General features: G+C 46.6%; 4 protein-coding genes across 5 annotated transcripts; 1 reads left to right on the top strand and 3 right to left on the bottom strand.

Moving 5' to 3' along the window:
• Positions 1 to 46801: 46801 nt before the first annotated feature.
• PPP6C (protein phosphatase 6 catalytic subunit) lies at positions 46802 to 68429 on the bottom strand. The gene is made up of 7 exons (XM_038744640.1): positions 68249 to 68429; positions 55234 to 55329; positions 52537 to 52602; positions 50848 to 50989; positions 50601 to 50680; positions 50246 to 50455; positions 46802 to 49621 (listed from the first exon to the last, which is right to left on the bottom strand). The coding sequence occupies exons 1-7, from the start codon at positions 68321 to 68323 to the stop codon at positions 49373 to 49375; spliced, it is 918 nt and encodes a 305-aa protein (XP_038600568.1). The 5' UTR covers positions 68324 to 68429; the 3' UTR covers positions 46802 to 49372.
• Positions 68430 to 68467: 38 nt separating this feature from the next.
• On the bottom strand, positions 68468 to 72008 carry LOC119927114 (vegetative cell wall protein gp1-like). Its single transcript, XM_038745653.1, has 4 exons — positions 71666 to 72008; positions 71297 to 71528; positions 69042 to 69182; positions 68468 to 68720 (listed from the first exon to the last, which is right to left on the bottom strand). The coding sequence occupies exons 1-4, from the start codon at positions 72006 to 72008 to the stop codon at positions 68468 to 68470; spliced, it is 969 nt and encodes a 322-aa protein (XP_038601581.1).
• RABEPK (Rab9 effector protein with kelch motifs) lies at positions 68689 to 96730 on the top strand. 2 transcript variants are annotated; one of them, XM_038744639.1, is made up of 8 exons: positions 68689 to 68703; positions 76661 to 76719; positions 85856 to 86013; positions 87920 to 88072; positions 90900 to 91061; positions 92342 to 92491; positions 96061 to 96210; positions 96407 to 96730. In XM_038744639.1, the coding sequence occupies exons 2-8, from the start codon at positions 76667 to 76669 to the stop codon at positions 96694 to 96696; spliced, it is 1116 nt and encodes a 371-aa protein (XP_038600567.1). In that variant the 5' UTR covers positions 68689 to 68703; positions 76661 to 76666; the 3' UTR covers positions 96697 to 96730. The 2 variants fall into 2 exon arrangements, with proteins under 2 accessions (XP_038600567.1, XP_038600566.1); XM_038744638.1 differs by lacking the exon at positions 68689 to 68703 and adding an exon at positions 72598 to 72648.
• A 1731-nt stretch (positions 96731 to 98461) lies between these two features.
• Positions 98462 to 107288, bottom strand: HSPA5 (heat shock protein family A (Hsp70) member 5). The gene is made up of 8 exons (XM_038744952.1): positions 107030 to 107288; positions 103307 to 103538; positions 102373 to 102510; positions 101741 to 101853; positions 101258 to 101648; positions 100898 to 101135; positions 99633 to 99800; positions 98462 to 99360 (listed from the first exon to the last, which is right to left on the bottom strand). The coding sequence occupies exons 1-8, from the start codon at positions 107158 to 107160 to the stop codon at positions 98798 to 98800; spliced, it is 1974 nt and encodes a 657-aa protein (XP_038600880.1). The 5' UTR covers positions 107161 to 107288; the 3' UTR covers positions 98462 to 98797.
• Between the last annotated feature and the right edge of the window lie 7524 nt (positions 107289 to 114812).

Raw genomic sequence — 114812 nt, 5'->3', positions numbered from 1 at the left:
AGCACCTGGGAGAAAGCTCGCACACTCTCTCTATTCCCAACTTGATTACCTTATACCTACCCCAGCGCTTAGTGCCGTGATTGGTACATAATAAGTGCTTAACAAATACCAAAATTCTTACCACCCTAAAATGGAGGCTCCATCATTGGAATCTGCATCGCTCTAATCAAAAATCCACGTGCGGGACTAATGGGAGGAAATGACTGATCTACAAAGTAAATTAATCTTGAAATTAAGAACTCGTTTTTCTCCCTTGTCCCTCACCCTGCCCCCAACCCTTCCTTCACACGTTTTCCTGTCACCTTCAAAGGCACTACTTAAATTTTCAAGGTATATCAGATGGTTTTTCTCCCAATAATTTGCTTTAAGGCGTGCCCGAGGAAAAAATGTCCTTTTCTGTTTAAGAATAAAACATATTAACCCGTACTGACAGCGTAAGACAACAACAATCACCCTTAATGAATTCTACAACTTAAGGCTACTCAATCAATCATTCGTATTTATTGAGCACTTACTGTGTGCAGACCATGTACTAAGCGCTTATTATTATATTATTATATTAATATTAATTAATATAATATTATCATATTACTCCTATTCCCTTTTTCTTTTTAGTTCTCTCCAGAGCCCTGCCTGCCATTCTGCATTTTACCAAGAGGACTGTAGCTAATTTGAAATGTATCTTCTATTAAGAAAACACAGACAATTTTCCATGTGGTGGGTAAAGCAAAATAATGATTAACAAGCTGAATTAACGATAATTATAGCACCACACAGGCTCTCTAATACCAGTTCAGTGTCGGTTATTCCACAAAAAAAGGTAAATTGAAAAGGAAACTTCCTTGGTTAGAACTGGGAAAGGAAAATGCATTCCCTCTTCTGTTGCCTTTGTTTATAACTGGCATACAGGCAATTCCCTGACTAAAGATTTTGAGTTCAGATGAACGGCATTTATGTTTCAAAATTCACTATATTTCGGCTTCTCAACCCATCAGTTTTGAATTCGGACTAGCTTCATTTATGTACTAGTTCCGCGGCGAGCAAGCAATGGAGGGGGCAGACCATACTGCATGGGAGCCATGGGTAACAGGGAAACAATCTGAGAAGTAGGGTGGTCTAGTGGATAGAGCTCAGGCTTGGGAGTCGGAAGGATATGGGTTCTAATAATAATAATAATAATAATGGCATTTATTAAGCGCTTACTATGTGCAAAGCACTGCTCTAAACGCTGATCCTGGCTCTGGGAGTCAGAAGGCTTTAATCCTGGCTCTGCCACTCGTCTGCTGTGTGACCTTGGGGAAGTCATTCCACTTCTCTGTGCGGCAGTTACCTCATCTGTAAAATGGGGATTAAGACTGTGAGTCCCATATGGGAGACGGACTGTGTCCAACCTGCTTATCTTGTATCTACCCCAGGGCTTAGGACAGTGCCTGGCACGTAGTTAGCACTTAACAGGTGCCATAAAAAAAAAAATTAAAAGACACTACGTGGGGAGGAAATGAGATTTTTTAAAAATATATAAGGAGGGTTGTGGAAGGTGAGGTGACGTAGGAGAAGCCAGGGAGTTATTACTTGGACACTAGACACCTTCCCTCTCAGGGAGGGTTGAGACATCCATTTCACTTCAGATAAAGTAAAAAGACAGCTATCTTACGGTGGAAACATTCTGACTCAAATACATTACTGTAGCTATGTTCTTCACCTCTGACTGGGGACAGAGTTCTGGGTAACAATGGTTAAAAATAAATAGGAGATCTGACCTTGGTTCAGGAACCAATCCCCCACTTTAATAACAATAATAATAATAATAATAATGGCATTTATTAAGCGCTTACTATGTACCAAGCACTGCTCTAAGCGCTGGGGAGGTTTCGAAGTGATCAGGTTGTCCCACGGGGGGCTCACAGTCTTCATCCCCATTTTACAGATGAGGCCCAGAGAAGTGAAGTGACTTGCCCAAAGTCACACAGCTGACAGGTGGCGGAGCCGGGATTAGAACCCATGACCTCTGACTCCCAAGCCCGGGCTCTTTCCACTGAGCCACTCTGCTTCTTCTTTAATGACATTATTCCTATGAGAAAATTAGTTCCGATATGCCCTTTGACTTGGGATGCTGCCTTCAAGAATCAGTTGGATCGTAAATCCAACGGTTACCTATATTCTTCTCTTTTGGGGAGCAAATTATGTCACTTTCTAATCAAAGTATAGGAAAAATTCAGGGGACAGATGGAAGGATAATTTAGTTTCTTTTATCTCACTTGGAGACAAGCTACCTCTGGGTTTTGTGGCTAGGATACTACAGGTGCTTGGAAAACGGTCACATTCTGATACACTAAATTTTGTACAAAGACTTCAAAATAACCAGAACATCATGCAAATTTTCCCTCATTCCTACCCTAAACCAGGAGCTAGAGGGAAAGACTGGGTTTTTGGTTTATTGAGCTTCATAAGATGAAGTTGCTTTTGGTGAGTTCTTTGAATTGCAAAAATTTTGAAATAAACCCACAGTTCACTGTAATTGCAAGCAGGCAGACTACAGCTCCTCCAGAAAACCCTGATGATCTTAAAATGGCTTTAGCTTTCAGCAGAAACTGACAGTACAAGGAATTAGCTAATCAAGCACACAGAAAGCAATTCATTCTGCAGCATTTATGAATAGGGAGTTTTCTGAGAACCAGAGCACAAGAATTAACAGATAAAAGCAGCTGAATTCCTACTAGGCTAGAATCCCCCTTGGAAAATGGAGGTGAAGCATTTTGGCTCTGAAGCTCGGAGTCTGGAATACGTTTTCATAAGAGGACAGTTACTACTTTCAAGGTAAGACTGACTTAAGCTCTGAAATTCATTCATTCATTCATTCATTCAATCGTATTTATTGAGCGCTTACTATGTGCAAAGCACTGTTCTAAGCGCTGAAATAAAAATAAATAATAATAATGGTATTTGTTAAGCGCCTACTATGTGCCAAGCACTGTTCTACACACTGGGGTAGACATAAGGCAATCAGGTTGGACAGTCCCTGTCCCACACGGGGCTCACAGTCTCAATCCCCATTTTACAGATGAGGTAACTGAGTTACAGAGAAGTTGAGCGACTTCCCTAAGGCCACACGGCAGACAAGTGGCAGAGCCAGGACTGAAATGGATTTTTGACAGGAAGAGTTTCAGATCCCAATGGGGAAATCTCAATTTTAGGTAAGGATCAAGACCAATGGAATCCCAGGAATTTCCCTACATCCCTCTGGAGTAAATTTAACTCTAGATAGGGGGTACCAACATTTCTTTTTGGGCCCAAAGAAGACAAGAGGAACCCCAAGACTCAGGGTCAGTGAAGGGGCTGTAGCCTCCAGGTCTGTTCAATGGGAGGTCCGTTCAGGAGCTACATCTCCTTCCCCCCGCCCCCCCAAAAATAAAACCAACAGCTATGATTCTCAATACCAATTCCATAAGACTGATGGCTTTCTTATCCAGTGGCACTGGTGCCTCCAAACCCAGCTAAATAATCTCCTTCACCCCCTTTATATCCCGAGTTCAGTGGTCGTGACCTCATCCAAGAAGATGAAAAAGGACATCATCAGCCCACCGGAGCAGCTTACCCAGTTCTCTTGGCTGTTATAATAATATAATAATAATAATGGCATTTATTAAGCGCTTACTATGTGCAAAGCACAGTTCTAAGCGCTATGTTATGGGAAGAAGGAGCAGTGGTATCAGGCTGGAATGTTGGGAAGATTGTGACTGTTGGCCTAGGGATGTCCTGATGGAGTAGTTAAGAACTTGAAAACTATTCCAACAATGATGTAGTGCAACTCTCAGAGCTACTGTCCTTTTTTGTTACACTCATTTTTTTTGGTGTATTTATCACGCTAATATTTTCTTGTCAATCAAGCAATAGTAACAAGCAACTGTGTGCCGAGCACTGTACTAAGTACATGGTAATAACAATAATAATAATAATAATAATAATAATAATAACAATGGCATTTATTAAGCACTTACTATGTGCAAAGCACTGTTCTAAGCACTGGGGAGGTTACAAGGTGATCAGTTTGTCCCATGGGGGACTCACAGTCTTCATCCCCATCTTACAGATGAGGTAACTGAGGCCCAGAGAAGTGAAGTGACTTGCCCAAAGTCACACAGCTGACAATTGGCGGAGTCGGGATTTGAACCCATGACCTCTGACTCCCAAGCCTGTGCTCTTTCCACTGAGCCACGCCGCTTTTCTAGTACAACAGAACTGACAGACATGATCCCCGCCCTCAAGGAATTTACAGTCTGGTAGAGATTCGGGCATTTGCTATTTGCCCCACCGTCAACCCCCCAACACTTATGTACCTATCTATAAATTATATATTATAAAATATTTACATTAATGTCTGTCTCTCCCTCCAGACTGTAAAATCACTGTGGGTAGGGAGCGTAACTACCAAGTCTGCTGAACTGTACTCTCCCAAACGTTTAGTACAGTGCTCCACACACAGTAAGTATCACTGTGAGCCCACTGTTGGGACTGTCTCTATATGTTGCCAACTTGTACTTCCCAAGTGCTTAGTACAGTGCTCTGCACACAGTAAGCGCTCAATAAATACGATTGATTGATTGATTGATAAATACCACTGATGAAGATGGGAGGACAGATGCTAAAATTCAAGTAGGAGGAAACTCTAAAGCATAAAGATATGTACATAAGTGCCACTTGGAGAGGGAGGGGTAAGCAGGTGGCTAACTGCTTAGGTTAATCAATCAACAGTATTTACTGAGCATTTACAGTACAGAGCACTGTACTATGTGCTTGGGATAGTACAATACAATACAGTTGGTGGACACAATCCCTGCCCTCAAGTTGCTTAAAATCTAACAGGGACAAAGGCAGTTCTGAAGTGGCGGGTTGGTGGGATGTCACAGGGTGGAAAAATGAGAGGTAAATTAGAATAGGCCTCCCGGAGGAGATGTGCATATATGAGATATATGAGTCCCCTGTGGGGCTAAAGTCCACGTCTAAATTACCAGTTTTGTACTTTTCTCCAGTAATTGGTACACAGCTTTTCACAAAGTAATCCCTTACATGGAAATACTACTAACCACTTTAATGGAGTAAAGCCAAATTGATCATCACCATTACCAATTCCAGTAAATCCCATGAGGCTTCATCAAGATCGGCCGTCCTGTTCAGAACGTGTTACTGAAATGTATCATCTAGGTAACAGATTTCAATTGCCCTTCTACTCAAACTGGACCATTTTAGTAATCTGAAACAAAGAGCTTTCCTACTCTTCCCTGTATATCCTGGCTTTTGGGCAACATTTTGCCAGGAACTTAAATATCACCACAAGTCTAGAGTACAAAATGATGAAAAAGGACTCTGGAGAGAAAAGAAATTATAAAAGCATAATAATTCACATTTCTCGGATACCAATTGCCATGCCATTGTCTCAAGCTCCTTAAAGGTTGTGGGTATGTTTTATTCATTTCTTAAAACAAGCACCAAATCTATTAATTCACCCGGAACACTAACTAGACTGGTCATGAAAAGACAACTATTTTCTAATCTAGGGAGGAACTCTTTGAAAACAAAAGACTGCATAATCAATACAGCAAGTATACACTCTGGCACCACTGCTTCAACCTTAAGAGAAATTAAGTACTCATCAATGCATTTTGGCTGGAGCATTATTAGGGAGTTAGGGAACAGTCATCTGACACGAACCTGTTCAGAAAGAGGACACCGCAGTGCTAGAAGAAATGACTTGTGAGCACGCGCACAGTTTCGAACACCATGTGTACTGTAGTACGGGTTTTCTTAAGTGGGCTTTGGAAAAAATACAAACCCTACATTTTAGGAGAATCAGGAATTTCGAAACTCAATAGCGTCTATTTTAGACTTTCAGAAAACTGGAGAGAGAAGTGAGAGACGCGCTAACACGGGGGCCCACAAACTTGCCAGCCAAAGTATCTGCCCAGGTCACAGAGAAAATAAGGACAGAGTTATAATCAATCAATCAATCGTATTTATTGAGCGCTTACTGTGTGCAGAGCACTGTACTAAGCACTTGGGAAGCACAAGTTGGCAACATATAGAGACAGTCCCTACCCAACAGTGGGCTCACAGTCTAGAAGGGATACCAGAAAAGGGCTGAAAAGGAAAAGAAAAAATTCCGCTGGAAAATAATGCAGTAATAACACACGGCCCATTCTGCTCCTCTTACACGTGGCATTTATTACTAATAATAATAATGATGGTATTTGTTAAGCACTTACGATGTGCAAAGCGCTGTTCGAAGCGCTGGGGAGGTTACAAGGTGATCAGTTTGTCCCACGGGGCGCTCACGGTTTTAATCCCCATTTTACAGATGAGGGAACTGAGGCCCAGAGAAGTGAAGTGACTTGCCCAAAGTCACACAGCTGACGGTTGCTCACTATGTGCCCGGTGCTGGGATATCTGCAAACATATAACAAAAAGATCGGGGGCAGTTCCTGTCCTGCTTGGGGTTCACCGTCTAGGTGGGAATAGACTCATAAAGGGCTGAAAAGGAAAAGAAAAAATTCTGCTGGAAAATAATGCAGACGACCCATTCTGCTCCTCTTACACATGGCATTTATTATTAATAATAATAATGATGGTATTTGTTAAGCACTTATGATGTGCAAAGCACTGTTCTAAGCGCTACTGTTCTAAGCGCTAGGGCTATAGGCCCTACTGAGAGCTCACCTCCTCCAGGAGGCCTTCCCTGACTGAGCCCCTTCCTTCCTCTCCCCCTCGTCCCCCTCTCCATCCCCCCCATCTTACCTCCTTCCCTTCCCCACAGCACCTGTATATATGCATATATGTTTGTACATATTTATTACTCTATTTTACTTGTACATATCTATTCTATTTATTTTATTTTGTTAGTATGTTTGGTTTTGTTCTCTGTCTCCCCCCTTTTAGACTGTGAACCCACTGCTGGGTAGGGACTGTCTCTATATGTTGCCAACTTGTACTTCCCAAGCGCTTAGTCCAGTGCTCTGCACACAGTAAGCGCTCAATAAACACGATGGATTGATTGACTGATTGACTGATTATAAAGTCAACTCTAAACGGTGGATTGCAAGAAGAAGAAGCAACGGAGTCAACAACCAAGGTAATGACACCAAGAAAAATAAAAGAATGGATCTTGTGGCTGAGAGTCCTCAGATGCCCATTTTCCAGGTAAACAGTAAGTAGTTAGTTAGGAGCCATCTGCCACCTCCCCGGGGTTCCAGAGGATGGAAAAGGATCTAAAGATAATGTTTCTTGTCAAGCTGGGGCAGGCTGGTCCGGGCTACTGGAGCACACTCCAGAGCTCTGGTAGAGAAGCAGCGTGGCTCAGTGGAAAGAGCCCGGGCTCTGGAGTCAGAGGTCATGGGTTCAAATCCCGGCTCCGCCAATCGTCAGCTGTGTGACTTTGGGCAAGTCACTTCACTTCTCTGGGCCTCAGTTCCCTCATCTGTAAAATGGGGATGAAGACCGTGGGCCCCACATGGGACAACCTGATCACCTTGCATCCCCCCAGCACTTAGAACAGTGCTTTGCACATAGTAAGTGCTTAACAAATGCCACCGTTATCATTATTATTATTATTATTATCATTAAGAGGGCTCCAGTAACTGTCCCGGACCATGTGGGGAATGGTAATACTTGACACCCCACAGTGCTGGAGGAAGCCACTTCAGACATTGGCAGGGGGTGGGCAACTCTGGGAGTCATCATCATCATCATCAATCGTATCTATTGAGCGCTTACTATGTGCAGAGCACTGTACTAAGCACTTGGGAAGGACAAGTTGGCAACATATAGAGACAGTCCCTACCCAACAGTGGGCTCACAGTCTAAAAGGGGGAGACAGAGAACAAAACCAAACATACTAACAAAATAAAATAAATAGAATAGATATGTATAAGTAAAATAAATAGAGTAATAAATATGTACAAACATATATACAGGTGCTGTGGGGAAGGGAAGGAGGTAAGATGGGGGGGATGGAGAGGGGGGCGAGGGGGAGAGGAAGGAAGGGGCTAAGTCTGGGAAGGCCTCCTGGAGGAGGTGAGCTCTCAGCAGGGCCTTGAGTCCTGGTCTTAAGGTGGCACAAATAATAATTATAGTATTTGTTAAGCACTTACTATGTGCCAAGCGCTGTTCTAAGCGCTGGGGTAAATACAAGGTAAAAAGGTTGCCCCATGTGGGACTCACAGTCTTAATCCCCATTTTACTGATGAGGTAACTGAGGCCCAGAGAAGTTAAGTGACTTGCCCAAAGTCACACAGCTGATAAGCGGCAGAGCCAGGATTAGATCCCACGACCTCTAACTCCCAAGCCCGGCCCCTTTCCACAATGCCATGCTGCTTCGCCCAAACAAACCTTTGGAGCCCAGGTCTTAAGGTGGCAGAGACAAACCTTGGATCCCTGGTCATTCATTCATTCAATCCTATTTATTGAGCACTTACTGTGTGCAGAGCACTGTACTAAGCGCTTGGGAAGTATAAATTGGCAACTTCTAGAGATGGTCCCTCCCTGACAATGGGTTCACAGTCTAGAAGGGGGAGACAGACAACAAAATAAAACAAGTAGACAGGTGTCAACACCATCAGAATAAATAGAATTTCAGCTATATACCCATCCTTAATAAAATAGAGTAATAAATATGTACAAATTTACACAAGTGCTGTGGGGAGGGGCCTACCTCCTTCTCCTCCCCACAGCACCTGTAGATGTTTGTACAGATTTATTACTCTATTTTACTTACATATTTACTATTCTATTTATTTTGTTAATGATGTGCATCTAGCTTTAATTCTATTTGTTCTGACGATTCTGACACCTGTCTACATGTTTTGTTTTGTTGTCTGTCTCCCCCTTCTAGACTGTGAGCCCGTTGTTGGGTAGGGACTGTCTCTATATGTTGCTGACTTGTACTTCCCAAGCGCTTAGTGCAGTGCTCTGTACACAGTAAGTGCTCAATAAATACGATTGAATGAATGAATGAATGAGGCACAGTGAGAAGGTTAGCGGCAGAGGAGCGGAGGGTGCAGGCTGGGCTGTAGAAGGAGAGAAGGGAGGTGATGTAGGAGGGGGCGAGGGGATGAAGAGCTTTGAAGCTAATAGTGAGGAGTTTTTGCTTCATGGGACCATTGATAGGCAACCACTGGAGATTTTTGAGGAGGGGAGTGACATGCCCCGAGTGCTTCTACACAAAGATAATCCAAGAAGTATATACTGAGGCAGGGAGAGACAGGAGGATGAGAGATCAGAAAGGAGACTGATGCAGTAATCCAGTCGGGATAGGACGAGAGATTGAACCAGCAAGGTAGCGGTTTGGATGGAGAGGAAAGGGTGGATCTTGACGATGTTGTGGAGGTGAGACCGGCAGGTTTTGGTGACGGATTGGGTGTGTGGGGTGAATGAGAGAGCGGAGTCCAGGATGACACTACGATTGCGGGCTTATGAGACGGGAAGGATGGTAGTGCCGTCTACAGTGACAGGAAAGTCAGGGAGAGGACAGGATTTGGGAGGGAAGATAAGAAGCTCAGTCTTGGACATGTTGAATTTTAGATGGCGGGCAGACATCCAGATGGAGATGTCCTGAAGACAGAAGGAGATACGACCCTGGAGGGAAGGAGAGAGAGCAGGGGTGGAGATGTAGATTTGGGTATCATCGGCGTAGAGATGACAGTGGAAGCTGTGGGAGTGAATGAGTTCACCAAGGGAGTGAGTATAGATGGAGAACAGAAAGGGACCAAGAACTGACCCTTGAGGAAAGCCTACAGTAAGGGGATGGGAGGGGAGAGGAGAAGCCCGCAAAGGAGACAGAATGAACGGCCAGAGAGATAAGAGGAGAACCAGCAGAGGACGGAGTATGTGAAGCCAAGGTTGGATAGCGGGTTGAGAAGAAGGGGATTGTCCACAGTGTTGAAGGCAGCTGAGAGGTCAAGGAGGATTAGGATAGAGTAGGAGCCACTGGACTTGGCAAGGAGGAGGTCCTTTGAGAGGGCAGTTTCCGTGGAGTGTAGGGGACGGAAGCCAGATTGGAGGGAGTACCAGAGAGAGCTGGAGCTGAGGAATTTGAGGCATTGAGTGAGTGCAGACAACTCGTTCTAGGAATTTGGAAAGGAAGGGTAAGAGGGAGATAGGGTGATAACTAGAAGGGGCAGTGGGGTCAAGAGAGGGGTTTTTTTAGGGTGGGGGAGACGTGGGCATGTTTGAAGGCAGAGGGGAAGGAACCAGTGGAGAGTGAGCAGTTGAAGATGGAAGTTAAGGAGGGGAGGAGGGAAGGGGCGAGAGTTTTCGTAAGATGAGAGGGAATGGGGTCCGAAGCACAGTGGAAGGGGTGGCACTTGAGAGGAGGGAGGAGATCTCATCTGAAGATACGGCTGAAAAGGATGGGAAAGTAGAGGAGAGGGTTGAGAGCAGGGGCGGGGGATGGAGAAGGGGAAGGGGTGACTATGGGGAGCTCAGACCTGACGGTGTTAATTTTACTAATGAAGTGGGTGGTCAGATCATTGGGGGTGAGGGATGGAGGAGGGGGAGGAACAGGGGGCCTAGGAGGGAGTTAAATGTTGTCCAGAACAGCTGACGGGGGTGACAGGCATGAGTGTCAATAAGGGAAGAAAGATTGTTTTGCCTGGCAGAGGAGAGGGCAGAGTTAAGACAGGAAAGGATAAATTTAAAGTGAACAAGATTGGCTTGGTGTTTAGACTTTTGCCAGCAGCGCTCAGCAGCTCAAGCATAAGAGTGAAGAAGGCGGACAGTGGCAGTGGCCCAGGGCTGTGGGTTAGTGGTGCGAGAAGGATGTAAGGAAAGGGGAGCGAGTGAGCTGAGTAGAGAGGCTGGAATTGAGAGTGGTAATCTGGTCATCAAGAGTGGGTAGAGAGGATAGGGAGGCGACGTGGGGTGTGATGCGCTGAGAGAGATGGATGGGGTCGAGAGAGCGGAGGTCTCTGTTGGGGAGTGATATAGATTTACAGGGGGGAGGAGTGAGAGAGAGAAAGCAGGTGAGAAAATCATGATCAGAGAGAGGGATTTCAGAGTTGGTAAGGGTGGAGATAGTGCAGCGGTAGGAGATGATGAGGTCGAGGGTGTGACCAAGTTGGTGAGTGGGTGAGGAGGGGTGGAGCAGGAGGCTGGCAGAGTCAAGGAGAGATAGAAGGCGGGCAGCAGAGGAGTCACCGGGGACATCCATGTGGATGTTGAAGTCTCCGAGGATCAGAGTGGGTGTGGAAAAGGAGAGAAGGAAGGTGAGAAGGGGTCAAAATGGTTAAAAAAGTTGGAGGTGGGGCCGGTGGTGGTGGGGGCGGTAGATGATGGCTACAAGAATCTGGAGGGGGTGGTAAAGGCGAATAATATGGACTTCAAAGGAGGGGAAGGAAAGGGAAGGGGGAGGAGGGATAGTGCAAAAATGACATTGTGGTGCGAGAAGGAAGCCAACACCTCCTCCTTTTCTGGTGAGTCTGGGGGAGTGGGAGAAGAGGAGGCCTCCGCTGGAGAGATCAGCAGAAGAGACCTTATCGTCCGGAGTGAGCTGGGCGGGGGGGGGGAGGAGGCGCAATTGATAATAAGCAATCGATAAGATTTTTTGAGGACCTAATTGTATGCAGTGCACACGCTCCCTGTCCTCTAGGCATTTACAATCCAGTGAAGAAGAAGGGCACCAGAATATACAACACTGTTGTCTTATGCTGTCGAGTCGTATCTGACCCATAGCCAGGCCACGGACACACCTCTCCCAGAACGCCCCACCTCCAACCGCGATCATTCCGGTAGTGTATCCAGAGAGTTTTCTTGCTAAAGATACAGAAGCGGCTTACCATCACCTCCTTCCGCACAGCAAACCTGAGTCTCCGCCCTCAACTCTCTCCCATTCCGCTGCTGCCCAGCACAGGTGAGTTTTGACTTGTAGCAGACTGCCTTCCACTCGCTAGCCACTGCCCAAGCTAGGAATGGAATGGATATGCCTCAGCTTGGTAGAGTGCTGGAAACTCTCCAGGGTGTTCATAAGTTCATCAGTGTTACGGGGAAATGTGAGCATTTAAGGGCTTATATGGCGCAAAAGTGGTAATGTGAGAGTTGGAGGATACAGGGTGGGGAGATTATAAATTAATCAGGAAGAGCCCTCACTTCATCAGCCAAGTGTGCTGACATTGCTACCTTCTGGAGAGATAGAGAGGATTTCAGCCCCCAGAGCAGGCTTAGGAAATCCCCAACCCACCTACCTTAGATTGGAACACACAGCCATTCAGACTGACACATCGGCCTCTTGCCAAGCTGCCCACTTCTGGGGCAACATTGGCATTTCAGAGTCTAGGAAGACCACTTCTCGTTTAAAACAACCACTGTGAAGGCCTGCTTTACTGATCTGGACCCTACACTATTATGTCCAACGTGCCCATCTCTGTTAGAGACATCACAGGATGCCCAAGGCAGTGGAGAAGATACCAACCCACCGGACGACAGGTCTCCACAAACCCTAGGGCAGATGCACGACGGCCTTGACTGTCCTCTGGATGGCTGGTCCATGCAGTGGTCACTTTTCCCCAGTCCCTTTCCCCTTCCAGTTAAGCAACAAAAGTTGTCCTTTCCAGATCTAGGGGGCTTTCCAGAGTCAAACTGAATGGCCCTCTATGGTGGGGAAACAAAAACCCCTTCTACAAAATGAGTGTGGATGCATACGGAGGGGAGGGGTAATGAAATACTTTCATATTTACCAGAAGTGGAAAGAGAGAATTTCACGGATAACGTTTCTGTTCAACGGCTCCCATGCGGTCTCTGTGCTTCTATTTTCTAGGGTGGGAGAAAATTGCTTTCAGTCTCAAATTTTACTCCCCGATGCCAAAGCTGACTTTCCCAGAGGTTGGTTTGCTCTGATGAATGGTGAGAGGGAATGCTTTCTAAGAAGAAATGAAATCGACCCCTAGCCGTTAAACACTTTGTCACCCTGGAAGATTCCTCGTCGGTGCAGAGATGACGATTCAAAAACTGCTTTTAATTGTATCAGAGAAACTAATGCCTAATGAGTCAAATGAAGGAAGTGTGGTTCTTTGTATAACCTAGCTTTCCACCAAGGCTTTCAGCATCACATTCCTTGTTTCCTGCCTGACATCCTCGGGGGATCCAGTTTGACAGCTACTCTGCACTATTTCTCCTGCAAGAGTTCGCTGGCCTCTCTCTTGGCACATGTAAACTGCTGCTAGGTAATATTTCTTTTGGCAGCAAACTAACATACTTTACAGAAACAGACCTCCAACTGACCCCTCCCCCAACAAACCCAAACTCTTCCTTACAGAAATTCTAAAGAAAAAATACTGGCGATCTACAGAGTTAAGACCGAAGACAATAAAATGCACTAAATATATAAAGTTTGTAAAAGTATCATCTCAAAGCCTAATCATAAATGATTCCAAGATGCTACAATCCATATTAAAGTATTTCACCTCAGCTGCGGTGAAAAACACTCTGGTTTCCTTTTTCTCAATCACCTGGAAAGTTTTTGAGGCTCATTAAATAACTAGGACTGTGGAAAAACGAAATTCAGAAAAACTACATCAGAGCTAGAGAGAACAAAACTAAAAATAGAAATGTAAAATTTGTTTCTTCATGTCTAACAGCTCCTTTGCACTGTACTACATCAGTTCCAACTCCGAACATCGCAATTTTGGATTATCAGCTTTCTCAAGAGAAGGACCGGATAGCAGCACTTTCCCACGACAAAAACTCGTCCGTGAACTGAAGATGGTACTACCAAGTCTCACGGGCCCAAGGTACTATTTTTCGCTTCGATTTCAAGTGCCTCCTTTCTAAACAACTGCACAATCAGGACAGGCAAATAAAATTAATACATTTGAAGACATTCTTCAGAACCTCGAGCAACAGTAGTTTTTGAAATTTCAGAGCCTAGGCTCAGAAGAAGAACTTAACCCCGCGTCCCATAAGTACTACGCTTCGATCTCTCCCCTCATTTTGAAATTATCCAAAGTTAACCTTCCTTAAGGGCTCTCTGAAGCCCTAAGCATCCAATTAATTGGTAGATTTAAAATTAATTTAGAATTTCAGTATTCCTTAGTAGAAGTGTCTGTTTTTGAAATGCGGTGTAAATTTTCTTTCATGATCTTCACCTTCCTGGTGCTTTACTTTCTCAGTGTACATCTGGACGGCAACCTTGTCTTCAAGCAAAGACTGAAGTCCTCTACAGAAACTTTCACTGCGGCCACATCTCAAATACGAGGATTAAGTTTAGCCTAGTAATTACATGTTCAAGAGGGAATATCTATAAATTATTTAGTAATGGAGAAAGATTCCTCTCACTTGATTACGTGAGGAGTCACTAGCGGCAGCAAAGCAAAGACTGAACGGATGAATCAACTACCCACTGAATTTGAAATTCCTTTCTAAACTGACGACAGCCAACAGAAAAGCAGTGTGGCTTACGGAAAGGGCCTGGGCTTGGGAGCCAGAGGTCGTGGGTTCTAATCCCGTCTCTGCCACTTGTCAGCTGTGTGACTTTGGGCAAGTCCCTTTACTTCCCTTTGCCTCGGTTACCTCATCTGTAAAATGGGGGTGAAGACTGTGAGCCCCCCGTGGGACAACCTGATGACCTCGTATCTTCCCCAGTGCTTCAGAACAGTGCTTGGCACATAGTAAGTGCTTAATACCATTATTATTATTATTATTATTAACAGAGGAGCTTGACAGGTCTACATCCGCTCTAACCTAGACCTAACAAAGCATCAGATTGGCAGACCCTTATTTTTTTACTAACATTTTCTTTAACAATTCAACTCCTGGCCATTGAGAGATTTTTCTTCTTTAAAAAAAATTAAATTGGAGAGGAAAAATATATTAGGCAATTCCCCTCCCCCAGCCTGCCCAAGGACTAGCCAAAGCCCACAGAGCAGTAACTCTGCCCGTTTATCATCCTCTGTCAACTAACAGTCATTTGATCACTCTGTCCCAGGAAAACATTATAAAGCAATTTCACTGGAGACTCAACTTCCACAGAAAAGCAAGCAGAAGACGTTACAGAGATCCAAAAGGAGAGTCACAAAAATATTCTCAAAACAAAGGAAAATATACCGAGATCCCTTTGGAAGATATCAAAAACGAACACTTTGTTCACTTGTCAAACTCATCATTTTGGATTTTATGACCTGCTCAGACTTTAGAAATGTAAAAAGGGCGGATGCTCACTTAAAATGTTCAACTCTCTCTACCTTCGACGTGTTTCCTAATTACTCCTACTACCTTGTCAGGCTACTCCAGAAAGAGGTAATATTGGAGCACATTTCCAAAACCCATACCTACCCCAGTCCACAGAGATATACCTGCTGCACAATCCCTCATTAATTACTATGTGTAAAGACAGAAAGGTTCGGGGTGATAAAACGTACAACCTTTAGCAGGAGGATGGATGGACAGGAGAACAGTGAGCAAATACTCTTCCTCCAAGCATCTTGTGGCCAGTATCGGAACCTATTCCTGGCCTGGGGGGGGTCATTTGTCCACTTACGGTACCACTTATGCTCTCTCAGACAACATTCATCTCAATCAATCAATCAATCAATCAATCGTATTTATTGAGCGCTTACTATGTGCAGAGCACTGTACTAAGCGCTTGGGAAGTACAAATTGGCATCACATAGAGACAGTCCCTACCCAACAGTGGGCTCACAGTCTAAAAGGGGGAGACAGAGAACTGAACCAAACATACCAACAAAATAAAATAAGTAGGATAGAAATGTACAAGTAAAATAAATAAATAAATAAATAAATAGAGTAATAAATATGTACAACCATATATACATATATACAGGTGCTGTGGGGAAGGGAAGGAGGTAAGACGGGGGGATGGAGAGGGTGACGAGGGGGAGAGGAAAGAAGGGGCTCAGTCTGGGAAGGCCTCCTGGAGGAGGTGAGCTCTCAGCAGGGCCTTGAAGGGAGGAAGAGAGCTAGCTTGGCGGATGGGCAGAGGGAGGGCATTCCAGGCCCGGGGGATGACGTGGGCCGGGGGTCGATGGCGGGACAGGCAAGAACGAGGCACGGTGAGGAGGTTGGTGGCAGAGGAGTGGAGGGGGCAGGCTGGGCTGGAGAAGGACATAAGGGAGGTGAGGTAGGAGGGGGCGAGGGGATGGACAGCCTTGAAGCCCAGGGTGAGGAGTTTCTGCTTGATGCGCAGATTGATCGGTAGCCATTGGAGGTTTTTGAGGAGGGGAGTAATATGTCCAGAGCGTTTCTGGACAAAGATAATCCGGGCAGCAGCATGAAGTATGGATTGAAGTGGAGAGAGACACGAGGATGGGAGATCAGAGAGAAGGCTAGTGCAGTAGTCCAGACGGGATAGGATGAGAGCTTGAATTAGCAGGGTAGCGGTTTGGATGGAGAGGAAAGGGCGGATCTTGGCAATGTTGCGGAGCTGAGACCGGCAGGTTTTGGTGACGGCTTGGATGTGAGGGGTGAATGAGAGAGCGGAGTCGAGGATGACACCAAGGTTGCGGGCTTGTGAGACGGGAAGGATGGTAGTGCCGTCAACAGAGATGGGAAAGTCAGGGAGAGGACAAGGTTTGGGAGGGAAGACAAGAAGCTCAGTCTTCGACATCTCGCTACTACTCTTCTACTACAACCCAGCCCGCACATTTGGTTCCTTTAATGCATTGTCCCTCGACCTTATCCATCTCACCACCAACCCCTGGCCCACATCCTGCCTCTGGCCTGGAACGCCCTCGATCCTCAATCCTACGGACAATTACTCTCTCTGCCTTCAAAGCCTTACTGAAGGCACATCTCCTCCAAGAGGCCTTCACTACACCCTCCTTTCCTCTTCTCCCACTCCCTTCTGTGTCGCCCTGACTCGCTCCCTTTATTCATCTCCCCTCCCAGCCCCACGACACTTGTGTACATATCTGTAATGTACTTCATTTATATTAATGCCCGTCTGCCCCTCTAGATTGTAAACTCACTGTGGGAAGGGAATGTCTGCTTATTGTTATATTGTACTCTCCCAAGTGCTTAGTACAGTGCTCTGCACGCAGTAAGCCCTCAATAAAACTGAATGAAGTTCAGACTTGGTGGGCACTAACTTTTGCCCTACCTTAATTGATGCCAACCAGCCAGCTTTTTGTACCTGTACTTCAAAGGGAGTAGTAGTCTAGAAGAAGGAGAGAAATAACTGGTGGAGGACAGAAGATAAAAAAAGACATAATAGCGTGGCAAGAGGAAATAAATGGGAACAGAGGAAAGTTAAGCGGGTCTTTATTTTAATCTCCCAAAGGTAAAGGAAAACTAGGAGGGAGGAGAGGAGCCATTGCGGGTCACCAGAATGACCCCTGCCTATTCAAGCTGCTCACCCTGCCTGCCTGCCGCTGCCTGAACGGCAGTCTCCGGCAGAGATGGAGGGCTTTCCGGGGAAAAATTAGCACTGTTAATGTTAATGAGTGTCCACTTGAGGTATCTCCCCTCATTTAAAGTTGTGCATTTCCTCCTGTCTCCAAACATCTCCCCTGGATGTCCCATCATCACCTTGAGCTCAATAGTTGAAGGGCTGAATTACTCATCTTCCCTTCCAAATGCACTCCTCCAAAGTTTATCATAATCAACTGTTGGAATTGGAGCACTTACTCTGTGCAGAGCACTAAGTGCTTGGGGGAGTACAATACAACAGATTTATTGGACATGTTCCCTGCCCACAATGAGCTTATAGTCTAGAGGGGGAAACAGACATTAATCTAAAGAATTTATAATATATAATGACCAACCTCCCCGTCCCAGAAGTATGTAACGCCGGTATTATCCTTGACTAGTCACTGCCTTTCAACTCGCACATTCAGGCTCTCACCAAATCCCGCTAACGTTTCCCAGATCCACTCCTTTCCTCTCCATCCAAATGGTCACCACCCCGGTGCAGGCACTTTTCCCATCCCAGCCAGACCGCTGGATCAGCCTCCACACTGTTCTCCCTACTCCAATCTCTCCTTTTTCCAATCCAAACTTCATTCTGCCGCTTGGGTCATTTTGCTAAAATATCACTCCACACCCATCTCTTCATTCCCCAGAAACCTCTGGCGGTTACCCATTCCCCTCCACAGCCAGCAGAAACTCCTGACCGCCAGCTTTATGCCGCTCATAAGAGCCATCTCCCTCTTACTTATCCATTCTCTTCCCCCACTACACTCTGGCTATCAATCTATCGTATTTTTTGAGCACTTGCTGTGTGCAGAGCACCGTGCTAAGTGCTTGGGAGAGTACAATATAACAGAGTTGACAGACTTTCTCCAGCTCACCCTCTTTGCTCCTCTCATGCTACTCTTTTAACTGTGCCTTGTTCTACCTTCATCCCCTTCTTACTCATACAGTTCCTCCTGCCTGGAATTCCCTTCTCCTTTAAATCCTCCAGACCACAACCCCTCACCTTAAAGGCCTTCCCGAAATCCCACCTGCCCCAGTTAATTTCCTTCTCCTGGTCATATCCTTCCAGCTTCCTAAGTACTCAAGCATATACACACGAATCCATTTACGTACTGTAGTACTTAAGCACTTATTCAAACACCTTTCCATTCTCTTTCTCCTATCGGTGATTCATTCTGGGCCTTTCTCCCCTCTTAAAATTGATAGCTTTGCTAGTTCTTTGAGGGTAGAGATGGTGATGAACTCTCCTGTACTCTCCCAACCACGTACTAACGGTGCTCTGCATGCAGTAGATGCTCAATAAGTACTAGTGATTGATTATGTACCAAACAGACCAGATCTAAGAACGGCCACTGCTATCGACAGCAGTGACCAAAACGTTCAGACTGACAGAATTTTGTTAATTTAACCCAAGAGCATTTTTTTTGCAAAGTCAGAAGTTCCTTAAGCAAAATATTTTTTTCTTAAATTGCAATTGAAAATTCAGGGTTACTCTCAATTGGTAGCGTGCCCCAGTGGAAAGAACAAGGGCCTGGGAGTAGGGTTCTAATCCCAGCTCTGCTAAGGGCTTGCTGTGTGACCTTAGGCAAGTCACTTAACTTCTCAGTGCCTCAGTTTCCTCAACTGTAAAATGGAGAATACCGCTTCTGCCTCCTACTTAAACTACTGGTCCCGCGTGGGACAGGGACTGTGTTCGACCTAATTAACTGGTATCTACCCCAGCGTTTAGAACAGTGTAAGTATTACACGCAGTAAGCACTTAATAAATACCATAAAAACAATTGTCACGCTACTGCTCTGCATAATCCTCATCCCATTACTTTGCTTACACTGTCCCCCCCAGCCCAGAACTCCTTCCCTGCCTGGGAACAAAAACACACCAAAAATCCCCCAGACTATGGCTCTTCTATCTTCAAAGCCCTCCTGAAACCCAATCTCCTTCGGAATGTCTTTTCCTAATAATTTCCAACACCCGACAGTCATGCTTAGCTCTTATGCACTTCATTATCTCACCCTTGGTATGTATGGACATATTTTTGAGTGCCCATTTGTTCATTCATTCAATCACATTTATTGAGCGCTTACTGTGTGCAGAGCACCGTTATTCAATTACTTATTCTGTTACTTCATCCTGTCAGATTTGAACTACATCTTTACTTCAATTTTTGACGTCTTTCATAAAATACAGCAACACCAGTCAAAAGTAGCTATTCTTGGGTTAAGAAGCAGATACTGCTGGTCAGTAAACTCCCACGGAGTGAGGGGCAGTGGTACACACACGTACCGTTTCAAGGTAGACAGAATATTCAAAGCAAGATTGGCAAACCCTACCCAATCGGATTTATGTGCCCTCCAGAATCTGAGTTGTTCAAGGGGTGGAGCATAGCCTTGTCCCCCAGGACACACAGTGAATGTAATAACGACCAACTGATTTAAAATAAATTGGCTCTGATTCTGGGTGCAGAAAATCTGCAGGGGAGACTTTTAGACTGTGAGCCCACTGTTGGGTAGGGACTGTCTCTATATGTTGCCAATTTGTACTTCCCAAGCGCTTAGTACAGTGCTCTGCACATAGTAAGCGCTCAATAAATACGACTGATGATGATGACGATGCAGGGGAGACAGCTAGCCAGAGAGGCCAGGACGTCTTCCCGTACAGATAAGCGTTCCCTCATTTCATCTCCCTGAAAAAGAAGGCTCCCGGCCTCCGTGGCCAGCCGAGGGGCCACAAAAAGACTCTGATCAAGGGTCAAACCACATCTCAACCCACAGACCTGATATGACAGAATTCACAATTTTGGAGAGGGATCGTTACGGGTGAAGAGCGTGGCCCGCTGGATTGGACTCAAGACAGGGAGTCGGGTGTCTTGGGATTCAAGAGAAGCAGCGTGGCTCAGTGCGAAAGAGCATGGGCTTTGGAGTCAGAGGTCATGGGTTCAAATCCCGGCTCCGCCAATTGTCAGCTGTGTGACTTTGGGCAAGTCACTTCACTGGGCCCCAGTTACCTCATCTGTAAAATGGGGATTAATCCTGTGAGCCCCCTTTGGGACAACCTGATCACCTTGTAACCTCCCCAGCGCTTAGAACAGTGCTTTGCACATAGTAAGCGCTTAAATACCATTATTAGTATTATTATTATTATTCTACCGCCGGCTCTGCCATTTATCTGTTGTGTTACCTTGGACAAATGACAAAATGGGCCTCTGTTTCCTCATCTATAAAATGGGGAATCACCTCCCCTTTTGCCTCCTCTTAGATGTGAGCCCTATGCAGGACATGGACCTTGTCCAATCTCATTCCACTGTATCTTCTCCGGCACTAAGCACAGCACTTGGCGCAGTTGGGGTTCTGCAAATACTACAATTATTCTTACGCATTTATTCACTTACTTGACACGTACCAGAAGTATGTGCTTTAGCAACTGGGTGGCTGCTCAGTGGGAAGACCACGGGCTTTGGAGTCAGAGGTCGTGGGTTCAAATCCCAGCTCCGCCACTTGTCAGCTGTGTGACTTTGGGCAAGTCACTTCTCTGGGCCTCAGTTACCTCATCTGTAAAATGGGGATTAAGACTGTGAGCCCCACCGTGGGACAACCTGATCACCTTGTAACCTCCCCAGAGCTTAGAGCAGTGCTTTGCACATAGTAAGCGCTTAATAAACGCCATTTAAAAAAAAAAACTCTTTTGCAAAAAAAAAAACAACCCTATTTCAATGTGAGAAAAAGCTTGAACATCAAAGTTTACAACAATGAACATGAAAATGGGAGGGGGGAGAGGATTATGTGCTAGGGAAGGACTCCTAGCATAACTGACAGATGTTTGTCTCAAGAATTTTTGTAATCAGAACAGGTGGGGATTACCTGTTTTGCAAACCACAATGGGATTACATTACCCTAATTTTCCAAAATCCTGTAAGACAGATCAAGTTCCTGGAAGAGTGTTTTTTTAAACATAATTCCTACGAGTTTAGCAGGGCTACAGATAGGTCCTATAATAAACAGGAAAATGCAACTCGGAACTGAGGTGTAATCTCAGCTCTGCATTCCTGTTTGCCACGTAATCCTAAACAAAAGCCCTTCGTACGATGTAACTGTTCACCTATTTACCTAGCTTGTCCTGAAGGCACATCAAAATACGCTAATTGATCTTGCCGCCTCTGTATTACTGGGGAGGAAAAACGGGCTAGAAAAATGCACAGACAGTAGATGTTTATCTTATTCTTTTCATCTGTGCCTGCTACAAACTACTCGGGGATGCAGCGATCCACGAGGACGCGTGAGAAAGTAAAAAATGGTCAGGCCTTTAGCAGTTGGGGGGTGACAAACTGGAGAACTGGGGACAGTTGTGGGCCTCCCGATTCCCTTCTGAGGACTGTGGGGTGAAAGACTGAGGAATTCCAGCCTCCAGAGTTGCACCAGAAAATCCCATTAGACCGCTCCTGGACAACTTGTAAAAATGGCTCAATGAGAGTGCATCCCTATCCTCCTCTTTGGTGCAGAACTGCTAACATGAGAGGGATAATACATGGGCTCCCTGAAACACAGGCACAGCAGCGACGGCAGAAACGTATTATTCTTCCCTTCCACCCCAAGGGCTAATAAGGCAGGAGGTTGGGTAGGAGAAATAACGGGCCACCATAAAGAAGGTGGCAATCAATCATCATCATCAATCGTATTTGTTGAGCGCTTACTATGCTAAGCGCTTGGGAAGTACAAATTGGCAACGTATAGAGACAGTCCCTACCCACCAGTGGGCTCACAGTCTAAAAGGGGGAGACAGAGAACAAAACCAAACTAACAAAATAAAATAAATAGAATAGATATGTACAAGTAAAATAAATAAATATAAATCATATTTATTGAGCTTCCACCACGTGCAGTGCACTGGACTAAGCGCTTGGGAGAGGACAAAAACAATCCGGGCGGTAGCAACCATCACTGCGTTCAAGGTGTTTTTAGAATAGACGGGGAGACGGACGTGAAAAGAAACCACAGACGAGCGAAATGGCAGATCACAAAGATAGGTAAGTGTCGCAGGCCTGGGACCGGGAGAGCCTCAAAGATGGCCCTCTTTGGATAAATATAAAAGTAGCACCAGCTCTTTATTCCGGACGCCGGGAGCTGATTTTTCAGAATACGGATTACCCCAACCCTTTGCTTCATCTCCTTCTATAAATCTGCCTCCATTTCCCCGTTCGTTAGCTCCTCTACGGAGGCACAGAAAGAGGAAGGAAGGGAAGGGGAAACTCAGATCTCAGGGCGTTTTGCTTCTTGTCACCTGGCCTGCTCAAAGATCTGACCCTGGGAGAGAGTGGGAGCTCACTGCGGGCGGGGGCTGCCACTCTTTATTGTCGTATTGTCCTTTCCCAAGCGCTTAGTACAGTGTTCTGCCCTCAGCAAGCGCTTAATGCAATTGAACAGTGCGATCCTCAACAAGGTATTTGTCCTGACTCGGCTTGGGTAGGGACCGTCTCTTTATGTTGCCTACTTGTCTTTCCCAAGCGCTTAGTATCATCATCATCAATCGTATTTATTGAGCGCTTACTGTGTGCAGAGCACTGTACTAAGCGCTTAGTACAGTGCTCTGCACACAGTAAGCGCTCAGTAAATATGACTGAATGAATGAAAGAATGGCTCTCTGCCTGTCTGCCTCTCTTCTTATGGATAACAAGAGTTAATTCTCTTTATGTTGCCTACTTGTCTTTCCCAAGCGCTTAGTATCATCATCATCAGTCGTATTTATTGAGCGCTTACTGTGTGCAGAGCACTGTATTAAGCGCTTAGTACAGTGCTCTGCACACAGTAAGCGCTCAATAAATATGACTGAATGAATGAAAGAATGGCTCTCTGCCTGTCTGCCTCCCTTCTTATGGATAACAAGAGTTAATTCTCTTTATGTTGCCTACTTGTCTTTCCCAAGCGCTCAGTATCATCATCATCAGTCGTATTTATTGAGCGCTTACTGTGTGCAGAGCACTGTATTAAGCGCTTAGTACAGTGCTCTGCACACAGTAAGCGCTCAATAAATATGACTGAATGAATGAAAGAATGGCTCTCTGCCTGTCTGCCTCTCTTCTTATGGATAACAAGAGTTAATTCTCTTTATGTTGCCTACCTGTCTTTCCCAAGCGCTCAGTATCATCATCATCAGTCGTATTTACTGAGCGCTTACTGTGTGCAGAGCACTGTACTAAGCGCTTAGTACAGTGCTCTGCACACAGTAAGCGCTCAATAAATATGACAATGAATGAAAGAATGGCTCTCTGCCTGTCTGCCTCTCTTCTTATGGATAACAAGAGTTAATTCTCTTTATGTTGCCTACTTGTCTTTCCCAAGCGCTCAGTATCATCATCATGTCGTATTTACTGAGCGCTTACTGTGTGCAGAGCACTGTACTAAGCGCTTAGTACAGTGCTCTGCACACAGTAAGCGCTCAATAAATATGACTGAATGAATGAAAGAATGGCTCTCTGCCTGTCTGCCTCTCTTCTTATGGATAACAAGAGTTAATTTTGAGTGAAATTCTTCCATGGCCCTGTATATATGTTTGTACATATTTATTACTCTATTTATTTATTTTACTTGTACATATCTATCCTATTTATTTTATTTTGTTAGTATGTTTGGTTTTGTTCTCTGTCTCCCCCTTTTAGACTGTGAGCCCACTGTTGGGTAGGGACTGTCTCTATATGTTGCCAATTCGTACTTCCCAAGCGCTTACTACAGTGCTCTGCACATAGTAAGCGCTCAATAAATACGATTGATGATGATGATGGCCCGTGAAGATGCTTGATGAAGTGGAGGGATCAGGAGCTAAGTGAGGTTTTTACTTGGTTTTTAATCTTTCCCTCCTCGAACTAACGAAGGGCTCCTGTGGGCAGTAAGACATTTCCCTCCGGGGAGCCGACTGTGCCTTCCGGAGAGCAGAGCATCGTGGCTCAGTGGGAAGAGGAGTCGGAGGTCATGGGTTCGAATCCCGGCTCCACCCCTTATCAGCCGGGTGACTTTGGCCAAGTCACTTCACTTCTCTGGGCCTCAGATCCCTCATCTGGAAAATGGGGATGAAGACTATGAGCCCCCCGCCGTGGGACAACCTGATCACCTTGTTAGCCTCCCCGGCGCTTAGAACGGTGCTTTGCACATAGTGAGCGCTTAATAAATGCCATCATCATTATTATTATTATTATTAGAGCAGAGCAGGAGAATAACCAAGGGGGTGGGGAAGCCTTTATCTCTCTTTCTCTCTCTCTGCCTCCCCCAGCTCTCTCTGCCCCTCGGGGTCAAGCCTAGGAGCCATTCATTCGTTCAATCTTTGTCATATTTACCATTGGGCACTGTACTAAGCGCTTGGGAAAGGACAATACAGCAATGGAGAGACCCGATCCCTGCCCGCAACAAGCTCCCATTCCGTTGTATTCACTGAGTGCTTACTGTGTGCGGACCACTGTGGTAAGCGTCGGGGAAAGTACGGCACAGCACATAGAGACGACCACTGCCCACAACGAGCTCCCATTCGATCGTATTTACTGAGTGCTTTTTAAGTGCAGAGCACTGTAGTAAGCGCTGGGCAAAGTACTGCAATAGAGATGACCACTGCCCACAACGAGCTGCCATTCACCCTTGTTTATTGAGCGCTGTGTGCAGAGCACTGTAGTAGGCGCTGGGGAAAGTACAATATAGCGATAGAGATGACCACTGCCCACAACGAGCTGCCATTCGATCGTATTCACTGAGTGCTTATTAAGTGCAGAGCACTGTAGTAAGCGCTGGGGAAAGTATAATATAGTGATAGAGATAATAATAATAATAATAATAATAATAATAATGGCATTTATTAAGCGCTTACTATGTGCAAAGCACTGTTCTAAGCGCTGGGGACGTTACAAGGTGATCAGGTTGTCCCACGGGGGGCTCACAGTCTTCATCCCCATTTTACAGATGAGGTAACCGAGGCACAGAGAAGCTAAGTGACCTGCCCAAAGTCACACAGCTAATTGGCGGAGCCGGGATTTGAACCCATGACCTCCGACTCCAAAGCCCAGGCTCTTTCCACTGAGCCACGCTGCTTCTCCGAAGAGATGACCACTGCCCACAACGAGCTCCCACTCGATCGTATTCACTGAGTGCTTATTAAGTGCAGGGCACTGTAGTAAGCGCTGGGCAAAGTACAATACAGCAATAGAGATGACCACTGCCCACAATGATCTCCTGTTGAATTGTATGTACTGAGCGCTTACTGACTGCAGAGCACTGTAGTAAGCGCTGGGGCAAGTACAATAGAGCAACAGAGAGCCAACCCCTGTCCACAACGAGCTCCCATTCAGTCGTCTTTATTGGGCACTGTGTGCAGAGCACTGTAGTAAGCGCCGGGGAAAGTACAACACAGCAACAGAGAGACGACTCCTGCCCACAAGGAGCTCCCCATCGCTCTTATTTATTGAGCGCTGTATGCAGAGCACTGTAGTAAGCGCTGGGGAAAGTACAATATAGCGATAGAGAGGACCACTGCCCACAATGAGCTCCCATTCGATCGTATTCACTGAGTGCTTATTAAGTGCAGAGCACTGTAGTAAGCGCTGGGGAAAGGACAATACAGCAATGGAGACGACCACTGCCCACAACGAGCTCCCGTTGAATTGTATGTACTGAGCGCTTAATGAGTGCAGAGCACTGTAGTAAGCGCTGGGGCAAGTACAATAGAGCAATAGAGAGACAACCCCTGTCCACAGCGAGCTCCCATTCAGTCGTCTTTATTGAGCGCTGTGTGCAGAGCACTGTAGTAAGCGCCGGGGAAAGTACAACACAGCAACAGAGAGACGACTCCTGCCTACAAGGAGCTCCCCATCACTCTTATTTATTGAGCGCTGTATGCAGAGCACTGTAGTAAGCGCTGGGGAAAGTACAATATAGCGCTAGAGATGACCACTGCCCACAACGAGCTCCCATTCAATCATATTCAATGAGTGCTTATTAAGTGCAGAGCACTGTAGTAAGCGCTGGGGAAAGGACAATATAGCGATAGAGATGACCACTGCCCACAACGAGCTCCCACTCGATCGTATTCACTGAGTGCTTATTAAGTGCAGAGCACTGTAGTAAGCGCTGGGCAAAGTACAATACAGCAATAGAGATGACCACTGCCCACAATGATCTCCTGTTGAATTGTATGTACTGAGCGCTTAATGAGTGCAGAGCACTGTAGTAAGCGCTGGGGCAAGTACAATAGAGCAATAGAGAGACAACCCCTGTCCACAGCGAGCTCCCATTCAGTCGTCTTTATTGAGCGCTGTGTGCAGAGCACTGTAGTAAGCGCCGGGGAAAGTACAACACAGCAACAGAGAGACGACTCCTGCCTACAAGGAGCTCCCCATCACTCTTATTTATTGAGCGCTGTATGCAGAGCACTGTAGTAAGCACTGGGGAAAGTACAATATAGCGCTAGAGATGACCACTGCCCACAACGAGCTCCCATTCGATCGTATTCACTGAGTGCTTATTAAGTGCACAGCACTGTAGTAAGCGCTGGGGAAAGTACAATATAGCGCTAGAGATGACCACTGCCCACAACGAGCTCCCACTCGATCGTATTCACTGAGTGCTTATTAAGTGCAGAGCCCTGTAGTAAGCGCTGGGGAAAGTACAAAAGTAGAGAAAGTAGAAAGTAGAGAAGCAGCATGGCTCAGTGGAAAAGAGCACAGGCTTTGGAGTCAGAGGTCATGGGTTCAAATCCTGACTCTGCCAACTGTCAGCTGTGTGACTTTGGGCAAGTCACTTCACTTCTCTGGGCCTCAGTTCCCTCATCTGTAAAATGGGGATTAAGACTGTGAGCCCCCCGTGGGACAACATGATCACCCTGTAACCTCCCCAGCGCTTAGAACAGTGCTTTGCATATAGTAAGCGCTTAATAAATGCCGTCATTATTATTATTATTATTACAACACAGCAACAGAGACGACTCCTGCCCACAAGGAGCTCCCCTTCACTCTTGCTTATCGAGCGCTGTGTGCAGAGCACTGTAGTAGGCGCTGGGGAAAGTACAATCCAGTAATAGGGACAGATGATCCCTGCCCACAATGAGCTCCCCTTCAATCATATTTACTGAGCGCTTATTGAGTGCAGAGCACTGTAGTAAGCGCTGGGGAAAGTATAGTCCAGCAGTAGAGGCGACCCCTGCCCACATGGAGCTTCCCTTCAATCGTGTTTATTGAGCGCCGCTAGTTTTTTCCCCCTCCTTCCTCTCCCCCTCCTCCCCTTCCCCTCCCCACAGCACCTGTATATAGGTTTGTACAGATTTATTACTCTATTTATTTTACTTGTACGTATTTATTATTCTATTTATTTTATTTTATTAACACGTTTTGTCGTCTGTCTCCCGCTTCTAGACCGTGAGCCCGCCGTTGGGCAGGGACCGTCTCTAGATGTTGCCAACTTGGACTTCCCAAGCGCTTAGTCCAGTGCTCTGGGCACAGTAAGCGCTCAATAAATACGAGTGAATGAATGAATGAATGAATGGGCAAGTCCAATCCAGCACTAGGGATGGATGCCCCCTGCCCACATGGAGCTCCCCTTCAGTCGTCTTTATTGAGCACTTACCGTGTGCAGGGCACTGTAGTGAGCGCCGGGGAGAGTCCAATCCCACACTAGAGAGGCGACTCCTGCCCACAAGGAGCTCTCCTTCAGGCGTCTTTATTGAGCACTTACCGTGTGCAGGGCACTGTAGTAAGCGCCGGGGCGAGTCCAATCCCACCCTAGAGAGGCGACTCCCCACAAGTCATCTTTATTGAGCGCTTACTGTGTGCAGGGCACTGTAGTGAGCACCGGGGAGAGTCCAATCCCACTCTAGAGAGGCGATTCCTGCCCACAAGTCGTCTTTATTGAGCGCTTACCGTGTGCAGGGCACTGTAGTGAGCGCCGGGGCGAGTCCAATCCCACACTAGAGAGGCGACTCCTGCCCACAAGGAACTCCCCTTAACTCCTCTTTATTGAGCGCTTACTGTGTGCAGGGCACTGTAGTAAGTGCTCGGGAGAGTCCAATCCCACACTAGAGAGGCGACTCCTGCCCACAAGGAGCTCCCCTTCAGACGTCTTTCTTGAGCGCTTACCGTGGGCAGGGCACTGTAGTGAGCGCCGGGGAGAGTCCAATCCCACCCTAGAGAGGCGACTCCTGCCCACAGGTCATCTTTATTGAGCGCTTACCGTGGGCAGGGCACTGTAGTGAGCGCCGGGGCGAGTCCAATCCCACCCTAGAGAGGCGACTCCTGCCCACAGGTCATCTTTATTGAGCGCTTACTGTGTGCAGGGCACTGTAGTGAGCGCCGGGGAGAGTCCAATCCCACACTAGAGAGGCGACTCCTGCCCACAAGGAACTCCCCTTAACTCCTCTTTATTGAGCGCTTACCGTGTGCAGGGCACTGTAGTAAGCGCTGGGGCGAGTCCAATCCCACGCTAGAGAGACGACTCCTGCCCACAAGGAGCTCTCCTTCAGTCGTCTTTATTGAGCGCTAACCGTGTGCAGGGCGCTGTAGTGAGCGCCGGGGCGAGTCCAATCCCACACTAGAGAGGCGACTCCTGCCCACAAGTCGTCTTTACTGAGCGCTTACCGTGTACAGGGCACTGTAGTGAGCGCCGGGGAGAGTCCAATTGAGCACTAGAAAGGTGACTCCTGCCCACAAGAAGCTCCCCTTCACTCCTCTTTATTGAGCGCTTACCGTGTGCAGGGCACTGTAGTGAGCGCCGGGGAGAGTCCAATCCCACACTAGAGAGGCGACTCCTGCCCACAAGTCGTCTTTATTGAGCGCTTACTATGTGCAGGGCACTGTAGAGAGCGCCGGGGAGAGTCCAATCCCACACTAGAGAGGCGACTCCTGCCCGCAAGTTGTCTTTACTGAGCGGTTACCGTGTGCAGAGCACTGTAGTGAGCGCCGGGGAGAGAGTCCAATCCTGCACTAGAGAGGCGATTCCTGCCCACAAGTCATCTTTATTGAGCGCTTACCGTGTGCAGGGCACTGTAGTGAGCGCTGGGGAGAGTCCAATCCCACACTAGAGAGGCGACTCCTGCCCACAAGGAGCTCCCCTTCACTCCTCTTTATTGAGCGCTTACCGTGTGCAGGGCACTGTAGTAAGCGCTGGGGCGAGTCCAATCCCATGCTAGAGAGATGACTCCTGCCCACAAGGAGCTCTCCTTCAGTCGTCTTTATTGAGCGCTTACCCTGTGCAGGGCGCTGTAGTAAGCACCGGGGCGAGTCCAATCCCACCCTAGAGAGGCGACTCCTGCCCACAAGTCGTCTTTCCTGAGCGCTTACCGTGTGCAGGGCACTGTAGTGAGCGCCGGGGAGAGTCCAACTGAGCACTAGAAAGGTGACTCCTGCCCACAAGAAGCTCCCCTTCACTCCTCTTTATTGAGTGTTTACCATGTGCAGGGCACTGTAGTGAGCGCCGGGGAGAGTCCAATCCCACACTAGAGAGGCAACTCCTCCCCACAAGTCGTCTTTACTGAGTGCTTACCGTGTGCAGGCCACTGTAGTGAGCGCCGGGGAGAGTCCAATCCCACCCTAGAGAGGCGACTCCTGCCCACAAGTCATCTTTATTGAGTGCTTACTGTGTGCAGGGCACTGTAGTGAGCGCCGGGGCGAGTCCAATCCCACCCTAGAGAGGCGAATCCTGCCCACAAGTCATCTTTATTGAGCGCTTACCGTGTGCAGGGCACTGTAGTGAGCGCTGGGGAGAGTCCAATCCAGCCCTAGGGACGGATGGAAGGTCCCTGCTCACAAGGAGCTCCCCTTTACTCTTACTGAGCGCTTACCGTGTGCAGGGCACTGTAGTGAGCGCTGGGGAGAGTCCAATCCCGCACTAGAGAGGCGACTCCTGCCCACAAGGAGCTCTCCTTCAGTCGTCTTTATTGAGCGCTTACCGTGTGCAGGGTGCTGTAGTAAGCGCCGGGGCGAGTCCAATCCCACACTAGAGAGGCGACTCCTGCCCACAGGTCATCTTTATTGAGCGCTTACCGCGTGCAGGGCACTGTAGTAAGCGCCGGGGCGAGTCCAACCCCACACTAGAGGGGCGATTCCTGCCCACAAGTCGTCTTTCCTGAGCGCTTACCGTGTGCAGGGCGCTGTAGTGAGCGCCGGGGCGAGTCCAGCCGTGCACCAGAGAGGCGACTCCGGCCCTCCCGGGGAGCTGCCCTTGAGCGGCGCTGGCTGGGGCCGGGGGAGGAGGAGGGAGCCCCGAGGCCCTCACCTGCCTTGGCCCTTAGCCCAGAGGGAGGGCGGGCGGGCGGGCGGGCGGCCTGCACACAGTCACACACACACACAGACACACACACACACACACACACGCAGAGAGACCGACACAGACACACACACCCCACACACTCACAGACACAGACACACACACAGAGACAGACACACGCAGTCACACAGAGACAGACACACACACAGTCACACCCACAGACACCACACACACACACACACACACGCAGAGAGACCGACACGGACACACACACACCACACAGTCACAGACACAGACACACACACACACACAGACAAACACAGACACACACAGTCACACCCACAGACACCACACACGCACACAGTCACACACAGACACACACACAGAGACACAGACACGCACACACAGTCACACACACACACACACAGAAACACACACAGTCACAGAGACAGGCAGACAAGACAGACACACAGTCTCACACACACACACAGAGTCACACAGAGACAGACACACACACACACAGTCACACCCACAGACACCACACACACACACACACGCAGAGAGACCGACACAGACACACACACACCACACACTCACAGACACAGACACACACACAGAGACAAACACAGACACACACAGTCACACCCACAGACACCACACACGCACACAGTCACACACAGACACACACACAGTCACACCCACAGAGACAGACACACACACACACAGTCACAGAGACAGGCAGACAAGACACACACACAGAGTCACACACACACACACGGACGGACGTAGAGCGCGGTGAGCGGGCTCCCGTCCCCCTCCCCTCCCCCCCGCAGGCTTTCGCGCCTGCGCGCCCGGGCCCCTCCGACCCTCCGGACGCCCCGGGAGCCCGATCGGCCGCGGGAGCGGGCGGGAGGAGGACGGCGGGGAGCACGGAGAGCTGGACCCGCCCCCGCGCCCCGCCCATTGGCCGCGTCGGCCCGGAGCCCCCCGCCCATTGGCCGCGCCGCCCGCCCGTCCGCCCGCCAAGTTCGGTTGAGGCGCGGAGGGGGCGGCCGGGCTGGAAGCCCCGCCCCCTATCCCCGCCTATTGGCCGCCCCGGCCCGGAGCCCCCCGCCCATTGGCTGCGTCGCCCGCCCGTCCGGCCCCGCCCACCCGCCGAGTTATGTTAGGTTGAGGCGCGGGGAGGGGCGCCCGACGGGGAAGGCCACAGCGCCGCCGCCCGGCGGGAACCCGCACCGACACCCGCCTCATTCATTCATCCATCCATCCGTATTCAATAATAATAATAATAATAATGATGATGGCATTTGTTAAGCGCTTACTATGTGCAAAGCACCGTTCTAAGCGCTGGGGGGGATGCAAGGTGATCAGGTTGCCCCCACACGGGGCTCACGGTCTTCATCCCCATTTTACAGATGAGGGAATTGAGGCACAGAGAAGTTGTTATTTTTTTTAAGCGCTTACTATGTGCAAAGCACCTTTCTAAGCGCTGGGGAGGATTCAAGGTGATCAGGTTGTCCCCACACGGGGCTCACGGTCTTCATCCCCATTTTACAGATGAGGTAACTGAGGCACAGAGAAGTTAAGTTGTTTTTTTGTGTTTTTTTTAAGCACTTACTATGTGCAAAGCACCTTTCTAAGCGCTGGGGAGGATTCAAGGTGATCAGGTTGTCCCACACGGGGCTCACGGTCTTCATCCCCATTTTACAGATGAGGGAACTGAGGCACAGAGAAGTTAAGTGACTTGCCCAAAGTCACACAGCAGACACGCGGCGGAGTCGGGATTTGAACCCACGACCTTTGACTCCCAAGCCCGTGCTCTTTCCTCTAAGCCACGCATTTATTGAGCGCTTACTGTGTGCAGAGCACTGGACTAAGCGCTTGCGAGGTACAAGTTGGCAACATATTCATTCATTCATCCATCCATTCATTCAATCGTATTGATAGAGCGCTTACTGTGTGCAGAGCACTGGGCTAAGCGCTTGGGAAGGACAAGTTGGCAACATGTTCATTCATTCATTCAATCGCATTTATTGAGCGCTTCCTGTGTGCAGAGCACTGGACTAAGCGCTTGCGAGGTGCAAGTTGGCAACATATATATTCATTCATTCATTCATTCATTCATTCCCTTCACTCATTCATTCATTCATTCATCCATTCATCCATCCATTCATTCAATCGTATTGATTGAGCGCTTACTGTGTGCAGAGCACTGGACTAAGCGCTTGCGAGGTACAAGTTGGCAACATATATATTCATTCATTCATTCATTCCATTCACTCATTCATTCATCCATCCATTCATTCAATCGTATTGATTGAGCGCTTACTGTGTGCAGAGCACTGGACGAAGCGCTTGCGAGGTACAAGTTGGCAACATATTCATTCATTCATCCATCCATTCATTCAATCGTATTGATTGAGCGCTTACTGTGTGCAGAGCACTGGGCTAAGCGCTTGGGAAGGACAAGTTGGCAACATGTAGAGACGGTCCCTACCCAACAGTGGGCTCACAGTCTAGAATCCATCCATCCATCCATCCATCCACTCATTCATTCATTCATTCAATCATATTTATTGAGTGCTCACTGTGTGCAGGGCACTGTACTGAGCGCTTGGGAAGTACAAGTCGGCAACATCTAGAGACGGTCCCTCCCCAACAGCGGGCTCACAGTCTAGAAGGGGGAGACAGACAACAAAACATATTAACAAAATAAAATAAATAGAATAAATAAGTACAAATAAAATAAATAAATAGACATTCATTCATCAATCGTATTCATTGAGCGCTCACTGTGTGCAGAGCACTGTAGTAAGCGCTTGGGAAGTCCAAGTTGGCAACATCTAGAGACGGTCCCTACCCAACAGCGGGCTCGCACTCTAGAAGGGGGAGACAGAGAACAAAACTAAAACATATTAGCAAAATAAAATAAATAGAATAAATATGTACAAGTAAAATAAATAGAGTAATAAATACGTCCAAACATCTATACATATATACAGGTGCTGTGGGGAAGGGAAGGAGGTAAGATGGGGGGGTTGGGGAGGGGGAAGAGGGGGAGAGGAAGGAGGAGGCTCAGTCTGGGAATAATAATTATTATTAGAAGGCCACCTACAACCACCACCACCATCGCACCCCAAGGAAACCAACCCCGCCCTGGGCATCACCTAGGTTTGGGGGGGATTGGGTACTATTTTGTAATAATAATAACAAATAATAATAATAATAATAAATATAAATAAATAAATATAATATAAACATATATAAATATAATAAATAATAATATTTATTAATTTATTATTTATTAATAATGACCTTTATTACATTTATTACCTGTACATATGTATATATGGTTGTACATATTTATTACTCTTTATTTATTTATTTATTTATTTTACTTGTACATTTCTATCCTATTTCTTTTATTTTGTTGGTATGTTTGGTTTTGTTCTCCGTCTCCCCCTGTTAGACTGTGAGCCCACTGTTGGGTAGGGACTGTCTCTCTGTGTTGCCAATTTGTACTTCCCAAGCGCTTAGTACAGTGCTCTGCACATAGTAAGCGCTCAATAGATACGATTGATTGAATGATTGATTGATTAAGCGCTTACTCTGTGCAAAGCACCGTTCTAAGCCCTGGGGAGGTTACAAGGTGATCAGGGTGTCCCCGGGGGGGCTCACAGTCTTCATCCCCATTTTACAGAGGAGGTCACTGAGGCCCAGAGAAGTCGAGTGACTTGCCCAGAGTCACACAGCTGACAAGCGGCGGAGCCGGGTTAATAATAATAATAATAATAATAATGGCATTTATTAAGCACTTACTATGTGCAAAGTACGGTTCTAAGTAGTGGGGAGCTTACAGTAATAATAATAATAATAATGATGGCATTTATTAAGCGCTTACTCTGTGCAAAGCACCGTTCTAAGCGCTGGGGAGCTTACAATAATAATAATGATGACGATGATGGCATTTATTAAGCGCTTACTATGTGCAAAGCACCTCTCTAAGCGCTGGGGAGGTTACAAGGTGATCAGGTTGTCCCACGGCGGGCTCACAGTCTTCATCCCCATTTTACAGATGAGGAAACTGAGGCCCAGAGAAGTCAAGTGACTTGCCCAAAGTCACACAGCTGACAAGCGGCGGAGCCGGGTTAATAATAATAATAATAATAATAATGGCATTTATTAAGCGCTTACTATGTGCAAAGTACCATTCTAAGCGGTGGGGAGCTTACAATAATAATAATAATGATGATGATGGCATTTATTAAGCGCTTACTATGTGCAAAGCACCGTCCTAAGCGGTGGGGAGCTTACAGTAATAATAATAATAATAATAATGGCATTTATTAAGCGCTTACTATGTGCAAAGCACCATTCTAAGCAGTAGGGAGCTTACAATAATAATAATAATAATGGCATTTATTAAGCGCTTACTGTGTGCAAAGCACCGTTCTAATAGGTGGGAAGCTTACAGTAATAATGATAATAATAATAATAATGGCGTTTATTAAGCACTTACTATGTGCAAAGCACCGTTCTAAGCGCTGGGGAGGTTACAATAATAATAATAATAATAATAATGGCATTTATTAAGCGCTTACTATGTGCAAAGCACCGTTCTAAGCAGTAGGGAGCTTACAATAATAATAATAATAATGGCATTTATTAAGCGCTTACTGTGTGCAAAGCACCGTTCTAATAGGTGGGAAGCTTATAGTAATAATGATAATAATACTAATAATGGCGTTTATTAAGCACTTACTATGTGCAAAGCACCGTTCTAAGCGCTGGGGAGGTTACAATAATAATAATAAGGATGGCATTTATTAAGCGCTTACTATGTGCAAAGCACCGTTCTAAGCGGTGGGGAGGTTACAATAATAATAATTAACAATAATAATGAAGGCATTTATTAAGCACTTACTATGTGCAAAGCACTGTTCTAAGCGCTGGGGAGGTTACAAGGTGATCAGGTTGTCCCACGGGGAGCTCACAGTCTTCATCCCCATTTTACAGAGGAGGGAACTGAGGCCCAGAGAAGTGAAGTAACTTGCCCAAAGTCACCCAGCTGACAAGCGGGGGGCCCGGGATTTAATTATAATTAATATCAATAATAATAATGGTATTTGTTAAGCGCTTACTACGTGCCAAGCACTGTTCTAAGCGCTGGGGGAGATATAAGGGAAGAGAAGCAACGTGGCTCAGCGCTTAGAACAGTGCTTTGCACATAGTAAGCGCTTAATAAATGCCATTAAAAAAAAAAAAGAGCCCGGGCTTTGGAGTCAGAGGTCGTGGGTTCTAATCCCGACTCCACTACTTGTCTGCTGGGTGACATTGGGCAAATGACTTCACTTCCCTGTGCCTCAGTTATCTCATCTGGAAAATGGGGATGAAGACTGTGAGCCTCCCGCCGTGGGACAACCTGATTACCTTGTAACCTCCCCAGCGCTTAGAATGGTGCTTTGCACATAGTAAGCGCTTAATAAAGGCCATTATTATTATCATTATTATTTGATCACCTTGTAACCTCCCCAGTGCTTAGAACGGTGCTTTGCACATAGTAAGCGCCTAATAAATGCCATTATTATTATCATTATTATTTGATCACCTTGTAACCTCCCCAGCGCTTAGAACGGTGCTCTGCACATAGTAAGCGCTTAATAAATGCCATTATTATTATTATCATTTGATCACCTTGTAACCTCCCCAGTGCTTAGAACGGTGCTTTGCACTTAGTAAGCGCTTAATAAATGCCATTATTATTATCATTATTATTTGATCACCTTGTAACCTCCCCAACGCTTAGAACGGTGCTCTGCACATAGTAAGCGCTTAATAAATGCCATTATTATTATTATTATTTGATCACCTTGTAACCTCCCCAGCGCTTAGAACGGTGCTCTGCACATAGTAAGCGCTTAATAAATGCCATTATTATTATCATTATTATTTGATCACCTTGTAACCTCCCCAGTGCTTAGAACTGTGCTTTGCACATAGTAAGCGCTTCATAAATGCCATTATTATTATTATTTGATCACCTTGTAACCTCCCCAGCGCTTAGAACGGTGCTCTGCACATAGTAAGTGCTTAATAAATGCCATTATTATTATTATTATTTGATCACCTTGTAACCTCCCCAACGCTTAGAACGGTGCTCTGCACATAGTAAGTGCTTAATAAATGCCATTATTATTATCATTATTATTTGATCCCCTTGTAACCTCCCCAGCACTTAGAACGGTGCTTTGCACATAGTAAGCGCTTAATAAATGCCATTATTATCATTATTATTTGATCACCTTGTAACCTCCCGAGCGCTTAGAACGGTGCTTTGCACATAGTAAGTGCTTCATAAATGCCATCATTATTATCATTATTATTTGATCACCTTGTAACCTCCCCAGCGCTTAGAACGGTGCTCTGCACATAGTAAGCGCTTCATAAATGCCATTATTATTATCATTATTTGATCACCTTGTAACCTCCCCAGCGCTTAGAACAGTGCTTTGCACATAGTAAGCGCTTAATAAATGCCATTATTATTATCATTATTATTTGATCACCTTGTAACCTCCCGAGCGCTTAGAACGGTGCTTTGCACATAGTAAGCGCTTAATAAATGCCATCATTATCATTATTATTTGATCACCTTGTAACCTCCCCAGCGCTTAGAACGGTGCTCTGCACATAGTAAGCGCTTAATAAATGCCATTATTATTATCATTATTATTTGATCCCCTTGTAACCTCCCCAACGCTTAGAACGGTGCTCTGCACATAGTAAGCGCTTAATAAATGCCATTATTATCATTATTATTTGATCACCTTGTAACCTCCCCAGCGCTTAGAACGGTGCTTTGCACATAATAAGCGCTTAATAAATGCCATTATTATTATCATTATTATTTGATCACCTTGTAACCTCCCCAACGCTTAGAACGGTGCTTTGCACATAATAAGCGCTTAATAAATGCCATTATTTTTATCATTATTATTTGATCCCCTTGTAACCTCCCCAACGCTTAGAACAGTGCTCTGCACATAGTAAGCGCTTAATAAATGCCATTATTATTATCATTATTATTTGATCCCCTTGTAACCTCCCCAGCGCTTAGAACGGTGCTTTGCACATAATAAGCGCTTCACAAATGCCATTATTATTATTATTTGATCACCTTGTAACCTCCCCAGCGCTTAGAACGGTGCTCTGCACATAGTAAGTGCTTAATAAATGCCATTATTATTATCATTATTATTTGATCCCCTTGTAACCTCCCCAACGCTTAGAACGGTGCTCTGCACATAGTAAGCGCTTAATAAATGCCATTATTATTATCATTATTATTTGATCACCTTGTAACCTCCCCAACGCTTAGAACGGTGCTTTGCACATAATAAGCGCTTAATAAATGCAATTATTTTTATCATTATTATTTGATCCCCTTGTAACCTCCCCAACGCTTAGAACGGTGCTCTGCACATAGTAAGCGCCTAATAAATGCCATTATTATTATCATTATTATTTGATCCCCTTGTAACCTCCCCAGCGCTTAGAACGGTGCTTTGCACATAATAAGCGCTTCACAAATGCCATTATTATTATTATTTGATCACCTTGTAACCTCCCCAGCGCTTAGAACGGTGCTCTGCACATAGTAAGTGCTTAATAAATGCCATTATTATTATCATTATTATTTGATCCCCTTGTAACCTCCCCAACGCTTAGAACGGTGCTCTGCACATAGTAAGCGCTTAATAAATGCCATTATTATTATCATTATTATTTGATCACCTTGTAACCTCCCCAACGCTTAGAACGGTGCTTTGCACATAATAAGCGCTTAATAAATGCCATTATTTTTATCATTATTATTTGATCCCCTTGTAACCTCCCCAACGCTTAGAACGGTGCTCTGCACATAGTAAGCGCTTAATAAATGCCATTATTATTATCATTATTATTTGATCCCCTTGTAACCTCCCCAGCGCTTAGAACGGTGCTTTGCACATAATAAGCGCTTCACAAATGCCATTATTATTATTATTTGATCACCTTGTAATCTCCCCAGCGCTTAGAACGGTGCTCTGCACATAGTAAGTGCTTAATAAATGCCATTATTATTATCATTATTATTTGATCCCCTTGTAACCTCCCCAACGCTTAGAACGGTGCTCTGCACATAGTAAGCGCTTAATAAATGCCATTATTATTATTATTATTTGATCACCTTGTAACCTCCCCTGTGCTTAGATCGGTGCTTTGCACATAGTAAGCGCTTAATAAATGCCATTATTATTATCATTATTATTTGATCACCTTGTAACCTCCCCAGCGCTTAGATCAGTGCTTTGCACATAGTAAGCGCTTAATAAATGCCATTATTATTATTATTTGATCACCTTGTAACCTCCCCAGCGCTTAGAACGGTGCTCTGCACGTAGTAAGCGCTTAATAAATGCCATTATTATTATCATTATTATTTGATCACCTTGTAACCTCCCCAGCACTTAGAACGGTGCTTTGCACATAGTAAGCGCTTAATAAATGCCATCATTATTATTATTATTGTAACCTCCCCACCGCTTAGAACGCTTAGTCCTTCCCAAGCGCTTAGTACAGTGCTCTGCACACAGTAAGTGCTCAATAAATATTTTTGAGTGAATGAAAGAATGGCTTGGGCATTCTCTCTGCCTATCTCTCTTATGGATATGAGAAGCAGCGTGGCTCAGTGGAAAGAGCCCGGGCTTTGGAGTCAGAGGTCATGGGTTCAAATCCCGGCTCCGCCAATTGTCAGCTGTGTGACTTTGGGCAAGTCACTTCACTTCTCTGTGCCTCAGTTCCCTCATCTGTAAAATGGGGATGAAGACTGTGAGCCCCCCGTGGGGCAACCTGATCGCCTTGTAACCTCCCCAGCGCTTAGAACAGTGCTTTGCACATAGTAAGCGCTTAATAAATGCCATTATTATGATTATTATTACAACAAGAGTTAGTTCTGAGTGAAATTCTTCCATGGCCCGTGAAGATGCTTGATGAAGTGGAGGGGTGAGGAGCTAAGTGAGGTTTTTGCTTGGTTTTTTCCTCTCCCTCCTCAAACTTTTAGACTGTGAGCCCACTGTTGGGTAGGGACCGTCTCTATATGTTGCCAATTTGTACTTCCCAAGCGCTTAGTACAGTGCTCTGCACATAGTAAGCGCTCCATAAATACGATTGATGATGATGATGATGATGAAACTAACGAAGGGCTCCTGTAGGCAGTAAGGCATTTCTCTCCGGGGAGTCGACTGCGCCTTCTGGAGTTGTGCCTTCCAACTTGTACTTCCCAAGCGCTTAGTACAGTGCTCTGCACACAGTAAGCGCTCAATAAATACGATTGATTGATTCTGGAGAGGTGTATTATGTTTTGTTTTGTTGTCCGTCTCCCCCTTCTAGACTGCGAGCCCGCTGTTGCGTAGGGACCGTCTCTGTATGTTGCCAACTTGTCCTTCCCAAGCGCTTAGTACAGTGCTCTGCACACAGTAAGCGCTCAATAAATACAACTGATTGATTCTGGAGAGGTGTATTATGTTTTGTTTTGTTGTCCGTCTCCCCCTTCTAGACTGCAAGCCCGTTGTTGGGTAGGGACCGCCTCTAGATGTTGCCAACTTGTCCTTCCCAAGCGCTTAGTACAGTGCTCTGCGCACAGTAAGCGCCCAATAAATACGACTGAATGAATGCAGTCGCTTCACATATACACACGAGCCTGAACAAATCATCATCATCATCAATCGTATTTATTGAGCGCTTACTGTGTGCAGAGCACTGGACTAAGCGCTTGGGAAGGACAAGTTGGCAACATATAGAGACAGTCCCTACCCACCAGTGGGCTCACAGTCTAAAAGGGGGGGACAGAGAACAAAACCAAAAATACTAACAAAATAAAATAGGATATGTGAAGTTTACAGACTATTAATAATGCAAATTTTGGTCTTTATTAAGTGCTCCCTGTGCGGCAAGCACTGGGGTAACTAGAACAGACATAATCCTTGGTCCCCACAGGGCTCACCGTCTAAGAAGTAGATTCTTATCCCCATTTTCTAGATGAGGAAACCGAGTCCCAGTGGCTTGCTCTGAGTCCCACAACAACATATTGGCCCCCTCCTTCCCCTCCCCATCCCCCCGGCCTTACCTCCTTCCCCTCCCCACAGCATCTGTATATATGTATATATGTTCGTACGTATTTATTACCCTAGTTACTTATTTTACTTGTACATATTTATTCTATCTATTTTATTCTGTTAATATGTTTTGTTTTGTTCTCTGTCTCCCCCTTCTAGACCGTGAGCCCGCTGTTGGGTAGGGACCGTCTCTATATGTTGCCAAATTGTACTTCCCAAGCGCTTAGTCCAGTGCTCTGCACACAGTGAGCGCTCAATAAATACGAGTGAATGAATATGTACAAGTAAAATAAATAGAGTAACAAATATGCACAAACATATATACAGGTGCCGTGGGGAAGGGAAGGAGGTAAGATGGTTTATTCATTGAATAAATGAATGAATGAAGCCACTTCACATATACACGAGCCTGAAGGGAGGGCGAGAGAGCAGGGGCAGAGATGGAGATTTGGGTGTCATCAACGTAGAGATGATTTTGAAGCCGTGGGAGCGAATGAGGTCACCAAGGGAGTGAGTGTAGATGGAGAATACACCCACCTGTATATATGTTTGTACATATTTTTTACTCTATTTATTTTATTTGTACATATCTATTCTATTTATTTTATTTTGTTAGTATGTTTGGTTTTGTTCTCTGTCTCCCCCTTTTAGACCGTGAGCCCACTGTTGGGTAGGGACTGTCTCTATATGTTGCCAACTTGTACTTCCCAAGCGCTTAGTACAGTGCTCTGCACATAGTAAGCGCTCAATAAATACGATTGATGATGGTGATTGATGATGAGAACAGAAGGGGACCAAGAACTGACCCTTGGGGAACCCCCACAGTAAGGGGATGGGAGGGGGCCCCCCAAAAGAGACTGAGAACGAACGGCCGGAGAGGTAAGAGGAGAACCGGGAGAGGACGGAGTCTGCGAAGCCAAGGTCGGATAGCGTGTTGAGGAGAAGGGGGTGGTCCACAGTGTCGAAGGCAGCTGAGAGGTCGAGGAGGATTAGGACAGAGTAGGAGCCGTCGGATTTGGCAAGCAGGAGGTCATTGGTGACCTCTGAGAGGGCAGTTTTGCTGGACTGTAGGGGACGGAAGCCAGATTGGAGGGGAGAGTTGGCGTTGCGTCGACCTCCGGCCCACGTCCTCCCCCTGGCCTGGAATGCTCTCCCTCCACACATCAATCAATCAATCAATCGTTATTTATTGAGCGCTTACTGTGCGCAGAGCACTGGACTAAGCCCTTGGGAAGTCCAAGTTGGCAACATCTAGAGACGGTCCCTGCCCACCAGTGGGCTCACAGTCTAGAAGGGGGAGGCATCCGTGTGAGCCCACTGTTGGGTAGGGACTGTCTCTAGATGTTGCTAACTTGGACTTCCCAAGCGCTTAGTCCAGTGCTCTGCACACAGTAAGCGCTCAATAAATACGATTGATTGATTGAGCCACACATTTGGGCAAGTCACTGCACTTCTCTGGGCCTCAGTTCCCTCATCTGTCAAATGGGAATGAAGATTGTGAGCCCCCCGTGGGACAGCCTGATCACCTTGTAACCTCCCCAGCGCTTAGAACGGTGCTTTGTGCTGTGAGCCCCTTTTAGACTGTGAGCCCACTGGTGGGTAGGGACTGGCTCTATATGTTGCCAACTTGTCCTTCCCAAGCGCTTAGTACAGTGCTCTGCACACAGTAAGCGCTCAATAAATACGATTGATTGATTGATGATTGCTTTGCACATAGTAAGCGCATAATAAATTTTAGACTGTGAGCCCACTGTTGGGTAGGGACTGTCTCTATATGTTGCCAACTTGGACTTCCCAAGCGCTTAGTCCAGTGCTCTGCACACAGTAAGCACTCAATAAATATGATTGATTGCTTTGCACATAGGAAGCGCATAATAAATTTTAGACTGTGAGCCCACTGTTGGGTAGGGACTGTCTCTATATGTTGCCAACTTGGACTTCCCAAGCGCTTAGTCCAGTGCTCTGCACACAGTAAGCGCTCCATAAATACGATTGATTGATTGCTTTGCACACAGTAAGCGCATAATACATTTTAGACTGTGAGCCCACTGTTGGGTAGGGACTGTCTCTATATGCTGCCAACTTGGACTTCCCAAGCGCTTAGTCCAGTGCTCTGCACACAGTAAGCGCTCAATAAATACGACTGATTGATTAATAAATGCCATCATTATTATTATTGTTATTATCCACGAAGCTAGCTCTCTTCCTCCCTTCAAAGCCTTACTGAGAGCTCACCTCCTCAGTCCAGTGCCTAGCACATAGTAAGCGCTTAACGGCGTGGCTGAGTGGAAAGAGCCCGGGCTTAGGGAGTCACCGGTCGTGGGTTCTAGTCCCGACTCCGCCACTTGTCTTGCTGTGTGACTTTGGACAAGTGACTTGTACTTCCCAAGCACTTAGTCCAGTGCTCTGCACACAGGAAGCCCTCAATAAATACGATTGAATGAATGAACTTGGGTTCTCTGTGCCTCAGTTCCCTCATCTGTAAAATGGGAATTAAGGCTGTGAGCCCCACGTGGGGCAATCTGATTAGTAGTAATAACAATGGCATCTATTAAGCGCTTACAGAGACAGTCCCTGTCTCACATGGGGCTCATAGTTTTAATCCCCATTATACAGATGAGATAACCGAGGCACAGAGTAGGTAAGGGAGTTGTTCTAAGCGCTGGGGAGGTTACAAGGTGATCAGGTTGTCCCACGGGGAGGCTCACAGTCTTCACCTCCATTTTCCAGATGAGGGAACTGAGGCCTAGAGAAGGGAAGTGACTTAACCAAAGTCACCCAGCTGACAATTGGCAGAGCCAGGATTTGAACCCATGACCTCTGACTCCAAAGCCTGTGCTCATTCCACTGAGCCATGCTGCTTCCCTGCAGCGTAAAGTATAACCTATTGAACTTTGAAGTCTATAAGCAAAGTGAGCAAAAGTGCCAGTCCAAAATCCACTACCCTCTCCCTTATTATCTCTCTTTTAATCTGTAAAATCTTTGAGGGCAGGGATCATTCCCATCAACTGTTTTGGACTCCGCCGAGTGCTCACTTCGGGGCTCTGAACAAAGTAAACCCTCAACAGATGCCGCCGACTGACTGATCCCCTACCAGAATCTGGATCACAGAATTAAATCCAAATCTCTCCATTAGGAGATAAGCCACAGTTGGTGACTTGAGAAACACAGGTCTCAATATTCACCTTAACTCATCCGCATCTACCAGAATCTAGATCACACAATTAAATCCAGATCTCTCCGTTTGGAGATAAGGCACAGTTGGTGATTTGAGAAACACAGGTCTCAATATTCACCTTCTCATCCGCATCTACCAGAATCTAGATCACAGGATTAAATCCAGATCTCTCCGTTTCGAGATAAGCCACAGTTGGAGATTTGAGAAACACAGGTCTCAATATTCACCTTAACTCATCCGCATCCAGGCCTTTTGTTGAAAGAGCCCTGACTTTGAATACCTTGAGTCAGTCACTGCATGAATCCCCCACTATACTTAACGTATGCAAGGAACACACAGGGAAGGGAAAGAGCTAGAAATAGATCATTAAGTACCATTCTAGATATTAATTAGTACTCTGTTATTAGTACTCTATTTTACTTGTGCATATCGATTCTATTTTATTTTGTTAGTATGTTTGGTTTTGCTGTCTCCCCCTTTTAGACTGTGAGCCCACTGTTGGGTAGGGACTGTCTCTATATGTTGCCACCTTGTACTTCCCAAGCGCTTAGTACAGTGCTCTGCACACAGTAAGCGCTCAATAAATACGACTGATTGATTGATTACCCTGCTAACACTATCACTGATCACTACTTAGCCTAATTTAGAGCCCCTAGCTCCTGCCGCTTCAAATGAGAAAGATGCCAATCAATTTTGCTCCCTCCCACTAGTTGCCATTTCCAGTTGGGTGAAAATGGATTTTTGACGCAAAACGGCGTTGGGTAATAATAATAATGGCATTTATTAAGCGCTTACTATGTGCAAAGCACTGTTCTAAGCACTGGGGAGGTCACAAGGTGATCAGGTTGTCCCACTGGGGGCTCACGGTCTTAATCCCCATTTGACAGATGAGGTAACTGAGGCACAGAGAAGTTAAGCTGTTTAATTCAGTGCTCTGTCCAGTGCCTAGTACATAGTAAGCGCTTAACACCGTGGCTGAGTGGAAAGAGCCCGGGAAAGTTGCTTTCCCCTGTATATATATATATGTATATATATATATATGTTTGTACATATTTGTTACTCTATTTTACTTGTACATATTCTATTTTATTTTATTTTGTTAATATGTTTGGTTTTGTTGTCTGTCTCCCCCTTCTAGACTGTGAGCCCGCTGTTGGGTAGGGACTGTCTCTATGTGTTGCCGACTTGTACTTCCCAAGCGCTTAGTACAGTGCTCTGCACACAGTAAGCGCTCAATAAATGCGATTGATTGATTGATTGATTAAGTGACTTGCCCAAAGTCACACAGCTGACATTTGGCGGAGCCGGGATTGGAACCCATGACCTCTGACTCCAAAGCCCGTGCTCTTTCCACTGAGCCACGCTGCTTCTCATCATGATGGCATTTATTAAGCGCTTACTATGTGCAAAGCACTTTTCTAAGCTTCTCGATGCTTCCTCTTCTGACGACCAAGATCATGAACGCACACATTATTAAATAGTGATCTGACAGGCTTCCCATCACTTTCACTTCCTAGAACAGCGCTTTGCACATAGTAAGCGCTTAACAAATGCCATCATCATCACCTTTTTATCGTTTGTTTACAAGACGCGCATGCAGCACCTTTCCTCCGATGAGCTTAAGGTGCTTTACAAACTTTTAGTAAGAACAATTACACAATAATAACAATAATAATGATGGTATTTGTTAAGCGCTTACTACGTGCACAGCACTGTTCTAAGCGCTGGGGAGGTTACAAGGTGATCAGGTTGCCCCACGGGGGACTTACAGTTTTAATCCCCATTTTACAGATGAGGTAACTGAAGCCCAGAGAAGTTAAGTGACTTGCCCAAAGTCACACAGCTAATTGGCGGAGCCGGGATTTGAACCCACGACCTCTGACTCCAAAGCCCGGGCTCTTTCCACTGAGCCATGCTGCTTCCCCTATAACTCAATAAATAACACAAATAATTTGAATCTTTGCTATTACACTTCTGAAGCAAGGGGCACCTTTTTCCTGAGCTGCCAGAGGGAAGTTCGACTGTCGATAGTTCGGGAGACAAACTCCGTTTGTGATCTTTAAGCGAACTGAAATGGAAAATAATTGTTCAAACCTTAACTTTCCCTCGCAGTACAAGCCTCCCTTTTCCCAGAAGAACATGGAAACGAGAACCAGGCCATCCCAACTCCGCTTGTGATCTTTAAGTGAACTGAAATGGAAAATAACTGTTCAAACCTTAACTTTCCCTCGCAGTACAAGCCTCCCTTTTCCCAGGTGAACATGGAAACGAGAACCAGGCCATCCCAACTCCGCTTGTGATCTTTAAGCGAACTGAAATAGAAAATAATTGTTCAAACCTTAACTTTCCCTCGCAGTACAAGCCTCCCTTTTCCCAGGTGAACATGGAAATGAGAACCAGGCCATCCCAACTCCGCTTGTGATCTTTAAGTGAACTGAAATAGAAAATAACTGTTCAAACCTTAACTTTCCCTCGCAATACAAGCCTCCCTTTTCCCAGGAGAACATGGAAACGAGAACCAGGCCATCCCGAAGAGTATTTACATAGTCACCTCAACTTGAATGCGAATTTTGCCACGGTTTTTATAGCGTTTTCCAGCATAATGGTTTATGGCCAGTGTTAAAGCTGGGCACCATTTTAACAAACTGGCCAGTGGTATCCCGTTCGGGATGAAAAGATCACCCGCTCCCCTGTGTTCTCGACGCAAGGCCCCTCCAATCTCCTAACCCCAAAGAAATATTTTTCACTGTAGCAAAAAGCATTTAACTACAGAGTGTGATACGCATCTGGAAGCAAAGGAAGGGAGTACATGGCAAGTAGAAGCAAACAGTTCTCACTACAGCCTAAGATATTTTATTAGAAACCAAGTTTGCTCTAGGTAAATAAAAAGTAGTAATCATCATCCCCATGAATACAGCACAAGTGATTTCCCGGACAGACTATATACAGGGAGAAACAGCTGTCAACCCCCCTCCCAACCTGTTCAGACTATTCCTTGAACTCCAATTCTCTCTCCCACCTCCCGGGATTTATTTTATCCACTGTGTACAGTCCCTTTTTCAAAAATCAGATTCCAAACCAATATCCCCAGTTAAATTGACAGACAGAGCCCAATACATTCATATTTCCATTCCTCAGAAGTTGGTACATTAGAAAACGGCCTTTTCCCAGTCCTGAAGGATGACCATCTTTTTCAAAAGCAATTCCGCACGTTTGTGTGTCGGACCGTCGGCTGTAGATTAGGTGGAAATTTCATCATTCACACATTCCCCACCGGTGAAACAAATTCAGTACCAGAGAAAAAAAAAAATCACATTAGAGGAAGAATTAAAACAACGACATCAGTACAGGCTCCAGGGTGTCAAAGGGGAGGGGAGGCTGCTACGTATTATTCTTTTATTGGTACAATTTAAAAGCAGTAACGAGCAAACAATTAAATACAACTTATGGTAACGGAAAAAATGCTGCAAGATGTTCAAAATTAACAAGTTATTTGCATCACATTCCAAACGAGCAACAATTTCCAGTGTTCCACAATTAATTAGTACAATGCACAGCTACACAGAATCCTGTAACACAAAGATACCTTTTTCCCCCTGAATTAAAACTGGGGTCAGGTCACTGAGATTAAGCTACTGACCCAAAATTATTAGTTCAAGTGAGTACAGAAGGGGTCTGCGCCACTCCTCTGTTTCAGATAACCAAAAACCACACAAGGAAACTGTTAGGGCAGAAATGGGTGAGGGGAAAAACACAGATCTGCCAACTAGTGAAGACACTTTTTAAAAAAAAACAAATCAAATCAAGCTGGTATTGAGCTCTTCACTTACACCCCCACACGCACACAAACACACAAAAAATAAAAATGAAAAACAATGTCAAAGAGCTTTAGCTGCTATAATTTTTATTGCATTTCAGGGTGACCTGGAAGTTATTTTTCCTAGTGGGGAAAAGGTTGCTTTTCAAAACTACCTGAAACAGATGCTAAAGTGCTTCATTATCGACTGGCTTTGCAAGAAAATTCCTGGAATGATAAAAACGAACTGCGGCAGGTGAAGGGATACCAGATATTTCGCAAAATGGTAACTCCCAGCGTTATTTACGACCCCAGCTCTGACTTTCACGCCACTGAGACGCCTGCCCTCGCTACACGGACCGTTGCGAATTAAGAATTCCTCGTAACCCTCTGGGTGTTGTCACTACTTGCACAAAAGCACACAGAAGTTAACAGAAAGGTATGACCCTCTCTGAATTTTTAATCTTACAGGGGTGGAATTTCGCATGAACAAGTCTTACATTTTCACTTTTCCAGTGACGTTCAAAAATAAACTCTCCCTGAAGGTCAAGGTCAAAGTGTTCCAGTAAGTGAAGCGTAACGATCCCTGGCGGAATACAGATCTTGCCAGAAACGGGATGGTCTCCACATCCCGCTTCGAATGATATCAAATTGCCTCTAGCAGTACAAGAATTCAGTGTTGCGATACGACTATAGAAGATCTAAACCAAAATACTATTATGGCAGTTATGTTCTTTAGGCACAGTTTAGTGATTTTTTTCCATATATAAATACTATTGAATTTCAATTCACGTTCTAAACTTGCTACCCAAAGGGTCAAGCAATTCTTAACGGTTTTGGGGTGGGGGAGAAAGAGGAGATAGACTACCTTTAAGCTACTGTTGTAGGGTTCACTTCCGATATTTAACCTATATGGATTTTATTTAAGAGTACTTTATTAAAAAATACAAGGAATCTGTAAAAGATCAGTACAATCATCTTAATGTACAAAGTCATGAGCTGTAGCGGTTTTTGCATTCCAATCTGAGTTTAAAAAAACAACAAAGAGGGCAGCCCTTTAGACCAATTTATTTTATAGCCACTTAAAATATCATCCAACAGAGGACAATGAAGTTTACAGCTGGGACGGGTGCACACCACGCAAAGGCATTTACAGTCCATCGTGCCCACTGGAAAAACTACTTTGCTGCTGAAATTTCTTAAAACTTACCCAAGTAAATCAAACGGCTGAATGAGGCGAAAAAAAAAAAAATTGAGTATTTCGGTGTAGTCGGACCTTTAATTGGCTTTCTGAAAAAGGAAAAACGTCCCGTCTTCCCTCAGTGACTAATAAGCAAGAGCTACATGCAGCAGTGAGTGTTAAGACGAGTCCCAAATCTTCTTAAACGAGTCCAAGGTGGGGACGGAACGGGGAGGAGATCAATGGAAACATTGCTTTCGACACCATAATACACAATAAATTTAGATAATTTAAAATTAAAAAAAAAAGGCAAGAGGCAGCATTTCAGCAGCAAAGTGCTCAATAAAAAGTATACTGTTAAGGGGTAATACAAGGAAATCGGGGGGAAAAGAGGACAGGGAAAAGGGTCAGCGGGATGGGTGAAGGCCTCAAAGGAAATACGGCGTAGTTGTTCTAGGAGGAATTACACGTTCTGAATCTGGAACTGCCCGGAATAACTTTGGTTCTCTTGTATTTACATCTTTGAAGACCATGATTGACGCAATATTCCCACAACGGTAGCAGTAATTGGGAGCAGACCATACCGTCACCAGCTTCTCATCAAACATAAATTTATAACCTTCGTGGACTAACTGATGTGCTCGGCAGATGAGTTTTAAATTGTTGATGTGAACGAACTGCAATTTAAAGAAAAAAGGCCTTGTAAATATTCACTGAATCTTGAGTGAGTTTGAGCAAAAAAAAACCCCAAAAATCAACTTCAGCTTGGCGGCAATCGCTCAAAGGAGCAAATCCTTTGCTCTTCTGAGGAACTACATCTAAATTCCCCTCGCCTTCCTGTTTCTGCACAGAGTCAATGCTGTTTACCGAGCACTTACTATGTGCGGAGTATCGTACTAAGCGCTCGGGAGAGTACAATCCAACGGAACGAGCGGACGTGGTCCCTGCCCACAACGAGCTGACAGTGTGGAGAATTCAGGTGGCTGAAAAAGCAGACTACAAATGCCTGCAGAAGACACCAGCTGAACGTCACGAGGCAGATTTCTGGAGGAGAATCTACCTTAACGCTCATTATTTGGAGAAAACTCATTAAGGGCACACCCAGTCTGACTCTCACTACCCCCGAACGCCCCCGTATTAAAGCAGAGGCCGAGAAAATCAGCCAGCATTAATGGAAGCATATCATAACTACACAGTTTCACATCACCCCCCAGGCAATGAGGCATTCCACAGGACACTGGTGAGAGGCCCCTGAAACTTCTCTTTCGGCCGAAGTCACTTCTCAAAGGTTTTGCCTTTACCTCATTCGTGACCTTCGCTCCAAAAAGCCAACCTGCTCCCCGCGGACTGATCGCCCAAGTATCCACATCCTCGGGATCGGACCAAACGAGGTCGCAAAACGCTCCTTTGTGAGGAATTTCCTGATTCCGCTCGATGGTTCGAATTTGATCCAGTGTTTTGATATCTGGAGACAGACCGCCATGCACGCACAGAATCTGCTCGTCTATCAACTGGGGAAAAACCGCGGAGAAGGCGGCATGAGGGATGGTTTCCATCAGACGTTAGAACGAGACAACGGCGACAGCGAATTCAACTTAAAGTGAAGTGAAGGGGCACGACAGAGTTTGACGCGTGCACTCGGAGGTATACACTTACAGCGGCTACTGTGAGCATGTCAAAGACTTTGGTACAGTATCTCCAAGCGTTAGCATTTCCGTATTTGGTTTGGCACTCATCTGTTAAAGAAACGGAATTGTTTTCTCAAGTCTGGGGATTACGCGACAAATGAGGAAAAAAAATAAATGGCGTGCACAGAGAAGACAGAAGTATAAGATTTGTTTAGCAGTAACTTCAAGAAAGGAAAATAAAATGGGATTCCAAAGCAGATGGGAGAACTTCTTACCATAAAATCCATACACCTGTGTTATCTGTCTACTCTCATGATTTCCTCGTAAGAGTGTAATACGATCAGGCCATTTAGCCTTTAGTGCAAGGAGGTAAGTGAAGGTCTCCAGACTATAGTATCCTCTGTCTACAAAATCACCCTGCAAATTAAAAGCACAGTTGTAGGCAATCGGAGAACTCATGATATCACTAAATGTGGTTCTTTAAGAGTGCAAACCAATATCCTTCCAATCAAACCCAAAAGAGCTATTCCCACTTTTAACATAAACGGTACTTACTGACGGTCTGGTGCAAAACACTTGCAGTAGGTGCTGGGGAAATTACAAAAAAAAGAATAAAATACGGGCCCCGTCCTAGAGGGTCTTATTGATCTTATGGGGGAGAGGCAATAATTATATAAAAGCACAAAAGCATAATGAGCAGAAATATTAGTCCCGGTACTTTCTGAGCACCTATGGAGGAGACAGCAGGAGCACAAGAAACACAGGTATTCAGAAGAACTGAGGTGAATGGATGGCTTGATGGGGCCGGGGAGGGAAAAGGTCACGTCAGGAAAGCTTCCTGATGAAAATGCAATTTTAGTCACGTTTTAAAGAAAGGGAGAGAAGAGGTTAGGGGAAGGGGAGTGGGGAATAATATGGGTGAAAGCTAAAGCAAAAGAACCATATGGAAAACAGTCTGCTTGTCAAGGAGACAGCGCATATTAAGAATGAGGCGTGAGAGAGGCAGGCAGATATAAGCAGGACATATGAGTTGCGGTGGGCCAACGGGAGGAAAAAATATGAGACTGGAGAGAAGGGAAGTCAGGGACAAACACACGGATGTAGTATTTACGAGGTGAGTGTGGAGGAGCTAGCCAACTGTTTGAGCGTAAAACTAGAAAAAACAAAGAACCTAGGACTGGACCGCAAGACATCACCACACTTAAAAGGTGAGGACAGGGAATGGCCGGAATGATGACTACCTGGCTTTTCAGACTAACTGGAATTCTAGAACTGCAGGATGAAGTGTAATTCCAAAACCGTCAGTTCTCCAATACCATGGGGGCTATGTTTCTGAAGAGCCCTGCGTTGTGGAAAACTTGCATGCATGCCTAGATCAATGCCACACACGTGCACATCTGTTTCTTTCAACACTGTGCCCGAGCCACATAGATGTGCACTGTGGAAAGAACCCCCACCAACACTCGGTTCAAAATGCTTGGTGAAAACACAAGGGAACTGACTGTACTCTCCAATTTGTCCAAGTCTGTGTAATGCCCAAGCTCCCTAAACTGTGAATTTCTCCAAGGTGAGATGCCATCCACAGAGCTATTACTGCAAAGATGGCATTTAGAAAAGAAGAAAAACGAAGGGGAGTAATTTGGGAAACTGATTTAACCTGGCATCAGATGTTAATTCGGCTTCATTCGAACCTCATGAAAAATGGAGCAGTCATCATTCCAGAAAACAAAAATCCACTCACTTTCTTTGGGACAATTACCACAAAAATAAAGCAAAAAATGATGGAGAAATATATTTTAAACCAATTACTTCATTACCTCTGCATTGGACTTTTTAAATATCATCTCTATTTTGGGAACTTGTGACAAAAACATATCTCTCTCTCTCTCTATATATATATATGAAATAATACGCTTCAATATCTACTAACTTTTGGTTTATATACCCCGCTAGTATTTACATACCATAAATATGTAGTTTGTGTCGGGAACCTGCCCTCCAGTCCTGAACAGTTCACAGAGGTCATAGAACTACAAAAGAAAGACAAATTATCTACATTACTCAAGCCTGCTAAGAAAAAAAAATTAAAACTGGTAGAAAACTTAGCGGATTACCAAATTCACTGTTGTGATTCTGAAATTTTTTTTACATTATTAACCAAAACATAAATAAGCGAAACATGGCAATTTGCCCCCAGGACAAGGACTCAGAAGGAAAAACAAACACTTTATGTGGAAAGCAGCGTGGTCTAGTGGATAAAGCACAGGTCTGGGGGCCAGCTCCATCGCCTGCCTGCTGTGTGACCCTGGGCAAGTCACTTCACTTGTCTGTGCCTCAGTTTCAACTGCAGAATAGAGATTCCTCCCTCCTACTTAGACTGTGAGTGTATCTACTCCAGCGCTTTGAACAGTGCTTGATACAAAGTAAGCGTTTTGCCAATACCATAAAAAAAAAATTAAGGTCAATTAGTACTAAGTTTTGTTTAAAAGTAATAAATGTGGAAGCCTCAGTGCCTTAGTTCTCACCTGAGTACCAGGGGTTATATTAACTGACTTTAGGAGAGGTCTGAAAAGCCTGATGACGCGATGTGGCATCCAAGTGTCCCTCAGTAAATCTGCGGGCCACTCGCCCTTAAAAAATGTGACACTTTCCTACGTAAATGGCTGAAAACCACAATCTAGACTTCAGTACTGAAACCTTATTAAGGAACAGATCCAGAATTGCTGTTTGCATTTTCCAAATCCTTGCAAGAAAAAGGAGGAGGGGAATCCCTTTTAAAGCATTGTCTCTTGGGTCCGAATGGTGAAAGAAAACTTGGGAAAGGTTCCAAATGAAATATACATCCCCCTTTCACTGAACTGACTCCGATCTCCCCAAAATAATACTGCAGGGCACCAGAATAGACTGTCGGTTCAGGCACTCTTCTGCTTCGCTCGGTCATCTTCAACATGACAGCAATCTATTTTTAAGGTTTTATTTTAAAACTGTCCTGAAAAATATATTCCCAGAGGGAGGATACGTGCCCTCACCCTCCACTACTACAAATCTATGAAAGCAGAGAGCAAACGTTTTCTCCCCTTGCATTTGGAAAGAAATCTGAAGCATGTTTGCAGAGCAGTACTGTGAAGGCTCTTAACTGGAGCTATAAAAGAGTAAGTACATCACACCTTTGGTGTGCAGGCAATAAGCCGCATAACCAAGGGTGGGCAGGGAGTGTTGAAAAATAAATCGGAGTTAAGCGCTTTGAGTGGACTGCTGCTTTTGAGTAAGTGTTCAATGTCAATTTTTGGTTTCTAAATTCACAGTTCATTTTTTTAAATGCCAGGGACCATTTTTTTTTTTTACTAAAAGACTCGACTGCTGATGTTAGTTAATAAAGCGGGACTCTTGCCTCGCTTGCATAAATGAGGTCAACTTCTCGACTGACCTTTGGCATCATCACTGCACTTTAACAGCAGGTTGCTCTTGATGTGGGTGAGAGTGTTTACCGCAATCTTACTGTGCTACTGTTCTTCACTGGCTCCATGAAGACAGTGCTTCAACCCAAGCACAGTGCTAAATGAAGTATCATTTCCCACAGGAAACACCATAAAGCACATTCCCAAGATCCCCAAATTAATCAAAACAATAAGTTAAAATGGCAATAAAGCCCATAATAAACGTCTGATCAAGTAGCAAGGGAAAGATGAACCACAGACGAAAGATTTGGGATCCAATTTTTTCCTGCACGCCTGCGGAGACGGTGGCGTTGTCTTTCATCCTAAAAGATGGACAAATCTTGATCCAGTCCCAAAGAACTGCACCAAGAAATTGATTCTAGGGCTAGTGGTTTGCCCCGCACCACCTGAAAGTCACATTCCTGGTGGAGTAGTGGGTACAGGGAGCAAACACACTTTCCAAAGCGCTAAGCCTTAGCGTCTAGACCCGGGCTCCATCACCTCCATGTTTCCTCTCACCCACTCTTCAGCAAAAAGGCACGGTACGCTCATACGCTTCAGGGGCCTTTGCTAACACATCTGCTCTTACCTAGGCTAAACGGGAGTGAATTACAATCGCTTGGTCAATATACCTCAAAAGGAAGGGAAAGCGATTAAGTAAAAGGGCGATTTTGCTGGGAAGCACCTAAAATTTGAACCGCTTTATAAAGGAGCCTGCAGAGTTGGAGGGGTTTCTAATCCAGCCCTGAAACTGATTCCGCGTGTCTCTCACGCTTCACCTCGTACCACTTCGCAGATGAAAAACCAGCAGGTCTGGGATCTCTGGAAATGCTTAAGAGGATAGAGCCGAATCATACAGAAAAAAGGAAATAAAGGACAATATTTAAATTAACTCTGCCCCCGGCATTTTGTAATGTACATTTTAAAGTACCATAAACTGCAGTCAAGTTGACACCATGATCTGCTTTTTATTCACACCCTCTTGATTGATAATCCTGAACCAATTCTTCCTCTAGCCATTTTTCAGGTCCATTAGACTATTCCCTAGTAATTGACTTTCCACTACTCTAATACATAATATAACAATAATTTGTTCAGGGCTCACAGCGAGGGAAGAAACACATTCAGTCATCAACAACTATCAGGCATGTCCAGATGAAAACAAAGACCCCACTCGAACCATGGACGAAATACCTTAAAAAAAGAAAAGCCATGATCTTTTACCTGTCCATGTATGTCTCCACAGACTGTAACTGGTGTAGATACGGGCTGAACATTTGACTCCTCCAGCAGAAGGTCACAAACGTAATCACATAACCGCTAGAAATTTAAAAAAAGTTTGAAAATTTCACTGCACAAAAGAATTTTCCAAGATCAACTCTTAACAATTGAAACCACAGGTGTACAGGGTGATTCGCACTGTTTTATAATGGAAACTGCAGTTGAACTTCAATCATCCTGCAAATATTGCCAAAAATTTGGGCGGGCTAAGCTGTGTAATTTAGAACTGCCTCCCAAATTAGTGACCCATTTAAAAAAAAATACAAGCAAGGGGTTGCATCTTTGCAAAACCTCACATTCAGAAAAATCAGCACTGTAGTACTCACCCGAACAGATAACTGTGCATATGCACACAAGCAGTTCCTGTCAATAAAGCAGCAATGCTCAGCCTAAAGTTGTCCTGTCAATCAATCAATCAATCGTATTTATTGAGCACTTACTGTGTGCAGAGCACTGTACTAAGCGCTTGGGAAGTACAAGTTGGCAACATATAGAGACAGTCCCTACCCAACAGTGGGCTACAGTCCCTAATTCCCAAACCCCACGCCAATCAAGACATATTGTGGAAACGCTTGTTACGGCAGAAGCTGTGTGACAAGCAGCACGACCTGGCGGAAAGAGCACAGGCCTGAGAGTCGGAGGATCTGAGTTCTAATCCTGGTTCCACCACTTGCCTGCTGTGTGACCTGGGACAAATCGCTCGGTGCCTCCGTTTCCCAATCTGTAAAATGGGAATTAAAATCCTGTTCTCCCCACTGCTTAGACTGGGGAGCCCCATTTGGGACAGGGACTCTGTCCAATCAGATCATCTTATATAAAAATAAACAACAACAACTATGGTATTTGTTAAGCTCTTACTATGTGCCAGGCACTCTACTAAGCGCTGGGCTAGATATAAGGAAATCAGGGTGGACACAGTCCCTGTCCCACTTGGGGCTCACAGTCTCCACCCCCATTTTACAGATGAGGCAGGTAAACTGAGGCACAGATAAGTGACTTGCCCAAGGTCACACAGCAGACAAGTAGTGGATCCGGGATCCGGGACTAGAACCCATGACCTTTTGACTCCCAGGACCATGCTCTATCCACTATGCCATGCTGCTTCTCCTCTATCTACAGAGAAGCAGCGTGGCTCAGTAGAAAGAGCACGGGCTTTGGAGTCAGAGGTCGTGGGTTCAAATCCCGGCTCCGCCACTTGTCAGCTGTGTGACTTTGGGCAAGTCACTTAACTTCTCTGGGCCTCAGTTCCCTCTTCTGTAAAATGGGGATGAAGACTGTGAGCCCTACGTGGGACAACCTGATTACCTTGTATCTACCCTAGCGCTTAGAACAGTGCTTTGCACATAGTAAGCGCTTAATAAATACCAACATTATTATTATTATTATTACTCCAGCACCCCGAACAGTACTTAACCCACAGTAAGGGCTTAACAAATACCCTAATTATTATATAACATTCAATAATGATAATTATTGTGATATTTGTTAAGTGCCTACTCTGTGCCAGGCACTGTTCTAAGCGCTGGGGTGGATAAAGACAAATTGGGTTGGACACCGACCCTGTCCCATTGTGAGGTTCAGTCTCAATCCCCATTTTAGAGATGACGTAACTGAGGCACAGAGAAGTGAAGTGACTTGCCCAGGGTCACACGGCAGACAAGTTCCTGCTGTTTAGTCTTCAGACTGGAGTTCAAGAGGACAAATAAAACAGATAACCAAAAAGAAAAAGATATTGTGATAAGCCATACTGCTCCTGAAGAATCCCTCCTCCCCCTCTCCATCCCCTCCCCACAGCACCTGTATATATGTTTGTACGTATTTATTACTCTATTTATTTATTTTACTTGTACATACTCTATTTATTTTATTTTGTTAATATGTTTTGTTTTGTTCTCTGTCTCCCCCTTCTAGACTGTGAGCCCACTGTTGGGTAGGGACCGTCTCTATATGTTGCCAACTTGTACAGTGCTCTGCACACAGTAAGCGCTCAATAAATATGATTGAATGAATGAATAATGAACTATTTATCCAGTGAATTTATAATGAGACCATAAAGCATGAATGCTAAAGACAAAAAATGCGAGGAGTCATTTCCCAGTTCCCCTTCCCCAGGAAAAAGAGCCCAGCGAACTAGCTATGTGCCAGTGTTACGGTTTTCAAAGACGTTCAAACCACTTTCTGGACACGGTCGTGAATCCTTTTGAAGCCTACGTGAAGAGGATTTGTTGGAGACGGTACTTTTCAAGTTAAGATTCAAGATAAACTGGATAAAATGAGCCCCGTTATTAAAATATCAGAACAATTTTAAACAATAAGGAAAGAGTCAAGTATAGTTTGCATTTGCTTTCAATTCCATGCATTCACTTAATAATAATAATAATAATAATAATAATAATGGCATTTGTTAAGCGCTTACTATGTGCAGATCACTGTTCTAAGCACTTAGATGGCATTTAGCCACCATGGCAGCTAATCCCTTCACTTAGAAGTAAACCGACTACTGAGAGTTGAAAAAGCGGTGATCAAGAGGTCCCTCCAGTCAATGCAGGAAACCTGGGATAGTACCTCTAATGGGATAAGGAATGGGGATGAGGAACAAGAAATTTACAGCTGTTAATTCCCCTCCACAAAATACAATTTTAATGAAAAATTCATTCATTCATTCCATCGCATTTATTGAGCGCTTACTGTGTGCAGAGCACTGGACTAAGCGCTTGGGAAGTACAAGTTGGCAACATATAGAGACGGTCCCTACCCAACAACGGGTTCACACAGTCTAGAAGGGGGAGACAGAGAACACAACAAAACATATTAACAACATAAAATAAATAGAATAGTAAATATGTACAAGTTAGAGTAATAAATCTGCACAAACATTTTTACAGGTGCTGTGGGGAGGGGAAGGAGGAAGGGCGGGGGGGATGGGGAGGGGGAGAGGAAGGAGGGGGCTCAGTGTGGGAAGGCCTCCTGGAGGAGGTGAGCTCTCAGTGGGGCTTTGAAGGGAGGAAGAGAGCTAGCTTGGAAAATGTGCGGAGGGAGGGCATTCCAGGCCAGAGGGAGGACGTGGGCCGGGGGTCGATGGCGGGACAGGCGAGAACGAGGCACGGTGAGGACGTTAGCGGTGGCAGAGGAGCGGAGGGTGCGGGCTGGGCTGGAGAAGGAGAGAAGGGAGGTGAGGTAGGAGGGGGCGAGGTGATGGACAGCCTTGAAGCCCAGGGTGAGGAGTTTCTGCCTGATGCGTAGGTTGACTGGTAGCCACTGGAGATTTTTGAGGAGGGGAGTAACATGCCCACAGCGTTTCTGCACAAAGATGATCCGGGCAGCAGCGTGAAGTCTAGACTGAAGTGGGGAGAGACAGGAGGATGGGAGATCAGAGAGGAGGCTGATGCAGTAGTCCGGTCGGGATAGGATGAGAGACTGAACCAGCAGGGCAGCGGTTTGGATGGAGAGGGGAGGGCGGATCTCGATCAGGCTAGGTGGGCTTCCTCATCCAAACCCATCAACCTCCCACCACCAGCAGTTCTGTTCCTACCTCTCTCAATGGCCAAAAAGAAAAAAAAAATCGATTTCATAATAGTTTATTGCCAAAAGCCCACTACCGAAGAAGATGTGGGAATGAGAAAGAGATGCAGGCATTATTGTGGGATGAGTAAAGTCATACTGCGCTCTCCCCGAAACCTGAGGGAGAAGCAGCGGCATGGCCCAGTGGATAGAACGAGGGCCCGGGAGTCAGGAGGATGTGGATTCCAATCCTGCCTCTGCCCCTTGTCCGCTATGTGACTGTGGTCAACTTACTTACCTTCGTTGTGCCTCGGTTACCTCAATTATAAAATGGGGATTAAGACTGTGAGCCCCCCGTGGGACATGGACTGTGTCCAACCTGATTAGCTTGTGTTTACCCCAGAGCTTAGTAAACACTTAACAAGGTCATGAGTTCAAATCCAGGCTCTGCCAATTGTCAGCTGTGTGACTTTGGGCAAGTCACTTAACTTCTCTGTGCCTCAGCTGCCTCATCTGTAAAATGGGGATGAAGACTGTGAGCCCCCCGTGGGACAACCTGATCACCCTGTAACCTCCCCAGCGCTTAGAACAGTGCTTTGCACATAGTAGGCGCTTAATAAATACCATCATTATTATTATTATTAACAAATACCACTATTTTCACCCCATCTTCTTCGACATTAGGTTCTTAAGCTATTTGGAACCTGCCAACAGAAGCCCTAGACCACCTCTATTTTAACCGTGTGGTCGGCTTCAAAAAATTATGAAATCAAATCTCTTAATACAGTTCAATACTCTAACGGCTATTTTTTAATCAACTGTAAAAACATGACAGAATGTAGGGCAGTTTCACAGCTAAGAAAAAGGGAAACCAAAAACCCACATAATTCACTGACCTCACAAACTCTGCGCAAGGCCCAAAAGGTTAACACTGCTCCCCAGGGAAACCCAATTCACGGAATTAGGACCTAAATCACAAAAGGGTGGTTACCTTGAAGGGCTGAAAAGAAGCCACCACGTCAAAAAAGCCTAAAAGTGGCTTTTAGCTTCAGAAACACAGTCATTTCTGCTTCATACGTGTTTTCTTTAAGCAATTTGGATACAAAAGAAGGCACATACTAGATACAACGTGAGTCCGGCCTCAGGTTAACCCAATCAACAAATTTGCACTAGTATTTTTGGTACGGGAAGAAAAAATTGTACATTTTTGCATGGCACAGTTCAAAGCATGATACTTTACATATTCCAACTTCTCCCTCAGCCTTAATGTACAGGACAGGACTCGTGTTTCTTTGGATGTTTGCAGCTTGGCAGTATTTGATACTTTAAATAAAAATGAGTGACAAAGATGAAGGGTGCTGTGCTAACAGTGGGCACCACAACAGTATAGGAAGCCGTACGGAAAGATGTACCTTTTGTTGTTATCACTGGACCATTTACCCCTCTCGCTCATTTTTCCCATCGACTTAAATACAAATAACTTGATTTTTCCCCATCATTTGAGGTTCTTCAAGAACCCGTCATGTTATAGCAGAAATGACCATCTTCTAAAGCACAACAAAAATAAAACCTACGGAGCTGTATCCAGCAGGAAAGCTGCGCAAAACCATTTTTAACTTGTCATCTGGCCTTCTTAGAAAAGATGAAAGTACAAAGCAATGGTTTCAACCTAAAATAGAATAGCAAAAAAAATAACTAAATAAAAACTGATCCAGGCTGATATCATTTGTCACACCAACAGAAAGTGCCTACTCATTATAAATTTTTTTTTTTTAATGTCGTGTAGTGGACAAATGTGAACTCTGGATCCAAAATGATTTAAACAGAAAAAGTAGGAATAAAAAAGACTCCTCTAAAAATGTACAAAAATTGCAAAACTCCCCCTCCAACAGAAAGGTCTAGCGTTCAAATTAGAGACTCTCCACTAAGCACCCCCAACTGATAGATCGGATTTATAGACTGACGGATGTTCATCCACTCCTAGAGCAACGTCAAACCGCGGCTTAAAACCCTATTTTTCAAATGCAATATCTCAATTATTTTCATCCCTCTTCTCACACGATTCAGCAGTTGGGGCAGAAATCCCAGAAAACTTCCCTCTCATTGCCAAGTTAGGATGAAATGCCCTTTATTTCACACGTGCCTTGGGAAAAGTAGGAATCAAAGTCGGCCTCCAGTTCCTGAAGGTGAAAGGACCGTCAGAAACGGGAAACCACGTCCCGCCGGCCTTAAACACTCTGGAAAAAATCTCCAAAGTTTCCTCCACGAACACAAGAGACACCCTGGTATTTATGATGGTATTTATTGAGCGCTTACCATGTGCGGAGCACTGTACTGAGCGCTTGGGAGAGTTCAGTACGGCAGAGCTGGCGGGCACGTTCGCCATCCCCCCTCTACTAGGGAGAGGAGATGGCAGGAGTTTCCTTTTACTGATGCTTTAGTTTATGTCCTCCCCCAGGCGCTTAGTACAGTGCTTTGCACACAGTGAGCACTCAATAAGTACGACTGAACGAACGCATCGTTCTTCGAACCAAAGGGCAACTCTAAGCTCCGGGGCACCGATAATATCAATAATATTCTAGACTGTGAGTCCGTTGTGGGCAGGGACTGTCTCTGAATTGTGCTTTCTGAGCGCTTAGTCCAGTGCTCTGCACATAGGAAGCGCTCAATAAATACGATTGATGATGATGAACTCTGCGAGTCCAAGTGCCAGCTCAGTCAACCGGCGGCCGGGTTATGATTATTCATTCATTCAGTCGTATTTATTGAGCGCTTACTGTGGGCAGAGCACTGGACTAAGCACTTGAAAAGCATTCATTAATTCAGTCGTATTTACTGGACACTTACTGTGTGCACAGCACTGTACTAAGCGCTTGGAAAGCATTCATTCACTGGTATTTCAGCACTTACTGTGTGCAGGGCACTGTACTAAGCGCTTAGAAAGCACAATTCAGAGACAATCCCTGCCCACAGTGGACTCACAGTCTAGAATATTATTAATATTATCGGTGCCCCGGAGCTTAGAACAGTGCTAGGCATATAATAATAATAATGATGATGATGGCATTTACTAAGCGCTTACTATGTGCAAAGCGCTGTTCTAAGCGCTGGGGAGGTTACACATCCTAAGCGCTTAACAAATACCAATTATCGTTACTACTATTCCGCGGCTCAGTGGAAAGAGCACGGGCTTTGGAGTCAGAGGCCATGGGTTCGAGTCCCGGCTCCCCCACATGTCTGCTGTGTGACCTTGGGCAAGTCACTTTGCTTCTCGGAGCCTCAGCTACCTCATCTGTAAAATGGGGATGATGACTGCGAGCCCCACATGGGACAACCTCATCACCTTGTATCCCCCCCTCAGCGCTTGGAACAGTGCTTTGCACAGAGTAAGCGCTTAACAAATGCCATCATCGTCACTTAATCGTATTTATTGAGCGCTTACTGCATGCCCTTAGCTGTGCGACTTTGGGCAAGTCACATCCCTGGGCCTCAGTTCCCCCATCTGTAAAATGGGGGGGGAGACTGCGAGCCTCAGGTGGGACAAACGGATGATCAGGTATCTCCCCCCGGCGCTTAGAAGAGCGCCTGGCACGTAGAGAGCGCTTCATAATAATAAGGATGGCATTTGTTATCATCAATCGTATTTATTGAGCGCTTACTGTGTGCAGAGCACTGTACTAAGCGCTTATGTGCTTAGTTGTTATGTGCTTGCTACGTGCTCTGGACAAATACTACTATTATTATTATTAAGCGGTTGGGAGAGTGCACATCAGACACGCTCCCTGCCCACAAGGAGCTCACAGTCATTCACTCCTTCAATCGTATTTATTGAGCACTTATTGTGTGCGGAGCACTGGACTAAGCGCTTGGGAAGGACAAGTCGGCAACGGAGAGAGAGTTGCCGCAACGCCACGGGTCAGTTGTCCTTCCCAAGCGCTTAGCAGCGTGGCTCAGTGAAAAGAGCCCAGGCTTGGGAGCCAAAGGTTGTGGGTTCTAATCCTGACTCTGCCTCTTATCGGCTGTGTGGCTTTGGGCAAGTCACTTCACTTCCCTGGGCCTCGGTGGCCTTGCCTGTAAAATGGGGGTGAAGACCGTGAGCACCGTGTGGGACAACGTGATCACCTTGTATCTACCCCGGCCCTTAAAACAGTACTTTGTACACAGTAAGCGCTTGATAATAATGATGGCATTTTTTAGGCACTTACTATGTGCCAAGCATCATCATCATCATCAATCGCATTTATTGAGCACTTACTATGTGCAGAGCACTGTACTAAGCGCTTGGAAAGTACAAATTGGCAACAAGCACTATTCTAAGCGCTGGGGGAGATTCAAGGCGATCAGGTTGTCCCACGTGGGGCTCGCGGTCTTCATCCCCATTTTCCAGATGAGGAACCTGAGGCACAGAGAAGTGAAGTGACCTGCACAAAGTCACACAGCTGACAAGCGGCAGAGCCGGGATTAGAACCCACGACCTCGGGCTCCCAAGCCCGGGCTCTTTCCACTGAGCCACGCTGCTTCTCTAATACCATCATCATCATTATTAACTTCCCTGTGCCTCAGTTCCCTCATCTGTAAAACGGGGACTAAGCCTGTGAGCCCCACGTGGGACAACCTGATCAACTTGTATCCCCCCCAGCGCTTAGAACGGTGCTTCGTACCTAGTAAGCGCTTAACAAAAACCATCATTTATTATTATTAACTTCTCCGGGCCTCAGCTCCCTCATCTGGAAAATGGGGATGAAGACTGTAAGCCCCCCCCCCGTGGGACAACCTGATCACCTTGTATCCTCCCCCAGCGCTTAGAACAGTGCTCGGCACATAGTAAGCGCTTAACAAATACCATTATCATTATTATAAATACGACGGAATGAACGAAGACCGTCTCTAGATGTTGCCAACTTGTCCTTCCCAAGCTCTTAGTCCAGTGCTCTGCACACAGTCAGCGCTCAATAGATATGATGGAATTCATTCATTCAATCGCATTTATTGAGCGCTGACTGTGTGCGGAGCACTGGACTAAGCGCTTGGGAAGGACAAGGAAGGGCTCCCAGACTGAGCCCCTTCCTTCCTCTCCCCCTCGTCCCCCTCTCCATCCCCCCATCTTACCTCCTTCCCTTCCCCACAGCACCTGTATATATGTATATATGTTTGTACATATTTTTTTACTCTATTTATTTATTTATTTAATTTATTTCTACATATCTATTCTATTTTGTTAGTACGTTTGGTTTTGTTCTCTGTCTCCCCCTTTTAGACTGTGAGCCCACTGTTGGGTAGGGACTGTCTCTATAGGTTGCCAATTTGTACTTCCCAAGCGCTTAGTCCAGTGCTCTGCACATAGTAAGCGCTCAATAAATACGATTGATGATGATGATGATGACAAGTCGGCAACAGATTCATTCAATCGTATAGACTGAGAGCTCGCTACGTGTGGAACACTGTACTAAGCGCTTGGGAAGGACAATTCGGCAACAGATACATTCGTTCGTTCCATCGTATTTCTTCTATTAATTCTTTAATTGCTTATTTATTCTTTAATTATTTGTTGCATTCATTCTTTAATTCTATTTCTTCTGACGATTTTGACACCTGTCTCCATGTTTTGTTCTGTTGTCTGCCTCCCCCTTCTAGACCGTGAGCCCGTTGTTGGGGAGGGACCGTCACACTCTATGGTGCCGACTTGTCCTTCCCAAGCGCTTAGCCCAGTGCTCTGCACACAGTCAGCGCTCAATAAATACCACTGAATGAATGAATCTGCTGCCGAATTGTCCTTAACGAGCGCTTAGCCCAGTGCTCTGCACACAGTCAGCGCTCAATAAATACCACTGAATGAATGAATCTGCTGCCGAATTGTCCTTAACGAGCGCTTAGCCCAGTGCTCTGCACACAGTCAGCGCTCAATAAATACCACTGAATGAACGAATCTGCTGCCGAACTGTCCTTAACAAGCGCTTAGCTCAGGGCTCTGCACACAGTAAGCGCTCAATCAATACGACTGACAATGAATGTGCTTTAATTCTATTAATTTAATTAATTAATCATCTATTTAATTCAGCAACAGATACATTCATCCATCCCATTGTATTTATTCTATTAATTATTTATTTAATTGTTTATTTATTCTTTAACTATTTGTTCTATTCATTCTTTAATTCTATTTGTTCTCGACTTTGACACTTGTCCACATGTTTTGCTTTGTTGTCTGTCTCCCCCTTCTAGCCTGTGAGCCCGTTGTTGGGGAGGGACCGTCCCTAGATGTTGCCGATTTGTACTTTCCCCAGCGCTTAGTACAGTGCTCTGCACACAGTCAGCGCTCAATAAATACGATTCAATGAATGTATTGAGCGCTTACTGTGTGCGGAGCTCTGGACTAAATGCTTGGGAAGGACAAGTCGGCAACAGATACATTCGTTCGTTCCATCGTATTTCTTCTATTAATTCTTTATTTCTTTAATTGCTTATTTATTCTTTAATTATTTGTTGCATTCATTCTTTAATTCTATTTCTTCTGACGACTTTGACACCTGTCTCCATGTTTTGTTTTGTTGTCTGTCTCCCCCCTCTATACCGTGAGCCCGTTGTTGGGGAGGGACCGTCCCTATATGGTGCCGACTTGTCCTTCCCAAGCGCTTAGCCCAGTGCTCTGCACACAGTCAGCGCTCAATAAATACCACTGAATGAATGAATCTGCTGCCGAATTGTCCTTAACAAGCGCTTAGCCCAGGGCTCTGCACAGTCAGCGCTCAATAAATACCATTGAATGAATGAATCTGCTGCCGAATTGTCCTTAACAAGCGCTTAGCCCAGTGCTCTGCACACAGTCAGCGCTCAATAAATGCCACTGAATGAACGAATCTGCTGCCGAATTGTCCTTAACAAGCGCTTAGCCCAGGGCTGTGCACACAGTCAGCACTCAATAAATACCATTGAATGAATGAATCTGCTGCTGAATTGTCCTTAACAAGCACTTAGCCCAGTGCTCTGCACACAGTCAGCGCTCAATAAATACCACTGAATGAATGAATCTGCTGCCAAATTGTCCTTAACAAGCGCTTAGCCCGGGGCTGTGCACACGGTCAGCGCTCAATCAATACGACTGACAATGAATGTGCTTCAATTCTATTAATATAATTTAATTAATTAATCTATTTAATTCGGCAACAGGTACATTCATCCATCCCATTGTATTTATTCTATTAATTCTTTATTTAATTGTTTATTTATTCTTTAACTATTTGTTCTATTCATTCTTTAATTCTATTTGTTCTGACGACTTTGACACTTGTCCACATGTTTTGTTTTGTTGTCCGTCTCCCCCTTCTAGACTGTGAGCCCGTTGTTGCGGAGGGACCGTCCCTGTATGTTGCCGATTTGTACTTTCCCAAGCGCTTAGTACAGTGCTCTGCACACAGTCAGCGCTCAATAAATACGATTCAATGAATGTATTGAGCGCTTACTGCGTGCGGAGCTCTGGACTAAGTGCTTGGGAAGGTCAAGTCGGCAACAGATACATTCATTCCATCGTCTTGATTGAGCGCTGACTGTGTGCAGAGCACTGGACTAAGCGCCTAGGAAGGACAAATTGGCAACAGATTCATTCCTTCATTCATTCCATCACATTTATCGAGCGCTGACTGTGTGCAGAGCGCTGGACTAAGCGCTTGGGAAGGACAAGTCAACAGCAGTCATTCATTCATCCCATTGTATTGATTGAGCGCTGACTGTGTGCGGAGCACTGCACTAAGCGCTTGGGAAGGACAGGTTGGCGACAGACAGGGACGGTCCCTCCCCAATGCCGGGCTCCCAGGAGAAGCAGCGTGGCTCAGTGGGAAGAGCCCGGGCTTTGGAGTCAGAGGTCATGGGTGCAAATCCTGGCTCTGCCAACTGTCAGCTGTGTGACTTTGGGTAAGTCACTTCACTTCTCTGGGCCTCAGTTACCTCATCTGTAAAATGGGGATTGAGACTGTGAGCCCCCCCGGAACAACCTGATCACCTTATAACCTCCCCAGCGCTTAGAACAGTGCTTTGCACATAGTAAGCGCTTAACAAATACCACTATTATTATTATAACGGAGTGAATGACCCCAAATGGGGCCCGATGCCTGCCTTCCCCTCGGGGCTGCCCCCTGCCCCGGGTGGAGGAGGAGGAAAGGAGGAGGAGGAAGAGGAGGAGGAAGAGGAGGAGGAAGAGGAGAAAGGGGGGGGAGAGGGGGAGGAGGAGACGAGGAGGAAGAGGAGAAAGATAGGGAGAGGGGGAGGAGGAGACGAGGAGGAAGAGGAGGAGGAGAATGAGGAGGATCAATCAGTTGTATTTATTGAGTGCTTACTGTGTACAGAGCACTGTGCTAAGCGCTTGGGAAGTACAAGTTGGCAACATCTAGAGACGCACCCTACCCAACAGTGGGCTCACAGTCTAGAAGGGGGAGACAGACAACAAAACCAAACATACTAACAAAGTAAAATAAATAGAACAGATATGTGTAAGATAAATAAATAAATGGAATAATAAATACGTACAGACATATATACATATACACAGGTGCTGTGGGGAAGGGAAGGAGGTAGGATGGGGGGGATGGAGAGGGGGACGAGGGGGAGAGGAGGAGGAGGAACAGGAGGAAGAGGAGGAGAAGAGAAGGAGGAGGAGGAAGAGGAAGAGGAAGAGGAAGAGGAGGAGGAGGAGGAGGAGGAGGAGGAAGAGGAGGAGGAGGAAGAGGAGGAAGAGGAAGAGGAGGAAGAGGAAGAGGAGGAAGAAGAAGAGGAGGAAGAAGAAGAGGAGGAAGAGGAAGAGGAAGAGGAGGAAGAGGAGGAAAAGGAGGAAGAGGAGGAAAAGGAGGAGGAGAAGAGGAGGAAAAGGAGGAGGAGAAGAGGAGGAAAAGGAGGAGGAGAGGAGGAGGAGAAAAGGAGAAGGAAGAGGAGGAGGAAAAGAGGAGGAGAAGTGGAGGAAAAGGAGGAGGAGAATTGGAGGAAAAGGAGAAGGAGGAAGAGGAGAAGGAGGGGAGGAGGAGGAAGGGGAGGAGGATCAGAAAAGGAGAAGGAGGAAGAGGAGGAAAACGAGGAGTAGGAAGAGGAGGAGAAAGAGGAAGAAGAGGAGGAGCAGGAGAGGAGGAAGAGGAGGAGGAGGAGAAGAGGAGGAAAAGGAGGAGGAGAATTTGAGGAAAAGGAGAAGGAGGAAGAGGAGAAGGAGGGGAGGAGGAGGAGAAGAGGAGGAGGAAGAGGAGGAGGTAGGAGAGAAGAAGAGGAGGTAGAGGAGGAGGAGGAAGGGGAGGAGGATCAGAAGAGGAGGAGGAGGAAGAGGAGGAAAACGAGGAGGAGGAAGAGGAGGAGGAAGAGGAGGAAGAGGAGGAGGAGGCTGTCCGGGTGGGCCGGCGGCGCCTCGTCCCGGAAGGCCCGGGTCCGCGGGGTGAGGGGGCCCTCGCCTCGGCGTCCGGTCCGCAGCCCGGCCCGGCCTCACCTTCAGGTCGTTTTCCGGCAGGTACTTGCAGAGCCGCGCGATCTCCACATACTTATCCAGGTCCAGGGGCGCCATTTCGGGAATAACAACCCGCGGCGGAGGAGGCGGGGGCGGAGGGGGCGGAGGCGGAGGAGGCGGCGGCGGCGGAGGCTGAGGCGGCTGAGGCGACGGCGGAAGCGGCGGCGAGCCAGGCCGGAAGCCGCCCTGCGTCACTTCCTGTCAGCGCGGAGCCCCGGCGCCGCACCTCCCGTCGCGGCCCGGCCGGGCGCCGGAACTCCGGGCCGGGCGCCGCGGCATTCCGGACGGGACGTCGGCGCTGCCCCGCGCCCGCGCGGGATGCCTGCCGGGGCGCCGCGGTGCCTGCTGGGACTTGTAGTTTCGGGGGCTGCGCGGTGGAGGGGGGGCGGGAGCGGCCTCCGCCATGCGCATGCCCCGTTCGAACCGCGGGCTGCCGGGTAGGCCGCGGTGCATGCTGGGATTTGTAGTTTCGGGGTTGCGCGGGGGGGGCGGGAGCGGCCTCCGCCTTGCGCATCCCCCGTCCGATTGGCGGGCTGCAGGGTAGGCCGCGGTGCATGCTGGGATTTGTAGTTTCGGAGCTCCCGGTTGTGGGGGGGGGGGGCGACAGATCTTCACAGTCCTTCTAGATTGTGAGCCCGCTGTTGGGTAGCACCTGTCTCTATATGCTGCCAACTTGTCCTACGCAAGCGCTTAGTACAGTGCTCTGCACACAGTAAGCGCTCAACAAGTACGATTGAATGAATGGGGGTGGGGACCAGGAGCGGCCTCGCCTTACGCATCCCCCGTCTGAATCGCGGGCTTCCGGGTAGGCCGCGGTGCATGCTGGGATTTGTAGTTTCGGAGGGGGGCGGGAGCGGCCTCGGCCTTGCGCATCCCCCTTCCGAATCGCGGGCTTCCGGGTAGGCCGCGGTGCATGCTGGGATTTGTAGTTTCAGGGTTCGCGGGTGGGGGGGGGCACAGATCTTCACACTCCTTCTGGAATGTGAGCCCGCTGTTGGGTAGGGCCTGTCTCTATATGTTGCCAACTTGTACTGCGCAAGCGCTTAGTACAGTGCCCTGCACACAGTAAGCGGTGAATAAATACGATTAAATGAATGGGGGTAGGGGCCAGAAGCGGCCTCGCCTTACGCATCCGCCGTCCGAACCGCGGGCTTCCGGGTAGGCCGCGGTGCATGCTGGGATTTGTAGTTTCGGGGCGCGCGGGTGGGGGGGCCACAGATCTTCACAGTCCTATCCTCATCATCAATCGTATTTATTGAGCGCTTACTGAGTGCAGAGCACTGTACTAAGCGCTTGGGAAGTACAAGTTGGCAACATATAGAGACAGTTCCTACCCAACAGCGGGCTCACAGTCTAAAAGGGGGAGACGGACAACAAAACCAAACATACTAACAAAATAAAATAAATAGGATAGATATGTACAAGTAAAGTAAAGTAATAAATATGTACAAACATACATATATACAGGTGCTGTGGGGAAGGGAAGGAGGGAAGATGGGGGGATGGAGAGGGGGACGAGGGGGAGAGGAAGGAGGGGGCTCAGTCTGGGAAGGCCTCCTGGAGGAGGTGAGCTCTCAGTAGGGCTTTGAAGGGAGGAAGAGAGCTAGCTTTCCTTCTAGACTGTGAGCCTCTGTTCGGTAGGGCCTGTCTCTATATGCTGCCAACTTGTACTACTCAAGCGCTTAATACAGTGCCCTGCACACAGTAAGCGCTCAATCAATACGATTAAATGAATGGGGGTAGGGGCCAGAAGCGGCCTCGCCTTACGCATCCGCCGTCCGAACCGCGGGCTTCCGGGTAGGCCGCGGTGCATGCTGGGATTTGTAGTTTCGGGGCGCGCGGGGGCAACGAATCTTCACAGTCCTAATAATAATAATAATGATGGCATTTATTAAGCGCTTACTATGTGCAAAGCACTGTTCTAATAGCTGGGAAGGATGCAAGGTGATCAAGTGGTCCCCCGGGGGACTCACAGGCTTAATCCCCATTTTCCAGAGGAGGGAACTGAGGCACGGAGAAGTGAAGTGACTTGCCCAAGAGCACCCAGCAGACATGTGGTGGAGTCGGGATTCGAACCCATGACCTCTGACGCCAAAGCCCGGGCTCTTTCCACTGAGCCACGCTGCTTCTAGACCGTGAGCCCGCTGTCGGGTAGGGACCGTCTCTGTATGTTGCCAACTTGTCCTTCCCAAGCGCTTAGTACAGTGCTCTGCACTCAGTAAGCGCTCAATACATACGATTGAATGAATGGGGGTGGGGGCCAGGAACGGCCTCGCTTTACGCATGCCCCGCCCGAAACGCGAGCTTCCGGCGGGCCGCAGTGCATGCTGGGATTTGTAGTTTCGGGGCGCGCGGTGGCGGGGCGACAGATCTCCACAGTCCTTCTAGACTGAGCCCGCTGTTGGGTAGGGACTGTCTCTGTAAGTTACCAACTTGTACTTCCCAAGCGCTTAGTACAGTGCTCTGCACAGTTCCCAAGTACCAAGCGCTTGGGAAGTACAGGTTGGCAACAGATAGAGACGGTCCCTACCCAACAGTGGGCTCACAGTCTAGAAGGGGGAGACAGACGACAAAACAAAACATATTAACAAAATAAAATAAAAAATAGAGTAATAAATACGTCCAAACATATATACATATATACAGGTGGTGTGGGGAGGGGAAGGAGGTAAGACGAGGGGGATGGAGAGGGGGACGAGGGGGAGAGGAAGGAGGGGGCTCAGTGTGGGAAGGCCTCCTGGAGGAGGTGAGCTCTCAGCAGGGCCTTGAAGGGAGGAAGAGAGCGAGCTTGGCGGATGGGCAGAGGGAGGGCATTCCAGGCCCGGGGGATGACGTGGGCCGGGGGTCGATGGCGGGACAGGCGAGAGCGAGGTACAGTGAGGAGATTAGCGGCGGAGGAGCGGAGGGTGCGGGCTGGGCTGGAGAAGGAGAGAAGGGAGCTGAGGTAGGAGGGGGCGAGGGGATGGACAGCCTTGAAGCCCAGGGTGAGGAGTTTCTGCCTGATGCGCAGTGCTTTGGACAGTGCTTAACAGGCGGACCGATAAGCAGGGGCGGGGCCAGAAAGGGGGCGTGGCGAAGCGACGGCCGAGGGGCGGGGCCACGGCGGGCCAATGAGCGGGGGCGGGGCGGAAAGGGGCGTGTCCCAGGGGGCCATGGCGGGCCAATGAGCAGGGGGCAGGGCCGAGGGGCGGGACTACGGTGGACCGATAAGCGGGGGATGGCGAAGCGATGACCAGGGGGCGGGGCCGTAAAGGGGCGTGGCCTAGGGGTCACGGCGGGCCAGTGAGCGCGGTGGCTGTGCCGGAAAGGGGCGTGGCCATGGCGGGCTAATGAGCAGGGGGCGGGGCCGTGGCAATAGGATGACCGGGGGTCCCAGGAAGGGGCGGGGCCACGCCTTACCAATGAACAGGGGCGGGCCCATAAAGGGGCGTGGCCTAGGGGCGGGGCCAGATAGGGGCCTGGCCGTGTCGGAGCAATGAGCAGGGGGCGGGGCTGAGGGGCGGGACCATGGCGGGCCAATAAGCAGGGGGCGGGGGTCATGGAGAAGCGATGACCAGGGGACGGTGTCAGAAAGGGGCGTGGCCTGGGGGGCCGCGGCGGGCCAATGAGCGGGGAGGGTGCCAGAAAGGGGCGTGGCCATGGAGGGCTGAATAGCAGGGGGCGGGGCCGTGGCGAAGGGATGACGGGGGGGTCCCAGAAAAGGGCGGGGCCACGGCGGACCAATGAACAGGGGCGGACCCATAAAGGGGCGTGCCCGTGTCCGAGCAATGAGCAGGGAGCGGGGACCACAAAGGGGAGTGGCCTGGGGCACGGCGGGCTAATGAGCTGGGGCGTGGCCTAGGGGGGCGGGGGCACCATCATCATCATCATCATCAATCGTATTTATTGAGCGCTGTGTGCAGAGCACTGTACTAAGCGCTTGAGAAGTACAAATTGGCAACATACAGAGACAGTCCCTGCCCAACAGTGGGCTCACAGTCTAGAAGGGGGAGACAGAGAACAAAACCAAACATACTAACAAAACAAAATAAATAGACCGATAAGCAGGGGCGTGGCAATATACAGGGGGCGGGGCCACGGCGGACCAATGGGGAGGGGGCGGGGCCACGGCGGGCCAATGATCAGGGGCGGGGCCATGAAGGGGCGTGTCCTAGGGGGCCATGGGCGGGGCCAGGAAGGGGTGGGGCCACGGCGGACCAATGAGCAGGGGTGGGGGCATAAAGGGGCGTGGCCACGGCGGGCCAATGAACAGGGGCGGACCCAGAAAGGGGCGTGGCCAGGGCTGGTTAATGGGCGGTGCGCATGCGCGTCCAGGCGGTGCAGGAGTCGGTGACGTTGCTGCGGGCGCGTCGAGCTCCCTCTCCTTCACCTCCCCCAGGCAGGTAATAATAATAATAATAACAATAATAATAATAATAATAATAATGTTGGCATTTTTTAAGCGCTTACTATGTGCAAAGCACTGTTCTGAGCGCGGGGGGGGGGATTCAAGGTGATCGGGTTGCCCCACATGAGGCTCACCGTCTTCATCCCCATTTTACAGATGAGGGAACTGAGGCCCAGAGAAGTTAATATTTTATTGTGTTTTATTTTGTTCATATGTTTGGTTTTGTCGTCCGTCTCCCCCGTCTAGCCTGTGAGCCCGCTGTTGGGTCGGGACCGCCTCTAGATGTTGCCAACTTGGACTCCCCAAGCGCTTAGTACAGTGCTCTGCACTTATTACTCTATTTTATTTGTACATATTTATTATATTTATTTTGTTAATTTGCTTTGTTGTCCGTCTCCCCCTTCTAGACTGTGAGCCCGCTGTTGGGTAGGGACTGTCTCTATATGTTGCCAAATTGTACTTCCCAAGCGCTTAGTCCAGTGCTCTGCACACAGTAAGCGCTCAATAAATACGATTGATGATGATGATGATATTACTCTATTTTATTTCATTCATTCAGTCGTATTTATTGAGCGCTTACTGTGTGCAGAGCACTGTACTAAGCGCTTGGGAAGTACAAGTTGGCAATATACAGAGACGGTCCCTACGGGCTCACAGTCTAGAAGGGGGAGACAGACAACAAAACAAAACATGTGGACAGGTGTCAAATCGTCAGAACAAATATTATTTGTACATATTTATTCTATTTATTTTGTTGATATGTTTTGTTTTGTTGTCCGTCTCCCCCTTCTAGACTGTGAGCCCACTGTTGGGTAGGGACCGCCTCTAGATGTTGCCAACTTGGACTCCCCAAGCGCTTAGTACAGTGCTCTGCACTTATTACTCTATTTTATTTGTACATATTTATTATATTTATTTTGTTAATTTGCTTTGTTGTCCGTCTCCCCCTTCTAGACTGTGAGCCCGCTGTTGGGTAGGGACCGTCTCTAGATGTTGCCAAATTGTACTTCCCAAGCGCTTAGTACAGTGCTCTGCACATATTACTCTATTTTATTTGTACATATTTATTCTATTTATTTAATTTGTTTTGTTTTGTTGTCCGTCTCCCCCTTCTAGACTGTGAGCCCACTGTTGGGTAGGGACCGCCTCTAGATGTTGCCAACTTGGACTTCCCAAGCGCTTAGTACAGTGCTCTGCACATATTACTCTATTTTATTTGTACATATTTATTCTATTTATTTAGTTAATTTGTTTTGTTTTGTTGTCCGTCTCCCCCTTCTAGACTGTGAGCCCACTGTTGGGTAGGGACCGTCTCTAGATGTTGCCAACTTGGACTTCCCAAGCGCTTAGTACAGTGCTCTGCACACAGTAAGAACTCAATAAATACGATTGATTAATAATAAAGATGATGGTATCAGAGAAGCAGCGTGGCTCAGGGGAAAGAGCCCGAGGTCATGGGTTCTAATCCCGGCTCTGCCACTTGTCAGCTGGGTGACTTTGGGCAAGTCGCTTCACTTCTCTGGGCCTCGGGATCCTCATCTAGACTGTGAGCCCGCTGTTGGGTAGGGACCGTCTCTATATGTTGCCAACTTGTCCTTCCCAACCGCTTAGTACAGTGCTCTGCACACAGTAAGCGCTCAATAAATACGATTGAATGAATGAATGAGCCCTCTGTTGGGTAGGGACCGTCTCTATATGTTGCCAACTTGTCCTTCCCAACCGCTTAGTACAGTGCTCTGCACACAGTAAGTGCTCAATAAATACGATTGAATGAATAAAATGGGGATGAAGACCGTGAGCCCCACGTGGGACAACCTGATCACCTTGTATTCCCCCCCCCCAGCGCTTAAAACAGTGCTTGGCACATAGTAAGTGCTTAACAAATACCATCGTTATTATTAAGCGCTATTATTAAGGTTGCCCCACGTGGGGCTCACGGTCTTCATCCCCATTTTCCAGATGAGGAACCTGAGGCCCAGAGAAGTGAAGTGACTTGCCCGAAGTCCCACAGCTGACAAGTGGCGGAGCCAGGATTTGAACCCATGACCTCTGACTCCAAAGCCCGGGCTCTTTCCACCGAGCCATGCTGCTTCTCTGGAGCAGCTGCTTTACCTCACCTGTAAAATGGGGATGAAGACTGTGAGCCCCCCGTGGGACAACCTGATCGCCTTGTAACCTCCCCAGCGCTTAGAACAGTGCTTTGCACATAGTAAGCGCTTAATAAATTCAGTCATATTTATTGAGCGCTTACTGTGTGCAGAGCACTGTACTAAGCACTTGGGAAGTAGAAGATGGCAACAATAAATGCCATCATTATTATTATTATTCTGTAATGGTATTTATTAAGCGATTACTCTGTGCCAAGCACTGTTCTAAGCACTGGGTGGGGGGGGGTTACCAAGTGATCAGGTTGTCCCATGGGGGGGCTCACAGTCTTCATCCCCATTTTACAGATGAGGGAACTGAGGCACAGAGAATAATAATAATAATAATGACGGCATGTATTAAGCGCTTATGTGCCAAGCATTCATTCAATCATTCAGTCGTATTTATTGAGCACTTACTGTGTGCAGAGCACTGTACTAAGCGCTTGGGAAGTACAAGCACTGTTCTAAGCTCTGGGGAGGTTACAAGGTGATCATCGGAGAGGCAGCGTGACTCAGTGGAAAGAGCCCGGGCTTTGGAGTCAGAGGTCATGGGTTCAAATCCCAACTCCGCCAATTGCCAGCTGTGTGACTTTGGGCAAGTCACTTAACTTCTCTGTGCCTCAGTGACCTCATCTTTAAAATGGGGATGAAGACTGTGAGCCCCATGTGGGGCAACCTGATCACCTTGTATCCCTCCAGCGCTTAGAACAGTGCTTTGCACATAGTAAGCGCTTAATACCATCATCATCATTATTATTATTATTATTATTATCAGGTTGTCCCAAGGGGGGCTCACAGTCATCATCATCATCATCATCAATCGTATTTATTGAGCGCTTACTATCTGCAGAGCACTGGACTAAGCGCTTGGGAAGTACAAATTGGCAACATATAGAGACAGTCCCTCCCCAACGGTGGGCTCACAGTCTAAAAAGGGGAGACAGAGAACAAAACCAAACATACTAATAAAATAAATAGAATAGATATGTACAAGTAAAATAAATAAATAGAGTAATAAATATGTACAAACATATATACACATTCAATCATATTTATTCCTTCATTCACTCAATCATTATTATTTATTATTATTATCATATTTATTGAGCGCTTACTGTGTGCAGAGCACTGGACTAAGCGCTTGGGAAGTACAAGTTGGCAACATATAGAAGCGGTCCCTACCCAACAGTGGGCTCGCATCTGGAGATCTCCTGGGTGTTAACGAATAATGATGGCACTTGTTCACTCATTCAGTCATATTTATTCCTTCATTCACTCAATCATTATTATTTATTATTATTATTATCATATTTATTGAGCACTTCCTGTGTGCAGAGCACTGGACTAAGCGCCCATTTTACAGAGGAGGGAACTGAGGCCCAGAGAAGTGAAGTGACTTGCCCAAAGTCACACAGCTGACAGTTGGCGGAGCGGGGATTCGAACCCATGACCTCTGACTCCAAAGCCCGGGCTCTTTCCACCGTGACCCCCTCCTCCCCGCCGGGCAGGAGGCCCAAGCCCGGGACCTGCTCTGCAATAAAGTCGGCCGCTGTTAGGTTTCCGAGTGAAGGCGAGGGGGAGGCGGGGGGTCACGGTGGAAAGAGACCGGCCTTTGGAGTCAGAGGTCTTGGGTTCCAATCCTGACTCTGCCACTTGCCAGCTGTGTGACTCTGGGCAAGTCCCTTCTCTTCTCTGGGCCTCAGTTCCCTCATCTGGAAAATGGGCATGAAGACTGTGAGCCCCCCGTGGGACCACCTGATCGCCTTGTATCTACCCCAGCGCTTAGAACAGTGCTTGATACATACTAGGTGCTTAATAAAGGCCATCGTCATTATTATCATCTCTGTCTCATTTGCTTAGGACACCATGAAGGTTCTCAAGGTTTTGGAGCCCGGAGCCCAACCCTCAAAAGCTACATGGTCAGTACGGGGCCCGGGGTGGGGGAGGGGGGGCTCCGCTATTCTGAAAGCGTTTTGGTTGGGAAAGAAACTTAAAAGTTTTGAGCAAGAAAATCTGTAGATTTGCAATCTATGAATGGATTAAAGGTGCCTCACACGCCCAGAGCACCTGAAGAGCATTTCATTCATTCATATTTATTGAGCGCTTACTCGTCCCCCCTCCATCCCCCCATTTTACCTCCTTCCCTCATTCATTCATTCATATTTATTGAGCGCTTACTCGTCCCCCTCTCCATCCCCCCATCTTACCTCCTTCCCTTCCCCACAGCACCTGTATATATGTTTGTACATATTTATTACTCTATTTTACTTGGACATATCTATTCTATTTATTTTATTTTTTTAGTATGGTTTGTTCTCCGTCTCCCCCGTCTAGACTGTGAGCCCACTGTTGGGTAGGGGCCGTCTCTGTATGTTGCCAACTTGGACTTCCCAAGCGCGTAGCACGCAGTAAGCGCTCAATAAATATGATTGATTGATTGATTGTGTGCAGAACATTGTACTAAGCGCTTGGGAAGGACAAGCTGGCGACATATAGAGACGGTCCCTACCCAACAGTGGGCTCACAGTCTAGAAGTACATATTTATTACTCTATTTTACTTGTACATATTTATCCTATTTATTTTATTTTGTTAATATGTTTTGTTGTCTGTCTCCCCCTTCTAGACTGTGAGCCCCTTGTTGGGTAGAGACCGTCTCTATATGTTGCCAACTTGGACTTCCCAAGCGCTTAGTGCAGTGCTCTGCACACAGTAAGCGCTCAATAAATACGATTGATGATGATGATGATGAGTTGGGCGTTCAGAACAGATGATTGGATGGGTTTCATCACGCCCCACAGACAAACGTTTGAAGTCAATGCCTGCCGATGACAAAGGAAGAAATCATCTTTAGGAGGCGTGAAGATGGAGCCGTGGAGTCTCAGCTTGCTACCGCGTCAGCAGAACCCTTTCATTTTGGCCTCATGATGGCTTCTGCTTAGTTACTCGGTTTGATGAAGAAAAATTGGATCTTGCCCCCATAGTATTGGGGAACATCCAACTCCTCCGTTTTACTCGCTTTTGGCCCGCTACACATCCGCCGTCCTCCCCCTGGCCTGGAATGTCCCCCTTCCCCACATCCGCCAAGCTCGCTCTCTTCCTCCCTTCAAGGCCCTACTGAGAGCCCACCTCCTCCAGGAGGCCTTCCCAGACTGAGCCCCTTCCTTCCTCTCCCCCTCGCCCCCCTCTCCATCCCCCCCATCTTACCTCCTTCCCTTCCCCACAGCACCTGTATATATGTATATATGTTTGTACGTATTTATTACTCTATTTATATTACTTGTACATATCTATTCTATTTATTTTATTTTCTTAATATGTTTTGTTTTGTTCTCTGTCACCCCCTTCTAGACTGTGAGCCCACTGTTGGGTAGGGACCGTCTCTATGTGTTGCCAACTTGGACTTCCCAAGCGCTTAGTACAGTGCTCTGCACACGGTAAGCGCTCAATAAATACGATTGATTGATTGGCCTCACTGATTCTCTGTCCCTGTTCCTTCATTCCCTTTCAATTTAGAGAAGCAGCCTGGCTCAGTGGAAGGAGCCCGGGCTTTGGAGTCAGAGGTCAGGGGTTCGAATCCCGGCTCCCCCACATGTCTGCCGTGTGACCTTGGGCGAGTCACTTCACTTCTCTGAGCCTCAGTTCCCTCGTCTGTAAAATGGGGATTAAGACTGTGAGCCCCAAGTGGGACAACTTGATCACCTTGTATCCCCCCCCAGCACTTAGAACAGTGCTGTGCACATAGTAAGCGCTTAACAAATGCCATCATTATTATTATTATTATTATTATTATGTACTCTTCCAATTAGCACTTTGAGTCACCAATGGGATGGAATACGATTCCATTTTGGTTTCGACGACACAGTCCTCTCCTGGTTCTTCTCCAGTCTCTCTGACCGCTCGTTCTCAGTGTTTTATGTAGGCTCCTCCTCTACCTCCCACCCTCTGATAGTGGGAGTCCCTCAAGGCTCAGTTCTAGGCCCCCTTTTATTTTCCATCTTCATTCCCCCCCCCTTGAAGAACTCACTCACTCACTCCCATGGTTTCAATACCACCTTTACATGGTTGATTCCCAATCAATCAATCGTATTTATTGAGCACTTACTGTGTGCAGAGCACTGTACTAAGCACTTGGAAAGTACAAGTTGGCAACATATAGAGACAGTCCCTACCCAACAGTGGGCTCACAGTCTAAAAGGGGGAGACAGAAAACCAAACCAAACATACTAATAAAATAAATAGAAAAGATATGTACAGGTAAAATAAATAAATAAATAAATAGAGTAATAAATAAGTACAAACATATACATATATACAGGTGCTGTGGGGAAGGGAAGGAGGTAAGATGAGGGGATGGAGAGGGGGACGAGGGGGAGATTCCCAGTTTTACATCTCCAGCCCAGACCTCCCCTTCTCTCAATCAATCAATCAATCATATTTATTGAGCGCTTACTGTGTGCAGAGCACTGGACTAAGCGCTTGGGAAGTACAGGTTGGCAACGTATAGAGACGGTCCCTACCCAACAGTGGGCTCACAGTCTACATCCCACCGACACTTTAAACTGAACCTTCCCAGACAGAACTCATCTTTCCACGCAAAACCCGTCCTCCCCGTGTTTTTCCCAGCCCTGTAGACAATACCGCTCTCCTAAGCCTGTAACCTTGGCCTTATCCTCGACTCCTCATCTCTCTGATTCAACTCGCCTGTTCAGTCGTTCACCAAATCCTGTCAGGTCTACATTCACAGCATCGCTAAAATCCACCCTTTCCTCTCCACCCACACTGCCACTCTGCTGATCCCAGCACTTATCCTGTCCCGCCGTGACTACTAAATCGGCCTGCTCAGTGAACTCCCTGCCTCCTGCCTCTCCCCCCTCCTTATTTCACTCTGCTGCCCAGATCATTTTTCTAAAATAAATTTAAAAAAATCAGTTCACATCTCCCCGCTCCTCAAGAACCTCTAATGATTGCCCATTTGTCTCCCCAGCAAATAGAAACTCTTTACCGTCAACTTTCAAGCACTCAATCATCCCTCCCCTTCTTTTCTGCCCTCACTGGTTTCCTAATACAGCGTGTGCCTTGCTCTCATCTATCTCACTGCCGACCCCTTTCCTGGATGCTCCCCCTCGCCTGGAACTCCGTCCCCCTCCATGTACTCCAGACCATTCAATCGTATTTATTGAGCGCTTACTATGTGCACAGGACTGTACTAAGCGGTTGGAAAATGCAGTTCGGCGGCAGATAGAGACAATCCCTGCCCAACAACGGGCTCACAGTCTAGAGAGGGGGAGACAGACATCAAAACAAGTAAACAGGCACCAGTATCATCATCATCATCATCAATCGTATTTATTGAGCGCTTACTGTGTGCAGAGCACTGTATTAAGCGCTTGGGAAGTACAAGTTGGCAACATATAGAGACGGTCCCTACCCAACAGTGGGCTCACAGTCTAAAAGGGGGAGACAGAGAACAAAACCAAACATACTAGCGACAGTGTGAATAAATAGAATGATAGATATATTCACATCATCAATAAAATAGACTAATAAATATGTACATTCATGCACAAATGCGGTGGGGCTGGGAGGGAGTCGGGGCGATGGGGAGAAGGAGCAGAGGAGAAGGGGGGCTTAGTCTGGGAAGGCATCCTGGAGGAGGTGAGCTTCCACGACTCTTCCCACCTTCAAAGCCTTATTAAGGTCCCGTTTCCTTCAAGAGGCCTTCCCGGATTAAGCTTTCGTTTCCCCCAACTCCCTCCGCCATCTGTGTCCCCTATAAGAAGCAGCGTGGCTCAGTGGAAAGAGCCCGGGCTTGGGAGTCCGAGGTCGTGGGTTCCAATCCCGACTCCGCCACTTGTCAGCTGTGTGACTTTGGGCAAGTCACTTCTCTGGGCCTCAGTTACCTCATCTGTAAAATGGGGATGAAGACTGTGAGCCCCATGGGGGACACCCTGATCACCTTGTATTCCCCCCAGCGCTTAGAACAGTGCTTGGCACATAGTAAGCGCTTAACAAATGCCATTATTATTATTATCTGTCCCCTTGGAGCACTCGATATTCACCCCACCCTCAGCCCCACAGTGCGTAGGTACATATCCATAATTTCTTTTAATGTTTGCCTCCCCCTCCAAGACTGTAGGCTTCTTGTCAGTAGGAAACATGTCTACCAACTCTGTTGTACTCTCCCAAGTGCACAGTACAGTGCTCTGCACAAAAAGCACTCAACAAATACCACCGATTGACTGTAATTCATAAAATGGATCTTTTGTTGAATTTGTTGTTGCCTTGGCTAAGGTCTGAATCATGCCCTAGTTCTTAGTTCATTGGGAAGGAGCTTAAGAATCATAATTTGATTCTTTTCCAGCACTCGAGTGGGTATATTAGAAGCAGGAGGCATGGTCCCGTCTCGCAAAAAATGTACGATCCAATGAGGGAGACAGACCCATGATGATGAACAGATGGGGGAAGAAGTGGTTACAAAGTAGTGCGTGTAAGACAAAATGTTCAAAAATGCAGTGGGAGGTGGTGAGTGCAAAAGCGCTGAGACTTTTTAGACTGTGAGCCCACTGTTGGGTAGGGACTGTCTCTATAAGTTGCCAACTTGTACTTCCCGAGCGCTTAGTACAGTGTTCTGCACACAGTAAGCGCTCAATAAATATGATTGATTGATTGCTGAGACTATAAGTGGGAGGATGTAGTCTGGGGAGAAGAAAAATTAATCAGGGAAAGCTTCCTAGCGGAGTGGGATTTCAGAGGAGCTTCGAAGGTGGAGAGGGCTAAAATCTGGAAGCTTTGAACAGGGAGAGAGTTTCAGGCAGGGGGAAAAGTGCGAACCAAGAGTCGGAAGTGAGTCAGGAACCATCTTGGGGACAACGGAGACTGCGACCTAAGGTGTAGTGCCTAAGTTAAGGGGATTAAAATGTGCTTCTGCCTTTCCAGACAACTTTTCTAACTAGTCTTTCAGAGTCCTAGAGACATCGTTCCAGTGTGGCTCATTGGAGATAGCTACACCCTAATGGCCTACACCTAAGAAGATGTGCAAGTCAATCAGTCGGTGGTGTTTACTGATTACTTACTACGTGCAGAGCACTGTACTAAGCTCTTCGGAGCGTACAGTGCAACAGAGCTGGCGGAAACGTTCCCCACCCACAACGAGCGTAAACTGCTTTGCCAAATCAACCGGGAAGTCCTGACTGATGATAATTTGAAGGAAATGGAAGTAATGTGTGACTCCTCACCAGGAAAACCCTACACACAGACATTTACTTGTACATATTTACTACTTTTTTTTATTAATGACAGACAAAGATATTTTACTTGTACATATTTACTACTCTGTTTTATTAATGATGCGTATATAGCTATAATTCTATTTATTCCGACTGTTTGACACCTGTCTACATGTTTTCTTTTATTGTCTGTCTCCCCCGTCTAGACTGTGAGCCCGCTGTTGGGTAGGGACCGTCTCTATATGTTGCCGACTTGTACTTCCCAAGCGCTTAGTAAGTGCTCTTAATACAGTAAGCGCTCAATAAATACGATTGAATGAATGAATTACCTAGGTAGCCCACTGGCTAATGCTGAAACAGTAGACAAGAAGTAGAAAATCCAAATCAAAGAGTTCAGCACATCTTCTGGGAGGCTGTCAGGTGGAATGTCGCATCAGTGTGATATTGGGCTTCAGCCCAAACTTAAAAGTCTTCAGAGCTATAGTGCTGCCATCTTTTTCTATAGTAATAATAATTATGGCATTCGTTAAGGTAGATACAAGATAATCAGATCGGACCAGGCCACCGGGCTCACAGTCTAGGAGGGACGGAGAATGGGTATCTCATCCCCATTTTACAGATCATCATCATCAATCGTATTTATTGAGCGCTTACTATGTGCAGAGCACTGTACTAAGCGCTTGGGAAGTACAAATCGGCAACATATAGAGACAGTCCCTACCCAACAGTGGGCTCACAGTCTAAAAGATGAGGGAATCAGTCAAGAAATGATATTTATTGAGCGCTTACTAAGTGTGTAGAGCACTGTACTACCACTATTACTACTAATAATAATGATGGCATTTGTTAAGCACTTACTATGTGCCAAGCACTGTTCTAAGCGCTGGGTGGGATACAGGGTCATCAGGTTGTCCCACGTGGAACTCAGTCTTAACCCCCATTTTACAGATGAGGTAACCGAGGCCCAGAGAAGTGACTTGCCCAAAGTCACACAGCTGACAAGGGGCGGAGCCGGGATTAGAACCCGCGACCTCTGACTCCCAAGCCCGGGCCCTTTCCACCGAGCCAGGCTGCTTCGCTGGGCACTTGAGAGGGTACAGCGCAACAGAGTTGGCACATTCCCTGCTCGCATGGAGCTTATAGTCTGGAGGGGACTGTGGTCCAGAGAGGTGAAGTGACTTGGCAAAGGTCACACCTGAGGCCAGTGGCAGGGACAGAGTTGGGACTAAAACCTGGGTTTCCTGACTTTTCAGGCCCATGCTCTCACCCCTAAGCCATGCTGCCCCCATAATCAATCAATCAATCGTATTTATTGAGCCCTTACTGTGTGCAGAGCACTGTACTAAGCGCTCGGGAAGGACAAGCTGGCAACATATAGAGACAGTCCCTACCCAACGGTGGGCTCACAGTCTAGAAGGGGGAGAACTAGCCCCTCCCCAGCTGCTACATCTGATTCCTTGAGCAGTTCCATCTGCTTTTTTTATAATAATTGTGGTACTTGTTAAGCGCCGTTCTAAGAGCTGGGGTAGATCCAAGCTAATCAGGTTGGACACCAGTCCCACATAGGGCTCCCAGTCTTAATCCCCAGTTTACAGATGAGGGAACTGAGGCCCAGAGAAGGGAAGCAACCTGCCCAGGGTCACAGAGCATTCAGGGGGCAGAGGCAGGATTCAAAGCAGCGTGGCTCAGTGGAAAGAGCCCGGGCTTGGGAGTCAGAGGCCATGGGTTCTAATCCCGGCTCTGCCGCTTGTCTGCTGTGTGACCTTGGGCAAGTCAGTTAACTTCTCCGAGCCTCGGTTACCTCATATGTAAAATGGGGATAAGACTGTGAGCCCCACGTGGCACAATCAATCAATCAATCAATCAATCAATTGTATTTATTGAGCGCTTACTATGTGCAGAGCACTGTACTAAGCGCTTGGGAAGTACAAATTGGCAACACATAGAGAAAGTCCCTACCCAACAGTGGGCTCACAGTCTAAAAGACACAACCTGATCACTTTGTATTCCCCCCCCCAGCGCTTAGAACAGTGCTTTGCACATAGTAAGCGCTCAACAAATGCCATGAAACAAACAAAAACCCGTGAACTTCTGGGCCCGTGCTCTCTCCAAGGCCGTACTCGACATCAGTGTGGCAGGACAGGATCACAAACAATGAATTCTTGAAAGAAAGTCAGTCTCCCGGTATTGAATCCATGGTTACTGCAACACAGCTTTGCTGCTGGGGCACAAAAGAACGAAGAACTGTAGACTATCCCAGCCGTCATTGGGTTGGGAGGTGATTTGGCCAAAGGAAACAGGAGGGTCGGAGGAAACATTTAATGGGTGTGGTAAAACAAAGCCTCAGACAATACTGCATTTCAGAGCACTTAGTAACAGTGCTCTGCGCAGTAAGCGCTCAATAAATGCGATGGAATGAATGAATCTGAAAAATGGAAAGTAACTACACAGCTCAGCATGGTACATCACATCAGTGCTCGGCACAGAGTAAGCGCTTAACAAATGCCGTCATTATTATTATCAAGAAAGGAGCAACTTCCCTTTGAGCAGAAGCTTTGAGAAGTTTGTCTGGGATCCCTCCAGGCTGTGGGCTTGTTCTGGGCAGGGAAAGTGTCTGCTAATTCTGTTGCACTGTACTTTCCCAACCGCTTAGTACAGTGCTCTGCACAGTAAGCGCTCAATAAATGCGATGGAATGAATGAATCTGAAAACTGGAACGTAACTGCACAGACAGCTCAGCGTGGTACATCACAACAATGCTCGGCACAGAGTAAGCGCTTAACAAATGCCGTCATTATTATTATCAAGAAAGGAGCAACTTCCCTTTGAGCAGAAGCTTTGAGAAGTTTGTCTGGGATCCCTCCAGACTGTGGGCTTGTTATGGGCAGGGAAAGTGTCTGCTAATTCTGTTGCACTGTACTTTCCCAACCGCTTAGTACAGTGGTCTGGACATAGTAAGCGCTCAATGAATTCCCTTCGGCAGATAAAAAAACGAAAGCGAGAACAGTGGCCGATGCAGCTAACGACAGTTTGACGAAGTTATGGTTGTACATATTTATTACTCTATTTATTTATTTATTTATTTATTTTACTTGTACATTTCTATCCTACTTATTTTATTTTGTTGGTATGTTTGGTTCTGTTCTCTGTCTCCCCCTTTTAGACTGTGAGCCCACTGTTGGGTAGGGACTGTCTCTATGTGATGCCAATTTGTACTTCCCAAGCGCTTAGTACAGTGCTCTGCACATAGTAAGCGCTCAATAAATACGATTGATTGATTGATTGATTGAAGAACAGTCCCTGTGCGGGACTGTGGGCCCTGAATTGACCTTTTCAGTCACACGCGCCTGTATAAATAAACATCGGAGAAGCAGCGTGGCTCAGTGGAAAGAGGCCGGGCTTTGGAGTCAGGGGTCGTGGGTTCATATCCCGGCTGTGCCAATTGTCAGCTGTGTGACTTTGGGCAAGTCACTTCACTTCTCTGGGCCTCAGTGACCTCATCTGTAAAATGGGGGATTAAGACTGTGAGCCCCCTGTGGGACAACTTGATCACCTTGCCTCCCCAGTGCTTAGAACAGTGCTTTGCACATAGTAAGCACTTAATAAATGCCATTATTATTATTATTATCGCCATTAGGGGTTTTTTTTTAGTACAAAGGACCGATATATACACGCATTGCGTTGTTCCCTAGCGAATATTGTGTTAGGCTGCAGGAAAACCGCATGCCACATCTTTTTGTGTGTTTACTGAAATTCTTAACTCTTCCTTCTCATCACATCTTTTTGTGTGTTTACTGAAATTGTTGACTCTTCCTTCTCATCGGCAGGTACACCCTGACTCCTCTCGGAGAAGGTCCCTGCCCTCGAGTTGGCCACAACTGCTTGTACGTGCCTCCTGTTGCGAACTCGGGAAAGAGCAAAGTCGTCATTGTCGGGGGAGCAAATCCCAACGGGAGCTTCTCTGATGGTCACATTATCGATCTGGGTAAGAATCCATCCATCAATCGATGGTTTTCGTGGAGCTCTCACTGGGTGTGGACCACTGTTCTAAGCACTTGGGAGAGTACGGTTCTAAAGAGTCGGTTCCCTGCCCGCAGTGAGCTTGCAGTCTAGAAGGAGACTGGGACTTGCTTTAGACGAGTTTTTCTGAGAAGACCCTGGCTGTTGGAGACCAGGCTTTTTTTTCCTTTCAGGACATATACAGGTAATTTTCACTTCCCAAACCAAGGGCCCGGGGTAAGGTCAGAATGGAGGAGGGAAAAAATATTGTCCGAGAAGTCCAGTTTCCTAATAATAATTGTAATGCCTGGTAGAAGTTGCGTGGCTTAGTGGAAAGAGCATGGGCTTAGAGGTCGTGGAATCTCATCCCAGCTCTGCCACTTATCAGCTGTGTGACCTTGGGCAAATCATTTCACTTCTCCGTGCCTCAGTGGCCTCATATTTAAAATAGGGATTAAGTCTGTGAGCCCCAAGTGGGACAACCCAGTGCTTAGAACAGTGCTTGGCACATATTAAGCGCTTAACAAGCACCATTATTATTATTAAGTGCTTACTACGTGACAGCCACTGTTTTAACCGCTGGGGTAGATCCAAGTTAATCAGGTTTGACACAGTCCCCCATCTCTGTTGGGGCTCACACTCTTCATCCCCGTTTACAGATGAGGTAACGGAGGCCCAGAGAAGTTAGGTGACTCGCCTAAGGTCACACACCAGGATTAGAACCCACGTCCTCCGATTCCCAGGCCCGTGCTGTGCCCACTTAAGGCCACGCTGCTTCCTGAAAAGAGGTAGTCTGGATGTCATAGAAAGACACCGGCCCACTCTCCCTTAATATAGGGGTTTGTTCAGTAAATGCCTCCTGGCCAGTTGGACGCTTTGGTTCAAGGCCCGCCAGTGCATACGATCTCATTCCTGTTCCTTTCAGTTGAAACGATGCCTGGGGTTGGATGGATTCGGTTTCAGCTCAAATACTAACGTATAATTATGGTATTTGTTAAGTCCTTATTACCGTGAGCCAAGCACCGTACTAAAGCGCTGGGATAGATACAACTTAATCAGGTCAAACATAGTCGCTGCCCCAATGGTGACTAGTCCAGCCTCAGACTAGAATGTCTTCTAGACCAGACATTGAATTCCTATTTTTAATAATAATAATAATGGCATTTATTAAGCGCTTACTATGTGCAAAGCACTGTTCTAAGCGCTGGGGAGGTTACAAGGCAATCAGGTTGTCCCACAGGGGGCTCACAGTCTTCATCCCCGTTTTACAGATGAGGGAACTGAGGCACAGAGAACAATAACAATGTTGGCATTTGTTAAGCGCTTACTATGTGCAAAGCACTGTTCTAAGCGCTGGGGGGGGGGGATACAAAGTGAGCACGTTGTCCCGTGTGGGGTTCACAGTCTTAATCCCCATTTTACAGCTGAGGTAACTGAGGCTCAGAGAAGTTAAGTGACTTGCCCAAGGTCACACAGCAGACATGTGGCGGGGTCGGGATTCGAACCCATGACCTCTGACTCCAAAGCCCGGGCTCTTTCCACTGAGCTACGCTGCTTCTCTAATTTTACACAGATTGTACAGATTGATTTTACAGATGAGGAAACCGAGGCCCAGAGAAGTTAAGCAACCCGGCCAAGGTCACCCAGCAGGGAAGTGACAGATCCAGGATTAGAACCCCTTTCTCCGGATTCCCAGGCCCGTTGGGCCACACTGCTTCTCCATGAGGCCATGCTGTGGTATCTGTAAACCACTACCACCGGTAGCAAAGCGGGCCCCCGCTCTATGTGTTGCCAACTTGTACTTCCCAGGTGCTTAGTACAGTGCTCTGCACACAGTAAGCGCTCAGTAAATACGACTGATTGATTGATTTGGTGTGTGAAATGCGTTGCAGAGAGGTATGAGTGGAGAACTGCCAACTGGGAGGGCTTGTTGCCCCGGTACGAGCACGCCAGCTTCGTTCCCTCCGACAGCCCTGGCAGCATCTGGGTGTTCGGAGGCGCTCACAAGGCAGGAAACAGAAACTGCCTGCAAGTTTTGAAACCTGGTAAGTGCAGAAATGTTCCCTCTCAAAAATGGTTCAACAACTGTTTATTTGTGATTTTGAATATTTAAAAAGCATGCACTACTGAGAGCTCACCTCCTCCAGGAGGCCTTCCCAGACTGAGCCCCTTCCTTCCTCTCCCCCGCGTCCCCCTCTCCATCCCCCCCATCTTACCTCCTTCCCTTCCCCACAGCACCTGTATATATGTTTGTACATATTTATGACTCTATTTTAATTGTACATATCTATTCTATTTATTTTATTTTGTTAATATGTTTGGTTTTGTTCTCTGTCTCCCCCTTGTAGACTGTGAGCCCACTGTTGGGTAGGGACTGTCTCTTTATGTTGCCAACTTGGACTTCCCAAGCGCTTAGTACAGTGCTCTGCACACAGTAAGCGCTCAATAAATACGATTGATTGATTTTGGGTCGAAAGAATTGCTTAACCCAGCCAGTATTTAGATAACCTAAAGTGGAACCTCCTCATTTGCTCTACGGCAACTGTTGGTTTGCAGCACATTGCGCTCGTCCGTTGTTGGGTAGGAACCGATATGTGGCCGATTTGTACTTCCGAAGCGCTTAGTACGGTGCTCTGCACACAGTAAGCGCTCAGTAAATACGTTCGCATGGAGGAATGAATCTGGAGGCAGCGCAAATCCGTTTTCTTGGCAGGATATCACTTGGAGCACCCTGATTGAAATTTTTACCGCGTTGAATGCCGAAAGGAGGAGCTTTCTTTCCCGGAGGGATTGTGGAAAATCCAACTGGACTGAAGATCTAGAAAAGTTGTAGAAATCATAAAATGCAAATATGGCTGATGATAACTTTGAAAGGACTTGGAATAAGAAGCCACTTCCTTTTTGCTTCTGTCCCTTCCCTTAAAAGTTGAATAGGACACTCTGGTTAAACAGTATTAAGAGTCGTATCTGGTGATTTTAGTAGGAAGGTAATTCCCTCAATTGGCTCAGATTTTCTGGTACCAAGTTTGGCGTTACAGTATCTCAGCACCAAATTCCAGGGTCTTGGCAATGAGTACAAATCCTCATTAACTAGTTAAGTGTTTTAATTCATGTTCATTCAGTCGTTTTTATTGAGCGCTTACGGTGTGCAAAGCAGCGTACTAAGTGTTTTTCAAAATCATTTAAAGATCTGTGGATTTATCGTCGCCCACAACACCATTATTTATTAACTCCTCTGGGGAGAACACTGAAGTTGGCCCTTGAAAACCTTGCCCTTGAGGAGTTTTTAATGCGATAGAGGCTGGGTCTCTTTGGTCTGCGTGTATTGACTTCTGAGTAGACGGCAAACATTTCACCTAGATCTTCCCTGGATGAGAATATGACATGCAAGCAGAAATCCCCAGTGGTTTTATAAAACCAAGTTTCAGCCTTAGAGAAGCTTTATTTTGAGAGCTATTAATCAATCAATCAATCAATCAGTGGTATTTATTGAGCACTCACTGTGTGCTTACTAGGTGTTTAGGAGTGAGCGATATAGTAGAGCTTCGATAGACACGTTCCCTGCCCACAGGGAGCTCACTCTCTAGACGGAGAGACAGGCGGAAGTCCTCCAAAAGAATTTTTTTATTTAAGGTATTTGTTTAAACGCGTACTAAGTGCCGGGTACTGTACTAAGCGCTGGGGTAGGTACAAACTACTCAGATTGGACGCAGTCCAGGTCCCATATATATGTTTGTACATATTTATTACTCTATTTATTTATTTATTTTACTTGTACATTTCTATTCTATTTATTTTATTTTGTTAGTATGTTTGGTTTTGTTCTCTGTCTCCCCCCTTTTAGACTGTGAGCCCACTGTTGGGTAGGGACTGTCTCTATATGTTGCCAATTTGTACTTCCCAAGCGCTTAGCACAGTGCTCTGCACATAGTAAGCGCTCAATAAATATGATTGATTGATTGATATGGGGCTAGCAGTCTCAATCTCCATTTTACGGATGAGGTAACGGTAACTGAGGCACAGAGAAGTTAAGTGACTTGCCCGAGGTCACGCAGCAGACAAGCAGTGGAACCAGAATTAGAACCAAGGTCTTTCCAGCTCCCAGGCCCGTACTCCATCCAACACTGGGAAAGTTGTAGTGATTCTTCAATCAGAATAAATAGTAAAGAACTTGGGAATTCGTTCAGATCAGCTTTCTTAACTTTTCGCAGCACTCGGCTTCTCTAAATTTAAGAGGTCACGCAGCAGACAAGCAGTGGAACCAGAATTAGAACCAAGGTCTTTCCAGCTCCCAGGCCCGTACTCCATCCAACACTGGGAAAGTTGTAGTGATTCTTCAATCAGAGTAAATAGTAAAGAAATTGGGAATTCGTTCAGATCGGCTTAACTTTTCGCAGCACTCGGCTTCTCTAAATTTAATCAGGATACGCTGGTCTTTTCTGTTTTCTGTATTCAGTGGCTGTCCCGTTGCAGATTGCATGCTCTTCAGGGCATCTGTTCTTTCTTTAGAGAGTAACAGCTTGGCCTAGTGGATAGAGCACGGGCTTGGGAGTCGGGAGGACCTGGGTTCTAATCCCAGCTCCGCCACTTGTCTGCCGGGTGACCTCGGGCAAGTTACCTAACTCCTCCGTGCCTCAGTTACCTCATCTGTAAAATGAGGATTAAGATTGTGAGCTCCATGTGGGACCGGGACTGTGTCCAACCCAAATATCCTGCATCCATCCCAGCGCTTAGTACAGTGCCTGGACCCTAGTAAGCCCTTAACAGACTCCCTTATATCATTATTTTTATCATGACCTGACTATTCTTGAAAAACACTGAGGGTGAACGGATGTGGTTCTTGTTAAAATGGCTTCATTTGTTCTGGGTTAGAAACTGGAATGTGGAAAACTCCCAAAGTGACCGGCCACTTACCGTCTCCAAGAACATTTCACACGGGATCCGCCGCCGTCGGCAACCAGTTGTACGTGTTTGGTGGCGGAGAGAGAGGAGCCGAGCCCGTTCAGGACACCCAGCTCCATGTGTTTGACACAAGTATGACTAAAATACATTTTATCTTTTGGGACCGGAAAACATCGTAATCCACCGGGACCTGAGGTTTGCTGGGGAGATTACATCACGCAGGAGAAAATGTACTACAGATAATTATCTTCTCATTTCTGGAGATCTGATTTCAGTTTCACTCTGGCCATACGCGAGAGTGGGTTGACTGGCTTAAATAGTTCCATCGGAAGCATCTCGCTGATGGCTCTCTATTTATATCCGTCTCTTTCTGGTGCCAGAGGGTAATTTTGAATGAGACTTCCTAATTGTTCCTTTTGGATGTTGAATATGTTTTTAGCCGTGCCTCGCGTTGCTCGGCGGATGTCTCCAGACCAGGCAAGGCGATCTGATTTCTCAACCTTCATTTAACAGAAGCTAAAGAATGGCCCTCAGATCACTCCCCTCATTCATATTTATTACTCTATTTATTTATTTTACTTGTACAGATCTATTCTATTTATTTTATTTTGTTAGGTTTGGTTTTGTTCCCTGTCTCCCCCTTTTAGACTGTGAGCCCACTGTTGGGTAGGGACTGTCTCTATATGTTGCCAACTTGGACTTCCCAAGCGCTTAGTACAGTGCTCTGCACACAGTAAGCGCTCAATAAATACGATTGATTGATTTTACTTGTACATATCTATTCTATTTATTTTATTTTATTTTGTTAGTATGTTTGGTTTTGTTTGATTGATTCCTCTCCCCCTCGTCCCCCTCTCCATCCCCCCATCTTACCTCCTTCCCTTCCCCACAGCACCTGTATATATGTTTGTACATATTTATTAGTCTATTTATTTTACTTGTACAGATCTATTTTATTTTGTTAGTATGTTTGGTCTTGTTCTCTGTCTCCCCCTTTTCGACTGTGAGCCCGCTGTTGGGTAGGGACTGTCTCTATATGTTGCCAACTTGTACTTCCCAAGCGCTTAGTACAGTGCTCTGCACACAGTAAGCGCTCAATAAATACGATTGATTGATTTTACTTGTACATATCTATTCTATTTATTTTATTTTATTTTGTTAGTATGTTTGGTTTTGTTCTCCGTCTCCCCCTTTTAGACTGTGAGCCCACTGTTGGGTAGGGACTGTCTCTATATGTTGCCAACTTGGACTTCCCAAGCGCTTAGTACAGTGCTCTGCACACAGTAAGCGCTCAATAAATACGATTGATTGATTGATTGATTGATTCGTTGGTTGAAACTGTTTAGAGGTGCCGGGTTTCCGGGTCCTTCTTTTCCTAGCCCTGACATCTAATGACGAATTTCTGTTCGTAGACACCCTGACTTGGTCGCAGCCCCAAATAGATGGGAAACCTCCATCCTCTCGGCACGGCCACGTGATGGTGGCGGCTGGGTCTAAGCTGTTTATCCACGGAGGCTTAGCGGGGGACACATTCTACGACGACCTTTACTGCCTTGACACAAGTACGTAAGGGGAGGGTTTGCAGTGGAGTTTGCCGGGGGTGGGTAAGTTGTCCAAAAACAAGCCACATGTCGCTTTTCGTCCCGTGCTTCGCATCTCACGTAGAAGAGTTATGCTGTATGGCTCGTCGGGAGTGAAAATAAACTGGGATGGCCAGAATAGCCATTCCAAGCGTGTAAATTGTTTCATCATCGCAGGCTGCCGTGTGCTGCTAGGCCAGCAACGGAGGCGGTGCCTTGCCCATGTGAGCCCCTTCCCTAACTCTAACCCCGACCCCCCTCCAAACCCCAACCAGGAATACCTCTCCTCCATCCCTTGCCATCACCCCCCACTCGATCTGAGGCTCTCCGTCGTCTTGTTTGTGGCATGCAGCTCTTCATTTCATGAGGTGTGGCCACGCTGGTAGGTAGTACTGTCTTGTGTATAGATGTACGTTACTGGCACTCCTAAAAGTGCCAAAATTTACACTTTTTCCACTGGGCCGGAAGAAAAGCATCTGATGAGAAGGAGCATGGCTTAGTGGGTAAGACCACAGGCCTGGGGGGGTCAGAAGAACTTGGATTCTAATCCTGGCTCTACCGCATCTCTGCTGTGTGACCTTGGGCAAGTCACTTCTCTGGGCCTCAGTGACTGCCTCTGTAAAATGGAGATGAAGACCGGGAGTCCTGTGTGGGACTGTGTCCAATCTAACTTGCACCTACCCCAGTGCTTAGCATAGTGCTTGGCACGTAGTAAGTGCTTAACAAATACCATAGTTGTTATGGTTCTAATTCCAGCTCTGCCACTTGTCTCCTGGGTGACCTTGGGCAAGTCACCTAACTTCTCTGTGCCTAAATTAGTCATCTGTAAAATGGGGATTAAAGCTTTAAGCCCCATGTGGGACATTAGTGCGTATCTAAATTACTCATCTGTAAAATGGGGATTAAGGCTTTGAGCCCCATGTGGGACATTAGTGTGTATCTATCTACCCCAGTGCTTAGTACAGCCTGACAGATAGTAAGCACTAAACAAATACCATAATAAAAAAATTAATGGGCATCATTAATTTAATAATAATAGTACTAATTATGGTACTTGTTAAGTGCTTACTATGTGCCAAGCACTGTTCTGGGCGCTGGGGTAGATACAAGTTAATCAGGTTGAACACAGTCCTTGTCCCACATGGGGCTCACACTCTTATCCCCATTTATCTTATCCCCATCTCTCCCCCTTTTAAACTGTGAGCCCACTGTTGGGTAGGGACTGTCTCTATATGTTGCCAACTTGTACTTCCCAAGCGCTTAGTCCAGTGCTCTGCACACAGTAAGCGCTCAGTAAATACGATTGATGATGATGATGATGATTTTATAGATGAGGTAACTGAGGCACAGAGAAGATCAGTGACTCGCCCAAGGTCACACAGCAGACGTGTGGCAGAGCCGGGATTAGAACCCAGGTCCTTCTGATTTCCAGGCTCATGCTTCATCCACTAAGCCACGCTGCTTCTCGAGGAACAAGTCCATTTCGAGGTACCAGGGAGTAGGAAGATGGTGACATCCAGCCCAAAGTCAATTCCTGGAACTTGCTAGGTCGACATTGAGTGGTTTGGAGATTAAACGACCGGTTTGGGATTAAACAAAATTTTTTTTACAAATGAATAGAACTGGGCAAGCACCTTCCTGAGCTAACAAGTTTCTAGGATAGCCCAAACCAATTTTTTTACATTATGGGACTCAACACTGTTCCTCCTTAACTTGGCCAATCCACTTTCTACTTTATTCTCCAATTTTCAGTAGACTCAGTCCTAATTTCTTGCAGGTGCCAAGTCTGTGGGCCAACTACCTTTATAGATCCCACCCAACTTCCCTTTAGAGAGAACATCATCTGGACAGAGAACCCTCTCAAATCATCATCATCAATCGTATTTATTGAGCGCTTACTATGCGCAGAGCACTGTACTAAGCGCTTGGGAAGTACAAATTGGCAACACACAGAGACAGACCCTACCCAACAGTGGGCTCACGGTCTCAAATGAAGCTTTCTATAGGTTTTTTGCAGGCGGTCCCAAAGAGGGCTCTTAATGACCTGAACAATAAATGAAAAATTGATCCCTGTTTCCTGTGAGCAGAGAAGATACAGCTCATGCCCACAAGACTACTTGTCTTGCATGGCCTTGGGCAAGTCACTTTACTTCTCTGTACTTCACTTCTCTCTGTACTTCCTTCCAATGCAGTTGATATTGGAAGCTATTAAATAACACTTACCCCTTCAGGGCAACCATCCAGGATTTACTGCAGGTTTATGGAGTGCTGATCACCAATCAAGCCCTGTGGACCCTAAAATAGCAGAGTTACGGAAGGAGGCAGTGCCAGTGGAGAGGGCACAGGACTAAGAGTCGAGCCCCTGGTTCTAGTCCTAGATCTACCACTTGCTAGACTGAGTGGCCTTGGGCAAGTCACTATTTATGTCTCAATTCCTCACCTGTAAAATGGAGATAAAATACCCGAATTCTGTCTCATGTGTTAGCCCACGTGGGTTAGGGACTGTGTCCAGCTGATTATCTTGGCCCTATCCAAGTACTTAGCACAATTTGGGGCACGTAGTAACTGCTTAATAAATAACCATCATTATTAGTTCGTGGTCCCTACACCCGAGGAGTTTTTAACCTGAGGGAAACAATGCACCAAAATATGTGATTATAAAGATGGACATAGAAGTATGTAGTGATAATATTAGTAATAATGATGGTATTTGTTAAGTGCTCACTAATGTGCCAAGTACCGTTCTAAACGCTGGGCTAGATACAAGGTAATCAGGTTGTCCCACGTGGGACTCAGTCTTAATCCCCATTTTACAGATGAGGTAACAGGCACAGAGAAATCATCATCATCAATCGTATTTATTGAGCGCTTACTATGTGCAGAGCACTGTACTAAGCGCTTGGGAAGTACAAATTGGCAACATATAGAGACAGTCCCTACCCAACGACTTGCCCAAATAATAATACTAATGTTGGTATTCGTTAAGTACTTACTATGTGCCAAGCACTGTTCTAGGCACTGGGGTAGATACAAGGTCATCAAGTTGTCCCACGTAGGGCTCAGTCTTCATCCCCATTTTACGGATGAGGTAACTAAGGCCCCGAGAAGTTAAGTGACTCGCCCAAGGTCACACAGCTGGCAAGTGGCGGGGTTGGGATTAGAACCCACGACCTCTGACTCCCAAGCCCGGGCTCTTTCCACTAAGCCACACTGCTTCTATGTAAGGTAGGTGCATAGTATAAATGACAGGAATATAAAAATGTAATTGATAAAGATACATGCTAAAGATTACTTGGAATAGTTGGAGATCTAGAGCCATATTAGATTAATCTGGAAAGGCTTAACGGAAGAAGTAGGTTTTTTGCAGTTTTGACACCAGAGAAAACTGTCTTTGATAGGGGAGAAGTGGAAAAGAACACTCCAGGTGGGGAGGAAATGACAGGTGCCAAGGCACAAACCCGTTTCCAAATTGTGTATGAAAGCAAGTGCTTATTCTTTCAGCAATTACCAGTTTTGTTATTCGTTTATAGAAAACTCTTTTTCTGTTGTAGATGAGCTGAAGTGGGAGAACTTGAAGACCAGTGGGACCATCCCACCCGGCTGTGCCGCGCACGCTGCTGTGGCCGTGGGAAAACACATCTATATCTTTGGAGGAATGAGTCCTGCAGGGACACTAGATACCATGTACCGGTATCACATAGGTGGGAAGTTTCATTTTGGCTCTTTCAAATGCGTTCCCTGCCCGCCATCCTTAGGTGGTCTCAAATAGAAAAATTGAAATAGATTGACTAGTAAGTGCCCGATAAGCGCTATTGATTGATAAAAGTGCCTTTTACAAGTCTTAAAGTACATACGTTGTAGCTTAAGCAGTAATTACTTGGTTTCTTTCCAATACAGAAAAGCAACACTGGACAATGCTAGAATTTGATTCCTTTTTGCCCCCTGGACGGTTAGATCATTCCATGTGCATCATTCCGTGGCAAGGAGATTCAGGCTTTAAGGAAGAAGACAGCGTGAAGTCCGAGGCCGGGATTGAGAAAGAAAACCTATCATCAGATGAAACAGGTGGTGAAGTTGGTGACTCAGATCCAAGAAACCAGAGAGAAACGCTCCTGTGTTTAGTGTTTGGTGGTATGAATACTGAAGGAGAAATCTATAATGACTGTATTGCGACTGTGGTTGACTAATAAAAATGGTGGGCAGGAGCGTCTTTTTATACTATAAAGTTGGACAGCGTGTGTTCAAATCTTAACAAAAAATAACTCCACAATCTTAGCTTTTCACTCTTACTAAAATTAAGAATCTGGTCTCATCCTACAGGGACGGGTTCTTGCCTGTGTGAAGAGCAAGGAAATAGATTTGACTAGCTGTTTCTACCAGTCCTGCACATGGTAGGGGATACACTCTTCTCTACTTGAAGGGTTACATTCCTGAAGAATCTGTGTTAAAACTTGTTTTAAGTGCAGCTTGACTGGTATCTCATGCACCCACTTTTTTCCCCACCCCGTGCCCTTCCTGAAGCAAATTCCAACATCGTCACTCTTTCTGAAGTACAGAGGAATCCAAGTTTCAAAGGAGCTGGACTGGTATCCCAATATTTGCTAGGGGTGGGGTTAGGGAGGAAAGTGGATGGGTGGCAGCCCTTCTCCCTCACCCGCTCTCTTGCAGTCAATCCTGAGTGAGAGTTGGCAGCCTGATATTAGATAATGAGAAGCAGCGTGGCTTAATGGAAAGAGCACGGGCTTGGGAGTCGGAGGTCATGGGTTCTAATCCCAACTGTGCCGCTTGTCAGTTTTGTGACCTTGGGTCAGTCACTTAACTTCTCTGGGCCTGTTACCTCATCTGTAAAATGGGGATTAAGACTGTGAGCCCCACGTGGGACAACCTGATTACCTTGTACCTACTGCAGCGCTTGGAACAGTGCTTGGCCCATAGTAAGTGCTTAACAAATACCACCATTATTATTACGAGTGACTTGGTTCACCCTTCTAGGCCTCTTAAACAGGTGGAACTTTCACTTTGGTAATTTCAGAGGGACCCGAATACAACCAAGTTGCTACTTTCCTACTCTGACCATGTCCTTGATTAGATACTGCCCATCTTGATCCCTTCTAAAAACCCCTGAAAAGAAAAATTAGAATAAGCACATACAGCTAGTGCCTGGCCCACCTTGTTCAGGCTTTGAAAAAGCTAGTTCCTCTCAAATTAAATTCTGATTTTCACCCTGTGAAAGGTTTTTCCTTTTAAACCCACCATTTTTTAGTGACTGCTTCCCAGCCTGAGAGTAGTTCCTCTGGAAAACGGTGATGCTTTTCAAACCTACACTTCATATTGCAGCAGCCTAGGAGTGAGGGATTTATCAGTGCTGATGATGCTTTGTCTAGCGGAGGTTGTTTCGACTTGGCTGGGGAAGGGCGAATGGAGCGAGGCTTACCCTCACCTAGCCCAAAGCTTGGCTCACGTTTTACTCTGCAAGTTAAGCAGATGTTATTTGCTTGTTGGGCACATCACAACCTCATCTGAAAAAAGTGAGGATGGCGACTGTTCTCCCTCCCATTTAAGACCGAGGCCCAAACGCAACTGGAAAGATGGCACCTGATTGTATTGGATCAACCTCAGCACTTGGTCCTAGTAAGTGCTTCAAATATTAGTATTTGGTTGAACCTGTGAAAACAGTAATAATGATAATAACGGCATTTGTTAAGCGCTTACTCTGTGCAAAGCACTGGGGCAGATACAAAGTGATCAGGTTGCCCCACATGGGGCTCACAGCCTTAATCCCCATTTTACAGATGAGGTAACAGGCACCAGAGAAGTTAAATGACTTGCCCGAAGTCACACAGCTGGTGAGTGGCAGAGCCGAGATTGGAACCCAAGCCCACGCTCTTTTCACTAAGCCATACTGCTTCTCCGCTGCTTCCGTAGGTATGTACTGCACTTTCAATACTGAAACCGGGGGTAAATAACAAACATTTATTGTGTCACTTCAGGTAGAAAAAAGGTTCTACACCAAATGCACATAACCCAGTTGTTAAATAGAAGATTTTCAAGGTGAACACATTTCCCAACTCAGCTTTAGTCATTTCCCCCCAAACTCCCCCCGCCCCCCCGAAACACGTGTGAACAACTGCTAATGAAAAGCAGTAAACAGCCACTTTCGGCTATAACATTTTCAACTCCACTCTGCAGTGAAGATTCCAATTACATTCGAGATTTGAGTTCTCTCAATTTTCTCCTAACAAAAAGTTCCTGAGTCCAATATTTACATTTACAACACTTGCAGAGCGTCTACAATTCATCTTTCTCTGCCGTCTCCTCTTCGGCACCCGGGGGAGGGCCCGCGCTGCCGTACAGCTTGCTGACAATGGGTTGCACGATCTCCTCCAGTTCCTTCTTTTTGGCTTTGAAGTCTTCGATGTCTGCATCTTGGTGACTTTCAAGCCACTCAATTTTCTCCTCTACGGCTTTCTCCACTATTTCTTTATCTTCTGGTGACAGTTTGCCCCCCAGCTTCTCTTTATCCCCAATCTGGTTTTTCAGAGAATAGGCGTAACTCTCCAGCTCGTTTCTGGTGTCGATACGTTCCTTGAGCTTTTTGTCTTCTTCCGCAAACTTTTCGGCGTCGTTCACCATCCTTTCGATTTCTTCGGGTGTGAGACGGTTCTGGTCATTGGTGATGGTGATCTTGTTCTTGTTCCCCGTCCCCTTATCTTCAGCGGTCACACGGAGAATGCCGTTCACATCTATCTCGAAGGTAACTTCGATCTGGGGGACGCCCCGAGGAGCCGGAGGAATTCCCGTCAGGTCGAAGGTTCCCAAGAGGTGGTTATCCTTTGTCAGTGGACGTTCGCCTAGAGACGGTTAATCTGGTTAGCATTTCCATTACCGCAGATGGACAAAAGGTCAAGACTATTGTCACACTCTTATCCCTTCCCCCTATCTTTTCCATGCAGAGAATCATGGATGGAGCTGGGATTGGGGAAGCTGAACTAAGGCCACCTCATCTACACCTGTCAGAGGATCTCAGGTAGGGGTTGGGTTTGTTGAGCATCCTTTTTGGTCACGTACTGAGGTATCGGGAGCGAAAGCTGCGTTAGTGTGGTTGCCTTCTAGCCTAACTTACCTTCGTAGACCTTGATTGTAACGGTCGGCTGGTTGTCGGAAGCCGTGGAGAAGATCTGAGACTTCTTGGTGGGCACAACGGTATTCCTCGGGATCAGTTTTGTCATGACGCCTCCAACGGTTTCAATACCCAGGGTCAGGGGACACACATCAAGCAGCACCAGATCACCTGGAAAGGGACAAGATTAATGAGATCGTGCCTCTCGCAGAACAGCTCGCTTGCTCTGACCCTGGCTGTCTGATTCATACAGAACTCGGGGACAGATCCATCAAGTAGGCTATTGGTCGTTCAAGTGTTAGTTCAGATTTTTAAAACAATCCCCGAGAGAACGGGGGTTACACTTCTAGATGGGGCTATGAACCCGGCAATGTGTTTTAGTGGCTAGACCAGGGGAAAGGGACTCAGTTGAATCCCAGGTCCTCTACACCTATAAAGTGGAGGTGAGCTGCTTATTTTCTCCACCCCCTGCCTCCTCTCCCCCTAGTTTTGTGAGTCCCAAGGAACAGGGACCTGTCTAATCAATATCAGGCTATTTGGTCGTCAAGTATTAGTTCAGATTTTTAAAACAATCTCTGAGAGAACGGGGGTTATGAACCCGGCAATGTGCTCTAGTGGCTAGACCAGGGGAAAGGGACTCAGTTGAGTCCCAGGTCCTCTACACCTATAAAGTGGAGATGAGCTACTTATTTTCTCCACCCCCTGCCTCCTCTCCCCCTACTTTTGTGAGTCCCGAGGAACAGGGACCTATCTAATCAAAATCCATGGTTACTGAACACTTCCGTGCAGAGCCCTTGGGAAAGCACAATACTAAAGTTTTGGGAGATATGACCCCCGCCTACAATGGCAATACCTGTCTTCCCTCCTACTTAGACTATGAGCCCCGTGGGGCACAGGGATTGGGTCTGACCTAATTAGCTCGTACCTACCCCAGCGCTTAGAACCGTGTTTGACACATAGTCGGTGTTTAAAAACACCATAAAAAATGAGCTTAGAGGAGGTATGTTCCCAGGATGGCTGATCAAGGCTTCGTGTGTCTTAGAATATAAGAAGCCCCCATTAAGATCCACATGTGAAATCTTTCCCAGCACTTAAACATTACTACTCTTGTCCTGAATATCGGCTATGTGGAACTGCCTGATCAGACCATCAGTGCACCTAATGCCATTAGGAAAAATGTATTTAAGACTGGCCCATTTGGTATTAGTTCTGGACTACAGTAATATGAGGCATATGGACTTAATCAAAGACCATTTTGTTTCACCTACCAGTATCTTGGTCACCAGACAATACACCAGCCTGGACGGCGGCCCCGTAGGCCACGGCTTCATCTGGGTTAATGCCACGAGACGGTTCTTTGCCATTGAAAAACTCCTTCACCAGCTGTTGAATCTTGGGGATTCGAGTAGAGCCACCAACTAGGACAATTTCATGAATCTCAGATTTCTTCAGGTCTGAATCCTCCAGTACCTTCTGGACAGGCTTCATGGTGGAACGGAAGAGATCCTGAAAAACAAACAAGGCAATCAATTACCCGGCTCTCGTTACCCTCTTTGCGCGAAGCGCTGGTTACGTTTTACCGTAAGACGGTTTCGTTCATGACTGTAGTTTCGGTGAGCTGTACTTGCCATGTTCAGCTCCTCGAATTTGGCCCGGGTCAGCGTCTCAGAGAAGTCTTCTCCCTCGAAGAAGGATTCGATTTCGATTCTGGCCTGATGCTGGGAGGACAGGGCCCGCTTTGCCTTCTCAACTTCACGCCGCAACTTCTGCACGGCTCTGTTGTCTTTCCTAACATCTTTCCCAGTTTTCTTCTTATACAGCTTGATAAAGTGTTCCATCACCCGCTGATCGAAGTCTTCGCCACCCAGATGGGTATCTCCATTGGTGGCCACCACTTCAAAGACTCCGTTGTCAATGGTGAGGAGAGACACGTCGAAGGTTCCACCTCCCAAATCAAACACAAGGATGTTCTTCTCACCTTCCCTTTTGTCTAGTCCGTAAGCAATGGCAGCCGCCGTCCTGTTTAAGGAAAGGACACAACTTAGGAACCCCCGAACTTTGCCCACAACTGAGGAGTCTGTCTGAAGGGCCGGAGGCTTAATGAGACTTACGGTTCGTTGATAATCCTCATAACATTCAATCCTGCAATAGTACCAGCATCTTTAGTTGCTTGGCGCTGCGCATCATTGAAGTAGGCAGGGACAGTCACTACAGCATGAGTAACCTAAAAGGTAGAGAATAAGCATTTACCAAGTGCTGCAGGCTTCACTTTTGGGTGTTTCCACCCTGGTCAAAAGGTGGTGGGGAGGTAAGCGTTTTAAATGGCCCCACTACCCTTTAAACAGGAAAAGAGGATAAATAGGGAGTGTATGTAGTGTTTGTGCACATCCTCATCCCATTTTCTCCGGTCCTCCTCATTAGCTTTTACCATTTACATCTAAGTGCTTACCATGTACCAAACACTGTTCTACGCACCGGGATAGATACAAGCTTGTCGGGTTGGATACAATCTATGTCCCGCATGGGGTTCACAGTCTGGAGACACTAGGATTTAATCCCCATTTTACAGATGGGGACACTGAGTCACCCGAGTGACCTGCCCAAGGTCACACGGCAGACAAGTAGCAAAGCTAGGATTAGCACCTAGGCCCTCTGACTCTTAGGTATGTGCTCTTTCCTCTACACCAAATGGCTTCTCAAATTAGAGTAGCTTCCCCTGAATAAAAGACCATTTAAGTCGTACCTTCTTTCCCAAGTATGCCTCGGCCGTTTCCTTCATTTTAGTCAGGACCATGGCAGAAATTTCTTCAGGAGCAAATGTTTTTGTTTGCCCACCACCAATATCAACCTGAATATACGGTTTAGTCTTCTTCTCAATCACCTGTTTTAAAAAGAGAGTCATTTCTTTTTTACAAAGATGAATATTTGAGTTTGTTTTAAAAAGTCAGTGACTTGTGCGTCCTAAGAGTTTAAGACCACGACTCTAGAAAGTGAATCGATTGGATTATCTGGCATTTAACTGCAGTAAAATGGCACTTCTGTACTTTACAGATAGAAGGGTGTTATGAACCGAGTGGCTATTCCCAACAGTTTTCTCTAGTGTAAGAAATACAGAATACAGGTCTAAAGGCCCACAGCCACAAGACTCACTTGAAATTAGTGAAGAAGTCGTGTACCAGTCACACTTCCCTATAGGAAGTGGATGGCTTTACGATGAAAGTTTTGGGCTTCCGGCAGCTTGCAGCTAACACCCATAATAATAATAATAATAATAATAATAATAATAATAATAATGAGGGTACTTGTTAAGCACTTACTATGTGCCAAGCACCTACCTAAGTGCTGGGATACAAGGTAATCAGGTTGTCCCACGCGGGGCTCAGTTTTAATCCCCATTTTCCAGAGGAGGGAACAGAAACAGCAAAGTTACGTGACTTGACCAAAGTCACACAGTTGACAAGTGGTGGAGCCAGGATTAGAACCCACGACCTCTGACTCCCAAGCCCGTGCTCTTTCCGCTAGGCCACACGGCTTCTCTGATCTTGATCGCAGGGTATATGGCATGAAAAGCATGCCTGCCTATCATCTATTTGGTCGTATTTATTGAGCACGTACCGCGTGCAAATCCGCTGGGATTTCTACCCCCCACCAAACCCTAAAATTGAGCGTTCCCATACCTTGAAGGGCAGATATTTGATATCCTGCTGCACGGAGGGGTCGTTCCACGTTCGGCCGATCAGCCTCTTGGCATCGAAAACCGTATTCTCGGGGTTGGAAGTGAGCTGGTTCTTCGCCGCGTCCCCTATTAGCCGCTCCCCTTCGGGGGTGAAGGCCACATAGGAGGGAGTGATGCGGTTGCCCTGGTCGTTGGCGATGATCTCCACGCGCCCGTTCTTGAACACCCCCACGCTGGCGAGGGAGAAAAAGGAGGACGACAAAAAGGGGGGGGGAGGACTTTCTTTTAAAAAAAGCAAAGTTGGGGCAACTACAGTGATCCTAGGGTGAATAATAACGGTGATGATAAGAATAGAACAAAATTGAGAAAAAAAAGGAAAGTTGGAGCATCTACTAGGGCAAATCATTCATTCGAATTAATTGAGCACTTACTGTGTGCTGAGCACTGCACTAAGCGCTTGGAAAAGTACAAATCGGTAACAGTAGAGACAGCCCCTACCCAACTAACAATAATAATAGTAATAGCAATAATAATGGTATTTGTTAAGCAGTGACTATGTGCTGAGCACTGTTCTGGGAGAAGGCCCCACCCCATCCCGGGGGTCTTTACCAGGAGTAGGTGGTACCCAGATCGAGGCCCACATTCCATCGTATTTATTGGGCGCTTACTGTGCGCTGAGCACTGTACTAAGCGCTTGGAAAGGACGATCCGGCAACAGTAGAGACAGTCCCAACCCAACTAATAATAATAGCAATGATGATATTTGTTAAGCACTGTTCTAAGCGAAGGCCCCACCCCGGGGTTCTTACCATTCATTCACTCATTCATTCAATCGTATTTATTGAGCGCTTACTGTGTGCAGAGCACTGTACTAAGTGCTTGGGAAGTACAAGTTGGCAACATATAGAGGCGGTCCCCACCCAACAGTGGGCTCACAGTCTGGAGTAGGTGGTGCCCAGATCGATGCCAACCACGGTGCCCACATTCCATCGTATTTATTGGGCTATTACTGGGCGCTGAGCACTGTACTAAGCGCTTGGAAAGGACAATCCGGCAACAGTAGAGCCAGTACCAACCCAACTAAGAATAACAGCAATAATGATAACTGTTAAGGGCCGAACACTGTTCCAAGCGAAGGCCCCACCCCGGGGTCCTTACCAGGAGTAGGTGGTGCCCACATTCCATAGTACTTATTGGGCGCTGAGCACTGTACTAAGCGCTTGGAAAGGACAAACCGGCAACAGTAAAGACAGTCCCAACCCAACTAAGAATAATAGCAATAATGTTATCCTTTAAGGGCCGAATACTGTTCCAAGCGAAGGCCCCACCCCGGGGTCCTTACCAGGAGTAGGTGGTGCCCAGATCGATGCCCACATTCCATAGTACTTATTGGGCGCTGAGCACTGTACTAAGCGCTTGGAAAGGATAATCCGGCAACAGTAGAGCCAGGCCCAACCCAATTAATAATAACAGCAATGATGGTATCTGTTAAGGGCCGAATACAGTTCCAAGCGAAGGCCCCAGCCTGGGGTCCTTACCAGGAGTAGGTGGTGCCACATTCCATCGTATTTATTGGGCGCTGAGCACTGTACTAAGCGCTTGGAAAGGACAATCCGGCAACAGTCCCAACCCAACTACGAATAATAGCAATGATGATATCTGTGAAGGGCTGAATACAGTTCCAAGCGAAGGCCCCACTCCGGGGGCCTTACCCAGGAGTAGGTGGTGCCCACATTCCATCGTATTTATTGGGCGCTGAGCACTGTACTAAGCGCTTGGAAAGGACAATCCGGCAACAGTAGAGCCAGTCCCAACCCAACTAAGAATAATAGCAATGACGGTATCTGTTAAGGGCCGAATACAGTTCCAAGCGAAGGCCCTACCCCGGGGTCCTTACCCAGGAGTAGGTGGTGCCCACATCCCATCGTATTTATTGGGCGCTGAGCACTGTACTAAGCGCTCGGAAAGGACAATCCGGCAACAGTAGGGACAGTCCCAACTAAGAATAATAGCAATGACGATATCTGTTAAGGGCCGAATACGGTTCCAAGCGAAGGCCCCAGCCCGGGGTCCTTACCCAAGAGTAGGTGGTATCCACATCCCATCGTATTTATTGGGCGCTGAGCACTGTACTAAGCGCTTGGAAAGGACAATCCGGCAACAGTAGAGCCAGTCCCAACCCAACTAAGAATAATAGCAATGATGATATCTGTTAAGGGCCGAATACAGTTCCAAGCGAAGTCCCCACTCCGGGGTCCTTACCCAGGAGTAGGTGGTGCCCACATTCCATCGTATTTATTGGGCGCTGAGCACTGTACTAAGCGCTTGGAAAGGACAATCCGGCAACAGTAGGGACAGTCCCAACTAAGAATAATAGCAATGATGGTATCTGTTAAGGGCCGAATATGGTTCCAAGCGAAGGCCCCACCCGGGGTCCTTACCAGGAGTAAGTGGTGCCCAGATCGATGCCCACCACGGTGCCCACATTCCATCGTATTTACTGGGCGCTGAGCACTGTACTAAGCGCTTGGAAAGGACAATCCGGCAACAGTAGAGCCAGTCCCAACCCAACTACGAATTATAGCAATGATGGTATCTGTTAAACGCCGAATACAGTTCCAAGGAAAGGCCCCACCCTGGGGTCCTTACCAGGAGTAGATGGCGCCCACATCCCATCGTATTTATTGGGCGCTGAGCACTGTACTAAGCGCTTGGAAAGGACAATCCGGCAACAGTCCCAACCCAACTACGAATAATAGCAATGATGATATCTGTTAAGGGCTGAATATAGTTCCAAGCGAAGGCCCCACTCCGGAGTCCTTACCCAGGAGTAGGTGGTGCCCACATCCCATCGTATTTATTGGGCGCTGAGCACTGTACTAAGCGCTCGGAAAGGACAATCCGGCAACAGTAGAGCCAGTCCCAACCCAACTACGAATTATAGCAATGATGGTATCTGTTAAACGCCGAATACAGTTCCAAGGAAAGGCCCCACCCTGGGGTCCTTACCAGGAGTAGATGGCGCCCACATTCCATCGTATTTATTGGGCGCTGAGCACTGTACTAAGCGCTTGGAAAGGACAATCCGGCAACAGTCCCAACCCAACTACGAATAATAGCAATGATGATATCTGTTAAGGGCTGAATATAGTTCCAAGCGAAGGCCCCACTCCGGAGTCCTTACCCAGGAGTAGGTGGTGCCCACATCCCATCGTATTTATTGGGCGCTGAGCACTGTACTAAGCGCTTGGAAAGGACAATCCGGCAACAGTAGAGCCAGTCCCAACCCAACTACGAATTATAGCAATGATGGTATCTGTTAAACGCCGAATACAGTTCCAAGGAAAGGCCCCACCCTGGGGTCCTTACCAGGAGTAGATGGCGCCCACATTCCATCGTATTTATTGGGCGCTGAGCACTGTACTAAGCGCTTGGAAAGGACAATCCGGCAACAGTCCCAACCCAACTACGAATAATAGCAATGATGATATCTGTTAAGGGCTGAATATAGTTCCAAGCGAAGGCCCCACTCCGGAGTCCTTACCCAGGAGTAGGTGGTGCCCACATCCCATCGTATTTATTGGGCGCTGAGCACTGTACTAAGCGCTTGGAAAGGACAATCCGGCAACAATAGGGACAGTCCCAACTAAGAATAATAGCAATGATGATATCTGTTAAGGGCCGAATACAGGTCCAAGCGAAGGCCCCAGCCCGGGGTCCTTACCAGGAGTAGGTGGTGCCCAGATCGATGCCCACCACGGTGCCCACATCCTCCTTCTTGTCGTCGTCGTCGGGGCGGGCCGGGTGGAGCAGCAGGAGCAGCGGCAGCAGGGCCGCCGCCGCACGGGGCTTCATGGCGACCGTCCCGGGGGCTTGGCCAGCGGCACGGGGCCCGGGAGGGGACTGGAGGCCGGTGGGATGGCAAGCTGGGCGAGGCCGGGGGAAGGCCGCGATGGAGGGCGCTCCGTCGCCTAGCAACGCTCCTCCGCCTAGCAACGCCCGACGGGTATGGACCGGCCCCGCCGCGCGCCGCCCTTATATAGGCTGTCCGCAGCCCCGTCGTGGAGCCCTCCGATTGGCCAGCGTGGCGCGCGTTGGAGCCCGCCCATTGGCCCCGGCCGCCAAGCTGGCCGCCTCCGATTCGAAGCGGGGCCCCTCCGCAGTGACGTAGGCGCCCCGCCCGCGCGGCCGCCTCATTGGGTGCCGCGGCGGGCCAATCGGACGCGGCCCGCCGCCCGGCGCCGGCCTCCTATTGGCTGGCGAGATGCCCGTCCGTTCCCCCCCTCCCTGCCGCGCGGGGCCCCAGCGACCTTTGACCCCCGGGGGGCCCCCTCTGGGGGCGGCCCGCTGAGGGGCGGGAAGAGCCTGCTCCCCATCAATCAATCAATCAATCGTATTGATTGAGCGCTTACTGTGTGCTGAGCACTGTACTAAGCGCTTGGGAAGGACAAGTTGGCAACGTATAGAGACAGTCCCTACCCAACGATGCCTGCTGTGTGACCTTTCTAATCAATCAATCAATCAATCGTATTTATTGAGCGCTTACTGTGTGCAGAGCACTGGACTAAGCGCTTGGGAAGCCCAACTTGGCAACATATAGAGACAGTCCCTACCCACCAGTGGGCTCACAGTCTAAAAGGAGGGGACAGAGAACAAAACCAAACATACTATCATCATCAATCGTATTTATTGAGCGCTTACTGTGTGCAGAGCACTGGACTAAGCGCTTGGGAAGTCCAAGTTGGCAACATATAGAGACAGTCCCTACCCACCAGTGGGCTCACAGTCTAAGAGGGGGAGACAGAGAACAAAACCAAATATACTAACAAAATAAAATAAATAGAATAGATATGTACAAGTTAAATAAATAGAGTAATAAATATGTACAAACATATATACAGGGGCTGTGGGGAAGGGAAGGAGGTAAGCTGGGGGGGATGGAGAGGGAGACGAGGGGGAGAGGAAGGAAGGGGATCAGTCTGGGAAGGCCTCCTGGAGGAGGTGAGCTCTCAGTAGGGCCTTGAAGGGAGGAGCGCTTACTGTGTGTAGAGCACTGTACTAAGCGCTTGGGAAGTCCAAGTTGACAACATATAGAGACGGTCCCTACCCAACAGTGGGCTCACAGTCTAAAAGGGGGAGACGGAGAACAAAACCAAACGTACTAACAAAATAAAATAAATAGAATAGATATGTATAAGTAAAACAAATAAATAAATAGAGTAATAAATATGTACAAACATATATACATATATATAGGTGCTGTGGGGAAGGGAAGGAGGTAAGATGGGGGGACGGAGAGGGAGACGAGGGGGAGAGGAAGGAAGGGGCTCAGTCTGGGAAGGCCTCCTGGAGGAGGTGAGCTCTCAGTAGGGCCTTGAAGGGAGGAGCGCTTGCTGTGTGTAGAGCACTGCACTAAGCGCTTGGGAAGTACAAATTGGCAACATATAGAGACAGTCCCTAATAATGATGACATTTATTAAGCGCTTACTATGTGCAAAGCACTGTTCTAAGCACTGGGGAGGTTACAAGGTGATCAGGTTGTCCCACGGGGGGGGCGCACAGTCTTAATCCCCATTTGACAGACGAGGTAACTGAGGCCCAGAGAAGTGAAGTGACTTGCCCAAAGTCACACAGCTGACAATTGGCAGATCTGGGATTTGAACCCATGACCTCTGATTCCAAAGCCCGGGCTCTTTCCCACTGAGCCACGCTGCTTCTACCCAACAGTGGGCTCACAGTCTAATAAAGGGGAGACAGAGAACAAAACCAAATATACTAACAAAATAAAATAAATAGAATAGATATGTACAAGTTAAATAAATAAATAGAGTAATAAATATGTACAAACATATATACATATATACAGGTGCTGTGGGGAAGGGAAGGAGGTAAGATGGGGGGGGATGGAGAGGGGGACGAGGGGGAGAGGAAGGAAGGGGCTCAGTCTGGGAAGGCCTCCTGGAGGAGGTGAGCTCTCAGTAGGGCCTTGAAGGGAGGAGCGCTTACTGTGTGTAGAGCACTGTACTAAGCGCTTGGGAAGTCCAAGTTGACAACATATAGAGACAGTCCCTACCCAACAGTGGGCTCACAGTCTAAAAGGGGGAGACAGAGAACAAAACCAAACATACTAACAAAATAAAATAAATAGAATAGAAATGTACAAGTAAAACAAATAAATAAGTAATAGAGTAATAAATATGTACAAACATATATACATATATACAGGTGCTGTGGGGAAGGGAAGGAGGTAAGATGGGGGGATGGAGAGGGGGATGAGGGGGATGGTAGCAAGGCAGCAGCGTGACTCAATGGAAAGAGCCCGGGCTTTGGAGTCAGAGCTCATGGGTTCGAATCCCGCCCCCCCCCCACGTCTGCTGTGTGACCTTGGGCAAGTCACTTAACTTCTCTGAGCCTCAGTTACCTCATCTGTAAAATGGGGATTAAGACTGTAAGCCCCACGTGGGACAAACTGATCACCTTGTATCCCCCCCCAGCGCTTAGAACAGTGCTTTGCACAGAGTAAGCGCTTAACAAATGCCATTATTATTACTATTATTATTATTATTCATTCAATCGTATTGATTGAGCGCTTACTGTGTGCAGAGCACTGTACTAAGCGCTTGGGAAGGACAAGTTGGCAACATATAGCGACGGTCCCTACCCAACGATGCCTGCTGTGTGACCTTGGACAAGGCAGCAGTGGGGCTCAGTGGAAAGGGCCCGAGCTTGGGAGTCGGAGGTCGTGGGTTTGAATCCCACCCCGGCCACTTTCATTCATTCAATCGTATTGATTGAGTGCTTACTGTGTGCAGAGCACTGTACTAAGCGCTTGGGAAGGACAAGTTGGCAACATCTAGAGACGGTCCCTACCCAACAGCGGGCTCACAGTCTAGAACGGGGAGACAGACAACAGAACAAAACATATTACCAAAATAAAATCAATGGAATAAATATGTACAAGTAAAATAGAGTAATAAATACGTACAAACATATACATATATACAGCTACTGTGGGGAGGGAAAGGAGGTAGGGCGGGGGGAAGAGGGGCAGCTTGGCAGCTGTGTGACTTGGGGCAAGTCACTTCACTTCTCTGGGCCTCAGTGCCTCATCTGGAAAATGGGGATGAAGACTGTGAGCCCCACGTGGGACAACCTGATCACCGTGTAACCCTCTAACCAGCCATTAGCCCATCTCCCCTCCACATCCCCTTCCTTCCTCTCCCCCTCGTCCCCCTCTCCATCCCCCCCATCTTACCTCCTTCCCTTCCCCACAGCACCTGTATATATGTATATATGTTTGTACAGATTTATTACTCTATTTATTTGTTTATTTTACTTGTGCCTATCTATTCTATTTATTTTATTTTGTTAGTGTGTTTGGTTTTGTTCTCTGTCTCCCCCTTTTAGACTGTGAGCCCACTGTTGGGCAGGGACTGTCTCTATATGTTGCCAATCTGTACTTCCCAAGCGCTTAGTACAGTGCTTTGCACATAGTAAGCGCTCAGTAAATACGATTGATGATGATGATGATGACTGTCTCTATATGTTGCCAATTTGTGCTTCCCAAGCGCTTAGTACAGTGCTCTGCACATAGTAAGCGCTCAATAAATACGATTGATGATGATGATGATGATCAATAGCGAGAACGGATTCATCATCACATCCAGAGGAGACCTCCTCTCTCACATCCCATCCCCGGCACCTCACAATTGGTACCAGGATCCTATCGCCCCAGGTCCTGCTTGGAATCGAATTCCGACCTTCCTTTACCACCAGGCAGAACCAGAGCCCCATTCCCATCCTCCCTCTCTCCAAGGCCACCTGTTGCGTCTTTTTGTCCCCACGCCCTTTCTCCCCATTCCCTCAGAGCACTCTTTATTCCCCAACTAATACGGTATGGTTGAATGAATGAATAATACCCCATTTCTTGCCACTTGTCTGCTGTGTGGCCTTGGGCAAGTTACTTCACTTCTCTGCGCCTCAGTTACCTCATCCGTAAAATAATAATAATAATAATAATGGCATTTGTTAAGCGCTTACTATGTGCAGAGCACTGTTCTAAGCGCTGGGGGGATACAAGGTGATCAGGTTGCCCCGCGTGGGGCTCACAGTCATCATCCCCATTTTACAGATGAGGGAACTGAGGCTCCGAGAAGTTAAGTGACTCGCCCAAGGTCACACAGCGGACATGTGGAGGAGGCGGGATTCGAATTAAGACTGTGAGCACCATGCGGGACAGGGACTGCGGGCAACCTGATTTGCCTGTATCCACCCCAGTGCTTAGTACAGTGCCTGGCACACAGTAAGAGTTTAACAAATACCACAATTATCATTATTATTATTATTACTACAATTACAAATACCTCTGTTCCCTGTTTGTCCGGTCACCCTGGACCCCTCACAACTTGATCCTTCTCATCAACCTTTACCATCACTTCCTCAATCAATTAATTAATTAGAAGCAGCGTGGCTTAGTGGGAAGAGCAAGGGCTTTGGAGTCAGTGGTCATGGGTTCAAATCCCTGCTCCGCCAATTGCCGGCTGTGTGACTTCGGGCAAGTCTTCTAGACTGTGAGCCCACTGTTGGGTCGGGACCGTCTCTATATGTTGCCAACTTGTACTTCCCAAGCGCTTAGTACAGTACAGTAATAAATTATTACTCTATTTATTTATTTATTTTACTTGTACATATCTATTCTATTTATTTTATTTTGTTAATATGTTTGGTTTTGTTCTCTGTCTCCCCCTTTTAGACTGTGAGCCCACTGTTGGGTAGGGACCGTCTCTATATGTTGCCAACTTGTACTTCCCAAGCGCTTAGTACAGTACAGTAATAAATTATTACTCTATTTATTTATTTTACTTGTACATATCTATTCTATTTATTTTATTTTGTTAGTACGTTTGGTTTTGTTCTCTATCTCCCCCTTTTAGACTGTGAACCCACTGTTGGGTAGGGACTGTCTCTTTGTGTTGCCAACTCGTACTTCCCAAGCGCTTAGTCCAGTGCTCTGCACACAGTAAGCGCTCAATAAATACGATTGATGATGATGATGATGCTCTGCACACAGCAAGTGCTCAATAAATACATTGAATGAATGAATGAATGAAAGTCACTTCACTTCTCTGGGCCTCAGTTCCCTCATCTGTAAAATGGGGATGAAGACTGTGAGCCCCCCGTGGGACAACCTGATCACCTTGTAACCTCCCCAGCGCTTAGAACAGTGCTTTGCACATAGTAAGCGCTTAATAAATGTCATAATTATTATTATTATGTAACCTCCCCAGCGCTTAGAACAGTGCTTTGCATGTAGTAAGCGCTTAATAAATGCCATAATTATTATTATTATGTAACCTCCCCAGCACTTGGAACAGTGCTTTGCACATAGTAAGTGCCTAATAAATGCTATCATTATTATAATTATTAGAGAAGCAGCGTGGCTCAGTGGAAAAGAGCACGGGCTTTGGAGTCAGAGGTCATGGGTTCGAATCCCGCCTCCGCCACTTGTCAGCTGGGTGACTTTGGGCAAGTCACTTCCCTTCTCTGGGCCTCAGTTCCCTCATCTGTAAAATGGGGATGAAGACTGTGAGCCCCCCGTGGGACAACCTGATCACCTTATAACCTCCGCGGCGCTTAGAACAGTGCTTTGCACATAGTAAGTGCTTAATAAATGTCATAATTATTATAATTATGTAACCTCCCCAGCACTTGGAACAGTGCTTTGCACATAGTAAGCGCTTAATAAATGTCATAATTATTATAATTACGTAACCTCCCTAGCAGTTGGAACAGTGCTTTGCACATAGTAAGCGCTTAATAAATGCCATAATTATTATTATTACGTAACCTCCCCAGCACATAGAATAGTGCTTTGCACATAGTAAGTGCCTAATAAATGCTATCATTATTATAATTATTAGAGAAGCAGCGTGGCTCAGTGGAAAAGAGCCCGGGCTTTGGAGTCAGAGGCCATGGGTTCAAATCCCGACTCCGCCACTTGTCAGCTGGGTGACTTTGGGCAAGTCACTTCCCTTCTCTGGGCCTCAGTTCCCTCATCTGTAAAATGGGGATGAAGGCTGTGAGCCCCCCGTGGGACAGCCTGATCACCTTGTAACCTCCCCAGCGCTTACAACGGTGCTTTGCACATAGTAAGCGCTTAATAAATGCCATCATTATTATTATTATTATAATTAATCGTATTTATTGAATGCTTACTGCATGCAGAGCAGTGTACCAAGTAGTTGGGAAAGTTCAGTAGAGTTAAAAAAGTCACAATTCCCGCCCTCAAGGAATTTACAGTCTAGTGAGGGAAACAGATACAAATAATTTAAAGATAGAAGCAAAAAGGAGAAATGGCTATGTATGTTGGTGCTTAAATAATAGTAGGGTATGTAAGTTGGTAGGTATAGAAACACTATCCCTGCTTCCTTACCTTATCCATGATTAGTCAACCCCCGATACTGTTCCTGTTGCTTGTGACTGCCAACTCCCTCACAAGCTATTATATCATCATCATCATCATCATCATCATCAATCGTATTTATTGAGCGCTTACTATGCACCAGAACTAGTCCCTTCCATTCCGACACAAGTCACCGCCACTCCCTGGCCAGATCCTGCCAATTAATCATTCCTCTAGTGCCTCTCCCTTTGGCTTTGGCACTTTACAGACTTTAATTTGGCTTGAGGGTTTTTTAATGGCATTTATTAAGTGCGTGCCAGGTACCAAGCGCAGTGCCGAGTGTGGGGGTATACGCCAGACAAACCCGAACGAGGCCCGCAAACTAAGAGAAAGGGAAAATAGGTATTTTGCGGGCGTTTTGTAATCAGAACGAGGCCCGCAAAATACCTATTTTCCCTTTCTCTTAGTTTGCGGGCCTCGTTCTGATTACGGTAAGAGAAAGGGAAAATAGGTATTTTATTTCCATTTTATAGATGAGGAAACGAGAAGGTGAGCAGGGGGCTGGTAATAGCATCCTTTATTTACAGTAAAGCGACTTTTCCGAGGTCATGCGAAAGTCAGTGGTATCCCCCAAATCTTGGTGTCCTGGTAAGAAGTATTTAGGTTGAGATACTTAATCAATCAATCAATCAATCGTATTTATTGAGCGCTTACTGTGTGTAGAGCACTGTACTAAGCGCTTGGGAAGTACAAGTTGGCAACATACAGAGACGGTCCCTACCCAACAGTGGGCTCACAGTCTAAAAGGGGGAGACAGAGAACAAAACCAAACATAGTAACAAAATAAAATAAATAAATAAGTAAATAAAATAAATAAAATAATATATCAAAAATAATTTAAAATATATAAAAAAATAAAATAAATAAATAAGGTCATCCGAAAGTCAGTGGTATCCCTCAAATCTTGGTCTGGTAGGAAGTATTTAGGTTGAGATACTTAATCAATCAATCAATCAATCATATTTATTGAGCGCTTACTGTGCGCAGAGCACTGTACTCAGCGCTTGGGAAGTACAAGTTGGCAACATAGAGAGACAGTCCCTAC

This window comes from Tachyglossus aculeatus, chromosome 4, assembly GCF_015852505.1.
Source record: "Tachyglossus aculeatus isolate mTacAcu1 chromosome 4, mTacAcu1.pri, whole genome shotgun sequence".
Taxonomy (NCBI): domain Eukaryota; kingdom Metazoa; phylum Chordata; class Mammalia; order Monotremata; family Tachyglossidae; genus Tachyglossus; species Tachyglossus aculeatus.
This window is presented reverse-complemented; position numbering and strand designations above follow the sequence as displayed.

Excerpts from the sequence above, each read along its gene's own strand:
- LOC119927114 (XM_038745653.1), bottom strand. The coding sequence starts at position 72,008 with ATGGGTCCGCCCCTGTTCATTGGTCCGCCGTGGCCCCGCCCTTTTCTG. Across the intron at positions 71,529-71,665 it reads GGGCCCGCCCCTGTTCATTG|GCCACGCCCCTTTACGGCCC; the intron begins GTAAGGCGTGGC and ends CGTGACCCCTAG. Across the intron at positions 68,721-69,041 it reads GCGATTCAGACGGGGGATGC|CATGCACCGCGGCCTACCCG; the intron begins GTAAGGCGAGGC and ends TACAAATCCCAG.
- HSPA5 (XM_038744952.1), bottom strand. The coding sequence starts at position 107,160 with ATGAAGCCCCGTGCGGCGGCGGCCCTGCTGCCGCTGCTCCTGCTGCTC. Across the intron at positions 101,854-102,372 it reads AGGCATACTTGGGAAAGAAG|GTTACTCATGCTGTAGTGAC; the intron begins GTACGACTTAAA and ends TCTACCTTTTAG. Across the intron at positions 99,361-99,632 it reads TACAATCAAGGTCTACGAAG|GCGAACGTCCACTGACAAAG; the intron begins GTAAGTTAGGCT and ends AACCGTCTCTAG.
- RABEPK (XM_038744639.1), top strand. The coding sequence starts at position 76,667 with ATGAAGGTTCTCAAGGTTTTGGAGCCCGGAGCCCAACCCTCAAAAGCT. Across the intron at positions 86,014-87,919 it reads TGGTCACATTATCGATCTGG|AGAGGTATGAGTGGAGAACT; the intron begins GTAAGAATCCAT and ends AATGCGTTGCAG. Across the intron at positions 96,211-96,406 it reads CATGTACCGGTATCACATAG|AAAAGCAACACTGGACAATG; the intron begins GTGGGAAGTTTC and ends TTTCCAATACAG.
- PPP6C (XM_038744640.1), bottom strand. The coding sequence starts at position 68,323 with ATGGCGCCCCTGGACCTGGATAAGTATGTGGAGATCGCGCGGCTCTGC. Across the intron at positions 55,330-68,248 it reads TGCCGGAAAACGACCTGAAG|CGGTTATGTGATTACGTTTG; the intron begins GTGAGGCCGGGC and ends TTAAATTTCTAG. Across the intron at positions 49,622-50,245 it reads GAGCGAAGGTCACGAATGAG|TTCGTTCACATCAACAATTT; the intron begins GTAAAGGCAAAA and ends TTTAAATTGCAG.